This window comes from Anser anser, assembly GCF_964211835.1.
Source record: "Anser anser genome assembly, contig: HAP1_SCAFFOLD_147, whole genome shotgun sequence".
NCBI lineage: Eukaryota > Metazoa > Chordata > Aves > Anseriformes > Anatidae > Anser > Anser anser.
Window position 1 is genome coordinate 53,057 of NW_028154001.1, and position 142,402 is coordinate 195,458.

At 56.5% G+C, this 142,402-nt stretch overlaps 1 long non-coding RNA gene across 1 annotated transcript; it reads left to right on the top strand.

The window, feature by feature from the left end:
- The first annotated feature begins 4,637 nt into the window (after positions 1-4,637).
- On the top strand, positions 4,638-6,530 carry LOC310890985. The gene is made up of 2 exons (XR_014577383.1): positions 4,638-5,921; positions 6,066-6,530. It is a non-coding gene; the product is annotated as an uncharacterized lncRNA (long non-coding RNA).
- The last annotated feature ends 135,872 nt before the right edge of the window (positions 6,531-142,402 follow it).

The following is a 142,402-nucleotide window of genomic DNA, read 5'->3' on the forward strand; positions in this document are numbered from 1 at the left end:
AAAGCAAAACAAAGGAAGGCATGGCCGGGGGGGGGGGGGGGGGGGGGGGGGGGGGGCGAAGAAAGGAAAAAAAAAAACAGGGCCAGGGAATGCAAAGCACAGCAATGCGAAACAAAGCAAAGCAGCACAAGACAAAGCAAAGCACTGTCTGGAATTCAAGGCAAAGTGAAGCAAAGTAAAACAAAGCAGGGCCAGAAAAGGAAAGAAAAGCAGGGGTAAGAAAAGCAAAGCAAAGCATGGCCAGGAAAGGCAAATGACAGTAAGGCAAAGCAAAGCAGAGCAAAGTAGCACAAGGAAAAGCAAAGCAGGGCCAGGAAAGGCAAAGCAAAGGACTTTGAGGCGAGGCGAAGCACAGCAGGGGTAGGAGAAGCAAAGCAAAGCAGAGAAGAAAAAGCAAAGCAGCGCCAGGAATACGAAGCAAAGCTAAGCAAAGGAAAGCGTGGCCGGAAGAAGCAAAACGTAGCAGGGCCAGGGAAGGCAAAGCAGAGCAAGGCAAAGCAAAGCAAACCCTGCGAGGAAAAAGAAAGCCTTATCGGGCAAAGAAAAGTCAAGCAGGGCCAGGAAAAGCAAAAGGAATCGGGGTCAGTAAAAACAAAGCAAAGCAGGGCCAGGAAATCAAAACAAAGAAGGGCGAGAAAAACCCAAGCAAAGGAGGTCCAGGAAAAGAAAAGCGGCGTCATGAATACGAAATAAAGCCAAACAAAGCAAGGCAGGGCCGGGAAAAGCAAAACAAAGAAGGGCGAGAAAAACCCAAGCAAAGGAGGTCCGCGAAAAGCAAAGAGGTGCCGCGAACGCAAAGCAAAGCAAAGCAGGTCCAGGGAAAGCTAAACAAAGAGGGACAGAGAAAAAAAAAAAAAAAAAATGCAGGACCAAGGAAAGCAAGGCGATGCGGTGAATACAAAGCAGAGCAAAACAAAACAAAGCACGGCAAGGAAAAGCAAAGCAGAACAAGGCAAAGCAAAGTAGCGTGAGGAAAAGCAAAGCAGGGCCAGGAAAGGCAAAGCAAAGGACTTTGAGGCGAGGCGAAGCACAGCAGGGGTAGGAGAAGCAAAGCAAAGCAGAGAAGAAAAAGCAAAGCGGCGCCAGGAATACGAAGCAAAGCTAAGCAAAGGAAAGCGTGGCCGGAAGAAGCAAAACGTAGCAGGGCCAGGGAAGGCAAAGCAGAGCAAGGCAAAGCAAAGCAAACCCTGCGAGGAAAAAGAAAGCCTTATCGGGCAAAGAAAAGTCAGGCAGGGCCAGGAAAAGCAAAAGGAATCGGGGTCAGTAAAAACAAAGCAAAACAGGGCCGGGAAAAACAAAGCGGTGCCACGAATGCAAAGCAAAGCAAAGCAGGGCCAGGAAAAGCAAAGCAAAGAAAAACAGTGCTGTGAATACGAAACGTGTAGTTCCTTAGTGTCGTCCGAAATCGCACCCCCCACCCGCCCCAGACGAATAGGGAGGGGCCCATTGCCGGGTAACGGGGAGGCGGGCGTTCAAGAAGGCGAGGGTGTGGCAGCGGCCCCCGGTTGCTTCCGGCCGCCGGCCGCTCTGACATAAGAGGCTCCCGCTCGGTCACGAGCAGCTCGCCACCTGTGCGACTCGGTGTGGCTGGCTGCCCGGCCGGTTTGCTTTAGCTTTTTATCGTTATATAAACGATCGATAGATATTTAATATTACGTATACTACTTAAAAGTTATTACAAAAGAAAGTACTAAATAAGAGTAAATATATATATAACGAAAACATAATAAAAAGAGTAGTAGTAATAATAATCGTTGTCAGTTTCCCCCTTTACTTTTACGAATCGAGTAGTTACTTAGCGTCGTTCGCAACCCCCACCCTCCCCAGACGAATAGCAACGGGGCCCACCTGGCGGCTCGCCGGACAGCGGGGGCCACAGAATAGACCCGGCCCGGTGGCCAGATCCCTGTCCCCTCGTCCGCCAGTTCCGAGGGGACAGTCGCCGAGGTGGGGGGAGGTCAAGGTGTGCGTCTGAGGGTTTACGTGTTTCTAAATACACCGATCGACTCGTCGGCAAAATCGGTGGGACGGTCTGCAAAAGAAGCCTAGAGCAGCAAAGCAGAGCAGAGCAGAGCAATGCGGAGGAAAGCAGAGCAAGGCAAAGCAAAGCCCCGCTAGGGAAAAGAAAGTGGCATAAGGAAAAGCAAAGCACGGCCAGAAAAAACAAAGGAAAAAGGGTAAAAAAAAAAAACCAAAAAGCAAAAAACAAACAAACAAACAAAAAAAACAAAGCAAAGTAGGGCCAGAAAAAGCAAAGCAAAGCATGGCCAGGAAAGGCAAAGCAGAGCAAAGCAGCACAAAGAAATACATAGCAGAGCCAGGAACACAAAGCAAAGCAAACAAAGGAAGGCATGGCCGGGGTGGGGGGGGGAGAAAAAAAAAAAAAATGAGGGCCAGGGAATGCAGAGCAAGGCAAAGCAAAGCAGAGCAAAGCAGCACAAAGAAATGCATAGCAGAGCCAGGAACACAAAGCAAAGCAAAACAAAGGAAGGCATGGCCGGGGGGGGGGGGGGGGCGGGGGGAGAAGGGGGGGGGGGCGAAGAAAGAAAAAAAAAAAAGAGGGCCAGGGAATGCAAAGCACAGCAATGCGAAACAAAGCAAAGCAGCACAAGACAAAGCAAAGCACTGTCTGGAATTCAAGGCAAAGTGAAGCAAAGTAAAACAAAGCAGGGCCAGAAAAGGAAAGAAAAGCAGGGGTAAGAAAAGCAAAGCAAAGCATGGCCAGGAAAGGCAAATGACAGTAAGGCAAAGCAAAGCAGAGCAAAGTAGCACAAGGAAAAGCAAAGCAGGGCCAGGAAAGGCAAAGCAAAGGACTTTGAGGCGAGGCGAAGCACAGCAGGGGTAGGAGAAGCAAAGCAAAGCAGAGAAGAAAAAGCAAAGCTGCGCCAGGAATACGAAGCAAAGCTAAGCAAAGGAAAGCGTGGCCGGAAGAAGCAAAACGTAGCAGGGCCAGGGAAGGCAAAGCAGAGCAAGGCAAAGCAAAGCAAACCCTGCAAGGAAAAAGAAAGCCTTATCGGGCAAAGAAAAGTCAAGCAGGGCCAGGAAAAGCAAAACGAATCGGGGTCAGTAAAAACAAAGCAAAACAGGGCCGGGAAAAACAAAGCGGTGCCACGAATGCAAAGCAAAGCAAAGCAGGGCCAGGAAAAGCAAAGCAAAGAAAAACAGCGCTGTGAATACGAAACGTGTAGTTCCTTAGTGTCGTCCGAAATCGCACCCCCCACCCGCCCCAGACGAATAGGGAGGGGCCCGTTGCCGGGTAACAGGGAGGCGGGCGTTCGAGAAGGCGAGGGTGTGGCAGCGGCCCCCGGTTGCTTCCGGCCGCCGGCCGCTCTGACATAAGAGGCTCCCGCTCGGTCACGAGCAGCTCGCCACCTGTGCGACTCGGTGTGGCTGGCTGCCTGGCCGGTTTGCTTTAGCTTTTTATCGTTACATAAACGATCGATAGATATTTAATATTACATATACTACTTAAAAGTTATTACAAAAGAAAGTACTAAATAAGAGTAAATATATATATAACGAAAACATAATAAAAAGAGTAGTAGCAATAATAATAATCATCGTTGTCAGTTTCCCCCTTTACTTTTAGGAATCACGTAGTTACTTAGCGTCGTTCGCAACCCCCACCCTCCCCAGACGAATAGCAACGGGGCCCACCTGGCGGCTCGCCGGACAGCGGGGGCCACAGAATAGACCCGGCCCGGTGGCCAGATCCCTGTCCCCTCGTCCGCCAGTTCTGAGGGGACAGTCGCCGAGGTGGGGGGAGGTCAAGGTGTGCGTCTGAGGGTTTACGTGTTTCTAAATACACCGATCGACTCGTCGGCAAAATCGGTGGGACGGTCTGCAAAAGGAGCCTAGAGCAGCAAAGCAGAGCAGAGCAGAGCAATGCGGAGGAAAGCAGAGCAAGGCAAAGCAAAGCCCCGCTAGGGATAAGAAAGTGGCATAAGGAAAAGCAAAGCACGGCCAGAAAAAAACAAAGGAAAAAGGGTAAAAAAAAAAAAAAAAACAAACAAAAAAACAAAAAACAAACAAACAAACAAAAAAAACCAAAGCAAAGTAGGGCCAGAAAAAGCAAAGCAAAGCATGGCCAGGAAAGGCAAAGCAGAGCAAAGCAGCACAAAGAAATACATAGCAGAGCCAGGAACACAAAGCAAAGGAAAACAAAGGAAGGCATGGCCGGGGTGGGGGGGGGAGAAAAAAAAAAAATGAGGGCCAGGGAATGCAGAGCAAGGCAAAGCAAAGCAGAGCAAAGCAGCACAAAGAAATGCATAGCAGAGCCAGGAACACAAAGCAAAGCAAAACAAAGGAAGGCATGGCCGGGGGGGGGGGGGGCGAAGAAAGGAAAAAAAAAAACAGGGCCAGGGAATGCAAAGCACAGCAATGCGAAACAAAGCAAAGCAGCACAAGACAAAGCAAAGCACTGTCTGGAATTCAAGGCAAAGTGAAGCAAAGTAAAACAAAGCAGGGCCAGAAAAGGAAAGAAAAGCAGGGGTAAGAAAAGCAAAGCAAAGCATGGCCAGGAAAGGCAAATGACAGTAAGGCAAAGCAAAGCAGAGCAAAGTAGCACAAGGAAAAGCAAAGCAGGGCCAGGAAAGGCAAAGCAAAGGACTTTGAGGCGAGGCGAAGCACAGCAGGGGTAGGAGAAGCAAAGCAAAGCAGAGAAGAAAAAGCAAAGCAGCGCCAGGAATACGAAGCAAAGCTAAGCAAAGGAAAGCGTGGCCGGAAGAAGCAAAACGTAGCAGGGCCAGGGAAGGCAAAGCAGAGCAAGGCAAAGCAAAGCAAACCCTGCGAGGAAAAAGAAAGCCTTATCGGGCAAAGAAAAGTCAAGCAGGGCCAGGAAAAGCAAAAGGAATCGGGGTCAGTAAAAACAAAGCAAAGCAGGGCCAGGAAATCAAAACAAAGAAGGGCGAGAAAAACCCAAGCAAAGGAGGTCCAGGAAAAGAAAAGCGGCGTCATGAATACGAAATAAAGCCAAACAAAGCAAGGCAGGGCCGGGAAAAGCAAAACAAAGAAGGGCGAGAAAAACCCAAGCAAAGGAGGTCCAGGAAAAGAAAAGAGGTGCCGCGAACGCAAAGCAAAGCAAAGCAGGTCCAGGGAAAGCTAAACAAAGAGGGACAGAGAAAAAAAAAATAAAAAAAAAATGCAGGGCCAAGGAAAGCAAGGCGATGCGGTGAATACAAAGCAGAGCAAAACAAAACAAAGCACGGCAAGGAAAAGCAAAGCAGACCAAGGCAAAGCAAAGTAGCACGAGGAAAAGCAAAGCAGGGCCAGGAAAGGCAAAGCAAAGGACTTTGAGGCGAGGCGAAGCACAGCAGGGGTAGGAGAAGCAAAGCAAAGCAGAGAAGAAAAAGCAAAGCGGCGCTAGGAATACGAAGCAAAGCTAAGCAAAGGAAAGCGTGGCCGGAAGAAGCAAAACGTAGCAGGGCCAGGGAAGGCAAAGCAGAGCAAGGCAAAGCAAAGCAAACCCTGCGAGGAAAAAGAAAGCCTTATCGGGCAAAGAAAAGTCAAGCAGGGCCAAGAAAAGCAAAACGAATCGGGGTCAGTAAAAACAAAGCAAAACAGGGCCGGGAAAAACAAAGCGGTGCCACGAATGCAAAGCAAAGCAAAGCAGGGCCAGGAAAAGCAAAGCAAAGAAAAACAGTGCTGTGAATACGAAACGTGTAGTTCCTTAGTGTCGTTCGAAATCGCACCCCCCACCCGCCCCAGACGAATAGGGAGGGGCCCGTTGCCGGGTTACGGGGAGGCGGGCGTTCAAGAAGGCGAGGGTGTGGCAGCGGCCCCCGGTTGCTTCCGGCCGCCGGCCGCTCTGACATAAGAGGCTCCCGCTCGGTCACGAGCAGCTCGCCACCTGTGCGACTCGGTGTGGCTGGCTGCCCGGCCGGTTTGCTTTAGCTTTTTATCGTTACATAAACGATCCATAGGTATATAATATTATATATACTACTTAAGAGTTATTACAAAAGAAAGTACTAAATAAGAGTAAATATATATATAACGAAAACATAATAAAAAGAGTAGTAGTAATAATAATAATAATCGTTGTCTGTTTCCCCCTTTACTTTTAGGAATCACGTAGTTACTTAGCGTCGTTCGCAACCCCCACCCTCCCCAGACGAATAGCAACGGGGCCCACCTGGCGGCTCGCCGGACAGCGGGGGCCACAGAATAGACCCGGCCCGGTGGCCAGATCCCTGTCCCCTCGTCCGCCAGTTCCGAGGGGACAGTCGCCGAGGTGGGGGGAGGTCAAGGTGTGCGTCTGAGGGTTTACGTGTTTCTAAATACACCGATCGACTCGTCGGCAAAATCGGTGGGACGGTCTGCAAAAGGAGCCTAGAGCAGCAAAGCAGAGCAGAGCAGAGCAATGCGGAGGAAAGCAGAGCAAGGCAAAGCAAAGCCCCGCTAGGGAAAAGAAAGTGGCATAAGGAAAAGCAAAGCACGGCCAGAAAAAAACAAAGGAAAAAGGGTAAAAAAAAAAGAACCGAACAAACAAAAAAACCAAAGCAAAGTAGGGCCAGAAAAAGCAAAGCAAAGCATGGCCAGGAAAGGCAAAGCAGAGCAAGGCAAAGCAAAGCAGAGCAAAACAGCACAAAGAAATGCATAGCAGAGCCAGGAACACAAAGCAAAGCAAAACAAAGGAAAGCATGGCGGGGGGGGGGGCGGGGGGGGGGGGGTTGGGGGGGGGGGGAGGGGGAAGAAAAACAAAAATGAGGGCCAGGGAATGCAAAGCACAGCAATGCAAAACAAAGCAAAGCAGCACAAGACAAAGCAAAGCACTGTCTGGAATTCAAGGCAAAGTGAAGCAAAGTAAAAGAAAGCAGGGCCAGAAAAGGAAAGAAAAGCAGGGGTAAGAAAAGCAAAGCAAAGCATGGCCAGGAAAGGCAAATGACAGTAAGGCAAAGCAAAGCAGAGCAAAGTAGCACAAGCAAAAACAAAGCAGGGCCAGGAAAGGTAGAGCAAAGGAAAGAAAGAAATTGAGGCAAGGCGAAGCACAGCGGGGGTAGGAAAACAAAGCAACGTAGAGAAGGAAAAGAGAAGCAGTGCCAGGAATACAAAGCAAAGCTAAACAAAGGAAAGCGTGGCCTGAAAAAGCAAAAGAAAGCATGCGCAGGGAAGGCAAAGCAGAGAAAGGGAAAGCAAGGCAGCACGAGGAAAACTAAAACAGTGTCAAAGAGGGAAGGCAAAGTAAAGCAAAACCAAACAAAGCACGGCCAGAAAAGCAGAGCAAGGCAAAGGAAAGCGAAGCAAAGTAGCACGAGGAAAAGCAAAGCATTGCCAGGAAAGACAAAGCAAACGAATCAAAGCAAAGCAATCTGAGGCAAAGCAAAGCAAAGCAGGGGCAAGAAAAGCAGAGGAAAGGAGAGAAGGAAAACCAAAAGTGTGCCCGGAAGAGCAGAGCAAAGCAAAGCAGAGCAAGGAAAAAGAAAGAGAAGCGAAGCAAATGTAAGGAGCTGGCGGCAAGCCCTCCTGCCGGTTCCCAGTGTCTGCGGGGCAAAGACCGCAGGGCCCTCATGCCGGGTAGAGCTGGCGGCCAGACTCGGACGGTGGCTGTACCCTGCTCGCCCGCTCCCCGGCCTCCCTGAACCCTCATAGTCCGCCGTGACAGCGGGCAAGAACCATGTCTTGCTTTACCTGATTTTATTTATTTATTTTTTTCCCCCCCCTGCATTTATTTATTTATTTATTTATTCTTGCCTTCCATCCACTGTAGTTGTGGGAATCATGTATTTACTGATCGTCGTTCAAAACCTCACCCAACACCGTCCCCAGACGAATAGCAGTGGGGCCCGCCTAGCGGCGGGCCACACGGCTGGGGCCAGAGAACTGACCATGTCGGGTGGCCGGGCCTGCTGCCCCCACCCTCGAGTTGCGAGGGGACAGTGTCCGGGCTGCGGGGAGGCCCAGCTGTGTGTCTGAGGGTTTATGCGTTCCGAAATATACCGATCGCCTCATCGGCAAAATCGTCGGGACGGTCTGCAAAGGAAGCCTAGCGCAGCACAGGAGAGCAGAGAAATGAAGAGGAAAGCCGAGCAACGCAAAGCAAAGCAGTGCAAACTGGTACAAGGAAAGTCCCAGCAGTGCCAGGAAACGTAGAGCAGAGTAAAGAGAGCAGTTTGAGGCGAGGCAAAGCACAGCAGGGGTAGGAAAAGCAAAGCACAGCAGAGAAGGTAAAGCAAAGCCGTGGCAGGAAAACAAAGCGAAGCAAGACAAGGGAAAGCATGGCCTGAAAAAGCATGGTCAGGAAAGGCAACGCAGAGCAAGGCAAAGCAAAGCAGTGCAAACTTGTACAAGGAAAGTCCCAGCAGGGCCAGGAAACGTAGAGCAAAGTAAAGAAAGCAGTTGGAGGCGAGGCAAAGCACAGCAGGGGTAGGAAAAGCAAAGCAGAGCAGAGAAAGTAAAACCTAGAGGTGCCAGGAATACGAAGCAAAGTAAGACAAAGGAAAGCGTGGCCTGAAAAAGCATGGCCAGGAAAGGCAAAGCAGAGCAAGGCAAAGCAAAGCAGTGCAAAGTCGTACAAGGAAAGTCCCAGCAGGGCCAGGAAACGTAGAGCAAAGTAAAGAAAGCAGTTTGAGGCAAGGCAAAGCACAGCAGGGGTAGGAAAAGCAAAGCAGAGCAGAGAAGGTAAAACCAAGAGGTGCCAGGAATACAAAGCGAAGCAAGACAAAGGAAAGCATGGCCCGAAAATGCAGGGTCAGGAAAAGCAAAGCGCGGCCAGGAAAACCAAAGTAAAAAGGTCCAGAAATAAAACAAAGCAATGAAATGAATATATATCTAAAGTAAAAAAAAAAAAAAAAAAAAAAAAAAAGGCAAAAAAAAAAAACAAGCAAAGCATGGCCAGGAAAAGCAAAGTAAAGCGTGTCCAGGAAAGGCAAAGCAGTGCAAGGCAGAGCAAAGCAAAGGAAAGTAGCACAAGGAAAAGCAAAGCAGTGCCAGGAAATGTAGAGCAAAAGAAAGAAAGCAGTTTGAGGAGGCAAGGCAAAGCACAGCAGGGGTAGGAAAAGCAGAGCAGAGCAGAGAAAGTAAAACCAAGAGGTGCCTGGAATAAAAAGCAAAGCAAAACAAAGGAAAGTGTGGCCGGAAAAAGCACGGCCAGGAAAGGCAACGCAGAGCAAGGCAAAGCAAAGCAGTGCAAACTCGTACAAGGAAAGTCCCAGCAGTGCCAGGAAACGTAGAGCAAAGTAAAGAAAGCAGTTTGAGGCGAGGCTAAGCACAGCAGGGGTAGGAAAAGCAAAGCAGAGCAGAGAAGGGAAAGCAAAGCCGTGGCAGGAATACAAAGCGAAGCAAAACAAAGGAAAGCATGGCCTGAAAAAGCATGGTCAGGAAAAGCAAAGCGCGGCCAGGAAAACCAAAGTAAAAAGGTCCAGAAATAAAACAAAGCAATGCAATGAATATATATCTAAAGTAAAAAAAAAAAAAAAAGCAAAAAAAAAAACCAAGCAAAGCAGGGCCAGGAAAAGCAAAGTAAAGCGTGTCCAGGAAAGGCAAAGCAGTGCAAGGCAGAGCAAAGCAAAGCGAAGTAGCACAAGGAAAAGCAAAGCAGTGCCAGGAAAGACAGAGCAAACAAAGCAAAGCAAAGCAATCTGAGGCAAAGCAAAGCAAAGCAGGGGCAAGAAAAGCAGAGCAAAGTAGAGAAGGAAAAGCAAAAGTGTGCCCGGAAGAGCAGAGCAAAGCAAAGCAGAGCAAGGAAAAACAAAGAGAAGCGAAGCAAATGTAAGGAGCTGGCGGCCAGCCCTCCTGCCGGTTCCCAGTGTCTGCGGGGCAAAGACCGCAGGGCCCTCATGCCGGGTAGAGCTGGCGGCCAGACTCGGACGGTGGCTGTACCCTGCTCGCCCGCTCCCCGGCCTCCCTGACACCTCATAGTCCGCCGTGACAGTGGGCAAGAACCATGTCTTGCTTTACCTGGTTTTATCTTTATTTATTTATTTATTTATTGATTGTTGCCTTCCATCCAATGTAGTTGTGGGAATCATGTAGTTACTGATCGTCGTTCAAAACCTCACCCAACACCGTCCCCAGACGAATAGCAGTGGGGACCGCCTAGCGGCAGGCCACACGGCTGGGGCCACAGAACTGACCATGTCGGGTGGCCGGGCCTGCTGCCCCCACCCTCGAGTTGCGAGGGGACAGTGTCCGGGCTGCGGGGAGGCCCAGCTGTGTGTCTGAGGGTTTATGCGTTCCGAAATATACCGATCGCCTCATCGGCAAAATCGTCGGGACGGTCTGCAAAGGAAGCCTAGCGCAGCACAGGAGAGCAGAGAAATGAAGAGGAAAGCCGAGCAAGGCAAAGCAAAGCAGTGCAAACTTGTACAAGGAAAGTCCCAGCAGGGCCAGGTAACGTAGAGCAAAGTAATAAAAGCAGTTTGAGGCAAGGCAAAGCACAGCAGGGGTAGGAAAAGCAAAGCAGAGCAGAGAAAGTAAAACCAAGAGGGGCCAGGAATACGAAGCAAAGCAAAACAAAGGAAAGTGTGGCCCGAAAAAGCATGGCCAGGAAAGGCAACGCAGAGCAAGGCAAAGCAAAGCAGTGCAAACTTGTACAAGGAAAGTCCCAGCAGGGCCAGGAAACGTAGAGCAAAGTAAAGAAAGCAGTTTGAGGCGAGACAAAGCACAACAGGGGTAGGAAAAGCAAAGCAGAGCAGAGAAAGTAAAGCAAAGTCGTGGCAGGAATACGAAGCAAAGCAAAACAAAGGAAAGCATGGCCTGAAAAAGCATGGCCAGGAAAAGCAAAGCGTGGCCAGGAAAACCAAAGCAAAAAGGTCCAAAAATAAAACAAAGCAATGCAATGAAAATGTATCTATACTAAAATAAAACAAACAAACAAACAAACAAACAAACAAAACAAAAAAACGCAAAAAAAAGACCAAGCAAAGCAGGGCCAGGAAAAGCAAAGAAAAGCGTGTCCAGGAAAGGCAAAGCGGTGCAAGGCAGAGCAGAGCAAAGGAAAGTAGCACAAGGAAAAGCAAAGCAGGGCCAGGAAATGTAGAGCAAAAGAAAGAAAGCAGTTTGAGGCGAGACAAAGCACAACAGGGGTAGGAAAAGAAAAGCAGAGCCGAGAAGGTAAAGCAAAGTCGTGGCAGGAATACGAAGCAAAGCAAAACAAAGGAAAGCATGGCCTGAAAAAGCACGGCCAGGAAAGGCAAAGCAGAGCAAGGCAAAGCAAAGCAGTGCAAACTCGTACAAGGAAAGTCCCAGCAGGGCCAGGAAAGGTAGAGCAAAGTAACGAAAGCAGTTGGAGGCAAGGCAAAGCAGAGCAGAGAAAGTAAAACCTAGAGGTGCCAGGAATACAAAGCGAAGCGAAGCAAGACAAAGGAAAGCGTGGCCTGAAAAAGCAAAAGAAAACATGGCCAGTGGAGGCAAAGCAGAGCAAGGCAAAGCAAAGCAGTGCAAACTCGTACAAGGAAAGTCCCAGCAGTGCCAGGAAACGTAGAGCGAAGTAAGGAAAGCAGTTTGAGGCGAGGCAAAGCACTGCAGGGGTAGGAAAAGCAAAGCAGAGCAGAGAAAGTAAAACCAAGAGGTGCCAGGAATACGAAGCAAAGCAAAACAAAGGAAAGCGTGGCCCGAAAAAGCATGGCCAGGAAAGGCAACGCAGAGCAAGGCAAAGCGAAGCAGTGCAAACTCGTACAAGGAAAGTCCCAGCAGTGCCAGGAAACGTAGAGCAAAGTAACGAAAGCAGTTTGAGGCGAGACAAAGCACAACAGGGGTAGGAAAAGCAAAGCAGAGCAGAGAAGGGAAAGCAAAGTCGTGGCAGGAATACGAAGCAAAGCAAAACAAAGGAAAGCATGGCCTGAAAAAGCATGGCCAGGAAAAGCAAAGCGTGGCCAGGAAAACCAAAGCAAAAAGGTCCAAAAATAAAACAAAGCAATGCAATGAAAATGTATCTATACTAAATTAAAACAAACAAACAAACAAACAAACAAACAAAACAAAAAAACGCAAAAAAAAGACCAAGCAAAGCAGGGCCAGGAAAAGCAAAGAAAAGCGTGTCCAGGAAAGGCAAAGCGGTGCAAGGCAGAGCAGAGCAAAGGAAAGTAGCACAAGGAAAAGCAAAGCAGGGCCAGGAAATGTAGAGCAAAAGAAAGAAAGCAGTTTGAGGCGAGACAAAGCACAACAGGGGTAGGAAAAGAAAAGCAGAGCCGAGAAGGTAAAGCAAAGTCGTGGCAGGAATACGAAGCAAAGCAAAACAAAGGAAAGCATGGCCTGAAAAAGCAGGGCCAGGAAAAGCAAAGCGCGGCCAGGAAAACCAAAGTAAAAAGGTCCAGAAATAAAACAAAGCAATGCAATGAATATATATCTAAAGTAAAAAAAAAAAAAAAAAAAAGCAAAAAAAAAAACCAAGCAAAGCAGGGCCAGGAAAAGCAAAGTAAAGCGTGTCCAGGAAAGGCAAAGCAGTGCAAGGCAGAGCAAAGCAAAGCGAAGTAGCACAAGGAAAAGCAAAGCAGTGCCAGGAAAGACAGAGCAAACAAAGCAAAGCAAAGCAATCTGAGGCAAAGCAAAGCAAAGCAGGGGCAAGAAAAGCAGAGCAAAGTAGAGAAGGAAAAGCAAAAGTGTGCCCGGAAGAGCAGAGCAGAGCAAAGCAGAGCAAGGAAAAACAAAGAGAAGCGAAGCAAATGTAAGGAGCTGGCGGCCAGCCCTCCTGCCGGTTCCCAGTGTCTGCGGGGCAAAGACCGCAGGGCCCTCATGCCGGGTAGAGCTGGCGGCCAGACTCGGACGGTGGCTGTACCCTGCTCGCCCGCTCCCCGGCCTCCCTGACACCTCATAGTCCGCCGTGACAGTGGGCAAGAACCATGTCTTGCTTTACCTGGTTTTATCTTTATTTATTTATTTATTTATTGATTGTTGCCTTCCATCCAATGTAGTTGTGGGAATCATGTAGTTACTGATCGTCGTTCAAAACCTCACCCAACACCGTCCCCAGACGAATAGCAGTGGGGACCGCCTAGCGGCAGGCCACACGGCTGGGGCCACAGAACTGACCATGTCGGGTGGCCGGGCCTGCTGCCCCCACCCTCGAGTTGCGAGGGGACAGTGTCCGGGCTGCGGGGAGGCCCAGCTGTGTGTCTGAGGGTTTATGCGTTCCGAAATATACCGATCGCCTCATCGGCAAAATCGTCGGGACGGTCTGCAAAGGAAGCCTAGCGCAGCACAGGAGAGCAGAGAAATGAAGAGGAAAGCCGAGCAAGGCAAAGCAAAGCAGTGCAAACTTGTACAAGGAAAGTCCCAGCAGGGCCAGGAAACGTAGAGCAAAGTAATAAAAGCAGTTTGAGGCAAGGCAAAGCACAGCAGGGGTAGGAAAAGCAAAGCAGAGCAGAGAAAGTAAAACCAAGAGGGGCCAGGAATACGAAGCAAAGCAAAACAAAGGAAAGTGTGGCCCGAAAAAGCATGGCCAGGAAAGGCAACGCAGAGCAAGGCAAAGCAAAGCAGTGCAAACTTGTACAAGGAAAGTCCCAGCAGGGCCAGGAAACGTAGAGCAAAGTAAAGAAAGCAGTTTGAGGCGAGACAAAGCACAACAGGGGTAGGAAAAGCAAAGCAGAGCAGAGAAAGTAAAGCAAAGTCGTGGCAGGAATACGAAGCAAAGCAAAACAAAGGAAAGCATGGCCTGAAAAAGCATGGCCAGGAAAAGCAAAGCGTGGCCAGGAAAACCAAAGCAAAAAGGTCCAAAAATAAAACAAAGCAATGCAATGAAAATGTATCTATACTAAAATAAAACAAACAAACAAACAAACAAACAAACAAAACAAAAAAACGCAAAAAAAAGACCAAGCAAAGCAGGGCCAGGAAAAGCAAAGAAAAGCGTGTCCAGGAAAGGCAAAGCGGTGCAAGGCAGAGCAGAGCAAAGGAAAGTAGCACAAGGAAAAGCAAAGCAGGGCCAGGAAATGTAGAGCAAAAGAAAGAAAGCAGTTTGAGGCGAGACAAAGCACAACAGGGGTAGGAAAAGAAAAGCAGAGCCGAGAAGGTAAAGCAAAGTCGTGGCAGGAATACGAAGCAAAGCAAAACAAAGGAAAGCATGGCCTGAAAAAGCACGGCCAGGAAAGGCAAAGCAGAGCAAGGCAAAGCAAAGCAGTGCAAACTCGTACAAGGAAAGTCCCAGCAGGGCCAGGAAAGGTAGAGCAAAGTAACGAAAGCAGTTGGAGGCAAGGCAAAGCAGAGCAGAGAAAGTAAAACCTAGAGGTGCCAGGAATACAAAGCGAAGCGAAGCAAGACAAAGGAAAGCGTGGCCTGAAAAAGCAAAAGAAAACATGGCCAGTGGAGGCAAAGCAGAGCAAGGCAAAGCAAAGCAGTGCAAACTCGTACAAGGAAAGTCCCAGCAGTGCCAGGAAACGTAGAGCGAAGTAAGGAAAGCAGTTTGAGGCGAGGCAAAGCACTGCAGGGGTAGGAAAAGCAAAGCAGAGCAGAGAAAGTAAAACCAAGAGGTGCCAGGAATACGAAGCAAAGCAAAACAAAGGAAAGCGTGGCCCGAAAAAGCATGGCCAGGAAAGGCAACGCAGAGCAAGGCAAAGCGAAGCAGTGCAAACTCGTACAAGGAAAGTCCCAGCAGTGCCAGGAAACGTAGAGCAAAGTAACGAAAGCAGTTTGAGGCGAGACAAAGCACAACAGGGGTAGGAAAAGCAAAGCAGAGCAGAGAAGGGAAAGCAAAGTCGTGGCAGGAATACGAAGCAAAGCAAAACAAAGGAAAGCATGGCCTGAAAAAGCATGGCCAGGAAAAGCAAAGCGTGGCCAGGAAAACCAAAGCAAAAAGGTCCAAAAATAAAACAAAGCAATGCAATGAAAATGTATCTATACTAAATTAAAACAAACAAACAAACAAACAAACAAACAAAACAAAAAAACGCAAAAAAAAGACCAAGCAAAGCAGGGCCAGGAAAAGCAAAGAAAAGCGTGTCCAGGAAAGGCAAAGCGGTGCAAGGCAGAGCAGAGCAAAGGAAAGTAGCACAAGGAAAAGCAAAGCAGGGCCAGGAAATGTAGAGCAAAAGAAAGAAAGCAGTTTGAGGCGAGACAAAGCACAACAGGGGTAGGAAAAGAAAAGCAGAGCCGAGAAGGTAAAGCAAAGTCGTGGCAGGAATACGAAGCAAAGCAAAACAAAGGAAAGCATGGCCTGAAAAAGCAGGGCCAGGAAAAGCAAAGCGCGGCCAGGAAAACCAAAGTAAAAAGGTCCAGAAATAAAACAAAGCAATGCAATGAATATATATCTAAAGTAAAAAAAAAAAAAAAAAAAAAAGGCAAAAAAAAAAACCAAGCAAAGCAGGGCCAGGAAAAGCAAAGTAAAGCGTGTCCAGGAAAGGCAAAGCAGTGCAAGGCAGAGCAAAGCAAAGCGAAGTAGCACAAGGAAAAGCAAAGCAGTGCCAGGAAAGACAGAGCAAACAAAGCAAAGCAAAGCAATCTGAGGCAAAGCAAAGCAAAGCAGGGGCAAGAAAAGCAGAGCAAAGTAGAGAAGGAAAAGCAAAAGTGTGCCCGGAAGAGCAGAGCAGAGCAAAGCAGAGCAAGGAAAAACAAAGAGAAGCGAAGCAAATGTAAGGAGCTGGCGGCCAGCCCTCCTGCCGGTTCCCAGTGTCTGCGGGGCAAAGACCGCAGGGCCCTCATGCCGGGTAGAGCTGGCGGCCAGACTCGGACGGTGGCTGTACCCTGCTCGCCCGCTCCCCGGCCTCCCTGACACCTCATAGTCCGCCGTGACAGTGGGCAAGAACCATGTCTTGCTTTACCTGGTTTTATCTTTATTTATTTATTTATTTATTGATTGTTGCCTTCCATCCAATGTAGTTGTGGGAATCATGTAGTTACTGATCGTCGTTCAAAACCTCACCCAACACCGTCCCCAGACGAATAGCAGTGGGGACCGCCTAGCGGCAGGCCACACGGCTGGGGCCACAGAACTGACCATGTCGGGTGGCCGGGCCTGCTGCCCCCACCCTCGAGTTGCGAGGGGACAGTGTCCGGGCTGCGGGGAGGCCCAGCTGTGTGTCTGAGGGTTTATGCGTTCCGAAATATACCGATCGCCTCATCGGCAAAATCGTCGGGACGGTCTGCAAAGGAAGCCTAGCGCAGCACAGGAGAGCAGAGAAATGAAGAGGAAAGCCGAGCAAGGCAAAGCAAAGCAGTGCAAACTTGTACAAGGAAAGTCCCAGCAGGGCCAGGTAACGTAGAGCAAAGTAATAAAAGCAGTTTGAGGCAAGGCAAAGCACAGCAGGGGTAGGAAAAGCAAAGCAGAGCAGAGAAAGTAAAACCAAGAGGGGCCAGGAATACGAAGCAAAGCAAAACAAAGGAAAGTGTGGCCCGAAAAAGCATGGCCAGGAAAGGCAACGCAGAGCAAGGCAAAGCAAAGCAGTGCAAACTTGTACAAGGAAAGTCCCAGCAGGGCCAGGAAACGTAGAGCAAAGTAAAGAAAGCAGTTTGAGGCGAGACAAAGCACAACAGGGGTAGGAAAAGCAAAGCAGAGCAGAGAAAGTAAAGCAAAGTCGTGGCAGGAATACGAAGCAAAGCAAAACAAAGGAAAGCATGGCCTGAAAAAGCATGGCCAGGAAAAGCAAAGCGTGGCCAGGAAAACCAAAGCAAAAAGGTCCAAAAATAAAACAAAGCAATGCAATGAAAATGTATCTATACTAAAATAAAACAAACAAACAAACAAACAAACAAACAAAACAAAAAAACGCAAAAAAAAGACCAAGCAAAGCAGGGCCAGGAAAAGCAAAGAAAAGCGTGTCCAGGAAAGGCAAAGCGGTGCAAGGCAGAGCAGAGCAAAGGAAAGTAGCACAAGGAAAAGCAAAGCAGGGCCAGGAAATGTAGAGCAAAAGAAAGAAAGCAGTTTGAGGCGAGACAAAGCACAACAGGGGTAGGAAAAGAAAAGCAGAGCCGAGAAGGTAAAGCAAAGTCGTGGCAGGAATACGAAGCAAAGCAAAACAAAGGAAAGCATGGCCTGAAAAAGCACGGCCAGGAAAGGCAAAGCAGAGCAAGGCAAAGCAAAGCAGTGCAAACTCGTACAAGGAAAGTCCCAGCAGGGCCAGGAAAGGTAGAGCAAAGTAACGAAAGCAGTTGGAGGCAAGGCAAAGCAGAGCAGAGAAAGTAAAACCTAGAGGTGCCAGGAATACAAAGCGAAGCGAAGCAAGACAAAGGAAAGCGTGGCCTGAAAAAGCAAAAGAAAACATGGCCAGTGGAGGCAGAGCAGAGCAAGGCAAAGCAAAGCAGTGCAAACTCGTACAAGGAAAGTCCCAGCAGTGCCAGGAAACGTAGAGCGAAGTAAGGAAAGCAGTTTGAGGCGAGGCAAAGCACTGCAGGGGTAGGAAAAGCAAAGCAGAGCAGAGAAAGTAAAACCAAGAGGTGCCAGGAATACGAAGCAAAGCAAAACAAAGGAAAGCGTGGCCCGAAAAAGCATGGCCAGGAAAGGCAACGCAGAGCAAGGCAAAGCGAAGCAGTGCAAACTCGTACAAGGAAAGTCCCAGCAGTGCCAGGAAACGTAGAGCAAAGTAACGAAAGCAGTTTGAGGCGAGACAAAGCACAACAGGGGTAGGAAAAGCAAAGCAGAGCAGAGAAGGGAAAACAAAGTCGTGGCAGGAATACGAAGCAAAGCAAAACAAAGGAAAGCATGGCCTGAAAAAGCATGGCCAGGAAAAGCAAAGCGTGGCCAGGAAAACCAAAGCAAAAAGGTCCAAAAATAAAACAAAGCAATGCAATGAAAATGTATCTATACTAAAATAAAACAAACAAACAAACAAACAAACAAACAAAACAAAAAAACGCAAAAAAAAGACCAAGCAAAGCAGGGCCAGGAAAAGCAAAGAAAAGCGTGTCCAGGAAAGGCAAAGCGGTGCAAGGCAGAGCAGAGCAAAGGAAAGTAGCACAAGGAAAAGCAAAGCAGGGCCAGGAAATGTAGAGCAAAAGAAAGAAAGCAGTTTGAGGCGAGACAAAGCACAACAGGGGTAGGAAAAGCAAAGCAGAGCAGAGAAGGTAAAGCAAAGTCGTGGCAGGAATACGAAGCAAAGGAAAACAAAGGAAAGCGTGGCCTGAAAAAGCAAAAGAAAACATGGCCAGTGGAGGCAAACTAGAGCAAGGCAAAGCAAAGCAAAGCAAAGCGAAGTAGCACGAGGAAAAGCATAACATTGCCAGGAAAGAAAAAGCAAACAAAGCAAAGCAAAGCAATCTGAGGCAAAGCAAAGCAAAGCAGGGGCAGGAACAGCAGAGGAAAGTAGAGAAGGAAAAGCAAAAGTGTGCCCGGAAGAGCAGAGCAAAGCAAAGCAGAGCAAGGAAAAAGAAAGAGAAGCGAAGCAAATGTAAGGAGCTGGCGGCCAGCCCTCCTGCCGGTTCCCAGTGTCTGCGGGGCAAAGACCGCAGGGCCCTCATGCCGGGTAGAGCTGGCGGCCAGACTCGGACGGTGGCTGTACCCTGCTCGCCCGCTCCCCGGCCTCCCTGAACCCTCATAGTCCGCCGTGACAGCGGGCAAGAACCATGTCTTGCTTTACCTGATTTTTTTTTTTTTTTTTTCCCCCCTGCATTTATTTATTTATTTATTTATTCTTGCCTTCCATCCACTGTAGTTGTGGGAATCATGTATTTACTGATCGTCGTTCAAAACCTCACCCAACACCGTCCCCAGACGGGGAGCAGTGGGGACCGCCTAGCGGCGGGCCACACGGCTGGGGCCACAGAACTGACCATGTCGGGTGGCCGGGCCTGCTGCCCCCACCCTCGAGTTGCGAGGGGACAGTGTCCGGGCTGCGGGGAGGCCCAGCTGTGTGTCTGAGGGTTTATGCGTTCCGAAATATACCGATAGCCTCATTGGCAAAATCGTCGGGACAGTCTGCAAAGGAAGCCTAGAGCAACACAGGACAGCAGAGCAATGAAGAGGAAAGCAGAGCAAGGCAAAGCAAAGCAGTGCAAACTTGTACAAGGAAAGTCCCAGCAGTGCCAGGAACCGTAGAGCAAAGTAACGAAAGCAGTTTGAGGCAAGGTAAAGCACAGCAGGGGTAGGACAAGCAGAGCAGAGCAGAGAAAGTAAAACCAAGAGGTGCCAGGAATACGAAGCAAAGCAAAACAAAGGAAAGCGTGGCCTGAAAAAGCATGGCCAGGAAAAGCAAAGCGCGGCGAGGAAAACCAAAGCAAAAAGGTCCAAAAATAAAACAAAGCAATGCAATGAATATGTATCTAAAGTAAAAAAAAAAAAAAAAAAAAAAAAGGCAAAAAAGACAACAAGCAAAGCAGGGCCAGGAAAAGCAAAGTGAAGCGTGTCCAGGAAAGGCAAAGCGGTGCAAGGCAGAGCAAAGGAAAGGAAAGTAGCACAAGGAAAAGCAAAGCAGTGCCAGGAAATGTAGAGCAAAAGAAAGAAAGCAGTTTGAGGAGGCAAGGCAAAGCACAGCAGGGGTAGGAAAAGAAAGCAACGTAGAGAAGGAAAAGCAAAGCAGTGCCAGGAATACAAAGCGAAGCAAAACAAAGGAAAGCATGGCCTGAAAAAGCATGGCCAGGAAAGGCAACGCAGAGCAAGGCAAAGCAAAGCGGTGCGAACTCGTACAAGGAAAGTCCCAGCAGTGCCAGGAAACGTAGAGCAAAGTAAAGAAAGCAGTTTGAGGCGAGGCTAAGCAGAGCAGGGGTAGGAAAAGCAAAGCAGAGCAGAGAAGGTAAAACCAAGAGGTGCCAGGAATACGAAGCGAAGCAAGACAAAGGAAAGCATGGCCTGAAAAAGCAGGGCCAGGAAAAGCAAAGCGCGGCCAGGAAAACCAAAGTAAAAAGGTCCAGAAATAAAACAAAGCAATGCAATGAATATATATCTAAAGTAAAAAAAAAAAAAAAAAAAAAAAGGCAAAAAAAAAACCAAGCAAAGCAGTGCCAGGAAAAGCAAATTAAAGCGTGTCCAGGAAAGGCAAAGCAGTGCAAGGCAGAGCAAAGCAAAGTGAAGTAGCACAAGGAAAAGCAAAGCAGTGCCAGGAAAGACAGAGCAAACAAAGCAAAGCAAAGCAATCTGAGGCAAAGCAAAGCAAAGCAGGGGCAAGAAAAGCAGAGGAAAGTAGAGAAGGAAAAGCAAAAGTGTGCCCGGAAGAGCAGAGCAAAGCAAAGCAGAGCAAGGAAAAACAAAGAGAAGCGAAGCAAATGTAAGGAGCTGGCGGCCAGCCCTCCTGCCGGTTCCCAGTGTCCGCGGGGCAAAGACCGCAGGGCCCTCATGCCGGGTAGACCTGGCGGCCAGACTCGGACGGTGGCTGTACCCTGCTCGCCTGCTCCCCGGGCTCCCTGACACCTCTTAGTCCGCCGTGACAGTGGGCAAGAACCATGTCTTGCTTTACCTGGTTTTATCTTTATTTATTTATTTATTTATTGATTGTTGCCTTCCATCCAATGTAGTTGTGGGAATCATGTAGTTACTGATCGTCGTTCAAAACCTCACCCAACACCGTCCCCAGACGGGGAGCAGTGGGGACCGCCTAGCGGCGGGCCACACGGCTGGGGCCACAGAACTGACCATGTCGGGTGGCCGGGCCTGCTGCCCCCACCCTCGAGTTGCGAGGGGACAGTGTCCGGGCTGCGGGGAGGCCCAGCTGTGTGTCTGAGGGTTTATGCGTTCCTAAATATACCGATAGCCTCATTGGCAAAATTGTCGGGACAGTCTGCAAAGGAAGCCTAGAGCAACACAGGACAGCAGAGCAATGAAGAGGAAAGCAGAGCAAGGCAAAGCAAAGCAGTGCAAACTTGTACAAGGAAAGTCCCAGCAGTGCCAGGAACCGTAGAGCAAAGTAACGAAAGCAGTTTGAGGCAAGGTAAAGCACAGCAGGGGTAGGACAAGCAGAGCAGAGCAGAGAAAGTAAAACCAAGAGGTGCCAGGAATACGAAGCAAAGCAAAACAAAGGAAAGCGTGGCCTGAAAAAGCATGGCCAGGAAAAGCAAAGCGCGGCGAGGAAAACCAAAGCAAAAAGGTCCAAAAATAAAACAAAGCAATGCAATGAATATGTATCTAAAGTAAAAAAAAAAAAAAAAAAAAAAAAAAAAGGCAAAAAAGACAACAAGCAAAGCAGGGCCAGGAAAAGCAAAGTAAAGCGTGTCCAGGAAAGGCAAAGCGGTGCAAGGCAGAGCAAAGGAAAGGAAAGTAGCACAAGGAAAAGCAAAGCAGTGCCAGGAAATGTAGAGCAAAAGAAAGAAAGCAGTTTGAGGAGGCAAGGCAAAGCACAGCAGGGGTAGGAAAAGAAAGCAACGTAGAGAAGGAAAAGCAAAGCAGTGCCAGGAATACAAAGCGAAGCAAAACAAAGGAAAGCATGGCCTGAAAAAGCATGGCCAGGAAAGGCAACGCAGAGCAAGGCAAAGCAAAGCGGTGCGAACTCGTACAAGGAAAGTCCCAGCAGTGCCAGGAAACGTAGAGCAAAGTAAAGAAAGCAGTTTGAGGCGAGGCAAAGCAGAGCAGGGGTAGGAAAAGCAAAGCAGAGCAGAGAAGGTAAAACCAAGAGGTGCCAGGAATACGAAGCGAAGCAAGACAAAGGAAAGCATGGCCTGAAAAAGCAGGGCCAGGAAAAGCAAAGCGCGGCCAGGAAAACCAAAGTAAAAAGGTCCAGAAATAAAACAAAGCAATGCAATGAATATATATCTAAAGTAAAAAAAAAAAAAAAAAAAAAGGCAAAAAAAAAACCAAGCAAAGCAGTGCCAGGAAAAGCAAATTAAAGCGTGTCCAGGAAAGGCAAAGCAGTGCAAGGCAGAGCAAAGCAAAGTGAAGTAGCACAAGGAAAAGCAAAGCAGTGCCAGGAAAGACAGAGCAAACAAAGCAAAGCAAAGCAATCTGAGGCAAAGCAAAGCAAAGCAGGGGCAAGAAAAGCAGAGGAAAGTAGAGAAGGAAAAGCAAAAGTGTGCCCGGAAGAGCAGAGCAAAGCAAAGCAGAGCAAGGAAAAACAAAGAGAAGCGAAGCAAATGTAAGGAGCTGGCGGCCAGCCCTCCTGCCGGTTCCCAGTGTCTGCGGGGCAAAGACCGCAGGGCCCTCATGCCGGGTAGAGCTGGCGGCCAGACTCGGACGGTGGCTGTACCCTGCTCGCCTGCTCCCCGGGCTCCCTGACACCTCTTAGTCCGCCGTGACAGCGGGCAAGAACCATGTCTTGCTTTACCTGGTTTTATCTTTATTTATTTATTTATTTATTGATTGTTGCCTTCCATCCAATGTAGTTGTGGGAATCATGTAGTTACTGATCGTCGTTCAAAACCTCACCCAACGCCGTCCCCAGACGGGCAGCAGTGGGGACCGCCTAGCGGCAGGCCACATGGCTGGGGCCACAGAACTGACCATGTCGGGTGGCCGGGCCTGCTGCCCCCACCCTCGAGTTGCGAGGGGACAGTGTCCGGGCTGCGGGGAGGCCCAGCTGTGTGTCTGAGGGTTTATGCGTTCCGAAATATACCGATCGCCTCATCGGCAAAATCGTCGGGACGGTCTGCAAAGGAAGCCTAGCGCAGCACAGGAGAGCAGAGAAATGAAGAGGAAAGCCGAGCAACGCAAAGCAAAGCAGTGCAAACTTGTACAAGGAAAGTCCCAGCAGTGCCAGGTAACGTAGAGCAGAGTAAAGAAAGCAGTTTGAGGCGAGGCAAAGCACAGCAGGGGTAGGAAAAGCAAAGCAGAGCAGAGAAGGGAAAGCAAAGTCGTGGCAGGAATACGAAGCAAAGCAAAACAAAGGAAAGCATGGCCTGAAAAAGCATGGCCAGGAAAAGCAAAGCGTGGCCAGGAAAACCAAAGCAAAAAGGTCCAAAAATAAAACAAAGCAATGCAATGAAAATGTATCTATATTAAAATAAAACAAACAAACAAACAAACAAACAAAACAAAAAAACGCAAAAAAAAGACCAAGCAAAGCAGGGCCAGGAAAAGCAAAGAAAAGCGTGTCCAGGAAAGGCAAAGCGGTGCAAGGCAGAGCAGAGCAAAGGAAAGTAGCACAAGGAAAAGCAAAGCAGGGCCAGGAAATGTAGAGCAAAAGAAAGAAAGCAGTTTGAGGCGAGACAAAGCACAACAGGGGTAGGAAAAGCAAAGCAGAGCAGAGAAAGTAAAACCTAGAGGTGCCAGGAATACAAAGCGAAGCGAAGCAAGACAAAGGAAAGCGTGGCCTGAAAAAGCAAAAGAAAACACGGCCAGTGGAGGCAAAGCAGAGCAAGGCAAAGCAAAGCAGTGCAAACTCGTACAAGGAAAGTCCCAGCAGTGCCAGGAAAGGTAGAGCAAACTAACGAAAGCAGTTTGAGGCGAGGCAAAGCACAGCAGGGGTAGGAAAAGCAAAGCAGAGCAGAGAAGGTAAAGCAAAGCCGTGGCAGGAATACAAAGCAAAGCAAAACAAAGGAAAGCGTGGCCTGAAAAAGCAAAAGAAAACATGGCCAGTGGAGGCAAACTAGAGCAAGGCAAAGCAAAGCAAAGCAAAGCGAAGTAGCACGAGGAAAAGCAAAGCATTGCCAGGAAAGACAAAGCAAACAAAGCAAAGCAAAGCAATCTGAGGCAAAGCAAAGCAAAGCAGGGGCAGGAACAGCAGAGGAAAGTAGAGAAGGAAAAGCAAAAGTGTGCCCGGAAGAGCAGAGCAAAGCAAAGCAAAGCAGAGCAAGGAAAAAGAAAGAGAAGCGAAGCAAATGTAAGGAGCTGGCGGCCAGCCCTCCTGCCGGTTCCCAGTGTCTGCTGGGCAAAGACCGCAGGGGCCTCATGCCGGGTAGAGCTGGCAGCCAGACTCGGACGGTGGCTGTACCCTGCTCGCCCGCTCCCCGGCCTCCCTGACACCTCATAGTCCGCCGTGACAGCGGGCAAGAACCATGTCTTGCTTTACCTGGTTTTATCTTTATTTATTTATTTATTTATTTATTTATTTATTGTTGCCTTCCATCCAATGTAGTTGTGGGAATCATGTAGTTACTTACCGTCGTTGAAAACCTCACCCAACGCCGTCCCCAGACGAATAGCAGTGGGGCCCGCCTAGCGACAGGCCACACGGCTGGGGCCACAGAACTGACCATGTCGGGTGGCCGGGCCTGCTGCCCCCACCCTCGAGCTGCGAGGGGACAGTGTCCGGGCTGCGGGGAGGCCCAGCTGTGTGTCTGAGGGTTTATGCGTTCCTAAATATACCGATAGCCTCATCGGCAAAATCGTCGGGACGGTCTGCAAAGGAAGCCTAGCGCAGAACAGGACAGCAGAGAAATGAAGAGGAAAGCCGAGCAAGGCAAAGCAAAGCAGTGCAAACTTGTACAAGGAAAGTCCCAGCAGTGCCAGGAAACGTAGAGCAGAGTAAAGAAAGCAGTTTGAGGCGAGGCAAAGCACAGCAGGGGTAGGAAAAGCAAAGCAGAGCAGAGAAGGTAAAGCAAAGCCGTGGCAGGAAAACAAAGCGAAGCAAGACAAGGGAAAGCATGGCCTGAAAAAGCATGGTCAGGAAAGGCAACGCAGAGCAAGGCAAAGCGAAGCAGTGCAAACTTGTACAAGGAAAGTCCCAGCAGTGCCAGGAAACGTAGAGCAAAGTAACGAAAGCAGTTTGAGGCGAGGCAAAGCACAGCAGGGGTAGGAAAAGCAAAGCAGAGCAGAGAAAGTAAAACCAAGAGGTGCCAGGAATACAAAGCAGAGCAAGACAAAGGAAAGCGTGGCCTGAAAAAGCGTGGCCAGGAAAGGCAAAGCAGAGCAAGGCAAAGCGAAGCAGTGCAAACTCGTACAAGGAAAGTCCCAGCAGTGCCAGGAAACGTAGAGCGAAGTAAGGAAAGCAGTTTGAGGCAAGGCAAAGCACTGCAGGCGTAGGAAAAGCAGAGCAGAGCAGAGAAAGTAAAACCAAGAGGTGCCAGGAATAAAAGCAGAGCAAGACAAAGGAAAGCGTGGCCTGAAAAAGCATGGCCAGGAAAAGCAAAGCGCGGCGAGGAAAACCAAAGCCAAAAGGTCCAAAAATAAAACAAAGCAATGCAATGAATATGTATCTAAAGTAAAAAAAAATAAAATAAAATAAAAAAAAAGGCAAAAAAAAACAACAAACAAAGCAGGGCCAGGAAAAGCAAAGTAAAGCGTGTCCAGGAAAGGCAAAGCAGTGCAAGGCAGAGCAAAGGAAAGGAAACTAGCACAAGGAAAAGCAAAGCAGGGCCAGGAAATGTAGAGCAAAAGAAAGAAAGCAGTTTGAGGAGGCAAGGCAAAGCACAGCAGGGTTAGGAAAAGAAAGCAACGTAGAGAAGGTAAAGCAAAGCCGTGGCAGGAATACAAAGCGAAGCAAAACAAAGGAAAGCATGGCCTGAAAAAGCATGGCCAGGAAAGGCAACGCAGAGCAAGGCAAAGCAAAGCAGTGCAAACTCGTACAAGGAAAGTCCCAGCAGTGCCAGGAACCGTAGAGCAAAGTAACGAAAGCAGTTTGAGGCGAGGCAAAGCACAGCAGGGGTAGGACAAGCAGAGCAGAGCAGAGAAAGTAAAACCAAGAGGTGCCAGGAATACGAAGCGAAGCAAAACAAAGGAAAGCGTGGCCCGAAAAAGCATGGCCAGGAAAGGCAACGCAGAGCAAGGCAAAGCAAAGCAGTGCAAACTTGTACAAGGAAAGTCCCAGCAGTGCCAGGAAACGTAGAGCAAAGTAAAGAAAGCAGTTTGAGGCGAGACAAAGCACAACAGGGGTAGGAAAAGCAAAGCAGAGCAGAGAAGGTAAAGCAAAGTCGTGGCAGGAATACGAAGCAAAGCTAAGCAAAGGAAAGCGTGGCCGGAAGAAGCAAAACGTAGCAGGGCCAGGGAAGGCAAAGCAGAGCAAGGCAAAGCAAAGCAAACCCTGCGAGGAAAAAGAAAGCCTTATTGGGCAAAGAAAAGTCAGGCAGGGCCAGGAAAAGCAAAAGGAATCGGGGTCAGTAAAAACAAAGCAAAACAGGGCCGGGAAAAACAAAGCGGTGCCACGAATGCAAAGCAAAGCAAAGCAGGGCCAGGAAAAGCAAAGCAAAGAAAAACAGTGCTGTGAATACGAAACGTGTAGTTCCTTAGTGTCGTTCGAAATCGCACCCCCCACCCGCCCCAGACGAATAGGGAGGAGCCCGTTGCCGGGTTACGGGGAGGCGGGCGTTCAAGAAGGCGAGGGTGTGGCAGCGGCCCCCGGTTGCTTCCGGCCGCCGGCCGCTCTGACATAAGAGGCTCCCGCTCGGTCACGAGCAGCTCGCCACCTGTGCGACTCGCTGTGGCTGGCTGCCCGGCCGGTTTGCTTTAGCTTTTTATCGTTACATAAACGATCCATAGATATATAATATTATATATACTACTTAAGAGTTATTACAAAAGAAAGTACTAAATAAGAGTAAATATATATATAACGAAAACATAATAAAAAGAGTAGTAGTAATAATAATAATAATCGTTGTCTGTTTCCCCCTTTACTTTTAGGAATCACGTAGTTACTTAGCGTCGTTCGCAACCCCCACCCTCCCCAGACGAATAGCAACGGGGCCCACCTGGCGGCTCGCCGGACAGCGGGGGCCACAGAATAGACCCGGCCCGGTGGCCAGATCCCTGTCCCCTCGTCCGCCAGTTCCGAGGGGACAGTCGCCGAGGTGGGGGGAGGTCAAGGTGTGCGTCTGAGGGTTTACGTGTTTCTAAATACACCGATCGACTCGTCGGCAAAATCGGTGGGACGGTCTGCAAAAGGAGCCTAGAGCAGCAAAGCAGAGCAGAGCAGAGCAATGCGGAGGAAAGCAGAGCAAGGCAAAGCAAAGCCCCGCTAGGGAAAAGAAAGTGGCATAAGGAAAAGCAAAGCACGGCCAGAAAAAACAAAGGAAAAAGGGTAAAAAACAAACAAACAAACAAACAAAAAAACCAAAGCAAAGTAGGGCCAGAAAAAGCAAAGCAAAGCATGGCCAGGAAAGGCAAAGCAGAGCAAGGCAAAGCAAAGCAGAGCAAAACAGCACAAAGAAATGCATAGCAGAGCCAGGAACACAAAGCAAAGCAAAACAAAGGAAAGCATGGCGGGGGGGGGCGGTGGGGGGGGGGTTGGGGGGGGGGGGGAGGGGGAAGAAAAACAAAAATGAGGGCCAGGGAATGCAAAGCACAGCAATGCAAAACAAAGCAAAGCAGCACAAGACAAAGCAAAGCACTGTCTGGAATTCAAGGCAAAGTGAAGCAAAGTAAAACAAAGCAGGGCCAGAAAAGGAAAGAAAAGCAGGGGTAAGAAAAGCAAAGCAAAGCATGGCCAGGAAAGGCAAATGACAGTAAGGCAAAGCAAAGCAGAGCAAAGTAGCACAAGCAAAAACAAAGCAGGGCCAGGAAAGGTAGAGCAAAGGAAAGAAAGAAATTGAGGCAAGGCGAAGCACAGCGGGGGTAGGAAAACAAAGCAACGTAGAGAAGGAAAAGAGAAGCAGTGCCAGGAATACAAAGCAAAGCTAAACAAAGGAAAGCGTGGCCTGAAAAAGCAAAAGAAAGCATGCGCAGGGAAGGCAAAGCAGAGAAAGGGAAAGCAAGGCAGCACGAGGAAAACTAAAACAGTGTCAAAGAGGGAAGGCAAAGTAAAGCAAAACCAAACAAAGCACGGCCAGAAAAGCAGAGCAAGGCAAAGGAAAGCGAAGCAAAGTAGCACGAGGAAAAGCAAAGCATTGCCAGGAAAGACAAAGCAAAAGAACCAAAGCAAAGCAATCTGAGGCAAAGCAAAGCAAAGCAGGGGCAGGAACAGCAGAGGAAAGGAGAGAAGGAAAACCAAAAGTGTGCCCGGAAGAGCAGAGCAAAGCAAAGCAGAGCAAGGAAAAAGAAAGAGAAGCGAAGCAAATGTAAGGAGCTGGCGGCCAGCCCTCCTGCCGGTTCCCAGTGTCTGCGGGGCAAAGAGCGCAGGGCCCTCATGCCGGGTAGAGCTGGCGGCCAGACTCGGACGGTGGCTGTACCCTGCTCGCCCGCTCCCCGGCCTCCCTGAACCCTCATAGTCCGCCGTGACAGCGGGCAAGAACCATGTCTTGCTTTACCTGATTTTTTTTTTTTTTTTTTCCCCCCTGCATTTATTTATTTATTTATATATTCTTGCCTTCCATCCACTGTAGTTGTGGGAATCATGTATTTACTGATCGTCGTTCAAAACCTCACCCAACACCGTCCCCAGACGGGGAGCAGTGGGGACCGCCTAGCGGCGGGCCACACGGCTGGGGCCACAGAACTGACCATGTCGGGTGGCCGGGCCTGCTGCCCCCACCCTCGAGTTGCGAGGGGACAGTGTCCGGGCTGCGGGGAGGCCCAGCTGTGTGTCTGAGGGTTTATGCGTTCCGAAATATACCGATCGCCTCATCGGCAAAATCGTCGGGACGGTCTGCAAAGGAAGCCTAGCGCAGCACAGGAGAGCAGAGAAATGAAGAGGAAAGCCGAGCAAGGCAAAGCAAAGCAGTGCAAACTGGTACAAGGAAAGTCCCAGCAGTGCCAGGAAACGTAGAGCAGAGTAAAGAGAGCAGTTTGAGGCGAGGCAAAGCACAGCAGGGGTAGGAAAAGCAAAGCAGAGCAGAGAAGGTAAAGCAAAGCCGTGGCAGGAAAACAAAGCGAAGCAAGACAAGGGAAAGCATGGCCTGAAAAAGCATGGTCAGGAAAGGCAACGCAGAGCAAGGCAAAGCGAAGCAGTGCAAGCTTGTACAAGGAAAGTCCCAGCAGTGCCAGGAAACGTAGAGCAAAGTAAAGAAAGCAGTTGGAGGCGAGGCAAAGCACAGCAGGTGTAGGAAAAGCAAAGCAGAGCAGAGAAAGTAAAACCAAGAGGTGCCAGGAATACAAAGCAGAGCAAGACAAAGGAAAGCATGGCCTGAAAAAGCGTGGCCAGGAAAGGCAAAGCAGAGCAAGGCAAAGCGAAGCAGTGCAAACTCGTACAAGGAAAGTCCCAGCATTGCCAGGAAACGTAGAGTGAAGTAAGGAAAGCAGTTTGAGGCAAGGCAAAGCACTGCAGGCGTAGGAAAAGCAGAGCAGAGCAGAGAAAGTAAAACCAAGAGGTGCCAGGAATACGAAGCGAAGCAAAACAAAGGAAAGCGTGGCCCGAAAAAGCATGGCCAGGAAAAGCAAAGCGTGGCCAGGAAAACCAAAGCAAAAAGGTCCAAAAATAAAACAAAGCAATGCAATGAAAATGTATCTATATTAAAATAAAACAAACAAACAAACAAACAAACAAAACAAAAAAACGCAAAAAAAAGACCAAGCAAAGCAGGGCCAGGAAAAGCAAAGAAAAGCGTGTCCAGGAAAGGCAAAGCGGTGCAAGGCAGAGCAGAGCAAAGGAAAGTAGCACAAGGAAAAGCAAAGCAGGGCCAGGAAATGTAGAGCAAAAGAAAGAAAGCAGTTTGAGGAGGCAAGGCAAAGCACAGCAGGGGTAGGAAAAACAGAGCAGAGCAGAGAAAGTAAAACCAAGATGTGCCTGGAATAAAAAGCAAAGCAAAACAAAGGAAAGCGTGGCCTGAAAAAGCACGGACAGGAAAGGCAAAGCAGAGCAATGCAAAGCAAAGCAGTGCAAACTCGTACAAGGAAAGTCCCAGCAGGGCCAGGAAAGGTAGAGCAAAGTAACGAAAGCAGTTGGAGGCAAGGCAAAACAGAGCAGAGAAAGTAAAACCTAGAGGTGCCAGGAATACAAAGCGAACCGAAGCAAGACAAAGGAAAGCGTGGCCTCAAAAAGCAAAAGAAAACACGGCCAGTGGAGGCAAAGCAGAGCAAGGCAAAGCAAAGCAGTGCAAACTCGTACAAGGAAAGACCCAGCAGTGCCAGGAAAGGTAGAGCAAAGTAAAGAAAGCAGTTTGAGGCGAGGCAAAGCACAGCAGGGGTAGGAAAAGCAAAGCAGAGCAGAGAAGGTAAAACCAAGAGGCGCCAGGAATACGAAGCAAAGGAAAACAAAGGAAAGTATGGCCTGAAAAAGCATGGCCAGGAAAGGCAACGCAGAGCAAGGCAAAGCAAAGCAGTGCAAACTCGTACAAGGAAAGTCCCAGCAGTGCCAGGAAAGGTAGAGCAAACTAACGAAAGCAGTTTGAGGCAAGGCAAAGCACAGCAGGGGTAGGAAAAGCAAAGCAGAGCAGAGAAGGTAAAGCAAAGCCGTGGCAGGAATACAAAGCAAAGCTAAACAAAGGAAAGCGTGGCCTGAAAAAGCAAAAGAAAACATGGCCAGTGGAGGCAAAGCAGAGCAAGGCAAAGCAAAGCAAAGCAAAGCGAAATAGCACGAGGAAAAGCATAACATTGCCAGGAAAGACAAAAAAAAACAAGCAAAGCAGGGCCAGGAAAAGCAAAGTAAAGCGTGTCCAGGAAAGGCAAAGCAGTGCAAGGCAGAGCAAAGCAAAGGAAAGTAGCACAAGGAAAAGCAAAGCAGTGCCAGGAAATGTAGAGCAAAAGAAAGAAAGCAGTTTGAGGAGGCAAGGAAAAGCACAGCAGGGGTAGGAAAAGCAGAGCAGAGCAGACTAAGTAAAACCAAGAGGTGCCTGGAATAAAAAGCAAAGCAAAACAAAGGAAAGCGTGGCCGGAAAAAGCACGGCCAGGAAAGGCAACGCAGAGCAAGGCAAAGCAAAGCAGTGCAAACTCGTACAAGGAAAGTCCCAGCAGTGCCAGGAAACGTAGAGCAAAGTAAAGAAAGCAGTTTGAGGCGAGGCAAAGCAGAGCAGGGGTAGGAAAAGCAGAGCAGAGCAGAGAAAGTAAAACCAAGAGGTGCCAGGAATACGAAGCGAAGCAAGACAAAGGAAAGCATGGCCCGAAAAAGCAGGGCCAGGAAAAGCAAAGCGCGGCGAGGAAAACCAAAGTAAAAAGGTCCAGAAATAAAACAAAGCAATGCAATGAATATATATCTAAAGTAAAAAAAAAAAATAAAAAAAAAGGCAAAAAAGACAACAAGCAAAGCAGGGCCAGGAAAAGCAAAGTAAAGCGTGTCCAGGAAAGGCAAAGCAGTGCAAGGCAGAGCAAAGCAAAGTGAAGTAGCACAAGGAAAAGCAAAGCAGTGCCAGGAAAGACAGAGCAAACAAAGCAAAGCAAAGCAATCTGAGGCAAAGCAAAGCAAAGCAGGGGCAAGAAAAGCAGAGCAAAGTAGAGAAGGAAAAGCAAAAGTGTGCCCGGAAGAGCAGAGCAAAGCAAAGCAGAGCAAGGAAAAAGAAAGAGAAGCGAAGCAAATGTAAGGAGCTGGCGGCCAGCCCTCCTGCCGGTTCCCAGTGTCTGCGGGGCAAAGACCGCAGGGCCCTCATGCCGGGTAGAGCTGGCGGCCAGACTCGGACGGTGGCTGTACCCTGCTCGCCCGCTCCCCGGCCTCCCTGACACCTCTTAGTCCGCCGTGACAGTGGGCAAGAACCATGTCTTGCTTTACCTGGTTTTATCTTTATTTATTTATTTATTTATTGATTGTTGCCTTCCATCCACTGTAGTTGTGGGAATCATGTAGTTACTGATCGTCGTTCAAAACCTCACCCAACACCGTCCCCAGACGAATAGCAGTGGGGACTGCCTAGCGGCAGGCCACACGGCTGGGGCCACAGAACTGACCATGTCGGGTGGCCGGGCCTGCTGCCCCCACCCTCGAGTTGCGAGGGGACAGTGTCCGGGCTGCGGGGAGGCCCAGCTGTGTGTCTGAGGGTTTATGCGTTCCGAAATATACCGATCGCCTCATCGGCAAAATCGTCGGGACGGTCTGCAAAGGAAGCCTAGCGCAGCACAGGAGAGCAGAGAAATGAAGAGGAAAGCCGAGCAAGGCAAAGCAAAGCAGTGCAAACTGGTACAAGGAAAGTCCCAGCAGTGCCAGGAAACGTAGAGCAGAGTAAAGAGAGCAGTTTGAGGCGAGGCAAAGCACAGCAGGGGTAGGAAAAGCAAAGCAGAGCAGAGAAGGTAAAGCAAAGCCGTGGCAGGAAAACAAAGCGAAGCAAGACAAGGGAAAGCATGGCCTGAAAAAGCATGGTCAGGAAAGGCAACGCAGAGCAAGGCAAAGCGAAGCAGTGCAAACTTGTACAAGGAAAGTCCCAGCAGTGCCAGGAAACGTAGAGCAAAGTAACGAAAGCAGTTTGAGGCGAGGCAAAGCACAGCAGGGGTAGGAAAAGCAAAGCAGAGCAGAGAAAGTAAAACCAAGAAGTGCCAGGAATAAAAGCAGAGCAAGACAAAGGAAAGCGTGGCCTGAAAAAGCATGTCCCGGAAAGGCAAAGCAGAGCAAGGCAAAGCAAAGCAGTGCAAACTTGTACAAGGAAAGTCCCAGCAGTGCCAGGAAACGTAGAGCAAAGTAAAGAAAGCAGTTTGAGGCAAGGCAAAGCACAGCAGGGGTAGGAAAAGCAGAGCAGAGCAGAGAAAGTAAAACCAAGAGGTGCCAGGAATACGAAGCGAAGCAAGACAAAGGAAAGCGTGGCCTGAAAAAGCATGGCCAGGAAAAGCAAAGCAGAGCAAGGCAAAGCGAAGCAGTGCAAACTTGTACAAGGAAAGTCCCAGCAGTGCCAGGAAAGGTAGAGCAAAGTAAAGAAAGCAGTTTGAGGCGAGGCAAAGCACAGCAGGGGTAGGAAAAGCAAAGCAGAGCAGAGAAAGTAAAACCAAGAGGTGCCAGGAATATGAAGCGAAGCAAGACAAAGGAAAGCATGGCCTGAAAAAGCGTGGCCAGGAAAGGCAAAGCAGAGCAAGGCAAAGCAAAGCAGTGCAAACTCGTACAAGGAAAGTCCCAGCAGGGCCAGGAAACGTAGAGCAAAGTAAAGAATGCAGTTTGAGGCGAGGCAAAGTACAGCAGGGGTAGGAAAAGCAAAGCAGAGCAGAGAAAGTAAAACCAGGAGGTGCCAGGAATACGAAGCAAAGTCAGACAAAGGAAAGCGTGGCCTGAAAAAGCAGGGCCAGGAAAAGCAAAGCGCGGCGAGGAAAACCAAAGTAAAAAGGTCCAGAAATAAAACAAAGCAATGCAATGAATATATATCTAAAGTAAAAAAAAAAAAAAAAAAAAAAAAAAAAAAAAAAGGCAAAAAAAAAAACAAGCAAAGCAGGGCCAGGAAAAGCAAAGTAAAGCGTGTCCAGGAAAGGCAAAGCAGTGCAAGGCAGAGCAAAGCAAAGTGAAGTAGCACAAGGAAAAGCAAAGCAGTGCCAGGAAAGACAGAGCAAACAAAGCAAAGCAAAGCAATCTGAGGCAAAGCAAAGCAAAGCAGGGGCAAGAAAAGCAGAGGAAAGTAGAGAAGGAAAAGCAAAAGTGTGCCCGGAAGAGCAGAGCAAAGCAAAGCAGAGCAAGGAAAAAGAAAGAGAAGCGAAGCAAATGTAAGGAGCTGGCGGCCAGCCCTCCTGCCGGTTCCCAGTGTCTGCGGGGCAAAGACCGCAGGGCCCTCATGCCGGGTAGAGCTGGCGGCCAGACTCGGATGGTGGCTGTACCCTGCTCGCCCGCTCCCCGGCCTCCCTGACACCTCATAGTCCGCCGTGACAGCGGGCAAGAACCATGTCTTGCTTTACCTGGTTTTATCTTTATTTATTTATTTATTTATTGATTGTTGCCTTCCATCCACTGTAGTTGTGGGAATCATGTAGTTACTGATCGTCGTTCAAAACCTCACCCAACACCGTCCCCAGACGGGCAGCAGTGGGGACCGCCTAGCGGCAGGCCACACGGCTGGGGCCACAGAACTGACCATGTCGGGTGGCCGGGCATGCTGCCCCCACCCTCGAGTTGCGAGGGGACAGTGTCCGGGCTGCGGGGAGGCCCAGCTGTGTGTCTGAGGGTTTATGCGTTCCGAAATATACCGATAGCCTCATTGGCAAAATCGTCTGGACAGTCTGCAAAGGAAGCCTAGCGCAACACAGGACAGCAGAGCAATGAAGAGGAAAGCCGAGCAAGGCAAAGCAAAGCAGTGCAAACTTGTACAAGGAAAGTCCCAGCAGTGCCAGGAACTGTAGAGCAAAGTAACGAAAGCAGTTTGAGGCGAGGCAAAGCACAGCAGGGGTAGGACAAGCAGAGCAGAGCAGAGAAAGTAAAACCAAGAGGTGCCAGGAATACGAAGCGAAGCAAGACAAAGGAAAGCGTGGCCTGAAAAAGCATGGCCAGGAAAGGCAAAGCAGAGCAAGGCAAAGCAAAGCAGTGCAAACTGGTACAAGGAAAGTCCCAGCAGGGCCAGGAAACGTAGAGCAAAGTAAAGAATGCAGTTTGAGGCGAGGCAATGCACAGCAGGGGTAGGAAAAGCAAAGCAGAGCAGAGAAGGTAAAGCAAAGTCGTGGCAGGAATACAAAGCGAAGCAAAACAAAGGAAAGCATGGCCTGAAAAAGCATGGCCAGGAAAGGCAACGCAGAGCAAGGCAAAGCAAAGCAGTGCAAACTCGTACAAGGAAAGTCCCAGCAGTGCCAGGAAATGTAGAGCAAAGTAACGAAAGCAGTTTGAGGCGAGGCAAAGCACAGCAGGGGTAGGAAAAGCAGAGCAGAGCAGAGAAAGTAAAACCAAGAGGTGCCAGGAATACGAAGCGAAGCAAAACAAAGGAAAGTGTGGCCCGAAAAAGCATGGCCAGGAAAGGCAACGCAGAGCAAGGCAAAGCAAAGCAGTGCAAACTTGTACAAGGAAAGTCCCAGCAGTGCCAGGAGACGTAGAGCAAAGTAAAGAAAGCAGTTTGAGGCAAGGCAAAGCACAGCAGGGGTAGGAAAAGCAGAGCAGAGCAGAGAAAGTAAAACCAAGAGGTGCCAGGAATACGAAGCAAAGTAAGACAAAGGAAAGCATGGCCTGAAAAAGCATGGCCAGGAAAAGCAAAGCGCGGCCAGGAAAACCAAAGTAAAAAGGTCCAGAAATAAAAAAAAGCAATGCAATGAATATATATCTAAAGTGAAAAAAAAAAAAAAAAAAAAAAAAGGCAAAAAAAAAAACAAGCAAAGCAGGGCCAGGAAAAGCAAAGTAGAGCGTGTCCAGGAAAGGCAAAGCAGAGCAAGGCAGAGCAAAGCAAAGTGAAGTAGCACAAGGAAAAGGAAAGCAGTGCCAGGAAATGTAGAGCAAAAGGAAGAAAGCAGTTTGAGGAAGCAAGGCAAAGCAAAGCAGGGGTAGGAAAAGCAAAGCAGAGCAGAGAAGGTAAAGCAAAGCCGTGGCAGGAATACAAAGCAAAGCAAGACAAAGGAAAGCGTGGCCTGAAAAAGCACTGAAAACTCACTGCACTGCATCCCCAGTGGTGCCAGTGCACTCTCTGGACTCACTAAACTGAATCCCCAGTGGTGCCAGAGAACTCTCGACGGACTGCAGTGCATCCCCGGTGGTGCCAGTGCACTCTCTGGACTCACTGCAGTGTATCCCCAGTGGTAAAAGGGCACTCTCTGGACACACAGCACAGCATCCCCAGTGGTGCCAGTGCACTCTCTGGACTCACTGCACTAAAACCCGAGTGGTGCCAGTGCACTCTCTGGACTCACTGCAGTGCATCCCCAGTGGTGCCAGTGCCCTCTCTGGAGTCATTGCAGTGTATCCCCAGTGGTGCCAGTGCACTCTCTGGACCTCCTGAACTGCATCCCCAGTGGTGCCAGAGCACTCTCTGGACTCACTGCAGTGCATCCCCAGTGGTGCCAGTGCACTCTGTGGACTCACTGCACTGCATCCCCAGTGGTGCCAATGCACTCTCTGGACTCACTGCAGTGCATCCCCAGTGGTGCCAGTGCACTCTCTGGACTCACTGCACTAAAACCCCAGTGGTGCCAGTGCATTCTCTGGACTCACTGCACTGCATCCCCAGTGGTGCCAGTGCACTCTCTGGACTCACTGCACTGCATCCCCAGTGGTGCCAGTGCACTCTCTGGAATCACTGCAGTTCATCTCCTGTGGTGCCAGTGCACTTTCTGGACTCATTGCACTGCATCCCCAGTGGTGCCAGTGCACTCTCTGGACTCACTGCATTGCATCCCCAGTGGTGCCAGTGCACTCTCTGTAGTCACTGCACTGCATCCCCAGTGGTGCCAGGGCACTCTCCGGACTCACTGTAGTGCATCCGCAGTGGTGCCAGTGCACTTTTTCGAGTCACTGCACTGCATCCCCATTAGTGCCAGTGCAATCTCTGGACTCACTGCACTGCATCCCCAGTGGTGCCAGAGCACTCTCTGGAGTCAATTCACTGCATCCCCAGTGGTGCCAGTGCACTCTCTGGACTCACTGCAGTGCATCCCCAGTGGTGCCAGGGCACTCTCTGCACTCACTGCACTGCATCCCCAGTGGTGCCCGTGCACTCTCTGGAATCACTGCAGTGCATCACCTGTGGTGCCAGTGCACTCTCTGGACTCACTGCACTGCATCCCCAGTGGTGCCAGTGCACTCTCTGGAGTACTGCACTGCATCCCCAGTGGTGCCAGTGCACTCTCTGGACTCACTGCAGTGCATCCCCAGTGGTGCCAGGGCACTCTCTGCACTCACTGCACTGCATCCCCACTGGTGACAGTGCACTCTCTGGACTCACGGCACTGCATCCCCAGTGGTGCCAGTGCACTCTCTGGACTCACTGCGCTGAATCCCCAGTGGTGCCAGTGCACTCTCTGGACTCACTGCACTGCATCCCCAGTGGTGCCAGCGCACTCTCTGGAGTCACTGCAGTGCATCCCCAGTGGTGCCTGTGCAGTCTCTGGACTCACTGCGCTGCATCCTCAGTGGTGCCAGTGCACTCTCTGGACTCACTGCACTGCATCCCCAGTGGTGCCAGTGCACTCTCTGGACTCACTACAGTGCATCCCCAGTGGTGCCAGTGCACTCTCTGGACTCACTGCAGTGCAGCCCCTGAGGTTCTAGTGCACTCTCTGGACTCACTGCAGTGCATCCCCAGTGGTGCCAGTGCACTCTCTGGAGTCACTGCACTGCATCCCCAGTGGTGCCAGTGCACTCTCTGGAGTCACTGCACTGCATCCCCAGTGGTGCCAGTGCACTCTCTGGACTCACATCACTGAATGAACAGTGGTGCCAGTGCACTCTCTGGACTCACTGCAGTGCATCCCCAGTGGTGCCAGTGTAGTCTGTGGACTCACTACACTGCATCCCCAGTGGTGTTAGTGCAATCTAAGGACTCACTGCAGTGCAGCTCCAGTTGGTGCCAGTGGAGTCTCTGGACTCACTGCACTGCATCCCCAGTGGTGCCAGTGCACTCTCTGCACTCACTGCACTTCATCGCCAGTGGTGCCAGTGCACTCTCTCGACTCACTGCACTGCATCCCCAGTGGTGCCAGTGCACTCTCTGGACTCACTGCACTGCATCCCCAGTGGTGCCAGTGCACTCCCTGGACTCACTGAACTGCATCCCCAGTGGTGCCAGACAACTCCCTGGACTCACTGCAGTGCATCCCCAGTGGTGCCAGTGCACTCTCTGAGTCAGTGCACTGCATCCCCAGTGGTGCCAGTGCACTCTCTGGACTCACTGCACTGCATCCCCAGTGGTGCCAGTGCACTCTCTGGACTCACTGAACTGCATCCCCAGTGGTGCCAGTGCACTCTCTGGACTCACTGCAGTGCAGCCCCTGAGTTGCCAGAGCACTCTCTGGACTCACTGCAGTGCATCCCCAGTGGTGCCAGTGCACTCTCTGGACTCACTGCACTGCATCCCCAGTGGTGCCTGTGCACTCTCTGGACTCACATCACTGAATGAACAGTGTTGCCAGTGCACTCTGTGGACTCACTGCAGTGCATCCCCAGTGGTGCCAGTGTTATCTGTGGACTCATACACTGCAACCCCGATGGTGTTAGTGCAATCTCAGGACTCACTGTAGTGCAGCTCCAGTTGGTGCCAGTGCACTCTCTGGACTCACTGCACTGCATCCCCAGTGGTGCCAGTGCACTCTCTGGACTCACTGCAGTGCATCCCCAGTGGTGCCAGTGCACTCCCTGGACTCACTGAACTGCATCCCCAGTGGTGCCAGAGCACTCTCTGGACTCACAGCACTGCATCCCCAGTGGTGCCAGTGCACTCTCTGGACTCACTGCACTGCATCCCCAGTGGTGCCAATGCACTCTCTGGACTCACTGCACTGCATCCCCAGTGGTGCCAGTGCACTCTCTGGACTCACTGCACTAAAACCCCAGTGTTGCCAGTGCACTCTCTGGACTCACTGCACTGCAACCCCAGTGGTGCCAGTGCACTCTCTGGAATCACTGCAGTGCATCCCCAGTGGTGCCATTGCACTCTCTGGACTCACTGTACTAAAACCCCAGTGGTGCCAGTGCACTCTCTGGACTCACTGCACTGCATCCCCAGTGGAGCCAGTGCACTCTCTGGACTAACTGCAGTGCATCCCCAGTGGTGCCAGTGCACTCTCTGGACTCACTGCACTGCATCCCCAGTGGTGCCAGTGCAGTCTCTGGAATCACTGCAGTGCATCCCCTGTGGTGCCATTGCACTCTCTGGACTCACTGCACTAAAACCCCAGTGGTGCCAGTGCACTCTCTGGACTCACTGCACTGCATCCCCAGTGGAGCCAGTGCACTCTCTGGACTAACTGCAGTGCATCCCCAGTGGTGCCAGGGCACTCTCTGGACTCACTGCACTGCATCCCCAGTGGTGCCAGTGCACTCTCTGGACTCACTGCACTGCATCCCGAGTGGTGCCAGTGCGCTCTCTGGACTCACTGCACTGCATCCCCAGTGGTGCCAGTGCACTCTCTGGACTCACTGCAGTGCATCCCCTGTGGTGCCAGTGCACTCTCTGGACTCACTGCACTGCATCCCCAGTGGTGCCAGTGCACTCTCTGGACTCACTGCACTGCATCCCCAGTGGTGCCAGTGCACTCTCTGGACTCACTGCACTGCATCCCCAGTGGTGCCAGTGCACTCTCTGGACTCACTGCACTGCATCCCCAGTGGTGCCAGTGCACTCTCTGGACTCACTGCAGTGCATCCCCAGTGGTGCCAGTGCACTCTCTGTAGTCACTGCGCTGCATCCCCAGTGGTGACAGTGCACTCTCTGGACTCAATTGCACTGCATCCCCAGTGGTGCAGGTGCACTCTCTGGACTCACTGCCCTGCATCCCCAGTGGAGCCAGTGCACTCTCTGGACTCACTGCACTGCATCCCCAGTGGTGCCAGTGCACTCTCTGGAGTCACTTCACTGCATCCCCAGTGGTGCCAGTGCACTCTCTGGACTCACTGCACTGCATCCCCAGTGGTGCCAGTGCAATCTCTGGACACACTGCAGTGCAGCTCAGTGGTGCCAGTGCACTCTCTGGACTCACTGCACTGCATCCCCAGTGGTGCCAGTGCACTGTCTGGAGTCACCGCAGTGTATCACCATTGGAGCCAGTGCACTCTCTGGTCTCACTAAACTGCATCCCCAGGGGTGCCAGAGAACTCTCTGGACTCACTGCAGTGCATCCCCAGTGGTGCCAGTGCACTCTCTGGACTCACTGCAGTGTATCCCCAGTGGTGCAAGGGCACTCTCTGGACACACAGCACTGCATCCCCAGTGGTGCCAGTGCACTCTTGGACTCACTGCACTAAAGCCCCAGTGGTGCCAGTGCACTCTCTGGACTCACTGCACTGCATCCCCAGTGGTGCCAGTGCACTCTCTGGACTCACTGCACTGCATCCCCAGTGGTGCCAGTGTAGTCTGTGGACTCACTACACTGCATCCCCAGTGGTTTTAGTACAATCTAAGGACTCACTGCAGTGCAGCTCCAGTTGGTGCCAGTGGAGTCTCTGGACTCACTGCACTGCATCCCCAGTGGTGCCAGTGCACTCTCTGCACTCACTGCACTTCATCGCCAGTGGTGCCAGTGCACTCTCTGGACTCACTGCACTGCATCCCCAGTGGTGCCAGTGCACTCTCTGGACTCACTGCACTGCATCCCCAGTGGTGCCAGTGCAGTCCCTGGACTCACTGAACTGCATCCCCAGTGGTGCCAGACAACTCCCTGGACTCACTGCAGTGCATCCCCAGTGGTGCCAGTGCACTCTCTGAGTCAGTGCACTGCATCCCCAGTGGTGCCAGTGTACTCTCTGGACTCACTGCACTGCATCCCCAGTGGTGCCAGTGCACTCTCTGGACTCACTACAGTGCATCCCCAGTGGTGCCAGTGCACTCTCTGGATTCACTGCAGTGCAGCCCCTGAGTTGCCAGTGCACTCTCTGGACTCACTGCAGTGCTTCCCCAGTGGTGCCAGTGCACTCTCTGGACTCACTGCACTGCATCCCCAGTGGTGCCAGTGCACTCTCTGGACTCACTAAACTGAATGAACAGTGTTGCCAGTGCACTCTCTGGACTCACTGCAGTGCATCCCCAGTGGTGCCAGTGTAGTCTGTGGACTCACTGCACTGCAACCCCAGTGGTGTTAGTGCAATCTCAGGACTCACTGTAGTGCAGCTCCAGTTGGTGCCAGTGCACTCTCTGGACTCACTGCACTGCATCCCCAGTGGTGCCAGTGCACTCTCTGGACTCACTGCAGTGCATCCCCAGTGGTGCCAGTGCACTCCCTGGACTCACTGAACTGCATCCCCAGTGGTGCCAGAGCACTCTCTGGACTCACAGCACTGCATCCCCAGTGGTGCCAGTGCACTCTCTGGACTCACTGCACTGCATCCCCAGTGGTGCCAATGCACTCTCTGGACTCACTGCACTGCATCCCCAGTGGTGCCAGTGCACTCTCTGGACTCACTGCACTAAAACCCCAGTGGTACCAGTGCACTCTCTGGACTCACTGCACTGCAACCCCAGTGGTGCCAGTGCACTCTCTGGAATCACTGCACTGCATCCCCAGTGGTGCCATTGCACTCTCTGGACTCACTGCACTAAAACCCCAGTGGTGCCAGTGCACTCTCTGGACTCACTGCACTGCATCCCCAGTGGAGCCAGTGCACTCTCTGGACTAACTGCAGTGCATCCCCAGTGGTGCCAGGGCACTCTCTGGACTCACTGCACTGCATCCCCAGTGGTGCCAGTGCACTCTCTGGACTCACTGCACTGCATCCCCAGTGGTGCCAGTGCACTGTCTGGACTCACTGCAGTGCATCCCCAGTGGTGCCAGTGCACTCTCTGGACTCACTGCACTGCATCCCCAGTGGTGCCAGTGCACTCTCTGGACTCACTGCACTGCATCCCCAGTGGTGCCAGTGCACTCTCTGGACTCACTGCACTGCATCCCCAGTGGTGCCAGTGCACTCTCTGTAGTCACTGCGCTGCATCCCCAGTGGTGACAGTGCACTCTCTGGACTCTATTGCACTGCATCCCCAGTGGTGCCAGTGCACTCTCTGGACTCACTGCCCTGCATCCCCAGTGGTGCCAGTGCACTCTCTGGACTCACTGCACTGCATCCCCAGTGGTGCCAGTGCACTCTCTGGACTCACTGCAGTGCATCCCCAGTGGTGCCAGTGCACTCTCTGGACTCACTGCAGTGCATCCCCTGTGGTGCCAGTGCAATCTCTGGACACACTGCAGTGAAGCTCAGTGGTGCCAGTGCACTCTCTGGACTCACTGCACTGCATCCCCAGTGGTGCCAGTGCACTGTCTGGAGTCACTGCAGTGTATCCCCATTGGAGCCAGTGCACTCTCTGGTCTCACTAAACTGCATCCCCAGGGGTGCCAGAGAACTCTCTGGACTCACTGCAGTGCATCCCCAGTGGTGCCAGTGCACTCTCTGGACTCACTGCAGTGTATCCCCAGTGGTGCAAGGGCACTCTCTGGACACAAAGCACTGCATCCCCAGTGGTGCCAGTGCACTCTCTGGAGTACTGCACTGCATCCCCAGTGGTGCCAGTGCACTCTCTGGACTCACTTCAGTGCATCCCCAGTGGTGCCAGTGCACTCTCTGGACTCACTGCACTGCATCCCCAGTGGTGCCAGTGCACTCTCTGGACTCACTGCACTGCATCCCCAGTGGTGCCAGTGCACTCTCTGGACTCACTGCGCTGCATCCCCAGTGGTGCCAGTGCACTCTCTGGACTCACTGCAGTGCATCCCCTGTGGTGCCAGTGCACTCTCTGGAGTCACTGCACTGCATCCCCAGTGTTGCCAGTGCACTCTCTGGACTCACTGCAGTGCATCCCCAGTGGTGCCAGTGCACTCTCAGGAGTACAGCACTGCATCCCCAGTGGTGCCAGTGCACTCTCTGGACTCACTGCAGTGCATCCCCAGTGGTGCCAGGGCACTCTCTGGACTCACTGCACTGCATCCCCAGTGGTGCCAGTGCACTCTCTGGACTCACTGCACTGCATCCCCAGTGGTGCCAGTGCACTCTCTGGACTCACTGCAGTGCATCCCCAGTGGTGCCAGTGCACTCTCTGGACTCACTGCAGTGCATCCCCAGTGGTGCCAGTGCACTCTCTGGAGTCACTGCACTGCATCCCCAGTGGTGCCAGTGCACTCTCTGGACTCACTGCACTGCATCCCCAGTGGTGCCAGTGCACTCTCTGTAGTCACTGCGCTGCATCCCCAGTGGTGACAGTGCACTCTCTGGACTCAATTGCACTGCATCCCCAGTGGTGCAGGTGCACTCTCTGGACTCACTGCACTGCATCCCCAGTGGTGCCAGTGCACTCTCTGGACTCACTGCACTGCATCCCCAGTGGTGCCAGTGCACTCTCTGGAGTCACTTCACTGCATCCCCAGTGGTGCCAGTGCACTCTCTGGACTCACTGCAGTGCATCCCCAGTGGTGCCAGTGCAATCTCTGGACACACTGCACTGCATCACCAGTGGTGCCAGTGCACTCTCTGGACTCACTGCACTGCATCCCCAGTGGTGCCAGTGCACTGTCTGGAGTCACTGCAGTGTATCCCCATTGGAGCCAGTGCACTGTCAGGTCTCACTAAACTGCATCCCCAGGGGTGCCAGAGAACTCTCTGGACTCACTGCAGTGCATCCCCAGTGGTGCCATTGCACTCTCTGGACTCACTGTAGTGTATCCCCAGTGGTGCAAGGGCACTCTCTGGACACACAGCACTGCATCCCCAGTGGTGCCAGTGCACTCTTGGACTCACTGCACTAAAGCCCCAGTGGTGCCAGTGCACTCTCTGGACTCACTGCACTGCATCCCCAGTGGTGCCAGTGCACTCTCTGGAATCACTGCAGTGCATCCCCTGTGGTGCCAGTGCACTCTCTGGACTCACTGCACTGCATCACCAGTGGTGCCAGTGCACTCTCTGGACTCACTGCACTGCATCCCCAGTGGTGCCAGTGCGCTCTCTGGACTCACTGCAGTGCATCTCCAGTGGTGCCAGTGCACTCTTCGAGTCACTGCACTGCATCCCCATTAGTGCCAGTGCATTCTCTGGACTCACTGCAGTGCATCCCCAGTGGTGCCAGTGCACTCTCTGGACTCACTGCACTGCATCCCCAATGGTGCCAGTGCACTCTCTGGACTCACTGCAGTGCATCCCAAGTGCTGACAGTGCACTCTCTGGACTCACTGCACTGCATCCCCAGTGGTGCCAGGGCACTCTCTGGACTGACTGCAGTGCATCCACAGTGGTGCCAGTGCACTCTCTGGAGTCACTGCAGTGCATCCCCTGTTGTGCTAGTGCACTCTCTGCACTCACAGCACTGCATCCCCTGTGGTCCAGTGCACTCTCTGCACTCACTGCACTGCATCACCAGTGGTGCCAGTGCACTCTCTGGACTCACTGCACTGCATCCCCAGTGGTGCCAGTGCACTCTCTGGACTCACTGCACTCCATCCCCTGTGGTGCCAGTGCACTCTCTGGACTCACTGCAGTGCATCCCCAGTGGCGCCAGTGCACTCTCTGGACTCACTGCAGTGCATCCCCAGTGGTGCCAGTGCACTCTCTGAAGTCACTTCACTGCATCCCCAGTGGTGCCAGTGCACTTTCTGGACTCACTGCAGTGCATCCCCAGTGGTGCCAGTGCACTCTCTGGACTCACTGCAGTGCATCCCCAGTGGTGCCAGTGCACTTCTGTAGTCACTGCAGTGCACCTCCATTGGTGCCAGGGCACTCTCTGGACCCACTGCAGTGCATCCCCACTGGTGCCAGTGCACTCTCTGGACTCACTGCACTGCATCCCCAGTGGTGCCAGTGCACAATCTGGACTCACTGCGCTGCATCCCCAGTGGTGCCAGTGCATTCTCTGGACTCACTGCGCTGCATCCCCAGTGGTGCCAGTGCACTCTCTGGACTCACTGCACTGCATCCCCAGTGTTGCCAGTGCACTCTCTGCACTCACTGCACTGCATCCCCATTGGTGCCAGTGCACTCTCTGGACTCACTGCAGTGAATCCCCGGTGGTGCCAGTGCACTCTCTGGACTCACTGCAGTGCATCCCCAGTGTTGCCAGTGCACTCTCTGGACTCACTGCAGTGCAACCCCTGTGGTGCCAGTGCACTCTCTGGAGTCACTGCAGTGCATCCCCAGTGGTGCCAGTGCACTCTCTGGACCCTCTGCATTGCATCCCCACTGGTGCCAGTGCCCTCTCTGGACTCACTGCACTGCATCTCCAGTGGTGCCAGTGCACTCTCTGTAGTCACTGCGCTGCATCCCCAGTGGTGCCAGTGCACTCTCTGGACCCGCTGCAGTGCATATCCAGTGGTGCCAGTGCACTCTCTGGACCCACTGCAGTGCATCCCCAGTGGTGCCAGTGCACTCTCTGGACTCACTGCAGTGCATCCCCAGTGGTGCCAGTGCACTCTCTGGACTCACTGCACTGCATCCCCAGTGGTGCCAGTGCACTCTCTGGACTCACTGCACTGCATCCCCAGTGGTGCCAGTGCACTCTCTGGACTCACTGCACTGCATCCCCAGTGGTGCAAGTGCACTCTCTGGACTCACCGGCGTGCATCCGAAGTGGTGCCAGTGCACTCTCTGGAGTCACTGCACTGCATCCCCAGTGGTGCCACTGCACTCTCTGGACTCACTGCACTGCATCCCCAGTGGTGCCAATGCACTCTCTGGACTCACTGCACTGCATCCCCAGTGGTGCCAGTGCACTCTCTGGACTCACTGCACAGCATCCCCAGTGGTGCCAGGGCAGTCTCTGCACTCACTGCAGTGCATCTCCAGTGGTGCCAGTGCACTCTCTGGACTCACTGCGCAGCATCCCCAGTAGTGCCAGTGCACTCTCTGGACTCACTGCATTGCATCCCCAGTGGTGCCAGTGCACTCTCTGGACTCTCTGCAGTGCATCCCCACTGGTGCCAGTGCACTCTGTGGACTCACTGCAGTGCATCCCCAGTAGTGCCAGTGCACTCTCTGGACTCACTGCACTGCATCCCCAGTGGTGCCAGTGCACTCTCTGGACTCACTGCGCTGCATCACCAGTGGTGCCAGTGCACTCTCTGGACTCACTGCACTGCATCCCCAGTGGTGCCAGTGCACTCTCTGGACTCACTGCAGTGCATCCCCAGTGGTGCCACTGCACTCTCTGGACTCACCGATGTGCATCCCCAGTGGTGCCAGTGCACTCTCTGGACTCACTGCACTGCATCCCCAGTGGTGCCAGTGCACTCTCTGGACTCATTGCACAGCATCCCCAGTGGTGCCAGTGCAGTCTCTGCACTCCCTGCACTGCATCCCCAGTGGTGCCAGTTCAATCTCTGGACTCACTGCAGTGCAGCTCAGTGGTGCCAGTGCACTCTCTGGACTCACTGCACTGCATCCCCAGTGGTGCCAGTGCACTGTCTAGAGTCACTGCAGTGTATCCCCATTGGAGCCAGTGCACTCTCTGGGCTCACTGCACTGCATCCCCAGTGGTGCCAGTGCACTCTCTGGACTCACTGCAGTGCAGCCCCTGAGGTGCCAGTGCACTCTCTGGACTCACTGCAGTGCATCCCCAATGGTGCCAGTGCACTCTCTGGAGTCACTGCACTGCATCCCCAGTGGAGCCAGTGCACTCTCTGGACTCACTGCAGTGAATCCCCAGTGGTGCCAGTGCACTCTCTGGAATCACTGCAGTGCATCCCCTGTGGTGCCAGTGCAGTCTCTGGACTCACTGCACTGCATCCCCAGTAGTGCCAGTGCCCTCTCTGGAGTCACTGCAATGTATCCCCAGTGGTGCCAGTGCACTCACTGGACTCATTGAACTGCATCCCCAGTGGTGCCAGTGTAGTCTCTGGACTCACTGCAGTGCATCCCCAGTGGTGCCAGTGCACTCTCTGGACTCACTGCACTGCATCCCCAGAGGTACCAATGTAGTCTCTGGACTCACTGCAGTGCATCCCCAGTGGTGCCAGTGCAATCTCTGGCCTCACTGCAGTGCAACTCAGTGGTGCCAGTGCACTCTCTGGACTCACTGCACTGCATCCCCAGTGGTGCCAGTGCACTGTCTGGAGTGACTGCAGTGTATCCCCATTGGAGCCAGTGCACTCTCTGGACTCACTAAACTGCATCCCCACTGGTGCCAGAGAACTCTCTGGACTCACTGCAGTGCATCCCCAGTGGTGCCAGTGCACTCTCTGGACTCACTGCAGTGTATCCCCAGTGGTGCAAGGGCACTCTCTGGACTCACTGCACTAAAACCCCAGTGGTGCCAGTGCACTCTCTGGACTCACTGCACTGCATCCCCAGTAGTGCCAGTGCACTCTCTGGACTCACTGCATTGCATCCCCAGTGGTGCCAGTGCACTCTCTGGACTCTCTGCAGTGCATCCCCACTGGTGCCAGTGCACTCTGTGGACTCACTGCAGTGCATCCCCAGTAGTGCCAGTGCACTCTCTGGACTCACTGCACTGCATCCCCAGTGGTGCCAGTGCACTCTCTGGACTCACTGCGCTGCATCCCCAGTGGTGCCAGTGCACTCTCTGGACTCACTGCACTGCATCCCCAGTGGTGCCAGTGCACTCTCTGGACTCACTGCAGTGCATCCCCAGTGGTGCCACTGCACTCTCTGGACTCACCGGGGTGCATCCCCAGTGGTGCCAGTGCACTCTCTGGACTCACTGCACTGCATCTCCAGTGGTGCCAGTGCACTCTCTGGACTCACTGCACAGCATCCCCAGTGGTGCCAGTGCAGTCTCTGCACTCCCTGCACTGCATCCCCAGTGGTGCCAGTGCAATCTCTGGACTCACTGCAGTGCAGCTCAGTGGTGCCAGTGCACTCTCTGGACTCACTGCACTGCATCCCCAGTGGTGCCAGTGCACTGTCTAGAGTCACTGCAGTGTATCCCCATTGGAGCCAGTGCACTCTCTGGGCTCACTGCACTGCATCCCCAGTGGTGCCAGTGCACTCTCTGGACTCACTGCAGTGCAGCCCCTGAGGTGCCAGTGCACTCTCTGGACTCACTGCAGTGCATCCCCAATGGTGCCAGTGCACTCTCTGGAGTCACTGCACTGCATCCCCAGTGGAGCCAGTGCACTCTCTGGACTCACTGCAGTGAATCCCCAGTGGTGCCAGTGCACTCTCTGGAATCACTGCAGTGCATCCCCTGTGGTGCCAGTGCAGTCTCTGGACTCACTGCACTGCATCCCCAGTAGTGCCAGTGCCCTCTCTGGAGTCACTGCAATGTATCCCCAGTGGTGCCAGTGCACTCACTGGACTCATTGAACTGCATCCCCAGTGGTGCCAGTGTAGTCTCTGGACTCACTGCCGTGCATCCCCAGTGGTGCCAGTGCACTCTCTGGACTCACTGCACTGCATCCCCAGTGGTGCCAGTGTAGTCTCTGGACTCACTGCAGTGCATCCCCAGTGGTGCCAGTGCAATCTCTGGCCTCACTGCAGTGCAACTCAGTGGTGCCAGTGCACTCTCTGGACTCACTGCACTGCATCCCCAGTGGTGCCAGTGCACTGTCTGGAGTGACTGCAGTGTATCCCCATTGGAGCCAGTGCACTCTCTGGACTCACTAAACTGCATCCCCACTGGTGCCAGAGAACTCTCTGGACTCACTGCAGTGCATCCCCAGTGGTGCCAGTGCACTCTCTGGACTCACTGCAGTGTATCCCCAGTGGTGCAAGGGCACTCTCTGGACTCACTGCACTAAAACCCCAGTGGTGCCAGTGCACTCTCTGGACTCACTGCACTGCATCCCCAGTAGTGCCAGTGCACTCTCTGGACTCACTGCATTGCATCCCCAGTGGTGCCAGTGCACTCTCTGGACTCTCTGCAGTGCATCCCCACTGGTGCCAGTGCACTCTGTGGACTCACTGCAGTGCATCCCCAGTAGTGCCAGTGCACTCTCTGGACTCACTGCACTGCATCCCCAGTGGTGCCAGTGCACTCTCTGGACTCACTGCGCTGCATCCCCAGTGGTGCCAGTGCACTCTCTGGACTCACTGCACTGCATCCCCAGTGGTGCCAGTGCACTCTCTGGACTCACTGCAGTGCATCCCCAGTGGTGCCACTGCACTCTCTGGACTCACCGGGGTGCATCCCCAGTGGTGCCAGTGCACTCTCTGGACTCACTGCACTGCATCTCCAGTGGTGCCAGTGCACTCTGTGGACTCACTGCACAGCATCCCCAGTGGTGCCAGTGCAGTCTCTGCACTCCCTGCACTGCATCCCCAGTGGTGCCAGTGCAATCTCTGGACTCACTGCAGTGCAGCTCAGTGGTGCCAGTGCACTCTCTGGACTCACTGCACTGCATCCCCAGTGGTGCCAGTGCACTGTCTAGAGTCACTGCAGTGTATCCCCATTGGAGCCAGTGCACTCTCTGGGCTCACTGCACTGCATCCCCAGTGGTGCCAGTGCACTCTCTGGACTCACTGCAGTGCAGCCCCTGAGGTGCCAGTGCACTCTCTGGACTCACTGCAGTGCATCCCCAATGGTGCCAGTGCACTCTCTGGAGTCACTGCACTGCATCCCCAGTGGTGCCAGTGCACTCTCTGGAGTCACTGCACTGCATCCCCAGTGGAGCCAGTGCACTCTCTGGACTCACTGCAGTGAATCCCCAGTGGTGCCAGTGCACTCTCTGGAATAACTGCTGTGCATCCCCTGTGGTGCCAGTGCAGTCTCTGGACTCACTGCACTGCATCCCCAGTAGTGCCAGTGCCCTCTCTGGAGTCACTGCAATGTATCCCCAGTGGTGCCAGTGCACTCACTGGACTCATTGAACTGCATCCCCAGTGGTGCCAGTGTAGTCTCTGGACTCACTGCACTGCATCCCCAGTGGTGCCAGTGCACTCTCTGGACTCACTGCACTGCATCCCCAGTGGTGCCAGTGTAGTCTCTGGACTCACTGCAGTGCATCCCCAGTGGTGCCAGTGCAATCTCTGGACTCACTGCAGTGCAACTCAGTGGTGCCAGTGCACTCTCTGGACTCACTGCACTGCATCCCTAGTGGTGCCAGTGCACTGTCTGGAGTGACTGCAGTGTATCCCCATTGGAGCCAGTGCAGTCTCTGGACTCACTAAACTGCATCCCCACTGGTGCCAGAGAACTCTCTGGACTCACTGCACTGCATCCCCAGTGGTGCCAGTGCACTCTCTGGACTCACTGCAGTGTATCCCCAGTGGTGCAAGGGCACTCTCTGGACTCACTGCACTGCATCCCTAGTGGTGCCAGTGCACTGTCTGGAGTGACTGCAGTGTATCCCCATTGGAGCCAGTGCACTCTCTGGACTCACTAAACTGCATCCCCACTGGTGCCAGTGCACTCTCTGGACTCACTGCACTGCATCCCCAGTGGTGCCAGTGCACTCTCTGGAATCACTGCAGTGCATCCCCTGTGGTGCCAGTGTACTCTCTGGACTCACTGCACTGCATCCCCAGTGGTGCCAGTGCACTCTCTGGACTCACTGCACTGCATCCCCAGTGGTGCCAGTGCGCTCTCTGGACTCACTGCAGTGCATCCCCAGTGGTGCCAGTGCACTCTCTGGACTCACTGCACTGCATCACCAGTGGTGCCAGTGCACTCTCTCGACTCACTGCACTGCAACCCCAGTGCTGACAGTGCACTCTCTGGACTCACTGCACTGCATCCCCAGTGGTGCCAGTGCACTCTCTGGACTCACTGCAGTGCATCCCCAGTGGTGCCAGTGCACTCTCTGGACTCACTGCACTGCATCCCCTGTTGTGCTAGTACACTCTCTGCACTCACAGCACTGCATCCCCTTTGGTGCCAGTGCACTCTCTGGACTCACTGCACTGCATCCCCAGTGGTGCCAGTGCACTCTCTGGACTCACTGCAGTGCATCGCGAGTGGTGCCAGTGCACTCTCTGGACTCACTGCACTGCATCCCCAGTGGTGCCAGTGCACTCTCTGGACTCACTGCAGTGCATCCCCAGTGGTGCCAGTGCACTCTCTGGACTCACTGCAGTGCATCCCCAGTGGTGCCAGTTCACTCTCTGGACTCACTGCGCTGCATCCCCAGTGGTGCCAGTGCACTCTCTGGACTCACTGCACTGCATCCCCAGTGGTGCCAGTGCACTCTCTGGACTCACTGCAGTGCATCCCCAGTGGTGCCAGTGCACTCTCTGGACTCACTGCAGTGCATCCCCAGTGTTGCCAGTGCACTCTCTGCACTCACTGCACTGCATCCCCAGTGGTGCCAGTGCAGTCTCTGGACTCACTGCAGTGCATCTCCAGTGGTGCCAGTGCACTCTCTGGACTCACTGCAGTGAATCCCGGGTGGTGCCAGTGCACTCTCTGGACTCACTGCAGTGCATTGCCAGTGATGCCAGTGCACTCTCTGGTCTCACTGCAGTGCAGCCCCTGAGGTGCCAGTGCACTCTCTGGACTCACTGCACTGCATCCCCAGTGGTGCCAGTGCACTCTCTGGACTCACTGCAGTGCAGCCCCTGAGGTGCCAGTGCACTCTCTGGACTCACTGCAGTGCATCACCAATGGTGCCAGTGCACTCTCTGGAGTCACTGCACTGCATCCCCAGTGGTGCCAGTGCACTCTCTGGACTCACTGGACTGCATCCCCAGTGGTGCCAGTGCACTCTCTGGACTCACATCACTGAATGAACAGTGGTGCCAGTGCACTCTCTGGACTCACTGCAGTGCATCCCCAGTGGTGCCAGTGTAGTCTGTGGACTCACTACACTGCATCCCCAGTGGTGTTAGTGCAATCTCAGGACTCACTGCAGTGCAGCTCCAGTTGGTGCCAGTGCAGTCTCTGGACTCACTGCACTGCATCCCCAGTGGTGCCAGTGCACTCTCTGGACTCACTGCAGTGCATCCCCAGTGGTGCCAGTGCACTCTCTGGAGTCACTGCAGTGCATCCCCTGTTGTGCTAGTGCACTCTCTGCACTCACAGCACTGCATCCCCTGTGGTCCAGTGCACTCTCTGCACTCACTGCACTGCATCCCCAGTGGTGCCAGTGCACTCTCTGGACTCACTGCACTGCATCCCCAGTGGTGCCAGTGCACTCTCTGGACTCACTGCACTGCATCCCCAGTGGTGCCAGTGCACTCTCTGGACTCACTGCAGTGCATCCCCAGTGGCGCCAGTGCACTCTCTGGACTCACTGCAGTGCATCCCCAGTGGTGCCAGTGCACTTCTGGACTCCCTGCAGTGCATCCCCAGTGGTGCCAGTGGACTCTCTGGAGTCACTGCACTGCATCCCCTGTGGTGCCAGTGCACTCTCTGGACTCACTGCACTGCATCCCCAGTGGTGCCAGTGCACAATCTGGACTCACTGCACTGCATCCCCAGTGTTGCCAGTGCATTCTCTGGACTCACTGCGCTGCATCCCTAGTGGTGCCAGTGCACTCTCTGGACTCACTGCACTGCATCCCCAGTGGTGCCAGTACACTCTCTGGACTCACTGCACTGCATCCCCAGTGGTGCCAGTGCACTCTCTGTACTCACTGCACTGCATCCCCATTGGTGCCAGTGCAGTCTCTGGACTCACTGCAGTGAATCCCCGGTGGTGCCAGTGCACTCTCTGGACTCACTGCAGTGCATCCCCAGTGTTGCCAGTGCACTCTCTGGACACTGAACTGCATCCCCAGTGGTGCCACTGCACTCTCTGGACTCACTGCAGTGCAACCCCAGTGGTGCCAGTGCACTCTCTGGAGTCACTGCAGTGCATCTCCCGTGGTGCCAGTGCACTCTCTGGACACTCTGCATTGCATCCGCACTGGTGCCAGTGCCCTCTCTGGACTCACTGCACTGCATCTCCAGTGGTGCCAGTGCACTCTCTGTAGTCACTGCGCTGCATCCCCAGTGGTGCCAGTGCACTCTCTGGACCCACTGCAGTGCATATCCAGTGGTGCCAGTGCACTCTCTGGACCCACTGCAGTGCATCCCCAGTGGTGCCAGTGCACTCTCTGGACTCACTGCAGTGCATCCCCAGTGGTGCCAGTGCACTCTCTGGACTCACTGCGCTGCATCCCCAGTGGAGACAGTGCACTCTCTGGACTCACTGCGCTGCATCCCCAGTGGTGCCGGTGCATAATCTGGAGTCACTGCAGTGTATCCCCAGTGGTGCCAGGGCAGTCTCTGCACTCACTGCAGTGCATCTCCAGTGGTGCCAGTGCACTCTCTGGACTCACTGCGCAGCATCCCCAGTAGTGCCAGTGCACTCTCTGGACTCACTGCATTGCATCCCCAGTGGTGCCAGTGCACTCTCTGGACTCTCTGCAGTGCATCCCCACTGGTGCCAGTGCACTCTGTGGACTCACTGCAGTGCATCCCCAGTAGTGCCAGTGCACTCTCTGGACTCACTGCACTGCATCCCCAGTGGTGCCAGTGCACTCTCTGGACTCACTGCGCTGCATCCCCAGTGGTGCCAGTGCACTCTCTGGACTCACTGCACTGCATCCCCAGTGGTGCCAGTGCACTCTCTGGACTCACTGCAGTGCATCCCCAGTGGTGCCACTGCACTCTCTGGACTCACCGGGGTGCATCCCCAGTGGTGCCAGTGCACTCTCTGGACTCACTGCACTGCATCCCCAGTGGTGCCAGTGCACTCTCTGGACTCACTGCACAGCATCCCCAGTGGTGCCAGTGCAGTCTCTGCACTCCCTGCACTGCATCCCCAGTGGTGCCAGTGCAATCTCTGGACTCACTGCAGTGCAGCTCAGTGGTGCCAGTGCACTCTTTGGACTCACTGCACTGCATCCCGAGTGGTGCCAGTGCACTGTCTAGAGTCACTGCAGTGTATCCCCATTGGAGCCAGTGCACTCTCTGGGCTCACTAAACTGCATCCCCAGTGGTGCCAGTGCACTCTCTGGACTCACTGCAGTGCAGCCCCTGAGGTGCCAGTGCACTCTCTGGACTCACTGCAGTGCATCCCCAATGGTGCCAGTGCACTCTCTGGAGTCACTGCACTGCATCCCCAGTGGTGCCAGTGCACTCTCTGGAGTCACTGCACTGCATCGCCAGTGGTGCCAGTGCACTCTCTGGACTCACTGCAGTGAATCCCCAGTGGTGCCAGTGCACTCTCTGGAATCACTACAGTGCATCACCTGTGGTGCCAGTGCAGTCTCTGGACTCACTGCACTGCATCCCCAGTAGTGCCAGTGCCCTCTCTGGAGTCACTGCAATGTATCCCCAGTGGTGCCAGTGCACTCACTGGACTCATTGAACTGCATCCCCAGTGGTGCCAGTGTAGTCTCTGGACTCACTGCAGTGCATCCCCAGTGGTGCCAGTGCACTCTCTGGACTCACTGCACTGCATCCCCAGTGGTGCCAGTGTAGTCTCTGGACTCACTGCACTGCATCCCCAGTGGTGCCAGTGCAATCTCTGGACTCACTGCAGTGCAACTCAGTGGTGCCAGTGCACTCTCTGGAGTCACTGCACTGCATCCCCAGTGGTGCCAGTGCACTGTCTGGAGTGACTGCAGTGTATCCCCATTGGAGCCAGTGCACTCTCTGGACTCAACTGCACTGCATCCCCAGTGGTGCCAGAGAACTCTCTGGACTCACTGCAGTGCATCCCCAGTGGTGCCAGTGCACTCTCTGGACTCACTGCAGTGTATCCCCAGTGGTGCAAGGGCACTCTCTGGACTCACTGCACTAAAACCCCAGTGGTGCCAGTGCACTCTCTGGACTCACTGCACTGCATCCCCAGTGGTGCCAGTGCACTCTCTGGACTCACTGCAGTGCATCCCCTGTGGTGCCAGTGTACTCTCTGGACTCACTGCACTGCATCACCAGTGGTGCCAGTGCACTCTCTGGACTCACTGCACTGCATCCCCAGTGGTGCCAGTGCGCTCGCTGGACTTACTGCAGTGCATCCCCAGTGGTGCCAGTGCACTCTCTGGACTCACTGCACTGCATCCCCAGTGGTGCCAGTGCACTCTCTCGACTCACTGCACTGCATCCCCAGTGGTGCCAGTGCACTCTCTGCACTCACTGCACTGCATCCCCAGTGGTGCCAGTGCAGTCTCTGGACTCACTGCACTGCATCCCCAGTGGTGCCAGTGCACTCTCTGGACTCACTGCAGTGAATCCCGGGTGGTGCCAGTGCACTCTCTGGACTCACTGCAGTGCATTCCCAGTGATGCCAGTGCACTCTCTGGACTCACTGTAGTGCAGCCCCTGAGGTGCCAGTGCACTCTCTGGACTCACTGCACTGCATCCCCAGTGGTGCCAGTGCACTCTCTGGACTCACTGCAGTGCAGCCCCTGAGGTGCCAGTGCACTCTCTGGACTCACTGCAGTGCATCCCCAATGGTGCCAGTGCACTCTCTGGAGTCACTGCACTGCATCCCCAGTGGTGCCAGTGCACTCTCTGGACTCACTGCACTGCATCCCCAGAGGTGCCAGTGCACTCTCTGGACTCACTGCAGTGCATCCCCAGTGGTGCCAGTGTAGTCTGTGGACTCACTACACTGCATCCCCAGTGGTGTTAGTGCAATCTCAGGACTCACTGCAGTGCAGCTCCAGTTGGTGCCAGTGCAGTCTCTGGACTCACTGCACTGCATCCCCAGTGGTGCCAGTGCACACTCTGGACTCACTGCAGTGCATCCCCAGTGGTGCCAGTGCACTCTCTGGACTCACTGCAGTGCATCCCCTGTTGTGCTAGTGCACTCTCTGCACTCACAGCACTGCATCCCCTGTGGTCCAGTGCACTCTCTGCACTCACTGCACTGCATCCCCAGTGGTGCCAGTGCACTCTCTGGACTCACTGCACTGCATCCCCAGTGGTGCCAGTGCACTCTCTGGACTCACTGCACTGCATCCCCAGTGGTGCCAGTGCACAATCTGGAGTCACTGCGCTGCATCCCCAGTGTTGCCAGTGCATTCTCTGGACTCACTGCGCTGCATCCCTAGTGGTGCCAGTGCACTCTCTGGACTCACTGCACTGCATCCCCAGTGGTGCCAGTACACTCTCTGGACTCACTGCACTGCATCCCCAGTGGTGCCAGTGCACTCTCTGTACTCACTGCACTGCATCCCCATTGGTGCCAGTGCAGTCTCTGGACTCAATGCAGTGAATCCCCGGTGGTGCCAGTGCACTCTCTGGACTCACTGCAGTGCATCCCCAGTGTTGCCAGTGCACTCTCTGGACACTGAACTGCATCCCCAGTGGTGCCACTGCACTCTCTGGACTCACTGCAGTGCAACCCCAGTGGTGCCAGTGCACTCTCTGGAGTCACTGCAGTGCATCTCCCATGGTGCCAGTGCACTCTCTGGACCCTCTGCATTGCATCCCCACTCGTGCCAGTGCCCTCTCTGGACTCACTGCAGTGCATCTCCAGTGGTGCCAGTGCACTCTCTGTAGTCACTGCACTGCATCCCCAGTGGTGCCAGTGCACTCTCTGGACCCACTGCAGTGCATATCCAGTGCTGCCAGTGCACTCTCTGGACCCACTGCAGTGCATCCCCAGTGGTGCCAGTGCACTCTCTGGACTCACTGCAGTGCATCCCCAGTGGTGCCAGTGCACTCTCTGGACTCACTGCAGTGCATCCCCAGTGGTGCCAGTGCACTTCTGGAGTCACTGCAGTGCATCTCCATTGGTGCCAAGGCAATCTCTGGACCCACTGCAGTGCATCCCCACTGGTGCCAGTGCACTCTCTGGACTCACTGCACTGCATCCCCAGTGGTGCCAGTGCACAATCTGGAGTCACTGCGCTGCATCCCCAGTGTTGCCAGTGCATTCTCTGGACTCACTGCGCTGCATCCCTAGTGGTGCCAGTGCACTCTCTGGACTCACTGCACTGCATCCCCAGTGGTGCCAGTACACTCTCTGGACTCACTGCACTGCATCCCCAGTGGTGCCAGTGCACTCTCTGTACTCACTGCACTGCATCCCCATTGGTGCCAGTGCAGTCTCTGGACTCACTGCAGTGAATCCCCGGTGGTGCCAGTGCACTCTCTGGACTCACTGCAGTGCATCCCCAGTGTTGCCAGTGCACTCTCTGGACACTGAACTGCATCCCCAGTGGTGCCACTGCACTCTCTGGACTCACTGCAGTGCAACCCCAGTGGTGCCAGTGCACTCTCTGGAGTCACTGCAGTGCATCTCCCATGGTGCCAGTGCACTCTCTGGACCCTCTGCATTGCATCCCCACTCGTGCCAGTGCCCTCTCTGGACTCACTGCAGTGCATCTCCAGTGGTGCCAGTGCACTCTCTGTAGTCACTGCACTGCATCCCCAGTGGTGCCAGTGCACTCTCTGGACCCACTGCAGTGCATATCCAGTGCTGCCAGTGCACTCTCTGGACCCACTGCAGTGCATCCCCAGTGGTGCCAGTGCACTCTCTGGACTCACTGCAGTGCATCCCCAGTGGTGCCAGTGCACTCTGTGGACTCACTGCGCTGCATCCCCAGTGGAGACAGTGCACTCTCTGGACTCACTGCGCTGCATCCCCAGTGGTGCCAGTGCACAATCTGGAGTCACTGCAGTGTATCCCCAGTGGTACCAGGGCACTCTCTGGACTCACTGCACTGCATCCCAGTGTTGCCAGTGCACTCTCTGGACTCACTGCACTGCATCCCCAGTGGTGCCAGTGCACTCTCTGGACTCACTGCACTGCATCCCCAGTGGTGCAAGTGCACTCTCTGGACTCAGCGGCGTGCATCCGAAGTGGTGCCAGTGCACTCTCTGGAGTCACTGCGCTGCATCCCCAGTGGTGCCACTGCACTCTCTGGACTCACCGGGGTGCATCCCCAGTGGTGCCAGTGCACTCTCTGGACTCACTGCAGTGCATCCCCAGTGTTGCCAGTGCACTCTCTGGACTCACTGCACTGCATCCCCAGTGGTGCCAGTGCAGTCTCTGCACTCACTGCAGTGCATCTCCAGTGGTGCCAGTGTACTCTCTGGACTCACTGCGCAGCATCCCCAGTAGTGCCAGTGCACTCTCTGGACTCACTGCATTGCATCCCCAGTGGTGCCAGTGCACTCTCTGGACTCTCTGCAGTGCATCCCCACTGGTGCCAGTGCACTCTGTGGACTCACTGCAGTGCATCCCCAGTAGTGCCAGTGCACTCTCTGGACTCACTGCACTGCATCCCAAGTGGTGCCAGTGCAGTCTCTGCACTCCCTGCACTGCATCCCCAGTGGTGCTAGTGCAATCTCTGGACTCACTGCAGTGCAGCTCAGTGGTGCCAGTGCACTCTCTGGACTCACTGCACTGCATCCCCAGTGGTGCCAGTGCACTGTCTAGGGTCACTGCAGTGTATCCCCATTAGAGCCAGTGCACTCTCTGGGCTCACTGCACTGCATCCCCAGTGGTGCCAGTGCACTCTCTGGACTCACTGCAGTGCATCCCCAGTGGTGCCAGTGCACTCTCTGGACTCACTGCACTGCATCCCCAGTGGTGCCAGTGCACTCTCTGGACTCACTGCACTGCATCCCCAGTGGTGCCAGTGCAATCTCTGGACTCACTGCAGTGCAACTCAGTGGTGCCAGTGCACTCTCTGGAGTCACTGCACTGCATCCCCAGTGGTGCCAGTGCACTGTCTGGAGTGACTGCAGTGTATCCCCATTGGAGCCAGTGCACTCTCTGGACTCACTGCACTGCATCCCCACTGGTGCCACAGAACTCTCTGGACTCACTGCAGTGCATCCCCAGTGGTGCCAGTGCACTCTCTGGACTCACTGCACTGCATCCCCAGTGGTGCCAGTGCAGTCTCTGGACTCACTGCGCTGCATCCCCAGTGGTGCCAGTGCACTTTCTGGACTCACTGCAGTGCATCCCCAGTGTTGCCAGTGCACTCTCTGGACTCACTGCAGTGCATCCCCAGTGGTGCCAGTGCACTCTCTGGACTCACTGCAGTGCATCCCCAGTGTTGCCAGTGCACTCTCTGCACTCACTGCACTGCATCCCCAGTGGTGCCAGTGCAGTCTCTGGACTCACTGCAGTGCATCCCCAGTGGTGCCAGTGCACTCTCTGGACTCACTGCATTGAATCCCTGGTGGTGCTTGATCACTTTCTGGACTCACTGCACTGCATCCCCAGTGGTGCCAGTGCACTCTCTGGACTCACTGCACTGCATCCCCAGTGGTGCCAGAGCACTCTCTGGACTCACAGCACTGCATCCCCAGTGGTGCCAGTGCACTCTCTGCACTCACTGCACTGCATCCCCAGTGGTGCCAGTGTAGTCTCTGGACTCACTGCAGTGCATCTCCAGTGGTGCCAGTGCACTCTCTGCACTCACTGCAGTGCATCCCCAGTGGTGCCAGTGCACTCTCTGGACTCACTGCACTGCATTCAGAGTGATGCCAGTACACTCTCTGGACTCACTGCAGTGCATCCCCAGTGGTGCCAGTGCACTCTCTGGACTCACTGCACTGCATCCCCAGTGGTGCCAGTGCACTCTCTGGACTCACTGCAGTGCAGCCCCTGAGGTGCCAGTGCACTCTCTGGACTCACTGCAGTGCATCCCCAATGGTGCCAGTGCACTCTCTGGACTCACTGCAGTGCATCCCCAGTGGTGCCAGTGCACTCTCTGGACTCACTGCACTGCATCCCCAGTGGTGCCAGTGCACTCTCTGGACTCACATCACTGAATGAACTGTGGTGCCAGTGCACTCTCTGGACTCACTGCAGTGCATCCCCAGTGATGCCAGTGTAGTCTGTGGACTCAATACACTGCATCCCCAGTGGTGTTAGTGCAATCTCAGGACTCACTGCAGTGCAGCTCCAGTTGGTGCCAGTGCAGTCTCTGGACTCACTGCACTGCATCCCCAGTGGTGCCAGTGCACTCTCTGGACTCACTGCAGTGCATCCCCAGTGGTGCCAGTGCACTCCCTGGACTCACTGAAGTGCATCCCCAGTGGTGCCAGAGCACTCTCTGGACTCACTGCACTGCATCCCCAGTGGTGCCAGTGCACTCTCTGGACTCACTGCACTGCATCCCCAGTGGTGCCAATGCACTCTCTGGACTCACTGCACTGCATCCCCAGTGGTGCCAGTGCACTCTCTGGACTCACTGCACTAAAACCCCAGTGGTGCCAGTGCACTCTCTGGGCTCACTGCAGTGCAGCCCCTGAGGTGCCAGTGCACTCTCTGGACTCACTGCACTGCATCCCCAGTGGTGCCAGTGCACTCTCTGGAATCACTGCAGTGCATCCCGAAGGTGCCATTGCACTCTCTGGACTCACTGCACTAAAATCCCAGTGGTGCCAGTGCACTCTCTGGACTCACTGCACTGCATCCCCAGTGGAGCCAGTGCACTCTCTGGACTAACTGCAGTGCATCCCCAGTGGTGCCAGTGCACTCTCTGGAGTCACTTCACTGCATCCCCAGTGGTGCCAGTGCACTCTCAGGACTCACAGCACTGCATCCCCAATGGTGCCAGTGCACTCTCTGGACTCACTGCAATGCATCCCCAGTGGTGCCTGTGCACTCTCTGGACTCCCTGCAGTGCATCCCCAGTGGTGCCAGTGGACTCTCTGGAGTCACTGCACTGCATCCCCTGTGGTGCCAGTGCACTCTCTGGACTCACTGCACTGCATCCCCAGTGGTGCCAGTGCACTCTCTGGACTCACTGCACTGCATCCCCAGTGGTGCCAGTGCACTCTCTGTAGTCACTGCGCTGCATCCCCAGTGGTGCCAGTGCACTCTCTGGACTCTATTGAACTGCATCCCCAGTGGTGCAGGTGCACTCTCTGGACTCACTGCACTGCATCCCCAGTGGTGCCAGTGCACTCTCTGGACTCACTGCACTGCATCCCCAGTGGTGCCAGTGCACTCTCTGGAGTCACTTCACTGCATCCCCAGTGGTGCCAGTGCACTCTCTGGACTCACTGCAGTGCATCCCCAGTGGTGCCAGTGCAATCTATGGACACACTGCAGTGCATCCCCTGTGGTGCCAGTGCACTCTCTGCACTCACTGCACTGCATCCCCAGTGGTGCCAGTGCACTCTCTGGAGTACTGCACTGCATCCCCATTGGAGCCAGTGCACTCTCTGGTCTCACTAAACTGCATCCCCAGGGGTGCCAGAGAACTCTCTGGACTCACTGCAGTGAATCCCCGGTGGTGCCAGTGCACGCTCTGGAGTCACTGCAGTGCATCTCCCGTGGTGCCAGTGCACTCTCTGGACCCTCTGCATTGCATCCCCACTGGTGCCAGTGCCCTCTCTGGACTCACTGCACTGCATCTCCAGTGGTGCCAGTGCACTCTCTGTAGTCACTGCGCTACATCCCCAGTGGTGCCAGTGCACTCTCTGGACCCACTGCAGTGCATATCCAGTGGTGCCAGTGCACTCTCTGGACCCACTGCAGTGCATCTCCAATGGTGCCAGTGCACTCTCTGGACTCACTGCAGTGCATCCCCAGTGGTGCCAGTGCACTCTGTGGACTCACTGCGCTGCATCCCCAGTGGAGACAGTGCACTCTCTGGACTCACTGCGCTGCATCCCCAGTGGTGCCAGTGCACAATCTGGACTCACTGCACAGCATCCCCAGTGGTGCCAGTGCAGTCTCTGCACTCACTGCAGTGCATCCCCAGTGGTGCCAGTGCACTCTCTGGACTCACTGCGCAGCATCCCCAGTAGTGCCAGTGCACTCTCTGGACTAACTGCATTGCATCCCCAGTGGTGCCAGTGCACTCTCTGGACTCTCTGCAGTGCATCCCCACTGGTGCCAGTGCACTCTGTGGACTCACTGCACTGCATCCCCAGTGGTGCCAGTGCACTCTCTGGACTCACTGCAGTGCATCCCCAGTGGTGCCAGTGCACTCTCTGGACTCACTGCGCAGCATCCCCAGTAGTGCCAGTGCACTCTCTGGACTAACTGCATTGCATCCCCAGTGGTGCCAGTGCACTCTCTGGACTCACTGCAGTGCATCCCCAGTAGTGCCAGTGCACTCTCTGGACTCACTGCACTGCATCCCCAGTGGTGCCAGTGCACTCTCTGGACTCACTGCAGTGCATCCCCAGTGGTGCCACTGCACTCTCTGGACTCACCGGGGTGCATCCCCAGTGGTGCCAGTGCACTCTCTGGACTCACTGCACTGCATCCCCAGTGGTGCCAGTGCACTCTCTGGACTCACTGCACAGCATCCCCAGTGGTGCCAGTGCAGTCTCTGCACTCACTGCACTGCATCCCCAGTGGTGCCAGTACAATCTCTGGACTCACTGCAGTGCAGCTCAGTGGTGCCAGTGCACTCTCTGGACTCACTGCACTGCATCCCCAGTGGTGCCAGTGCACTCTCTGGAATCACTGCACTGCATCCCCTGTGGTGCCATTGCACTCTCTGGACTCACTGCACTGCATCCCCAGTGGTGCCAGTGCACTCTCTGGAGTCACTGCACTGCATCCCCAGTGGAGCCAGTGCACTCTCTGGACTCACTGCAGTGCATCCCCAGTGGTGCCAGTGCACTCTCTGGAATCACTGCAGTGCATCCCCTGTGGTGCCAGTGCAGTCTCTGGACTCACTGCACTGCATCCCCAGTGGTACCAGTGCACTCTCTGAACTCACTGCACTGCATCAACAGTGGTGCCAGTGTAGTCTCTGGACTCACTGCAGTGCATCCCCAGTGGTGCCAGTGCACTCTCTGAACTCACTGCACTGCATCCCCAGTGGTGCCAGTGTAGTCTCTGGACTCACTGCAGTGCATCCCCAGTGGTGCCAGTGCAATCTCTGGACTCACTGCAGTGCAACTCAGTGGTGGCAGTGCACTCTCTGGAGTCACTGCACTGCATCCCCAGTGGTGCCAGTGCACTCTCTGGACCCACTGCAGTGCATATCCAGTGGTGCCAGTGCACTCTCTGGACCCACTGCACTGCATCCCCTGTGGTGCCAGTGCACTGTCTGGAGTGACTGCAGTGTATCCCCATTGGAGCCAGTGCACTCTCTGGACTCACTAAACTGCATCCCCAGTGGTGCCAGAGAACTCTCTGGACTCACTGCAGTGCATCCCCAGTGGTGCCAGTGCACTCTCTGGACTCACTGCAGTGTATCCCCAGTGGTGCAAGGGCACTCTCTGGACTCACTGCACTAAAACCCCAGTGGTGCCAGTGCACTCTCTGGACTCACTGCACTGCATCCCCAGTGGTGCCAGTGCACTCTCTGGAATCACTGCAGTGACCCCCAGTGGTGCCAGTGCACTCTCTGGACTCACTGCACTGCATCACCAGTGGTGCCAGTGCACTCTCTCGACTCACTGCACTGCATCCCCAGTGCTGACAGTGCACTCTCTGGACTCACTGCAGTGCATCCCCAGTGGTGCCAGTGCACTCTCTGGACTCACTGCAGTGCATCCCCAGTGGTGCCAGTGCACTCTCTGGACTCACTGCACTGCATCCCCTGTTGTGCTAGTACACTCTCTGAACTCACAGCACTGCATCCCCTGTGGTGCCAGTGCACTCTCTGGACTCACTGCACTGCATCCCCAGTGGTGCCAGTACACTCTCTGGACTCACTGCACTGCATCCCCAGTGGTGCCAGTGCACTCTCTGGACTCACTGCACTGCATCCCCAGTGGTGCCAGTGCACTCTCTGGACTCACTGCAGTGCATCCCCAGTGGTGCCAGTGCACTCTCTGGACTCACTGCACTGCATCCCCAGTGGTGCCAGTGCACTCTCTGGACTCACTGTAGTGCATCCCCAGTGGTGCCAGTGCACTCTCTGGACTCAATGCAGTGCATCCCCAGTGGCGCCAGTGCACTCTCTGGACTCACTGCAGTGCATCCCCAGTGGCGCCAGTGCACTCTCTGGACTCACTGCAGTGCATCCCCAGTGGTGCCTGTGCACTCTCTGAAGTCACTTCACTGCATCCCCAGTGGTGCCAGTGCACTGTCTGGACTCACTGCACTGCATCCCCAGTGGTGCCAGTGCACTCTCTGGACTCACTGCAGTGCATCCCCAGTGGTGCCAGTGCACTTCTGGAGTCACTGCAGTGCATCTCCAGTGGTGCCAGGGCACTCTCTGGACCCACTGCAGTGCATTCCCACTGGTGCCAGTGCACTCTCTGGACTCACTGCACTGCATCCCCATTGGTGCCAGTGCACAATCTGGAGTCACTGCGCTGCATCCCCAGTGTTGCCAGTGCATTCTCTGGAGTCACTGCACTGCATCCCCAGTGGTGCCAGTGCACTCTCTGGAATCACTGCAGTGCATCCCCTGTGGTGCCAGTGCAGTCTCTGGACTCACTGCACTGCATCCCCAGTAGTGCCAGTGCCTTCTCTGGAGTCACTGCAATGTATCCCCAGTGGTGCCAGTGCACTCACTGGACTCATTGAACTGCATCCCCAGTGGTGCCAGTGTAGTCTCTGGACTCACTGCAGTGCATCCCCAGTGGTGCCAGTGCACTCTCTGGACTCACTGCACTGCATCCCCAGTGGTGCCAGTGTAGTCTCTGGACTCACTGCAGTGCATCCCCAGTGGTGCCAGTGCAATCTCTGGACTCACTGCAGTGCAACTCAGTGGTGTCAGTGCACTCTCTGGAGTCACTGCACTGCATCCCCAGTGGTGCCAGTGCACTCTCTGGACTCACTGCAGTGCATCCCCAGTGTTGCCAGTGCACTCTCTGCACTCACTGCACTGCATCCCCAGTGGTGCCAGTGCACTCTCTGGACTCACTGCAGTGCATCTCCAGTGGTGCCAGTGCACTCTCCGGACTCACTGCAGTGAATCCCGGGTGGTGCCAGTGTACTCTCTGGACTCACTGCAGTGCATTCCCAGTGATGCCAGTGCACTCTCTGGACTCACTGCAGTGCAGCCCCTGAGGTGCCAGTGCACTCTCTGGACTCACTGCACTGCATCCCCAGTGGTGCCAGTGCACTCTCTGGACTCACTGCAGTGCAGCCCCTGAGGTGCCAGTGCACTCTCTGGACTCACTGCAGTGCATCCCCAATGGAGCCAGTGCACTCTCTGGAGTCACTGCACTGCATCCCCAGTGGTGCCAGTGCACTCTCTGGACTCACATCACTGAATGAACAGTGGTGCCAGTGCACTCTCTGGACTCACTGCAGTGCATCCCCAGTGGTGCCAGTGTAGTCTGTGGACTCACTACACTGCATCCCCAGTGGTGTTAGTGCAATCTCAGGACTCACTGCAGTGCAGCTCCAGTTGGTGCCAGTGCAGTCTCTGGACTCACTGCACTGCATCCCCAGGGGTGCCAGTGCACTCTCTGGACTCACTGCAGTGCATCCCCAGTGGTGCCAGTGCACTCTCTGGAGTCACTGCAGTGCATCCCCTGTTGTGCTAGTGTACTCTCTGCACTCACAGCACTGCATCCCCTGTGGTCCAGTGCACTCTCTGCACTCACTGCACTGCATCCCCAGTGGTGCCAGTGCACTCTCTGGACTCACTGCAGTGCATCCCCAGTGGTGCCAGTGTACCCTCTGGACTGACTGCACTGCATCCCCAGTGGTGCCAGTGCACTCTCTGGACTCACTGCAGTGCATCCCCAGTGGCGCCAGTGCACTCTCTGGACTCACTGCAGTGCATCCCCAGTGGTGCCAGTGCACTCTCTGAAGTCACTTCACTGCATCCCCAGTGGTGCCAGTGCACTTTCTGGACTCACTGCACTGCATCCCCACTGGTGCCAGTGCACTCTCTGGACTCACTGCAGTGCATCCCCAGTGGTGCCAGTGCACTTCTGGAGTCACTGCTGTGCATCTCCATTGGTGCCAGGGCACTCTCTGGACCCACTGCAGTGCATCCCCACTGGTGCCAGTGCACTCTCTGGACTCACTGCACTGCATCCCCAGTGGTGCCAGTGCACAATCTGGAGTCACTGCGCTGCATCCCCAGTGTTGCCAGTGCATTCTCTGGACTCACTGCGCTGCATCCCCAGTGGTGCCAGTGCACTCTCTGGACTCACTGCAGTGCATCCCCAGTGGTGCCAGTGCACTTCTGGAGTCACTGCAGTGCATCTCCAGTGGTGCCAGGGCACTCTCTGGACCCACTGCAGTGCATTCCCACTGGTGCCAGTGCACTCTCTGGACTCACTGCAGTGCATCCCCAGTGGTGCCAGTGCACTCTCTGGACTCACTGCAGTGCATCCCCAGTGTTGCCAGTGCACTCTCTGCACTCACTGCACTGCATCCCCAGTGGTGCCAGTGCAGTCTCTGGACTCACTGCCGTGCATCTCCAGTGGTGCCAGTGCACTCTCTGGACTCACTGTAGTGTATCCCGGGTGGTGCCAGTGCACTCTCTGGACTCACTGCAGTGCATTCCCAGTGATGCCAGTGCACTCTCTGGACTCACTGCAGTGCAGCCCCTGAGGTGCCAGTGCACTCTCTGGACTCACTGCACTGCATCCCCAGTGGTGCCAGTGCACTCTCTGGACTCACTGCAGTGCAGCCCCTGAGGTGCCAGTGCACTCTCTGGACTCACTGCAGTGCATCCCCAATGGTGCCAGTGCACTCTCTGGACTCACTGCACTGCATCCCCAGTGGTGCCAGTGCACTCTCTGGACTCACTGCACTGCATCCCCAGTGGTGCCAGTGCACTCTCTGGACTCACATCACTGAATGAACAGTGGTGCCAGTGCACTCTCTGGACTCACTGCAGTGCATCCCCAGTGGTGCCAGTGTAGTCTGTGGACTCAATACACTGCATCCCCAGTGGTGTTAGTGCAATCTCAGGACTCACTGCAGTGCAGCTCCAGTTGGTGCCAGTGCAGTCTCTGGACTCACTGCACTGCATCCCCAGGGGTGCCAGTGTACTCTCTGGACTCACTGCAGTGCATCCCCAGTGGTGCCAGTGCACTCTCTGGAGTCACTGCAGTGCATCCCCTGTTGTGCTAGTGTACTCTCTGCACTCACTGCACTGCATCCCCTGTGGTCCAGTGCACTCTCTGCACTCACTGCACTGCATCCCCAGTGGTGCCAGTGCACTCTCTGGACTCACTGCAGTGCATCCCCAGTGGTGCCAGTGTACCCTCTGGACTCACTGCACTGCATCCCCAGTGGTGCCAGTGCACTCTCTGGACTCACTGCACTGCATCCCCAGTGGCGCCAGTGCACTCTCTGGACTCACTGCAGTGCATCCCCAGTGGTGCCAGTGCACTCTCTGAAGTCACTTCACTGCATCCCCAGTGGTGCCAGTGCACTTTCTGGACTCACTGCACTGCATCCCCACTGGTGCCAGTGCACTCTCTGGACTCACTGCAGTGCATCCCCAGTGGTGCCAGTGCACTTCTGGAGTCACTGCTGTGCATCTCCATTGGTGCCAGGGTACTCTCTGGACCCACTGCAGTGCATCCCCACTGGTGCCAGTGCACTCTCTGGACTCACTGCACTGCATCCCCAGTGGTGCCAGTGCACAATCTGGAGTCACTGCGCTGCATCCCCAGTGTTGCCAGTGCACTTTCTGGACTCACTGCACTGCATCCCCAGTGGTGCCAGTGCACTCTCTGGACTCACTGCAGTGCATCCCCAGTGGTGCCAGTGCACTTCTGGAGTCACTGCAGTGCATCTCCAGTGGTGCCAGGGCACTCTCTGGACCCACTGCAGTGCATTCCCACTGGTGCCAGTGCACTCTCTGGACTCACTGCAGTGCATCCCCAGTGGTGCCAGTGCACTCTCTGGACTCACTGCAGTGCATCCCCAGTGTTGCCAGTGCACTCTCTGCACTCACTGCACTGCATCCCCAGTGGTGCCAGTGCAGTCTCTGGACTCACTGCAGTGCATCTCCAGTGGTGCCAGTGCACTCTCTGGACTCACTGCAGTGAATCCCGGGTGGTGCCAGTGCACTCTCTGGACTCACTGCAGTGCATTCCCAGTGATGCCAGTGCACTCTCTGGACTCACTGCAGTGCAGCCCCTGAGGTGCCAGTGCACTCTCTGGACTCACTGCACTGCATCCCCAGTGGTGCCAGTGCACTCTCTGGACTCACTGCAGTGCAGCCCCTGAGGTGCCAGTGCACTCTCTGGACTCACTGCAGTGCATCCCCAATGGTGCCAGTGCACTCTCTGGACTCACTGCAGTGCATCCCCAGTGTTGCCAGTGCACTCTCTGGAGTCACTGCACTGCATCCCCAGTGGTGCCAGTGCACTCTCTGGACTCACACCACTGAATGAACAGTGGTGCCAGTGCACTCTCTGGACTCACATCACTGAATGAACAGTGGTGCCAGTGCACTCTCTGGACTCACTGCAGTGCATCCCCAGTGGTGACAGTGTAGTCTGTGGACTCAATACACTGCATCCCCAGTGGTGTTAGTGCAATCTCAGGACTCACTGCAGTGCAGCTCCAGTTGGTGCCAGTGCAGTCTCTGGACTCACTGCACTGCATCCCCAGTGGTGCCAGTGCACTCTCTGGACTCACTGCGCTGCATCCCCAGTGGTGCCAGTGCACTCCCTGGACTCACTGAACTGCATCCCCAGTGGTGCCAGAGCACTCTCTGGACTCACTGCACTGCATCCCCAGTGGTGCCAGTGCACTCTCTGGACTCACTGCACTGCATCCCCAGTGGTGCCAGTACACTCTCTGGACTCACTGAACTGCATCCCCAGTGGTGCGAGTGAACTCTCTGGACTCACTGCACTAAAACCCCAGTGGTGCCAGTGCACTCTCTGGACTCACTGCAGTGCAGCCCCTGAGGTGCCAGTGCACTCTCTGGACTCACTGCACTGCATCCCCAGTGGTGCCAGTACACTCTCTGGAATCACTGCAGTGCATCCCCAAGGTGCCATTGCAGTCTCTGGACTCACTGCACTAAAACCCCAGTGGTGCCAGTGCACTCTCTGGACTCACTGCACTGCATCCCCAGTGGAGCCAGTGCACTCTCTGGACTAACTGCAGTGCATCCCCAGTGGTGCCAGTGCACTCTCTGGAGTCACTTCACTGCATCCCCAGTGGTGCCAGTGCACTCTCAGGACTCACAGCACTGCATCCCCAATGGTGCCAGTGCACTCTCTGGACTCACTGCAGTGCATCCCCAATGGTGACACTGCACTCTCTGGACTCCCTGCAGTGCATCCCCAGTGGTGCCAGTGGACTCTCTGGAGTCACTGCACTGCATCCCCTGTGGTGCCAGTGCACTCTCTGGACTCACTGCACTGCAACCCCAGTGGTGCCAGTGCACTCTCTGGACTCACTGCAGTGCATCCCCAGTGGTGCCAGTGCACTCTCTGGACTCACTGCACTGCATCCCCAGTGGTGCCAGTGCACTCTCTGGACTCTATTGAACTGCATCCCCAGTGGTGCAGGTGCACTCTCTGGACTCACTGCACTGCATCCCCAGTGGTGCCAGTGCACTCTCTGGACTCACTGCACTGCATCCCCAGTGGTGCCAGTACACTCTCTGGAGTCACTTCACTGCATCCCCAGTGGTGCCAGTGCACTCTCTGGACTCACTGCAGTGCATCCCCAGTGGTGCCAGTGCAATCTATGGACACACTGCAGTGCATCCCCTGTGGTGCCAGTGCACTCTCTGGACTCACTGCACTGCATCCCCAGTGGTGCCAGTGCACTCTCTGGACTCACTGCACTGCATCCCCAGTGGTGCCAGTGCACTCTCTGTAGTCACTGCGCTGCATCCCCAGTGGTGCCAGTGCACTCTCTGGACTCTATTGAACTGCATACCCAGTGGTGCAGGTGCACTCTCTGGACTCACTGCACTGCATCCCCAGTGGTGCCAGTGCACTCTCTGGACTCACTGCAGTGCATCCCCAGTGGTGCCAGTGCACTCTCTGGAGTCACTTCACTGCATCCCCAGTGGTGCCAGTGCACTCTCTGGACTCACTGCAGTGCATCCCCAGTGGTGCCAGTGCAATCTATGGACACACTGCAGTGCATCCCCTGTGGTGCCAGTGCACTCTCTGGACTCACTGCACTGCATCCCCAGTGGTGCCAGTGCACTCTCTGGAGTACTGCACTGCATCCCCATTGGAGCCAGTGCACTCTCTGGTCTCACTAAACTGCATCCCCAGGGGTGCCAGAGAACTCTCTGGACTCACTGCAGTGAATCCCCGGTGGTGCCAGTGCACGCTCTGGAGTCACTGCAGTGCATCTCCCGTGGTGCCAGTGCACTCTCTGGACCCTCTGCATTGCATCCCCACTGGTGCCAGTGCCCTCTCTGGACTCACTGCACTGCATCTCCAGTGGTGCCAGTGCACTTCTGGAGTCACTGCTGTGCATCTCCATTGGTGCCAGGGTACTCTCTGGACCCACTGCAGTGCATCCCCACTGGTGCCAGTGCACTCTCTGGACTCACTGCACTGCATCCCCAGTGGTGCCAGTGCACAATCTGGAGTCACTGCGCTGCATCCCCAGTGTTGCCAGTGCACTTTCTGGACTCACTGCACTGCATCCCCAGTGGTGCCAGTGCACTCTCTGGACTCACTGCAGTGCATCCCCAGTGGTGCCAGTGCACTTCTGGAGTCACTGCAGTGCATCTCCAGTGGTGCCAGGGCACTCTCTGGACCCACTGCAGTGCATTCCCACTGGTGCCAGTGCACTCTCTGGACTCACTGCAGTGCATCCCCAGTGGTGCCAGTGCACTCTCTGGACTCACTGCAGTGCATCCCCAGTGTTGCCAGTGCACTCTCTGCACTCACTGCACTGCATCCCCAGTGGTGCCAGTGCAGTCTCTGGACTCACTGCAGTGCATCTCCAGTGGTGCCAGTGCACTCTCTGGAGTCACTGCAGTGAATCCCGGGTGGTGCCAGTGCACTCTCTGGACTCACTGCAGTGCATTCCCAGTGATGCCAGTGCACTCTCTGGACTCACTGCAGTGCAGCCCCTGAGGTGCCAGTGCACTCTCTGGACTCACTGCACTGCATCCCCAGTGGTGCCAGTGCACTCTCTGGACTCACTGCAGTGCAGCCCCTGAGGTGCCAGTGCACTCTCTGGACTCACTGCAGTGCATCCCCAATGGTGCCAGTGCACTCTCTGGACTCACTGCACTGCATCCCCAGTGGTGCCAGTGCACTCTCTGGACTCACTGCACTGCATCCCCAGTGGTGCCAGTGCACTCTCTGGACTCACATCACTGAATGAACAGTGGTGCCAGTGCACTCTCTGGACTCACTGCAGTGCATCCCCAGTGGTGCCAGTGCAGTCTGTGGACTCAATACACTGCATCCCCAGTGGTGTTAGTGCAATCTCAGGACTCACTGCAGTGCAGCTCCAGTTGGTGCCAGTGCAGTCTCTGGACTCACTGCACTGCATCCCCAGTGGTGCCAGTGCAGTCTGTGGACTCAATACACTGCATCCCCAGTGGTGTTAGTGCAATCTCAGGACTCACTGCAGTGCAGCTCCAGTTGGTGCCAGTGCAGTCTCTGGACTCACTGCACTGCATCCCCAGTGGTGCCAGTGCACTCTCTGGACTCACTGCGCTGCATCCCCAGTGGTGCCAGTGCACTCCCTGGACTCACTGAACTGCATCCCCAGTGGTGCCAGAGCACTCTCTGGACTCACTGCACTGCATCCCCAGTGGTGCCAGTGCACTCTCTGGACTCACTGCACTGCATCCCCAGTGGTGCCAGTACACTCTCTGGACTCACTGAACTGCATCCCCAGTGGTGCGAGTGAACTCTCTGGACTCACTGCACTAAAACCCCAGTGGTGCCAGTGCACTCTCTGGACTCACTGCAGTGCAGCCCCTGAGGTGCCAGTGCACTCTCTGGACTCACTGCACTGCATCCCCAGTGGTGCCAGTACACTCTCTGGAATCACTGCAGTGCATCCCCAAGGTGCCATTGCAGTCTCTGGACTCACTGCACTAAAACCCCAGTGGTGCCAGTGCACTCTCTGGACTCACTGCACTGCATCCCCAGTGGAGCCAGTGCACTCTCTGGACTAACTGCAGTGCATCCCCAGTGGTGCCAGTGCACTCTCTGGACTCACTGCAGTGCATCCCCAGTGGTGCCAGTGCACTCTCAGGACTCACAGCACTGCATCCCCAATGGTGCCAGTGCACTCTCTGGACTCACTGCAGTGCATCCCCAATGGTGACACTGCACTCTCTGGACTCCCTGCAGTGCATCCCCAGTGGTGCCAGTGGACTCTCTGGAGTCACTGCACTGCATCCCCTGTGGTGCCAGTGCACTCTCTGGACTCACTGCACTGCAACCCCAGTGGTGCCAGTGCACTCTCTGGACTCACTGCAGTGCATCCCCAGTGGTGCCAGTGCACTCTCTGGACTCACTGCGCTGCATCCCCAGTGGTGCCAGTGCACTCTCTGGACTCTATTGAACTGCATCCCCAGTGGTGCAGGTGCACTCTCTGGACTCACTGCACTGCATCCCCAGTGGTGCCAGTGCACTCTCTGGACTCACTGCACTGCATCCCCAGTGGTGCCAGTACACTCTCTGGAGTCACTTCACTGCATCCCCAGTGGTGCCAGTGCACTCTCTGGACTCACTGCAGTTAATCCCCAGTGGTGCCAGTGCAATCTATGGACACACTGCAGTGCATCCCCTGTGGTGCCAGTGCACTCTCTGGACTCACTGCACTGCATCCCCAGTGGTGCCAGTGCACTCTCTGGACTCACTGCACTGCATCCCCAGTGGTGCCAGTGCACTCTCTGTAGTCACTGCGCTGCATCCCCAGTGGTGCCAGTGCACTCTCTGGACTCTATTGAACTGCATACCCAGTGGTGCAGGTGCACTCTCTGGACTCACTGCACTGCATCCCCAGTGGTGCCAGTGTACTCTCTGGACTCACTGCACTGCATCCCCAGTGGTGCCAGTGCACTCTCTGGAGTCACTTCACTGCATCCCCAGTGGTGCCAGTGCACTCTCTGGACTCACTGCAGTGCATCCCCAGTGGTGCCAGTGCAATCTATGGACACACTGCAGTGCATCCCCTGTGGTGCCAGTGCACTCTCTGGACTCACTGCACTGCATCCCCAGTGGTGCCAGTGCACTCTCTGGAGTACTGCACTGCATCCCCATTGGAGCCAGTGCACTCTCTGGTCTCACTAAACTGCATCCCCAGGGGTGCCAGAGAACTCTCTGGACTCACTGCAGTGAATCCCCGGTGGTGCCAGTGCACGCTCTGGAGTCACTGCAGTGCATCTCCCGTGGTGCCAGTGCAATCTCTGGACCCTCTGCATTGCATCCCCACTGGTGCCAGTGCCTTCTCTGGACTCACTGCACTGCATCTCCAGTGGTGCCAGTGCACTCTCTGTAGTCACTGCAGTGCATCTCCAGTGGTGCCAGGGCACTCTCTGGACCCACTGCAGTGCATATCCAGTGGTGCCAGTGCACTCTCTGGACCCACTGCAGTGCATCTCCAATGGTGCCAGTGCACTCTCTGGACTCACTGCAGTGCATCCCCAGTGGTGCCAGTGCACTCTGTGGACTCACTGCGCTGCATCCCCAGTGGAGACAGTGCACTCTCTGGACTCACTGCGCTGCATCCCCAGTGGTGCCAGTGCACTCTCTGGACTCACTGCACAGCATCCCCAGTGGTGCCAGTGCAGTCTCTGCACTCACTGCAGTGCATCCCCAGTGGTGCCAGTGCACTCTCTGGACTCACTGCGCAGCATCCCCAGTAGTGCCAGTGCACTCTCTGGACTAACTGCATTGCATCCCCAGTGGTGCCAGTGCACTCTCTGGACTCTCTGCAGTGCATCCCCACTGGTGCCAGTGCACTCTGTGGACTCACTGCAGTGCATCCCCAGTAGTGCCAGTGCACTCTCTGGACTCACTGCAGTGCATCCCCAGTGGTGCCAGTGCACTCTCTGGACTCACTGCAGTGCATCCCCAGTGGTGCCACTGCACTCTCTGGACTCACCGGGGTGCATCCCCAGTGGTGCCAGTGCACTCTCTGGACTCACTGCACTGCATCCCCAGTGGTGCCAGTGCACTCTCTGGACTCACTGCACAGCATCCCCAGTGGTGCCAGTGCAGTCTCTGCACTCACTGCACTGCATCCCCAGTGGTGCCAGTACAATCTCTGGACTCACTGCAGTGCAGCTCAGTGGTGCCAGTGCACTCTCTGGACTCACTGCACTGCATCCCCAGTGGTGCCAGTGCACTCTCTGGACTCACTGCACTGCATCCCCAGTGGAGCCATTGCACTCTCTGGACTCACTGCACTGCATCCCCAGTGGTGCCAGTGCACTCTCTGGAGTCACTGCACTGCATCCCCAGTGGAGCCAGTGCACTCTCTGGACTCACTGCAGTGCATCCCCAGTGGTGCCAGTGCACTCTCTGGAATCACTGCAGTGCATCCCCTGTGGTGCCAGTGCAGTCTCTGGACTCACTGCACTGCATCCCCAGTGGTACCAGTGCACTCTCTGAACTCACTGCACTGCATCAACAGTGGTGCCAGTGTAGTCTCTGGACTCACTGCAGTGCATCCCCAGTGGTGCCAGTGCACTCTCTGAACTCACTGCACTGCATCCCCAGTGGTGCCAGTGTAGTCTCTGGACTCACTGCAGTGCATCCCCAGTGGTGCCAGTGCAATCTCTGGACTCACTGCAGTGCAACTCAGTGGTGCCAGTGCACTCTCTGGAGTCACTGCACTGCATCCCCAGTGGTGCCAGTGCACTCTCTGGACCCACAGCAGTGCATATCCAGTGGTGCCAGTGCACTCTCTGGACCCACTGCACTGCATCCCCAGTGGTGCCAGTGCACTGTCTGGAGTGACTGCAGTGTATCCCCATTGGAGCCAGTGCACTCTCTGGACTCACTAAACTGCATCCCCAGTGGTGCCAGAGAACTCTCTGGACTCACTGCAGTGCATCCCCAGTGGTGCCAGTGCACTCTCTGGACTCACTGCAGTGTATCCCCAGTGGTGCAAGGGCACTCTCTGGACTCACTGCACTAAAATCCCAGTGGTGCCAGTGCACTCTCTGGACTCACTGCACTGCATCCCCAGTGGTGCCAGTGCACTCTCTGGAATCACTGCAGTGCATCCCCAGTGGTGCCAGTGCACTCTCTGGACTCACTGCACTGCATCACCAGTGGTGCCAGTGCACTCTCTCGACTCACTGCACTGCATCCCCAGTGCTGACAGTGCACTCTCTGGACTCACTGCAGTGCATCCCCAGTGGTGCCAGTGCACTCTCTGGACTCACTGCAGTGCATCCCCAGTGGTGCCAGTGCACTCTCTGCACTCACTGCACTGCATCCCCTGTTGTGCTAGTACACTCTCTGAACTCACAGCACTGCATCCCCTGTGGTGCCAGTGCACTCTCTGGACTCACTGCACTGCATCCCCAGTGGTGCCAGTACACTCTCTGGACTCACTGCACTGCATCCCCAGTGGTGCCAGTGCACTCTCTGGACTCACTGCACTGCATCCCCAGTGGTGCCAGTGCACTCTCTGGACTCACTGCAGTGCAGCCCCTGAGGTGCCAGTGCACTCTCTGGACTCACTGCACTGCATCCCCAGTGGTGCCAGTACACTCTCTGGAATCACTGCAGTGCATCCCCAAGGTGCCATTGCAGTCTCTGGACTCACTGCACTAAAACCCCAGTGGTGCCAGTGCACTCTCTGGACTCACTGCACTGCATCCCCAGTGGAGCCAGTGCACTCTCTGGACTAACTGCAGTGCATCCCCAGTGGTGCCAGTGCACTCTCTGGAGTCACTTCACTGCATCCCCAGTGGTGCCAGTGCACTCTCAGGACTCACAGCACTGCATCCCCAATGGTGCCAGTGCACTCTCTGGACTCACTGCAGTGCATCCCCAATGGTGACACTGCACTCTCTGGACTCCCTGCAGTGCATCCCCAGTGGTGCCAGTGGACTCTCTGGAGTCACTGCACTGCATCCCCTGTGGTGCCAGTGCACTCTCTGGACTCACTGCACTGCAACCCCAGTGGTGCCAGTGCACTCTCTGGACTCACTGCAGTGCATCCCCAGTGGTGCCAGTGCACTCTCTGGACTCACTGAGCTTCATCCCCAGTGGTGCCTGTGCACTCTCTGGACTCTATTGAACTGCATCCCCAGTGGTGCAGGTGCACTCTCTGGACTCACTGCACTGCATCCCCAGTTGTGCCAGTGCACTCTCTGGACTCACTGCACTGCATCCCCAGTGGTGCCAGTACACTCTCTGGAGTCACTTCACTGCATCCCCAGTGGTGCCAGTGCACTCTCTGGACTCACTGCAGTGCATCCCCAGTGGTGCCAGTGCAATCTATGGACACACTGCAGTGCATCCCCTGTGGTGCCAGTGCACTCTCTGGACTCACTGCACTGCATCCCCAGTGGTGCCAGTGTACTCTCTGGACTCACTGCACTGCATCCCCAGTGGTGCCAGTGCACTCTCTGTAGTCACTGCGCTGCATCCCCAGTGGTGCCAGTGCACTCTCTGGACTCTATTGAACTGCATCCCCAGTGGTGCAGGTGCACTCTCTGGACTCACTGCACTGCATCCCCAGTGGTGCCAGTGCACTCTCTGGACTCACTGCAGTGCATCCCCAGTGGTGCCAGTGCACTCTCTGGAGTCACTTCACTGCATCCCCAGTGGTGCCAGTGCACTCTCTGGACTCACTGCAGTGCATCCCCAGTGGTGCCAGTGCAATCTATGGACACACTGCAGTGCATCCCCTGTGGTGCCAGTGCACTCTCTGGACTCACTGCACTGCATCCCCAGTGGTGCCAGTGCACTCTCTGGAGTACTGCACTGCATCCCCATTGGAGCCAGTGCACTCTCTGGTCTCACTAAACTGCATCCCCAGGGGTGCCAGAGAACTCTCTGGACTCACTGCAGTGAATCCCCGGTGGTGCCAGTGCACGCTCTGGAGTCACTGCAGTGCATCTCCCGTGGTGCCAGTGCACTCTCTGGACCCTCTGCATTGCATCCCCACTGGTGCCAGTGCCCTCTCTGGACTCACTGCACTGCATCTCCAGTGGTGCCAGTGCACTCTCTGTAGTCACTGCGCTACATCCCCAGTGGTGCCAGTGCACTCTCTGGACCCACTGCAGTGCATATCCAGTGGTGCCAGTGCACTCTCTGGACCCACTGCAGTGCATCTCCAATGGTGCCAGTGCACTCTCTGGACTCACTGCAGTGCATCCCCAGTGGTGCCAGTGCACTCTGTGGACTCACTGCGCTGCATCCCCAGTGGAGACAGTGCACTCTCTGGACTCACTGCGCTGCATCCCCAGTGGTGCCAGTGCACAATCTGGACTCACTGCACAGCATCCCCAGTGGTGCCAGTGCACTCTCTGCACTCACTGCAGTGCATCCCCAGTGGTGCCAGTGCACTCTCTGGACTCACTGCGCAGCATCCCCAGTAGTGCCAGTGCACTCTCTGGACTAACTGCATTGCATCCCCAGTGGTGCCAGTGCACTCTCTGGACTCTCTGCAGTGCATCCCCACTGGTGCCAGTGCACTCTGTGGACTCACTGCAGTGCATCCCCAGTAGTGCCAGTGCACTCTCTGGACTCACTGCACTGCATCCCCACTGGTGCCAGTGCACTCTCTGGACTCACTGCAGTGCATCCCCAGTGGTGCCAGTGCACTCTCTGGACTCACCGGGGTGCATCCCCAGTGGTGCCAGTGCACTCTCTGGACTCACTGCACTGCATCACCAGTGGTGCCAGTGCACTCTCTGGACTCACTGCACAGCATCCCCAGTGGTGCCAGTGCAGTCTCTGCACTCACTGCACTGCATCCCCAGTGGTGCCAGTACAATCTCTGGACTCACTGCAGTGCAGCCCCAGTGGGGCCAGTGCACTCTCTGGACTCACTGCACTGCATCCCCAGTGGTGCCAGTGCACTCTCTGGAATCACTGCACTGCATCCCCTGTGGTGCCATTGCACTCTCTGGACTCACTGCACTGCATCCCCAGTGGTGCCAGTGCACTCTCTGGAGTCACTGCACTGCATCCCCAGTGGAGCCAGTGCACTCTCTGGACTCACTGCAGTGCATCCCCAGTGGTGCCAGTGCACTCTCTGGAATCACTGCAGTGCATCCCCTGTGGTGCCAGTGCAGTCTCTGGACTCACTGCACTGCATCCCCAGTGGTACCAGTGCACTCTCTGAACTCACTGCACTGCATCAACAGTGGTGCCAGTGTAGTCTCTGGACTCACTGCAGTGCATCCCCAGTGGTTCCAGTGCACTCTCTGAACTCACTGCACTGCATCCCCAGTGGTGCCAGTGTAGTCTCTGGACTCACTGCAGTGCATCCCCAGTGGTGCCAGTGCAATCTCTGGACTCACTGCAGTGCAACTCAGTGGTGCCAGTGCACTCTCTGGACTCACTGCGCAGCATCCCCAGTAGTGCCAGTGCACTCTCTGGACTCACTGCATTGCATCCCCAGTGGTGCCAGTGCACTCTCTGGACTCTCTGCAGTGCATCCCCACTGGTGCCAGTGCACTCTGTGGACTCACTGCAGTGCATCCCCAGTAGTGCCAGTGCACTCTCTGGACTCACTGCACTGCATCCCCAGTGGTGCCAGTGCACTCTCTGGACTCACTGCGCTGCATCACCAGTGGTGCCAGTGCACTCTCTGGACTCACTGCACTGCATCCCCAGTGGTGCCAGTGCACTCTCTGGACTCACTGCAGTGCATCCCCAGTGGTGCCACTGCACTCTCTGGACTCACCGATGTGCATCCCCAGTGGTGCCAGTGCACTCTCTGGACTCACTGCACTGCATCCCCAGTGGTGCCAGTGCACTCTCTGGACTCATTGCACAGCATCCCCAGTGGTGCCAGTGCAGTCTCTGCACTCCCTGCACTGCATCCCCAGTGGTGCCAGTGCAATCTCTGGACTCACTGCAGTGCAGCTCAGTGGTGCCAGTGCACTCTCTGGACTCACTGCACTGCATCCCCAGTGGTGCCAGTGCACTGTCTAGAGTCACTGCAGTGTATCCCCATTGGAGCCAGTGCACTCTCTGGGCTCACTGCACTGCATCCCCAGTGGTGCCAGTGCACTCTCTGGACTCACTGCAGTGCAGCCCCTGAGGTGCCAGTGCACTCTCTGGACTCACTGCAGTGCATCCCCAATGGTGCCAGTGCACTCTCTGGAGTCACTGCACTGCATCCCCAGTGGAGCCAGTGCACTCTCTGGACTCACTGCAGTGAATCCCCAGTGGTGCCAGTGCACTCTCTGGAATCACTGCAGTGCATCCCCTGTGGTGCCAGTGCAGTCTCTGGACTCACTGCACTGCATCCCCAGTAGTGCCAGTGCCCTCTCTGGAGTCACTGCAATGTATCCCCAGTGGTGCCAGTGCACTCACTGGACTCATTGAACTGCATCCCCAGTGGTGCCAGTGTAGTCTCTGGACTCACTGCCGTGCATCCCCAGTGGTGCCAGTGCACTCTCTGGACTCACTGCACTGCATCCCCAGTGGTGCCAGTGTAGTCTCTGGACTCACTGCAGTGCATCCCCAGTGGTGCCAGTGCAATCTCTGGCCTCACTGCAGTGCAACTCAGTGGTGCCAGTGCACTCTCTGGACTCACTGCACTGCATCCCCAGTGGTGCCAGTGCACTGTCTGGAGTGACTGCAGTGTATCCCCATTGGAGCCAGTGCACTCTCTGGACTCACTAAACTGCATCCCCACTGGTGCCAGAGAACTCTCTGGACTCACTGCAGTGCATCCCCAGTGGTGCCAGTGCACTCTCTGGACTCACTGCAGTGTATCCCCAGTGGTGCAAGGGCACTCTCTGGACTCACTGCACTAAAACCCCAGTGGTGCCAGTGCACTCTCTGGACTCACTGCACTGCATCCCCAGTAGTGCCAGTGCACTCTCTGGACTCACTGCATTGCATCCCCAGTGGTGCCAGTGCACTCTCTGGACTCTCTGCAGTGCATCCCCACTGGTGCCAGTGCACTCTGTGGACTCACTGCAGTGCATCCCCAGTAGTGCCAGTGCACTCTCTGGACTCACTGCACTGCATCCCCAGTGGTGCCAGTGCACTCTCTGGACTCACTGCGCTGCATCCCCAGTGGTGCCAGTGCACTCTCTGGACTCACTGCACTGCATCCCCAGTGGTGCCAGTGCACTCTCTGGACTCACTGCAGTGCATCCCCAGTGGTGCCACTGCACTCTCTGGACTCACCGGGGTGCATCCCCAGTGGTGCCAGTGCACTCTCTGGACTCACTGCACTGCATCTCCAGTGGTGCCAGTGCACTCTGTGGACTCACTGCACAGCATCCCCAGTGGTGCCAGTGCAGTCTCTGCACTCCCTGCACTGCATCCCCAGTGGTGCCAGTGCAATCTCTGGACTCACTGCAGTGCAGCTCAGTGGTGCCAGTGCACTCTCTGGACTCACTGCACTGCATCCCCAGTGGTGCCAGTGCACTGTCTAGAGTCACTGCAGTGTATCCCCATTGGAGCCAGTGCACTCTCTGGGCTCACTGCACTGCATCCCCAGTGGTGCCAGTGCACTCTCTGGACTCACTGCAGTGCAGCCCCTGAGGTGCCAGTGCACTCTCTGGACTCACTGCAGTGCATCCCCAATGGTGCCAGTGCACTCTCTGGAGTCACTGCACTGCATCCCCAGTGGTGCCAGTGCACTCTCTGGAGTCACTGCACTGCATCCCCAGTGGAGCCAGTGCACTCTCTGGACTCACTGCAGTGAATCCCCAGTGGTGCCAGTGCACTCTCTGGAATAACTGCAGTGCATCCCCTGTGGTGCCAGTGCAGTCTCTGGACTCACTGCACTGCATCCCCAGTAGTGCCAGTGCCCTCTCTGGAGTCACTGCAATGTATCCCCAGTGGTGCCAGTGCACTCACTGGACTCATTGAACTGCATCCCCAGTGGTGCCAGTGTAGTCTCTGGACTCACTGCACTGCATCCCCAGTGGTGCCAGTGCACTCTCTGGACTCACTGCACTGCATCCCCAGTGGTGCCAGTGTAGTCTCTGGACTCACTGCAGTGCATCCCCAGTGGTGCCAGTGCAATCTCTGGACTCACTGCAGTGCAACTCAGTGGTGCCAGTGCACTCTCTGGACTCACTGCACTGCATCCCTAGTGGTGCCAGTGCACTGTCTGGAGTGACTGCAGTGTATCCCCATTGGAGCCAGTGCAGTCTCTGGACTCACTAAACTGCATCCCCACTGGTGCCAGAGAACTCTCTGGACTCACTGCACTGCATCCCCAGTGGTGCCAGTGCACTCTCTGGACTCACTGCAGTGTATCCCCAGTGGTGCAAGGGCACTCTCTGGACTCACTGCACTGCATCCCTAGTGGTGCCAGTGCACTGTCTGGAGTGACTGCAGTGTATCCCCATTGGAGCCAGTGCACTCTCTGGACTCACTAAACTGCATCCCCACTGGTGCCAGTGCACTCTCTGGACTCACTGCACTGCATCCCCAGTGGTGCCAGTGCACTCTCTGGAATCACTGCAGTGCATCCCCTGTGGTGCCAGTGTACTCTCTGGACTCACTGCACTGCATCCCCAGTGGTGCCAGTGCACTCTCTGGACTCACTGCACTGCATCCCCAGTGGTGCCAGTGCGCTCTCTGGACTCACTGCAGTGCATCCCCAGTGGTGCCAGTGCACTCTCTGGACTCACTGCACTGCATCACCAGTGGTGCCAGTGCACTCTCTCGACTCACTGCACTGCAACCCCAGTGCTGACAGTGCACTCTCTGGACTCACTGCACTGCATCCCCAGTGGTGCCAGTGCACTCTCTGGACTCACTGCAGTGCATCCCCAGTGGTGCCAGTGCACTCTCTGGACTCACTGCACTGCATCCCCTGTTGTGCTAGTACACTCTCTGCACTCACAGCACTGCATCCCCTTTGGTGCCAGTGCACTCTCTGGACTCACTGCACTGCATCCCCAGTGGTGCCAGTGCACTCTCTGGACTCACTGCAGTGCATCGCGAGTGGTGCCAGTGCACTCTCTGGACTCACTGCACTGCATCCCCAGTGGTGCCAGTGCACTCTCTGGACTCACTGCAGTGCATCCCCAGTGGTGCCAGTGCACTCTCTGGACTCACTGCAGTGCATCCCCAGTGGTGCCAGTTCACTCTCTGGACTCACTGCGCTGCATCCCCAGTGGTGCCAGTGCACTCTCTGGACTCACTGCACTGCATCCCCAGTGGTGCCAGTGCACTCTCTGGACTCACTGCAGTGCATCCCCAGTGGTGCCAGTGCACTCTCTGGACTCACTGCAGTGCATCCCCAGTGTTGCCAGTGCACTCTCTGCACTCACTGCACTGCATCCCCAGTGGTGCCAGTGCAGTCTCTGGACTCACTGCAGTGCATCTCCAGTGGTGCCAGTGCACTCTCTGGACTCACTGCAGTGAATCCCGGGTGGTGCCAGTGCACTCTCTGGACTCACTGCAGTGCATTGCCAGTGATGCCAGTGCACTCTCTGGTCTCACTGCAGTGCAGCCCCTGAGGTGCCAGTGCACTCTCTGGACTCACTGCACTGCATCCCCAGTGGTGCCAGTGCACTCTCTGGACTCACTGCAGTGCAGCCCCTGAGGTGCCAGTGCACTCTCTGGACTCACTGCAGTGCATCACCAATGGTGCCAGTGCACTCTCTGGAGTCACTGCACTGCATCCCCAGTGGTGCCAGTGCACTCTCTGGACTCACTGGACTGCATCCCCAGTGGTGCCAGTGCACTCTCTGGACTCACATCACTGAATGAACAGTGGTGCCAGTGCACTCTCTGGACTCACTGCAGTGCATCCCCAGTGGTGCCAGTGTAGTCTGTGGACTCACTACACTGCATCCCCAGTGGTGTTAGTGCAATCTCAGGACTCACTGCAGTGCAGCTCCAGTTGGTGCCAGTGCAGTCTCTGGACTCACTGCACTGCATCCCCAGTGGTGCCAGTGCACTCTCTGGACTCACTGCAGTGCATCCCCAGTGGTGCCAGTGCACTCTCTGGAGTCACTGCAGTGCATCCCCTGTTGTGCTAGTGCACTCTCTGCACTCACAGCACTGCATCCCCTGTGGTCCAGTGCACTCTCTGCACTCACTGCACTGCATCCCCAGTGGTGCCAGTGCACTCTCTGGACTCACTGCACTGCATCCCCAGTGGTGCCAGTGCACTCTCTGGACTCACTGCACTGCATCCCCAGTGGTACCAGTGCACTCTCTGGACTCACTGCAGTGCATCCCCAGTGGCGCCAGTGCACTCTCTGGACTCACTGCAGTGCATCCCCAGTGGTGCCAGTGCACTTCTGGACTCCCTGCAGTGCATCCCCAGTGGTGCCAGTGGACTCTCTGGAGTCACTGCACTGCATCCCCTGTGGTGCCAGTGCACTCTCTGGACTCACTGCACTGCATCCCCAGTGGTGCCAGTGCACAATCTGGACTCACTGCACTGCATCCCCAGTGTTGCCAGTGCATTCTCTGGACTCACTGCGCTGCATCCCTAGTGGTGCCAGTGCACTCTCTGGACTCACTGCACTGCATCCCCAGTGGTGCCAGTACACTCTCTGGACTCACTGCACTGCATCCCCAGTGGTGCCAGTGCACTCTCTGTACTCACTGCACTGCATCCCCATTGGTGCCAGTGCAGTCTCTGGACTCACTGCAGTGAATCCCCGGTGGTGCCAGTGCACTCTCTGGACTCACTGCAGTGCATCCCCAGTGTTGCCAGTGCACTCTCTGGACACTGAACTGCATCCCCAGTGGTGCCACTGCACTCTCTGGACTCACTGCAGTGCAACCCCAGTGGTGCCAGTGCACTCTCTGGAGTCACTGCAGTGCATCTCCCGTGGTGCCAGTGCACTCTCTGGACACTCTGCATTGCATCCGCACTGGTGCCAGTGCCCTCTCTGGACTCACTGCACTGCATCTCCAGTGGTGCCAGTGCACTCTCTGTAGTCACTGCGCTGCATCCCCAGTGGTGCCAGTGCACTCTCTGGACCCACTGCAGTGCATATCCAGTGGTGCCAGTGCACTCTCTGGACCCACTGCAGTGCATCCCCAGTGGTGCCAGTGCACTCTCTGGACTCACTGCAGTGCATCCCCAGTGGTGCCAGTGCACTCTCTGGACTCACTGCGCTGCATCCCCAGTGGAGACAGTGCACTCTCTGGACTCACTGCGCTGCATCCCCAGTGGTGCCGGTGCATAATCTGGAGTCACTGCAGTGTATCCCCAGTGGTGCCAGGGCAGTCTCTGCACTCACTGCAGTGCATCTCCAGTGGTGCCAGTGCACTCTCTGGACTCACTGCGCAGCATCCCCAGTAGTGCCAGTGCACTCTCTGGACTCACTGCATTGCATCCCCAGTGGTGCCAGTGCACTCTCTGGACTCTCTGCAGTGCATCCCCACTGGTGCCAGTGCACTCTGTGGACTCACTGCAGTGCATCCCCAGTAGTGCCAGTGCACTCTCTGGACTCACTGCACTGCATCCCCAGTGGTGCCAGTGCACTCTCTGGACTCACTGCGCTGCATCCCCAGTGGTGCCAGTGCACTCTCTGGACTCACTGCACTGCATCCCCAGTGGTGCCAGTGCACTCTCTGGACTCACTGCAGTGCATCCCCAGTGGTGCCACTGCACTCTCTGGACTCACCGGGGTGCATCCCCAGTGGTGCCAGTGCACTCTCTGGACTCACTGCACTGCATCCCCAGTGGTGCCAGTGCACTCTCTGGACTCACTGCACAGCATCCCCAGTGGTGCCAGTGCAGTCTCTGCACTCCCTGCACTGCATCCCCAGTGGTGCCAGTGCAATCTCTGGACTCACTGCAGTGCAGCTCAGTGGTGCCAGTGCACTCTTTGGACTCACTGCACTGCATCCCGAGTGGTGCCAGTGCACTGTCTAGAGTCACTGCAGTGTATCCCCATTGGAGCCAGTGCACTCTCTGGGCTCACTAAACTGCATCCCCAGTGGTGCCAGTGCACTCTCTGGACTCACTGCAGTGCAGCCCCTGAGGTGCCAGTGCACTCTCTGGACTCACTGCAGTGCATCCCCAATGGTGCCAGTGCACTCTCTGGAGTCACTGCACTGCATCCCCAGTGGTGCCAGTGCACTCTCTGGAGTCACTGCACTGCATCGCCAGTGGTGCCAGTGCACTCTCTGGACTCACTGCAGTGAATCCCCAGTGGTGCCAGTGCACTCTCTGGAATCACTACAGTGCATCACCTGTGGTGCCAGTGCAGTCTCTGGACTCACTGCACTGCATCCCCAGTAGTGCCAGTGCCCTCTCTGGAGTCACTGCAATGTATCCCCAGTGGTGCCAGTGCACTCACTGGACTCATTGAACTGCATCCCCAGTGGTGCCAGTGTAGTCTCTGGACTCACTGCAGTGCATCCCCAGTGGTGCCAGTGCACTCTCTGGACTCACTGCACTGCATCCCCAGTGGTGCCAGTGTAGTCTCTGGACTCACTGCACTGCATCCCCAGTGGTGCCAGTGCAATCTCTGGACTCACTGCAGTGCAACTCAGTGGTGCCAGTGCACTCTCTGGAGTCACTGCACTGCATCCCCAGTGGTGCCAGTGCACTGTCTGGAGTGACTGCAGTGTATCCCCATTGGAGCCAGTGCACTCTCTGGACTCAACTGCACTGCATCCCCAGTGGTGCCAGAGAACTCTCTGGACTCACTGCAGTGCATCCCCAGTGGTGCCAGTGCACTCTCTGGACTCACTGCAGTGTATCCCCAGTGGTGCAAGGGCACTCTCTGGACTCACTGCACTAAAACCCCAGTGGTGCCAGTGCACTCTCTGGACTCACTGCACTGCATCCCCAGTGGTGCCAGTGCACTCTCTGGACTCACTGCAGTGCATCCCCTGTGGTGCCAGTGTACTCTCTGGACTCACTGCACTGCATCACCAGTGGTGCCAGTGCACTCTCTGGACTCACTGCACTGCATCCCCAGTGGTGCCAGTGCGCTCGCTGGACTTACTGCAGTGCATCCCCAGTGGTGCCAGTGCACTCTCTGGACTCACTGCACTGCATCCCCAGTGGTGCCAGTGCACTCTCTCGACTCACTGCACTGCATCCCCAGTGGTGCCAGTGCACTCTCTGCACTCACTGCACTGCATCCCCAGTGGTGCCAGTGCAGTCTCTGGACTCACTGCACTGCATCCCCAGTGGTGCCAGTGCACTCTCTGGACTCACTGCAGTGAATCCCGGGTGGTGCCAGTGCACTCTCTGGACTCACTGCAGTGCATTCCCAGTGATGCCAGTGCACTCTCTGGACTCACTGTAGTGCAGCCCCTGAGGTGCCAGTGCACTCTCTGGACTCACTGCACTGCATCCCCAGTGGTGCCAGTGCACTCTCTGGACTCACTGCAGTGCAGCCCCTGAGGTGCCAGTGCACTCTCTGGACTCACTGCAGTGCATCCCCAATGGTGCCAGTGCACTCTCTGGAGTCACTGCACTGCATCCCCAGTGGTGCCAGTGCACTCTCTGGACTCACTGCACTGCATCCCCAGAGGTGCCAGTGCACTCTCTGGACTCACTGCAGTGCATCCCCAGTGGTGCCAGTGTAGTCTGTGGACTCACTACACTGCATCCCCAGTGGTGTTAGTGCAATCTCAGGACTCACTGCAGTGCAGCTCCAGTTGGTGCCAGTGCAGTCTCTGGACTCACTGCACTGCATCCCCAGTGGTGCCAGTGCACACTCTGGACTCACTGCAGTGCATCCCCAGTGGTGCCAGTGCACTCTCTGGACTCACTGCAGTGCATCCCCTGTTGTGCTAGTGCACTCTCTGCACTCACAGCACTGCATCCCCTGTGGTCCAGTGCACTCTCTGCACTCACTGCACTGCATCCCCAGTGGTGCCAGTGCACTCTCTGGACTCACTGCACTGCATCCCCAGTGGTGCCAGTGCACTCTCTGGACTCACTGCACTGCATCCCCAGTGGTGCCAGTGCACAATCTGGAGTCACTGCGCTGCATCCCCAGTGTTGCCAGTGCATTCTCTGGACTCACTGCGCTGCATCCCTAGTGGTGCCAGTGCACTCTCTGGACTCACTGCACTGCATCCCCAGTGGTGCCAGTACACTCTCTGGACTCACTGCACTGCATCCCCAGTGGTGCCAGTGCACTCTCTGTACTCACTGCACTGCATCCCCATTGGTGCCAGTGCAGTCTCTGGACTCAATGCAGTGAATCCCCGGTGGTGCCAGTGCACTCTCTGGACTCACTGCAGTGCATCCCCAGTGTTGCCAGTGCACTCTCTGGACACTGAACTGCATCCCCAGTGGTGCCACTGCACTCTCTGGACTCACTGCAGTGCAACCCCAGTGGTGCCAGTGCACTCTCTGGAGTCACTGCAGTGCATCTCCCATGGTGCCAGTGCACTCTCTGGACCCTCTGCATTGCATCCCCACTCGTGCCAGTGCCCTCTCTGGACTCACTGCAGTGCATCTCCAGTGGTGCCAGTGCACTCTCTGTAGTCACTGCACTGCATCCCCAGTGGTGCCAGTGCACTCTCTGGACCCACTGCAGTGCATATCCAGTGCTGCCAGTGCACTCTCTGGACCCACTGCAGTGCATCCCCAGTGGTGCCAGTGCACTCTCTGGACTCACTGCAGTGCATCCCCAGTGGTGCCAGTGCACTCTGTGGACTCACTGCGCTGCATCCCCAGTGGAGACAGTGCACTCTCTGGACTCACTGCGCTGCATCCCCAGTGGTGCCAGTGCACAATCTGGAGTCACTGCAGTGTATCCCCAGTGGTACCAGGGCACTCTCTGGACTCACTGCACTGCATCCCAGTGTTGCCAGTGCACTCTCTGGACTCACTGCACTGCATCCCCAGTGGTGCCAGTGCACTCTCTGGACTCACTGCACTGCATCCCCAGTGGTGCAAGTGCACTCTCTGGACTCAGCGGCGTGCATCCGAAGTGGTGCCAGTGCACTCTCTGGAGTCACTGCGCTGCATCCCCAGTGGTGCCACTGCACTCTCTGGACTCACCGGGGTGCATCCCCAGTGGTGCCAGTGCACTCTCTGGACTCACTGCAGTGCATCCCCAGTGTTGCCAGTGCACTCTCTGGACTCACTGCACTGCATCCCCAGTGGTGCCAGTGCAGTCTCTGCACTCACTGCAGTGCATCTCCAGTGGTGCCAGTGTACTCTCTGGACTCACTGCGCAGCATCCCCAGTAGTGCCAGTGCACTCTCTGGACTCACTGCATTGCATCCCCAGTGGTGCCAGTGCACTCTCTGGACTCTCTGCAGTGCATCCCCACTGGTGCCAGTGCACTCTGTGGACTCACTGCAGTGCATCCCCAGTAGTGCCAGTGCACTCTCTGGACTCAATGCACTGCATCCCAAGTGGTGCCAGTGCAGTCTCTGCACTCCCTGCACTGCATCCCCAGTGGTGCTAGTGCAATCTCTGGACTCACTGCAGTGCAGCTCAGTGGTGCCAGTGCACTCTCTGGACTCACTGCACTGCATCCCCAGTGGTGCCAGTGTACTGTCTAGGGTCACTGCAGTGTATCCCCATTAGAGCCAGTGCACTCTCTGGGCTCACTGCACTGCATCCCCAGTGGTGCCAGTGCACTCTCTGGACTCACTGCAGTGCATCCCCAGTGGTGCCAGTGCACTCTCTGGACTCACTGCACTGCATCCCCAGTGGTGCCAGTGCACTCTCTGGACTCACTGCACTGCATCCCCAGTGGTGCCAGTGCAATCTCTGGACTCACTGCAGTGCAACTCAGTGGTGCCAGTGCACTCTCTGGAGTCACTGCACTGCATCCCCAGTGGTGCCAGTGCACTGTCTGGAGTGACTGCAGTGTATCCCCATTGGAGCCAGTGCACTCTCTGGACTCACTGCACTGCATCCCCACTGGTGCCACAGAACTCTCTGGACTCACTGCAGTGCATCCCCAGTGGTGCCAGTGCACTCTCTGGACTCACTGCACTGCATCCCCAGTGGTGCCAGTGCAGTCTCTGGACTCACTGCGCTGCATCCCCAGTGGTGCCAGTGCACTTTCTGGACTCACTGCAGTGCATCCCCAGTGTTGCCAGTGCACTCTCTGGACTCACTGCAGTGCATCCCCAGTGGTGCCAGTGCACTCTCTGGACTCACTGCAGTGCATCCCCAGTGTTGCCAGTGCACTCTCTGCACTCACTGCACTGCATCCCCAGTGGTGCCAGTGCAGTCTCTGGACTCACTGCAGTGCATCCCCAGTGGTGCCAGTGCACTCTCTGGACTCACTGCATTGAATCCCTGGTGGTGCTTGATCACTTTCTGGACTCACTGCACTGCATCCCCAGTGGTGCCAGTGCACTCTCTGGACTCTCTGCACTGCATCCCCAGTGGTGCCAGAGCACTCTCTGGACTCACAGCACTGCATCCCCAGTGGTGCCAGTGCACTCTCTGCACTCACTGCACTGCATCCCCAGTGGTGCCAGTGTAGTCTCTGGACTCACTGCAGTGCATCTCCAGTGGTGCCAGTGCACTCTCTGCACTCACTGCAGTGCATCCCCAGTGGTGCCAGTGCACTCTCTGGACTCACTGCACTGCATTCAGAGTGATGCCAGTACACTCTCTGGACTCACTGCAGTGCATCCCCAGTGGTGCCAGTGCACTCTCTGGACTCACTGCACTGCATCCCCAGTGGTGCCAGTGCACTCTCTGGACTCACTGCAGTGCAGCCCCTGAGGTGCCAGTGCACTCTCTGGACTCACTGCAGTGCATCCCCAATGGTGCCAGTGCACTCTCTGGACTCACTGCAGTGCATCCCCAGTGGTGCCAGTGCACTCTCTGGACTCACTGCACTGCATCCCCAGTGGTGCCAGTGCACTCTCTGGACTCACATCACTGAATGAACTGTGGTGCCAGTGCACTCTCTGGACTCACTGCAGTGCATCCCCAGTGATGCCAGTGTAGTCTGTGGACTCAATACACTGCATCCCCAGTGGTGTTAGTGCAATCTCAGGACTCACTGCAGTGCAGCTCCAGTTGGTGCCAGTGCAGTCTCTGGACTCACTGCACTGCATCCCCAGTGGTGCCAGTGCACTCTCTGGACTCACTGCAGTGCATCCCCAGTGGTGCCAGTGCACTCCCTGGACTCACTGAAGTGCATCCCCAGTGGTGCCAGAGCACTCTCTGGACTCACTGCACTGCATCCCCAGTGGTGCCAGTGCACTCTCTGGACTCACTGCACTGCATCCCCAGTGGTGCCAATGCACTCTCTGGACTCACTGCACTGCATCCCCAGTGGTGCCAGTGCACTCTCTGGACTCACTGCACTAAAACCCCAGTGGTGCCAGTGCACTCTCTGGGCTCACTGCAGTGCAGCCCCTGAGGTGCCAGTGCACTCTCTGGACTCACTGCACTGCATCCCCAGTGGTGCCAGTGCACTCTCTGGAATCACTGCAGTGCATCCCGAAGGTGCCATTGCACTCTCTGGACTCACTGCACTAAAATCCCAGTGGTGCCAGTGCACTCTCTGGACTCACTGCACTGCATCCCCAGTGGAGCCAGTGCACTCTCTGGACTAACTGCAGTGCATCCCCAGTGGTGCCAGTGCACTCTCTGGAGTCACTTCACTGCATCCCCAGTGGTGCCAGTGCACTCTCAGGACTCACAGCACTGCATCCCCAATGGTGCCAGTGCACTCTCTGGACTCACTGCAATGCATCCCCAGTGGTGCCTGTGCACTCTCTGGACTCCCTGCAGTGCATCCCCAGTGGTGCCAGTGGACTCTCTGGAGTCACTGCACTGCATCCCCTGTGGTGCCAGTGCACTCTCTGGACTCACTGCACTGCATCCCCAGTGGTGCCAGTGCACTCTCTGGACTCACTGCACTGCATCCCCAGTGGTGCCAGTGCACTCTCTGTAGTCACTGCGCTGCATCCCCAGTGGTGCCAGTGCACTCTCTGGACTCTATTGAACTGCATCCCCAGTGGTGCAGGTGCACTCTCTGGACTCACTGCACTGCATCCCCAGTGGTGCCAGTGCACTCTCTGGACTCACTGCACTGCATCCCCAGTGGTGCCAGTGCACTCTCTGGAGTCACTTCACTGCATCCCCAGTGGTGCCAGTGCACTCTCTGGACTCACTGCAGTGCATCCCCAGTGGTGCCAGTGCAATCTATGGACACACTGCAGTGCATCCCCTGTGGTGCCAGTGCACTCTCTGCACTCACTGCACTGCATCCCCAGTGGTGCCAGTGCACTCTCTGGAGTACTGCACTGCATCCCCATTGGAGCCAGTGCACTCTCTGGTCTCACTAAACTGCATCCCCAGGGGTGCCAGAGAACTCTCTGGACTCACTGCAGTGAATCCCCGGTGGTGCCAGTGCACGCTCTGGAGTCACTGCAGTGCATCTCCCGTGGTGCCAGTGCACTCTCTGGACCCTCTGCATTGCATCCCCACTGGTGCCAGTGCCCTCTCTGGACTCACTGCACTGCATCTCCAGTGGTGCCAGTGCACTCTCTGTAGTCACTGCGCTACATCCCCAGTGGTGCCAGTGCACTCTCTGGACCCACTGCAGTGCATATCCAGTGGTGCCAGTGCACTCTCTGGACCCACTGCAGTGCATCTCCAATGGTGCCAGTGCACTCTCTGGACTCACTGCAGTGCATCCCCAGTGGTGCCAGTGCACTCTGTGGACTCACTGCGCTGCATCCCCAGTGGAGACAGTGCACTCTCTGGACTCACTGCGCTGCATCCCCAGTGGTGCCAGTGCACAATCTGGACTCACTGCACAGCATCCCCAGTGGTGCCAGTGCAGTCTCTGCACTCACTGCAGTGCATCCCCAGTGGTGCCAGTGCACTCTCTGGACTCACTGCGCAGCATCCCCAGTAGTGCCAGTGCACTCTCTGGACTAACTGCATTGCATCCCCAGTGGTGCCAGTGCACTCTCTGGACTCTCTGCAGTGCATCCCCACTGGTGCCAGTGCACTCTGTGGACTCACTGCACTGCATCCCCAGTGGTGCCAGTGCACTCTCTGGACTCACTGCAGTGCATCCCCAGTGGTGCCAGTGCACTCTCTGGACTCACTGCGCAGCATCCCCAGTAGTGCCAGTGCACTCTCTGGACTAACTGCATTGCATCCCCAGTGGTGCCAGTGCACTCTCTGGACTCACTGCAGTGCATCCCCAGTAGTGCCAGTGCACTCTCTGGACTCACTGCACTGCATCCCCAGTGGTGCCAGTGCACTCTCTGGACTCACTGCAGTGCATCCCCAGTGGTGCCACTGCACTCTCTGGACTCACCGGGGTGCATCCCCAGTGGTGCCAGTGCACTCTCTGGACTCACTGCACTGCATCCCCAGTGGTGCCAGTGCACTCTCTGGACTCACTGCACAGCATCCCCAGTGGTGCCAGTGCAGTCTCTGCACTCACTGCACTGCATCCCCAGTGGTGCCAGTACAATCTCTGGACTCACTGCAGTGCAGCTCAGTGGTGCCAGTGCACTCTCTGGACTCACTGCACTGCATCCCCAGTGGTGCCAGTGCACTCTCTGGAATCACTGCACTGCATCCCCTGTGGTGCCATTGCACTCTCTGGACTCACTGCACTGCATCCCCAGTGGTGCCAGTGCACTCTCTGGAGTCACTGCACTGCATCCCCAGTGGAGCCAGTGCACTCTCTGGACTCACTGCAGTGCATCCCCAGTGGTGCCAGTGCACTCTCTGGAATCACTGCAGTGCATCCCCTGTGGTGCCAGTGCAGTCTCTGGACTCACTGCACTGCATCCCCAGTGGTACCAGTGCACTCTCTGAACTCACTGCACTGCATCAACAGTGGTGCCAGTGTAGTCTCTGGACTCACTGCAGTGCATCCCCAGTGGTGCCAGTGCACTCTCTGAACTCACTGCACTGCATCCCCAGTGGTGCCAGTGTAGTCTCTGGACTCACTGCAGTGCATCCCCAGTGGTGCCAGTGCAATCTCTGGACTCACTGCAGTGCAACTCAGTGGTGGCAGTGCACTCTCTGGAGTCACTGCACTGCATCCCCAGTGGTGCCAGTGCACTCTCTGGACCCACTGCAGTGCATATCCAGTGGTGCCAGTGCACTCTCTGGACCCACTGCACTGCATCCCCTGTGGTGCCAGTGCACTGTCTGGAGTGACTGCAGTGTATCCCCATTGGAGCCAGTGCACTCTCTGGACTCACTAAACTGCATCCCCAGTGGTGCCAGAGAACTCTCTGGACTCACTGCAGTGCATCCCCAGTGGTGCCAGTGCACTCTCTGGACTCACTGCAGTGTATCCCCAGTGGTGCAAGGGCACTCTCTGGACTCACTGCACTAAAACCCCAGTGGTGCCAGTGCACTCTCTGGACTCACTGCACTGCATCCCCAGTGGTGCCAGTGCACTCTCTGGAATCACTGCAGTGACCCCCAGTGGTGCCAGTGCACTCTCTGGACTCACTGCACTGCATCACCAGTGGTGCCAGTGCACTCTCTCGACTCACTGCACTGCATCCCCAGTGCTGACAGTGCACTCTCTGGACTCACTGCAGTGCATCCCCAGTGGTGCCAGTGCACTCTCTGGACTCACTGCAGTGCATCCCCAGTGGTGCCAGTGCACTCTCTGGACTCACTGCACTGCATCCCCTGTTGTGCTAGTACACTCTCTGAACTCACAGCACTGCATCCCCTGTGGTGCCAGTGCACTCTCTGGACTCACTGCACTGCATCCCCAGTGGTGCCAGTACACTCTCTGGACTCACTGCACTGCATCCCCAGTGGTGCCAGTGCACTCTCTGGACTCACTGCACTGCATCCCCAGTGGTGCCAGTGCACTCTCTGGACTCACTGCAGTGCATCCCCAGTGGTGCCAGTGCACTCTCTGGACTCACTGCACTGCATCCCCAGTGGTGCCAGTGCACTCTCTGGACTCACTGTAGTGCATCCCCAGTGGTGCCAGTGCACTCTCTGGACTCAATGCAGTGCATCCCCAGTGGCGCCAGTGCACTCTCTGGACTCACTGCAGTGCATCCCCAGTGGCGCCAGTGCACTCTCTGGACTCACTGCAGTGCATCCCCAGTGGTGCCTGTGCACTCTCTGAAGTCACTTCACTGCATCCCCAGTGGTGCCAGTGCACTGTCTGGACTCACTGCACTGCATCCCCAGTGGTGCCAGTGCACTCTCTGGACTCACTGCACTGCATCCCCAGTGGTGCCAGTGCACTCTCTGGACTCACATCACTGAATGAACTGTGGTGCCAGTGCACTCTCTGGACTCACTGCAGTGCATCCCCAGTGATGCCAGTGTAGTCTGTGGACTCAATACACTGCATCCCCAGTGGTGTTAGTGCAATCTCAGGACTCACTGCAGTGCAGCTCCAGTTGGTGCCAGTGCAGTCTCTGGACTCACTGCACTGCATCCCCAGTGGTGCCAGTGCACTCTCTGGACTCACTGCAGTGCATCCCCAGTGGTGCCAGTGCACTCCCTGGACTCACTGAAGTGCATCCCCAGTGGTGCCAGAGCACTCTCTGGACTCACTGCACTGCATCCCCAGTGGTGCCAGTGCACTCTCTGGACTCACTGCACTGCATCCCCAGTGGTGCCAATGCACTCTCTGGACTCACTGCACTGCATCCCCAGTGGTGCCAGTGCACTCTCTGGACTCACTGCACTAAAACCCCAGTGGTGCCAGTGCACTCTCTGGGCTCACTGCAGTGCAGCCCCTGAGGTGCCAGTGCACTCTCTGGACTCACTGCACTGCATCCCCAGTGGTGCCAGTGCACTCTCTGGAATCACTGCAGTGCATCCCGAAGGTGCCATTGCACTCTCTGGACTCACTGCACTAAAATCCCAGTGGTGCCAGTGCACTCTCTGGACTCACTGCACTGCATCCCCAGTGGAGCCAGTGCACTCTCTGGACTAACTGCAGTGCATCCCCAGTGGTGCCAGTGCACTCTCTGGAGTCACTTCACTGCATCCCCAGTGGTGCCAGTGCACTCTCAGGACTCACAGCACTGCATCCCCAATGGTGCCAGTGCACTCTCTGGACTCACTGCAATGCATCCCCAGTGGTGCCTGTGCACTCTCTGGACTCCCTGCAGTGCATCCCCAGTGGTGCCAGTGGACTCTCTGGAGTCACTGCACTGCATCCCCTGTGGTGCCAGTGCACTCTCTGGACTCACTGCACTGCATCCCCAGTGGTGCCAGTGCACTCTCTGGACTCACTGCACTGCATCCCCAGTGGTGCCAGTGCACTCTCTGTAGTCACTGCGCTGCATCCCCAGTGGTGCCAGTGCACTCTCTGGACTCTATTGAACTGCATCCCCAGTGGTGCAGGTGCACTCTCTGGACTCACTGCACTGCATCCCCAGTGGTGCCAGTGCACTCTCTGGACTCACTGCACTGCATCCCCAGTGGTGCCAGTGCACTCTCTGGAGTCACTTCACTGCATCCCCAGTGGTGCCAGTGCACTCTCTGGACTCACTGCAGTGCATCCCCAGTGGTGCCAGTGCAATCTATGGACACACTGCAGTGCATCCCCTGTGGTGCCAGTGCACTCTCTGCACTCACTGCACTGCATCCCCAGTGGTGCCAGTGCACTCTCTGGAGTACTGCACTGCATCCCCATTGGAGCCAGTGCACTCTCTGGTCTCACTAAACTGCATCCCCAGGGGTGCCAGAGAACTCTCTGGACTCACTGCAGTGAATCCCCGGTGGTGCCAGTGCACGCTCTGGAGTCACTGCAGTGCATCTCCCGTGGTGCCAGTGCACTCTCTGGACCCTCTGCATTGCATCCCCACTGGTGCCAGTGCCCTCTCTGGACTCACTGCACTGCATCTCCAGTGGTGCCAGTGCACTCTCTGTAGTCACTGCGCTACATCCCCAGTGGTGCCAGTGCACTCTCTGGACCCACTGCAGTGCATATCCAGTGGTGCCAGTGCACTCTCTGGACCCACTGCAGTGCATCTCCAATGGTGCCAGTGCACTCTCTGGACTCACTGCAGTGCATCCCCAGTGGTGCCAGTGCACTCTGTGGACTCACTGCGCTGCATCCCCAGTGGAGACAGTGCACTCTCTGGACTCACTGCGCTGCATCCCCAGTGGTGCCAGTGCACAATCTGGACTCACTGCACAGCATCCCCAGTGGTGCCAGTGCAGTCTCTGCACTCACTGCAGTGCATCCCCAGTGGTGCCAGTGCACTCTCTGGACTCACTGCGCAGCATCCCCAGTAGTGCCAGTGCACTCTCTGGACTAACTGCATTGCATCCCCAGTGGTGCCAGTGCACTCTCTGGACTCTCTGCAGTGCATCCCCACTGGTGCCAGTGCACTCTGTGGACTCACTGCACTGCATCCCCAGTGGTGCCAGTGCACTCTCTGGACTCACTGCAGTGCATCCCCAGTGGTGCCAGTGCACTCTCTGGACTCACTGCGCAGCATCCCCAGTAGTGCCAGTGCACTCTCTGGACTAACTGCATTGCATCCCCAGTGGTGCCAGTGCACTCTCTGGACTCACTGCAGTGCATCCCCAGTAGTGCCAGTGCACTCTCTGGACTCACTGCACTGCATCCCCAGTGGTGCCAGTGCACTCTCTGGACTCACTGCAGTGCATCCCCAGTGGTGCCACTGCACTCTCTGGACTCACCGGGGTGCATCCCCAGTGGTGCCAGTGCACTCTCTGGACTCACTGCACTGCATCCCCAGTGGTGCCAGTGCACTCTCTGGACTCACTGCACAGCATCCCCAGTGGTGCCAGTGCAGTCTCTGCACTCACTGCACTGCATCCCCAGTGGTGCCAGTACAATCTCTGGACTCACTGCAGTGCAGCTCAGTGGTGCCAGTGCACTCTCTGGACTCACTGCACTGCATCCCCAGTGGTGCCAGTGCACTCTCTGGAATCACTGCACTGCATCCCCTGTGGTGCCATTGCACTCTCTGGACTCACTGCACTGCATCCCCAGTGGTGCCAGTGCACTCTCTGGAGTCACTGCACTGCATCCCCAGTGGAGCCAGTGCACTCTCTGGACTCACTGCAGTGCATCCCCAGTGGTGCCAGTGCACTCTCTGGAATCACTGCAGTGCATCCCCTGTGGTGCCAGTGCAGTCTCTGGACTCACTGCACTGCATCCCCAGTGGTACCAGTGCACTCTCTGAACTCACTGCACTGCATCAACAGTGGTGCCAGTGTAGTCTCTGGACTCACTGCAGTGCATCCCCAGTGGTGCCAGTGCACTCTCTGAACTCACTGCACTGCATCCCCAGTGGTGCCAGTGTAGTCTCTGGACTCACTGCAGTGCATCCCCAGTGGTGCCAGTGCAATCTCTGGACTCACTGCAGTGCAACTCAGTGGTGGCAGTGCACTCTCTGGAGTCACTGCACTGCATCCCCAGTGGTGCCAGTGCACTCTCTGGACCCACTGCAGTGCATATCCAGTGGTGCCAGTGCACTCTCTGGACCCACTGCACTGCATCCCCTGTGGTGCCAGTGCACTGTCTGGAGTGACTGCAGTGTATCCCCATTGGAGCCAGTGCACTCTCTGGACTCACTAAACTGCATCCCCAGTGGTGCCAGAGAACTCTCTGGACTCACTGCAGTGCATCCCCAGTGGTGCCAGTGCACTCTCTGGACTCACTGCAGTGTATCCCCAGTGGTGCAAGGGCACTCTCTGGACTCACTGCACTAAAACCCCAGTGGTGCCAGTGCACTCTCTGGACTCACTGCACTGCATCCCCAGTGGTGCCAGTGCACTCTCTGGAATCACTGCAGTGACCCCCAGTGGTGCCAGTGCACTCTCTGGACTCACTGCACTGCATCACCAGTGGTGCCAGTGCACTCTCTCGACTCACTGCACTGCATCCCCAGTGCTGACAGTGCACTCTCTGGACTCACTGCAGTGCATCCCCAGTGGTGCCAGTGCACTCTCTGGACTCACTGCAGTGCATCCCCAGTGGTGCCAGTGCACTCTCTGGACTCACTGCACTGCATCCCCTGTTGTGCTAGTACACTCTCTGAACTCACAGCACTGCATCCCCTGTGGTGCCAGTGCACTCTCTGGACTCACTGCACTGCATCCCCAGTGGTGCCAGTACACTCTCTGGACTCACTGCACTGCATCCCCAGTGGTGCCAGTGCACTCTCTGGACTCACTGCACTGCATCCCCAGTGGTGCCAGTGCACTCTCTGGACTCACTGCAGTGCATCCCCAGTGGTGCCAGTGCACTCTCTGGACTCACTGCACTGCATCCCCAGTGGTGCCAGTGCACTCTCTGGACTCACTGTAGTGCATCCCCAGTGGTGCCAGTGCACTCTCTGGACTCAATGCAGTGCATCCCCAGTGGCGCCAGTGCACTCTCTGGACTCACTGCAGTGCATCCCCAGTGGCGCCAGTGCACTCTCTGGACTCACTGCAGTGCATCCCCAGTGGTGCCTGTGCACTCTCTGAAGTCACTTCACTGCATCCCCAGTGGTGCCAGTGCACTGTCTGGACTCACTGCACTGCATCCCCAGTGGTGCCAGTGCACTCTCTGGACTCACTGCAGTGCATCCCCAGTGGTGCCAGTGCACTTCTGGAGTCACTGCAGTGCATCTCCAGTGGTGCCAGGGCACTCTCTGGACCCACTGCAGTGCATTCCCACTGGTGCCAGTGCACTCTCTGGACTCACTGCACTGCATCCCCATTGGTGCCAGTGCACAATCTGGAGTCACTGCGCTGCATCCCCAGTGTTGCCAGTGCATTCTCTGGAGTCACTGCACTGCATCCCCAGTGGTGCCAGTGCAGTCTCTGGACTCACTGCAGTGAATCCCCAGTGGTGCCAGTGCACTCTCTGGAATCACTGCAGTGCATCCCCTGTGGTGCCAGTGCAGTCTCTGGACTCACTGCACTGCATCCCCAGTAGTGCCAGTGCCTTCTCTGGAGTCACTGCAATGTATCCCCAGTGGTGCCAGTGCACTCACTGGACTCATTGAACTGCATCCCCAGTGGTGCCAGTGTAGTCTCTGGACTCACTGCAGTGCATCCCCAGTGGTGCCAGTGCACTCTCTGGACTCACTGCACTGCATCCCCAGTGGTGCCAGTGTAGTCTCTGGACTCACTGCAGTGCATCCCCAGTGGTGCCAGTGCAATCTCTGGACTCACTGCAGTGCAACTCAGTGGTGTCAGTGCACTCTCTGGAGTCACTGCACTGCATCCCCAGTGGTGCCAGTGCACTCTCTGGACTCACTGCAGTGCATCCCCAGTGTTGCCAGTGCACTCTCTGCACTCACTGCACTGCATCCCCAGTGGTGCCAGTGCACTCTCTGGACTCACTGCAGTGCATCTCCAGTGGTGCCAGTGCACTCTCCGGACTCACTGCAGTGAATCCCGGGTGGTGCCAGTGTACTCTCTGGACTCACTGCAGTGCATTCCCAGTGATGCCAGTGCACTCTCTGGACTCACTGCAGTGCAGCCCCTGAGGTGCCAGTGCACTCTCTGGACTCACTGCACTGCATCCCCAGTGGTGCCAGTGCACTCTCTGGACTCACTGCAGTGCAGCCCCTGAGGTGCCAGTGCACTCTCTGGACTCACTGCAGTGCATCCCCAATGGAGCCAGTGCACTCTCTGGAGTCACTGCACTGCATCCCCAGTGGTGCCAGTGCACTCTCTGGACTCACATCACTGAATGAACAGTGGTGCCAGTGCACTCTCTGGACTCACTGCAGTGCATCCCCAGTGGTGCCAGTGTAGTCTGTGGACTCACTACACTGCATCCCCAGTGGTGTTAGTGCAATCTCAGGACTCACTGCAGTGCAGCTCCAGTTGGTGCCAGTGCAGTCTCTGGACTCACTGCACTGCATCCCCAGGGGTGCCAGTGCACTCTCTGGACTCACTGCAGTGCATCCCCAGTGGTGCCAGTGCACTCTCTGGAGTCACTGCAGTGCATCCCCTGTTGTGCTAGTGTACTCTCTGCACTCACAGCACTGCATCCCCTGTGGTCCAGTGCACTCTCTGCACTCACTGCACTGCATCCCCAGTGGTGCCAGTGCACTCTCTGGACTCACTGCAGTGCATCCCCAGTGGTGCCAGTGTACCCTCTGGACTGACTGCACTGCATCCCCAGTGGTGCCAGTGCACTCTCTGGACTCACTGCAGTGCATCCCCAGTGGCGCCAGTGCACTCTCTGGACTCACTGCAGTGCATCCCCAGTGGTGCCAGTGCACTCTCTGAAGTCACTTCACTGCATCCCCAGTGGTGCCAGTGCACTTTCTGGACTCACTGCACTGCATCCCCACTGGTGCCAGTGCACTCTCTGGACTCACTGCAGTGCATCCCCAGTGGTGCCAGTGCACTTCTGGAGTCACTGCTGTGCATCTCCATTGGTGCCAGGGCACTCTCTGGACCCACTGCAGTGCATCCCCACTGGTGCCAGTGCACTCTCTGGACTCACTGCACTGCATCCCCAGTGGTGCCAGTGCACAATCTGGAGTCACTGCGCTGCATCCCCAGTGTTGCCAGTGCATTCTCTGGACTCACTGCGCTGCATCCCCAGTGGTGCCAGTGCACTCTCTGGACTCACTGCAGTGCATCCCCAGTGGTGCCAGTGCACTTCTGGAGTCACTGCAGTGCATCTCCAGTGGTGCCAGGGCACTCTCTGGACCCACTGCAGTGCATTCCCACTGGTGCCAGTGCACTCTCTGGACTCACTGCAGTGCATCCCCAGTGGTGCCAGTGCACTCTCTGGACTCACTGCAGTGCATCCCCAGTGTTGCCAGTGCACTCTCTGCACTCACTGCACTGCATCCCCAGTGGTGCCAGTGCAGTCTCTGGACTCACTGCCGTGCATCTCCAGTGGTGCCAGTGCACTCTCTGGACTCACTGTAGTGTATCCCGGGTGGTGCCAGTGCACTCTCTGGACTCACTGCAGTGCATTCCCAGTGATGCCAGTGCACTCTCTGGACTCACTGCAGTGCAGCCCCTGAGGTGCCAGTGCACTCTCTGGACTCACTGCACTGCATCCCCAGTGGTGCCACTGCACTCTCTGGACTCACTGCAGTGCAGCCCCTGAGGTGCCAGTGCACTCTCTGGACTCACTGCAGTGCATCCCCAATGGTGCCAGTGCACTCTCTGGACTCACTGCACTGCATCCCCAGTGGTGCCAGTGCACTCTCTGGACTCACTGCACTGCATCCCCAGTGGTGCCAGTGCACTCTCTGGACTCACATCACTGAATGAACAGTGGTGCCAGTGCACTCTCTGGACTCACTGCAGTGCATCCCCAGTGGTGCCAGTGTAGTCTGTGGACTCAATACACTGCATCCCCAGTGGTGTTAGTGCAATCTCAGGACTCACTGCAGTGCAGCTCCAGTTGGTGCCAGTGCAGTCTCTGGACTCACTGCACTGCATCCCCAGGGGTGCCAGTGTACTCTCTGGACTCACTGCAGTGCATCCCCAGTGGTGCCAGTGCACTCTCTGGAGTCACTGCAGTGCATCCCCTGTTGTGCTAGTGTACTCTCTGCACTCACTGCACTGCATCCCCTGTGGTCCAGTGCACTCTCTGCACTCACTGCACTGCATCCCCAGTGGTGCCAGTGCACTCTCTGGACTCACTGCAGTGCATCCCCAGTGGTGCCAGTGTACCCTCTGGACTCACTGCACTGCATCCCCAGTGGTGCCAGTGCACTCTCTGGACTCACTGCACTGCATCCCCAGTGGCGCCAGTGCACTCTCTGGACTCACTGCAGTGCATCCCCAGTGGTGCCAGTGCACTCTCTGAAGTCACTTCACTGCATCCCCAGTGGTGCCAGTGCACTTTCTGGACTCACTGCACTGCATCCCCACTGGTGCCAGTGCACTCTCTGGACTCACTGCAGTGCATCCCCAGTGGTGCCAGTGCACTTCTGGAGTCACTGCTGTGCATCTCCATTGGTGCCAGGGTACTCTCTGGACCCACTGCAGTGCATCCCCACTGGTGCCAGTGCACTCTCTGGACTCACTGCACTGCATCCCCAGTGGTGCCAGTGCACAATCTGGAGTCACTGCGCTGCATCCCCAGTGTTGCCAGTGCACTTTCTGGACTCACTGCACTGCATCCCCAGTGGTGCCAGTGCACTCTCTGGACTCACTGCAGTGCATCCCCAGTGGTGCCAGTGCACTTCTGGAGTCACTGCAGTGCATCTCCAGTGGTGCCAGGGCACTCTCTGGACCCACTGCAGTGCATTCCCACTGGTGCCAGTGCACTCTCTGGACTCACTGCAGTGCATCCCCAGTGGTGCCAGTGCACTCTCTGGACTCACTGCAGTGCATCCCCAGTGTTGCCAGTGCACTCTCTGCACTCACTGCACTGCATCCCCAGTGGTGCCAGTGCAGTCTCTGGACTCACTGCAGTGCATCTCCAGTGGTGCCAGTGCACTCTCTGGACTCACTGCAGTGAATCCCGGGTGGTGCCAGTGCACTCTCTGGACTCACTGCAGTGCATTCCCAGTGATGCCAGTGCACTCTCTGGACTCACTGCAGTGCAGCCCCTGAGGTGCCAGTGCACTCTCTGGACTCACTGCACTGCATCCCCAGTCGTGCCAGTGCACTCTCTGGACTCACTGCAGTGCAGCCCCTGAGGTGCCAGTGCACTCTCTGGACTCACTGCAGTGCATCCCCAATGGTGCCAGTGCACTCTCTGGACTCACTGCAGTGCATCCCCAGTGTTGCCAGTGCACTCTCTGGAGTCACTGCACTGCATCCCCAGTGGTGCCAGTGCACTCTCTGGACTCACACCACTGAATGAACAGTGGTGCCAGTGCACTCTCTGGACTCACATCACTGAATGAACAGTGGTGCCAGTGCACTCTCTGGACTCACTGCAGTGCATCCCCAGTGGTGACAGTGTAGTCTGTGGACTCAATACACTGCATCCCCAGTGGTGTTAGTGCAATCTCAGGACTCACTGCAGTGCAGCTCCAGTTGGTGCCAGTGCAGTCTCTGGACTCACTGCACTGCATCCCCAGTGGTGCCAGTGCACTCTCTGGACTCACTGCGCTGCATCCCCAGTGGTGCCAGTGCACTCCCTGGACTCACTGAACTGCATCCCCAGTGGTGCCAGAGCACTCTCTGGACTCACTGCACTGCATCCCCAGTGGTGCCAGTGCACTCTCTGGACTCACTGCACTGCATCCCCAGTGGTGCCAGTACACTCTCTGGACTCACTGAACTGCATCCCCAGTGGTGCGAGTGAACTCTCTGGACTCACTGCACTAAAACCCCAGTGGTGCCAGTGCACTCTCTGGACTCACTGCAGTGCAGCCCCTGAGGTGCCAGTGCACTCTCTGGACTCACTGCACTGCATCCCCAGTGGTGCCAGTACACTCTCTGGAATCACTGCAGTGCATCCCCAAGGTGCCATTGCAGTCTCTGGACTCACTGCACTAAAACCCCAGTGGTGCCAGTGCACTCTCTGGACTCACTGCACTGCATCCCCAGTGGAGCCAGTGCACTCTCTGGACTAACTGCAGTGCATCCCCAGTGGTGCCAGTGCACTCTCTGGAGTCACTTCACTGCATCCCCAGTGGTGCCAGTGCACTCTCAGGACTCACAGCACTGCATCCCCAATGGTGCCAGTGCACTCTCTGGACTCACTGCAGTGCATCCCCAATGGTGACACTGCACTCTCTGGACTCCCTGCAGTGCATCCCCAGTGGTGCCAGTGGACTCTCTGGAGTCACTGCACTGCATCCCCTGTGGTGCCAGTGCACTCTCTGGACTCACTGCACTGCAACCCCAGTGGTGCCAGTGCACTCTCTGGACTCACTGCAGTGCATCCCCAGTGGTGCCAGTGCACTCTCTGGACTCACTGCACTGCATCCCCAGTGGTGCCAGTGCACTCTCTGGACTCACTGCACTGCATCCCCAGTGGTGCCAGTACACTCTCTGGAGTCACTTCACTGCATCCCCAGTGGTGCCAGTGCACTCTCTGGACTCACTGCAGTGCATCCCCAGTGGTGCCAGTGCAATCTATGGACACACTGCAGTGCATCCCCTGTGGTGCCAGTGCACTCTCTGGACTCACTGCACTGCATCCCCAGTGGTGCCAGTGCACTCTCTGGACTCACTGCACTGCATCCCCAGTGGTGCCAGTGCACTCTCTGTAGTCACTGCGCTGCATCCCCAGTGGTGCCAGTGCACTCTCTGGACTCTATTGAACTGCATACCCAGTGGTGCAGGTGCACTCTCTGGACTCACTGCACTGCATCCCCAGTGGTGCCAGTGCACTCTCTGGACTCACTGCAGTGCATCCCCAGTGGTGCCAGTGCACTCTCTGGAGTCACTTCACTGCATCCCCAGTGGTGCCAGTGCACTCTCTGGACTCACTGCAGTGCATCCCCAGTGGTGCCAGTGCAATCTATGGACACACTGCAGTGCATCCCCTGTGGTGCCAGTGCACTCTCTGGACTCACTGCACTGCATCCCCAGTGGTGCCAGTGCACTCTCTGGAGTACTGCACTGCATCCCCATTGGAGCCAGTGCACTCTCTGGTCTCACTAAACTGCATCCCCAGGGGTGCCAGAGAACTCTCTGGACTCACTGCAGTGAATCCCCGGTGGTGCCAGTGCACGCTCTGGAGTCACTGCAGTGCATCTCCCGTGGTGCCAGTGCACTCTCTGGACCCTCTGCATTGCATCCCCACTGGTGCCAGTGCCCTCTCTGGACTCACTGCACTGCATCTCCAGTGGTGCCAGTGCACTTCTGGAGTCACTGCTGTGCATCTCCATTGGTGCCAGGGTACTCTCTGGACCCACTGCAGTGCATCCCCACTGGTGCCAGTGCACTCTCTGGACTCACTGCACTGCATCCCCAGTGGTGCCAGTGCACAATCTGGAGTCACTGCGCTGCATCCCCAGTGTTGCCAGTGCACTTTCTGGACTCACTGCACTGCATCCCCAGTGGTGCCAGTGCACTCTCTGGACTCACTGCAGTGCATCCCCAGTGGTGCCAGTGCACTTCTGGAGTCACTGCAGTGCATCTCCAGTGGTGCCAGGGCACTCTCTGGACCCACTGCAGTGCATTCCCACTGGTGCCAGTGCACTCTCTGGACTCACTGCAGTGCATCCCCAGTGGTGCCAGTGCACTCTCTGGACTCACTGCAGTGCATCCCCAGTGTTGCCAGTGCACTCTCTGCACTCACTGCACTGCATCCCCAGTGGTGCCAGTGCAGTCTCTGGACTCACTGCAGTGCATCTCCAGTGGTGCCAGTGCACTCTCTGGAGTCACTGCAGTGAATCCCGGGTGGTGCCAGTGCACTCTCTGGACTCACTGCAGTGCATTCCCAGTGATGCCAGTGCACTCTCTGGACTCACTGCAGTGCAGCCCCTGAGGTGCCAGTGCACTCTCTGGACTCACTGCACTGCATCCCCAGTGGTGCCAGTGCACTCTCTGGACTCACTGCAGTGCAGCCCCTGAGGTGCCAGTGCACTCTCTGGACTCACTGCAGTGCATCCGCAATGGTGCCAGTGCACTCTCTGGACTCACTGCACTGCATCCCCAGTGGTGCCAGTGCACTCTCTGGACTCACTGCACTGCATCCCCAGTGGTGCCAGTGCACTCTCTGGACTCACATCACTGAATGAACAGTGGTGCCAGTGCACTCTCTGGACTCACTGCAGTGCATCCCCAGTGGTGCCAGTGCAGTCTGTGGACTCAATACACTGCATCCCCAGTGGTGTTAGTGCAATCTCAGGACTCACTGCAGTGCAGCTCCAGTTGGTGCCAGTGCAGTCTCTGGACTCACTGCACTGCATCCCCAGTGGTGCCAGTGCAGTCTGTGGACTCAATACACTGCATCCCCAGTGGTGTTAGTGCAATCTCAGGACTCACTGCAGTGCAGCTCCAGTTGGTGCCAGTGCAGTCTCTGGACTCACTGCACTGCATCCCCAGTGGTGCCAGTGCACTCTCTGGACTCACTGCGCTGCATCCCCAGTGGTGCCAGTGCACTCCCTGGACTCACTGAACTGCATCCCCAGTGGTGCCAGAGCACTCTCTGGACTCACTGCACTGCATCCCCAGTGGTGCCAGTGCACTCTCTGGACTCACTGCACTGCATCCCCAGTGGTGCCAGTACACTCTCTGGACTCACTGAACTGCATCCCCAGTGGTGCGAGTGAACTCTCTGGACTCACTGCACTAAAACCCCAGTGGTGCCAGTGCACTCTCTGGACTCACTGCAGTGCAGCCCCTGAGGTGCCAGTGCACTCTCTGGACTCACTGCACTGCATCCCCAGTGGTGCCAGTACACTCTCTGGAATCACTGCAGTGCATCCCCAAGGTGCCATTGCAGTCTCTGGACTCACTGCACTAAAACCCCAGTGGTGCCAGTGCACTCTCTGGACTCACTGCACTGCATCCCCAGTGGAGCCAGTGCACTCTCTGGACTAACTGCAGTGCATCCCCAGTGGTGCCAGTGCACTCTCTGGACTCACTGCAGTGCATCCCCAGTGGTGCCAGTGCACTCTCAGGACTCACAGCACTGCATCCCCAATGGTGCCAGTGCACTCTCTGGACTCACTGCAGTGCATCCCCAATGGTGACACTGCACTCTCTGGACTCCCTGCAGTGCATCCCCAGTGGTGCCAGTGGACTCTCTGGAGTCACTGCACTGCATCCCCTGTGGTGCCAGTGCACTCTCTGGACTCACTGCACTGCAACCCCAGTGGTGCCAGTGCACTCTCTGGACTCACTGCAGTGCATCCCCAGTGGTGCCAGTGCACTCTCTGGACTCACTGCGCTGCATCCCCAGTGGTGCCAGTGCACTCTCTGGACTCTATTGAACTGCATCCCCAGTGGTGCAGGTGCACTCTCTGGACTCACTGCACTGCATCCCCAGTGGTGCCAGTGCACTCTCTGGACTCACTGCACTGCATCCCCAGTGGTGCCAGTACACTCTCTGGAGTCACTTCACTGCATCCCCAGTGGTGCCAGTGCACTCTCTGGACTCACTGCAGTTAATCCCCAGTGGTGCCAGTGCAATCTAAGGACACACTGCAGTGCATCCCCTGTGGTGCCAGTGCACTCTCTGGACTCACTGCACTGCATCCCCAGTGGTGCCAGTGCACTCTCTGGACTCACTGCACTGCATCCCCAGTGGTGCCAGTGCACTCTCTGTAGTCACTGCGCTGCATCCCCAGTGGTGCCAGTGCACTCTCTGGACTCTATTGAACTGCATACCCAGTGGTGCAGGTGCACTCTCTGGACTCACTGCACTGCATCCCCAGTGGTGCCAGTGTACTCTCTGGACTCACTGCACTGCATCCCCAGTGGTGCCAGTGCACTCTCTGGAGTCACTTCACTGCATCCCCAGTGGTGCCAGTGCACTCTCTGGACTCACTGCAGTGCATCCCCAGTGGTGCCAGTGCAATCTATGGACACACTGCAGTGCATCCCCTGTGGTGCCAGTGCACTCTCTGGACTCACTGCACTGCATCCCCAGTGGTGCCAGTGCACTCTCTGGAGTACTGCACTGCATCCCCATTGGAGCCAGTGCACTCTCTGGTCTCACTAAACTGCATCCCCAGGGGTGCCAGAGAACTCTCTGGACTCACTGCAGTGAATCCCCGGTGGTGCCAGTGCACGCTCTGGAGTCACTGCAGTGCATCTCCCGTGGTGCCAGTGCACTCTCTGGACCCTCTGCATTGCATCCCCACTGGTGCCAGTGCCTTCTCTGGACTCACTGCACTGCATCTCCAGTGGTGCCAGTGCACTCTCTGTAGTCACTGCAGTGCATCTCCAGTGGTGCCAGGGCACTCTCTGGACCCACTGCAGTGCATATCCAGTGGTGCCAGTGCACTCTCTGGACCCACTGCAGTGCATCTCCAATGGTGCCAGTGCACTCTCTGGACTCACTGCAGTGCATCCCCAGTGGTGCCAGTGCACTCTGTGGACTCACTGCGCTGCATCCCCAGTGGAGACAGTGCACTCTCTGGACTCACTGCGCTGCATCCCCAGTGGTGCCAGTGCACTCTCTGGACTCACTCCACAGCATCCCCAGTGGTGCCAGTGCAGTCTCTGCACTCACTGCAGTGCATCCCCAGTGGTGCCAGTGCACTCTCTGGACTCACTGCGCAGCATCCCCAGTAGTGCCAGTGCACTCTCTGGACTAACTGCATTGCATCCCCAGTGGTGCCAGTGCACTCTCTGGACTCTCTGCAGTGCATCCCCACTGGTGCCAGTGCACTCTGTGGACTCACTGCAGTGCATCCCCAGTAGTGCCAGTGCACTCTCTGGACTCACTGCAGTGCATCCCCAGTGGTGCCAGTGCACTCTCTGGACTCACTGCAGTGCATCCCCAGTGGTGCCACTGCACTCTCTGGACTCACCGGGGTGCATCCCCAGTGGTGCCAGTGCACTCTCTGGACTCACTGCACTGCATCCCCAGTGGTGCCAGTGCACTCTCTGGACTCACTGCACAGCATCCCCAGTGGTGCCAGTGCAGTCTCTGCACTCACTGCACTGCATCCCCAGTGGTGCCAGTACAATCTCTGGACTCACTGCAGTGCAGCTCAGTGGTGCCAGTGCACTCTCTGGACTCACTGCACTGCATCCCCAGTGGTGCCAGTGCACTCTCTGGACTCACTGCACTGCATCCCCAGTGGAGCCATTGCACTCTCTGGACTCACTGCACTGCATCCCCAGTGGTGCCAGTGCACTCTCTGGAGTCACTGCACTGCATCCCCAGTGGAGCCAGTGCACTCTCTGGACTCACTGCAGTGCATCCCCAGTGGTGCCAGTGCACTCTCTGGAATCACTGCAGTGCATCCCCTGTGGTGCCAGTGCAGTCTCTGGACTCACTGCACTGCATCCCCAGTGGTACCAGTGCACTCTCTGAACTCACTGCACTGCATCAACAGTGGTGCCAGTGTAGTCTCAGGACTCACTGCAGTGCATCCCCAGTGGTGCCAGTGCACTCTCTGAACTCACTGCACTGCATCCCCAGTGGTGCCAGTGTAGTCTCTGGACTCACTGCAGTGCATCCCCAGTGGTGCCAGTGCAATCTCTGGACTCACTGCAGTGCAACTCAGTGGTGCCAGTGCACTCTCTGGAGTCACTGCACTGCATCCCCAGTGGTGCCAGTGCACTCTCTGGACCCACAGCAGTGCATATCCAGTGGTGCCAGTGCACTCTCTGGACCCACTGCACTGCATCCCCAGTGGTGCCAGTGCACTGTCTGGAGTGACTGCAGTGTATCCCCATTGGAGCCAGTGCACTCTCTGGACTCACTAAACTGCATCCCCAGTGGTGCCAGAGAACTCTCTGGACTCACTGCAGTGCATCCCCAGTGGTGCCAGTGCACTCTCTGGACTCACTGCAGTGTATCCCCAGTGGTGCAAGGGCACTCTCTGGACTCACTGCACTAAAATCCCAGTGGTGCCAGTGCACTCTCTGGACTCACTGCACTGCATCCCCAGTGGTGCCAGTGCACTCTCTGGAATCACTGCAGTGCATCCCCAGTGGTGCCAGTGCACTCTCTGGACTCACTGCACTGCATCACCAGTGGTGCCAGTGCACTCTCTCGACTCACTGCACTGCATCCCCAGTGCTGACAGTGCACTCTCTGGACTCACTGCAGTGCATCCCCAGTGGTGCCAGTGCACTCTCTGGACTCACTGCAGTGCATCCCCAGTGGTGCCAGTGCACTCTCTGCACTCACTGCACTGCATCCCCTGTTGTGCTAGTACACTCTCTGAACTCACAGCACTGCATCCCCTGTGGTGCCAGTGCACTCTCTGGACTCACTGCACTGCATCCCCAGTGGTGCCAGTACACTCTCTGGACTCACTGCACTGCATCCCCAGTGGTGCCAGTGCACTCTCTGGACTCACTGCACTGCATCCCCAGTGGTGCCAGTGCACTCTCTGGACTCACTGCAGTGCAGCCCCTGAGGTGCCAGTGCACTCTCTGGACTCACTGCACTGCATCCCCAGTGGTGCCAGTACACTCTCTGGAATCACTGCAGTGCATCCCCAAGGTGCCATTGCAGTCTCTGGACTCACTGCACTAAAACCCCAGTGGTGCCAGTGCACTCTCTGGACTCACTGCACTGCATCCCCAGTGGAGCCAGTGCACTCTCTGGACTAACTGCAGTGCATCCCCAGTGGTGCCAGTGCACTCTCTGGAGTCACTTCACTGCATCCCCAGTGGTGCCAGTGCACTCTCAGGACTCACAGCACTGCATCCCCAATGGTGCCAGTGCACTCTCTGGACTCACTGCAGTGCATCCCCAATGGTGACACTGCACTCTCTGGACTCCCTGCAGTGCATCCCCAGTGGTGCCAGTGGACTCTCTGGAGTCACTGCACTGCATCCCCTGTGGTGCCAGTGCACTCTCTGGACTCACTGCACTGCAACCCCAGTGGTGCCAGTGCACTCTCTGGACTCACTGCAGTGCATCCCCAGTGGTGCCAGTGCACTCTCTGGACTCACTGAGCTTCATCCCCAGTGGTGCCTGTGCACTCTCTGGACTCTATTGAACTGCATCCCCAGTGGTGCAGGTGCACTCTCTGGACTCACTGCACTGCATCCCCAGTTGTGCCAGTGCACTCTCTGGACTCACTGCACTGCATCCCCAGTGGTGCCAGTACACTCTCTGGAGTCACTTCACTGCATCCCCAGTGGTGCCAGTGCACTCTCTGGACTCACTGCAGTGCATCCCCAGTGGTGCCAGTGCAATCTATGGACACACTGCAGTGCATCCCCTGTGGTGCCAGTGCACTCTCTGGACTCACTGCACTGCATCCCCAGTGGTGCCAGTGTACTCTCTGGACTCACTGCACTGCATCCCCAGTGGTGCCAGTGCACTCTCTGTAGTCACTGCGCTGCATCCCCAGTGGTGCCAGTGCACTCTCTGGACTCTATTGAACTGCATCCCCAGTGGTGCAGGTGCACTCTCTGGACTCACTGCACTGCATCCCCAGTGGTGCCAGTGCACTCTCTGGACTCACTGCAGTGCATCCCCAGTGGTGCCAGTGCACTCTCTGGAGTCACTTCACTGCATCCCCAGTGGTGCCAGTGCACTCTCTGGACTCACTGCAGTGCATCCCCAGTGGTGCCAGTGCAATCTATGGACACACTGCAGTGCATCCCCTGTGGTGCCAGTGCACTCTCTGGACTCACTGCACTGCATCCCCAGTGGTGCCAGTGCACTCTCTGGAGTACTGCACTGCATCCCCATTGGAGCCAGTGCACTCTCTGGTCTCACTAAACTGCATCCCCAGGGGTGCCAGAGAACTCTCTGGACTCACTGCAGTGAATCCCCGGTGGTGCCAGTGCACGCTCTGGAGTCACTGCAGTGCATCTCCCGTGGTGCCAGTGCACTCTCTGGACCCTCTGCATTGCATCCCCACTGGTGCCAGTGCCCTCTCTGGACTCACTGCACTGCATCTCCAGTGGTGCCAGTGCACTCTCTGTAGTCACTGCGCTACATCCCCAGTGGTGCCAGTGCACTCTCTGGACCCACTGCAGTGCATATCCAGTGGTGCCAGTGCACTCTCTGGACCCACTGCAGTGCATCTCCAATGGTGCCAGTGCACTCTCTGGACTCACTGCAGTGCATCCCCAGTGGTGCCAGTGCACTCTGTGGACTCACTGCGCTGCATCCCCAGTGGAGACAGTGCACTCTCTGGACTCACTGCGCTGCATCCCCAGTGGTGCCAGTGCACAATCTGGACTCACTGCACAGCATCCCCAGTGGTGCCAGTGCACTCTCTGCACTCACTGCAGTGCATCCCCAGTGGTGCCAGTGCACTCTCTGGACTCACTGCGCAGCATCCCCAGTAGTGCCAGTGCACTCTCTGGACTAACTGCATTGCATCCCCAGTGGTGCCAGTGCACTCTCTGGACTCTCTGCAGTGCATCCCCACTGGTGCCAGTGCACTCTGTGGACTCACTGCAGTGCATCCCCAGTAGTGCCAGTGCACTCTCTGGACTCACTGCACTGCATCCCCACTGGTGCCAGTGCACTCTCTGGACTCACTGCAGTGCATCCCCAGTGGTGCCAGTGCACTCTCTGGACTCACCGGGGTGCATCCCCAGTGGTGCCAGTGCACTCTCTGGACTCACTGCACTGCATCACCAGTGGTGCCAGTGCACTCTCTGGACTCACTGCACAGCATCCCCAGTGGTGCCAGTGCAGTCTCTGCACTCACTGCACTGCATCCCCAGTGGTGCCAGTACAATCTCTGGACTCACTGCAGTGCAGCCCCAGTGGGGCCAGTGCACTCTCTGGACTCACTGCACTGCATCCCCAGTGGTGCCAGTGCACTCTCTGGAATCACTGCACTGCATCCCCTGTGGTGCCATTGCACTCTCTGGACTCACTGCACTGCATCCCCAGTGGTGCCAGTGCACTCTCTGGAGTCACTGCACTGCATCCCCAGTGGAGCCAGTGCACTCTCTGGACTCACTGCAGTGCATCCCCAGTGGTGCCAGTGCACTCTCTGGAATCACTGCAGTGCATCCCCTGTGGTGCCAGTGCAGTCTCTGGACTCACTGCACTGCATCCCCAGTGGTACCAGTGCACTCTCTGAACTCACTGCACTGCATCAACAGTGGTGCCAGTGTAGTCTCTGGACTCACTGCAGTGCATCCCCAGTGGTTCCAGTGCACTCTCTGAACTCACTGCACTGCATCCCCAGTGGTGCCAGTGTAGTCTCTGGACTCACTGCAGTGCATCCCCAGTGGTGCCAGTGCAATCTCTGGACTCACTGCAGTGCAACTCAGTGGTGCCAGTGCACTCTCTGGAGTCACTGCACTGCATCCCCAGTGGTGCCAGTGCACTCTCTGGACCCACTGCAGTGCATATCCAGTGGTGCCAGTGCACTCTCTGGACCCACTGCACTGCATCCCCAGTGGTGCCAGTGCACTGTCTGGAGTGACTGCAGTGTATCCCCATTGGAGCCAGTGCACTCTCTGGACTCACTAAACTGCATCCCCAGTGGTGCCAGAGAACTCTCTGGACTCACTGCAGTGCATCCCCAGTGGTGCCAGTGCACTCTCTGGACTCACTGCAGTGTATCCCCAGTGGTGCAAGGGCACTCTCTGGACTCACTGCACTAAAATCCCAGTGGTGCCAGTGCACTCTCTGGACTCACTGCACTGCATCCCCAGTGGTGCCAGTGCACTCTCTGGAATCACTGCAGTGCATCCCCAGTGGTGCCAGTGCACTCTCTGGACTCACTGCACTGCATCACCAGTGGTGCCAGTGCACTCTCTCGACTCACTGCACTGCATCCCCAGTGCTGACAGTGCACTCTCTGGACTCACTGCAGTGCATCCCCAGTGGTGCCAGTGCACTCTCTGGACTCACTGCAGTGCATCCCCAGTGGTGCCAGTGCACTCTCTGCACTCACTGCACTGCATCCCCTGTTGTGCTAGTACACTCTCTGAACTCACAGCACTGCATCCCCTGTGGTGCCAGTGCACTCTCTGGACTCACTGCACTGCATCCCCAGTGGTGCCAGTACACTCTCTGGACTCACTGCACTGCATCCCCAGTGGTGCCAGTGCACTCTCTGGACTCACTGCAGTGCATCCCCAGTGGTGCCTGTGCACTCTCTGAAGTCACTTCACTGCATCCCCAGTGGTGCCAGTGCACTTTCTGGACTCACTGCACTGCATCCCCAGTGGTGCCAGTGCACTCTCTGGACTCACTGCAGTGCATCCCCAGTGGTGCCAGTGCACTTCTGGAGTCACTGCAGTGCATCTCCAGTGGTGCCAGGGCACTCTCTGGACCCACTGCAGTGCATTCCCACTGGTGCCAGTGCACTCTCTGGACTCACTGCACTGCATCCCCATTGGTGCCAGTGCACAATCTGGAGTCACTGCGCTGCATCCCCAGTGTTGCCAGTGCATTCTCTGGAGTCACTGCACTGCATCCCCAGTGGTGCCAGTGCAGTCTCTGGACTCACTGCAGTGAATCCCCAGTGGTGCCAGTGCACTCTCTGGAATCACTGCAGTGCATCCCCTGTGGTGCCAGTGCAGTCTCTGGACTCACTGCACTGCATCCCCAGTAGTGCCAGTGCCTTCTCTGGAGTCACTGCAATGTATCCCCAGTGGTGCCAGTGCACTCACTGGACTCATTGAACTGCATCCCCAGTGGTGCCAGTGTAGTCTCTGGACTCACTGCAGTGCATCCCCAGTGGTGCCAGTGCACTCTCTGGACTCACTGCACTGCATCCCCAGTGGTGCCAGTGTAGTCTCTGGACTCACTGCAGTGCATCCCCAGTGGTGCCAGTGCAATCTCTGGACTCACTGCAGTGCAACTCAGTGGTGTCAGTGCACTCTCTGGAGTCACTGCACTGCATCCCCAATGGTGCCAGTGCACTCTCTGCACTCACTGCACTGCATCCCCAGTGGTGCCAGTGCACTCTCTGGACTCACTGCAGTGCATCTCCAGTGGTGCCAGTGCACTCTCCGGACTCACTGCAGTGAATCCCGGGTGGTGCCAGTGTACTCTCTGGACTCACTGCAGTGCATTCCCAGTGATGCCAGTGCACTCTCTGGACTCACTGCAGTGCAGCCCCTGAGGTGCCAGTGCACTCTCTGGACTCACTGCACTGCATCCCCAGTGGTGCCACTGCACTCTCTGGACTCACTGCAGTGCAGCCCCTGAGTTGCCAGTGCACTCTCTGGACTCACTGCAGTGCATCCCCAATGGAGCCAGTGCACTCTCTGGAGTCACTGCACTGCATCCCCAGTGGTGCCAGTGCACTCTCTGGACTCACATCACTGAATGAACAGTGGTGCCAGTGCACTCTCTGGACTCACTGCAGTGCATCCCCAGTGGTGCAAGTGTAGTCTGTGGACTCACTACACTGCATCCCCAGTGGTGTTAGTGCAATCTCAGGACTCACTGCAGTGCAGCTCCAGTTGGTGCCAGTGCAGTCTCTGGACTCACTGCACTGCATCCCCAGGGGTGCCAGTGCACTCTCTGGACTCACTGCAGTGCATCCCCAGTGGTGCCAGTGCACTCTCTGGAGTCACTGCAGTGCATCCCCTGTTGTGCTAGTGTACTCTCTGCACTCACAGCACTGCATCCCCTGTGGTCCAGTGCACTCTCTGCACTCACTGCACTGCATCCCCAGTGGTGCCAGTGCACTCTCTGGACTCACTGCAGTGCATCCCCAGTGGTGCCAGTGTACCCTCTGGACTCACTGCACTGCATCCCCAGTGGTGCCAGTGCACTCTCTGGACTCACTGCACTGCATCCCCAGTGGCGCCAGTGCACTCTCTGGACTCACTGCAGTGCATCCCCAGTGGTGCCAGTGCACTCTCTGAAGTCACTTCACTGCATCCCCAGTGGTGCCAGTGCACTTTCTGGACTCACTGCTCTGCATCCCCACTGGTGCCAGTGCACTCTCTGGACTCACTGCAGTGCATCCCCAGTGGTGCCAGTGCACTTCTGGAGTCACTGCTGTGCATCTCCATTGGTGCCAGGGCACTCTCTGGACCCACTGCAGTGCATCCCCACTGGTGCCAGTGCACTCTCTGGACTCACTGCACTGCATCCCCAGTGGTGCCAGTGCACAATCTGGAGTCACTGCGCTGCATCCCCAGTGTTGCCAGTGCATTCTCTGGACTCACTGCGCTGCATCCCCAGTGGTGCCAGTGCACTCTCTGGACTCACTGCAGTGCATCCCCAGTGGTGCCAGTGCACTTCTGGAGTCACTGCAGTGCATGTCCAGTGGTGCCAGGGCACTCTCTGGACCCACTGCAGTGCATTCCCACTGGTGCCAGTGCACTCTCTGGACTCACTGCAGTGCATCCCCAGTGGTGCCAGTGCACTCTCTGGACTCACTGCAGTGCATCCCCAGTGTTGCCAGTGCACTCTCTGCACTCACTGCACTGCATCCCCAGTGGTGCCAGTGCAGTCTCTGGACTCACTGCCGTGCATCTCCAGTGGTGCCAGTGCACTCTCTGGACTCACTGCAGTGAATCCCGGGTGGTGCCAGTACACTCTCTGGACTCACTGCAGTGCATCCCCAATGGTGCCAGTGCACTCTCTGGACTCACTGCACTGCATCCCCAGTGGTGCCAGTGCACTCTCTGGACTCACTGCACTGCATCCCCAGTGGTGCCAGTGCACTCTCTGGACTCACATCACTGAATGAACAGTGGTGCCAGTGCACTCTCTGGACTCACTGCAGTGCATCCCCAGTGGTGCCAGTGTAGTCTGTGGACTCAATACACTGCATCCCCAGTGGTGTTAGTGCAATCTCAGGACTCACTGCAGTGCAGCTCCAGTTGGTGCCAGTGCAGTCTCTGGACTCACTGCACTGCATCCCCAGGGGTGCCAGTGCACTCTCTGGACTCACTGCAGTGCATCCCCAGTGGTGCCAGTGCACTCTCTGGACTCACTGCACTGCATCCCCTGTTGTGCTAGTGTACTCTCTGCACTCACAGCACTGCATCCCCTGTGGTCCAGTGCACTCTCTGCACTCACTGCACTGCATCCCCAGTGGTGCCAGTGCACTCTCTGGACTCACTGCAGTGCATCCCCAGTGGTGCCAGTGTACCCTCTGGACTCACTGCACTGCATCCCCAGTGGTGCCAGTGCACTCTCTGGACTCACTGCAGTGCATCCCCAGTGGCGCCAGTGCACTCTCTGGACTCACTGCAGTGCATCCCCAGTGGTGCCAGTGCACTCTCTGAAGTCACTTCACTGCATCCCCAGTGGTGCCAGTGCACTTTCTGGACTCACTGCACTGCATCCCCAGTGGTGCCAGTGCACTCTCTGGACTCACTGCAGTGCATCCCCAGTGGTGCCAGTGCACTTCTGGAGTCACTGCTGTGCATCTCCATTGGTGCCAGGGCACTCTCTGGACCCACTGCAGTGCATCCCCACTGGTGCCAGTGCACTCTCTGGACTCACTGCACTGCATCCCCAGTGGTGCCAGTGCACAATCTGGAGTCACTGCGCTGCATCCCCAGTGTTGCCAGTGCACTTTCTGGACTCACTGCACTGCATCCCCAGTGGTGCCAGTGCACTCTCTGGACTCACTGCACTGCATCCCCAGTGGTGCCAGTGCACTTCTGGAGTCACTGCAGTGCATCTCCAGTGGTGCCAGGGCACTTCTGGAGTCACTGCAGTGCATCTCCAGTGGTGCCAGGGCACTCTCTGGACCCACTGCAGTGCATTCCCACTGGTGCCAGTGCACTCTCTGGACTCACTGCAGTGCATCCCCAGTGGTGCCAGTGCACTCTCTGGACTCACTGCAGTGCATCCCCAGTGTTGCCAGTGCACTCTCTGCACTCACTGCTCTGCATCCCCAGTGGTGCCAGTGCAGTCTCTGGACTCACTGCAGTGCATCTCCAGTGGTGCCAGTGCACTCTCTGGACTCACTGCAGTGAATCCCGGGTGGTGCCAGTGCACTCTCTGGACTCACTGCAGTGCATTCCCAGTGATGCCAGTGCACTCTCTGGACTCACTGCAGTGCAGCCCCTGAGGTGCCAGTGCACTCTCTGGACTCACTGCACTGCATCCCCAGTGGTGCCAGTGCACTCTCTGGACTCACTGCAGTGCAGCCCCTGAGGTGCCAGTGCACTCTCTGGACTCACTGCAGTGCATCCCCAATGGTGCCAGTGCACTCTCTGGACTCACTGCACTGCATCCCCAGTGGTGCCAGTGCACTCTCTGGACTCACTGCACTGCATCCCCAGTGGTGCCAGTGCACTCTCTGGACTCACATCACTGAATGAACAGTGGTGCCAGTGCACTCTCTGGACTCACTGCAGTGCATCCCCAGTGGTGCCAGTGTAGTCTGTGGACTCAATACACTGCATCCCCAGTGGTGTTAGTGCAATCTCAGGACTCACTGCAGTGCAGCTCCAGTTGGTGCCAGTGCACTCTCTGGACTCACTGCACTGCATCCCCAGTGGTGCCAGTGCACTCTCTGGACTCACTGCGCTGCATCCCCAGTGGTGCCAGTGCACTCCCTGGACTCACTGAACTGCATCCCCAGTGGTGCCAGAGCACTCTCTGGACTCACTGCACTGCATCCCCAGTGGTGCCAGTGCACTCTCTGGACTCACTGCACTGCATCCCCAGTGGTGCCAGTACACTCTCTGGAATCACTGCAGTGCATCCCCAAGGTGCCATTGCAGTCTCTGGACTCACTGCACTAAAACCCCAGTGGTGCCAGTGCACTCTCTGGACTCACTGCACTGCATCCCCAGTGGAGCCAGTGCACTCTCTGGACTAACTGCAGTGCATCCCCAGTGGTGCCAGTGCACTCTCTGGAGTCACTTCACTGCATCCCCAGTGGTGCCAGTGCACTCTCAGGACTCACAGCACTGCATCCCCAATGGTGCCAGTGCACTCTCTGGACTCACTGCAGTGCATCCCCAATGGTGACACTGCACTCTCTGGACTCCCTGCAGTGCATCCCCAGTGGTGCCAGTGGACTCTCTGGAGTCACTGCACTGCATCCCCTGTGGTGCCAGTGCACTCTCTGGACTCACTGCACTGCAACCCCAGTGGTGCCAGTGCACTCTCTGGACTCACTGCAGTGCATCCCCAGTGGTGCCAGTGCACTCTCCGGACTCACTGCGCTGCATCCCCAGTGGTGCCAGTGCACTCTCTGGACTCTATTGAACTGCATCCCCAGTGGTGCAGGTGCACTCTCTGGACTCACTGCACTGCATCCCCAGTGGTGCCAGTGCACTCTCTGGACTCACTGCACTGCATCCCCAGTGGTGCCAGTACACTCTCTGGAGTCACTTCACTGCATCCCCAGTGGTGCCAGTGCACTCTCTGGACTCACTGCAGTGCATCCCCAGTGGTGCCAGTGCAATCTATGGACACACTGCAGTGCATCCCCTGTGGTGCCAGTGCACTCTCTGGACTCACTGCACTGCATCTCCAGTGGTGCCAGTGCACTCTCTGGAGTACTGCACTGCATCCCCATTGGAGCCAGTGCACTCTCTGGTCTCACTAAACTGCATCCCCAGGGGTGCCAGAGAACTCTCTGGACTCACTGCAGTGAATCCCCGGTGGTGCCAGTGCACGCTCTGGAGTCACTGCAGTGCATCTCCCGTGGTGCCAGTGCACTCTCTGGACCCTCTGCATTGCATCCCCACTGGTGCCAGTGCCCTCTCTGGACTCACTGCACTGCATCTCCAGTGGTGCCAGTGCACTCTGTGGACTCACTGCGCTGCATCCCCAGTGGAGACAGTGCACTCTCTGGACTCACTGCGCTGCATCCCCAGTGGTGCCAGTGCACAATCTGGACTCACTGCACAGCATCCCCAGTGGTGCCAGTGCAGTCTCTGCACTCACTGCAGTGCATCCCCAGTGGTGCCAGTGCACTCTCTGGACTCACTGCAGTGCATCCCCAGTAGTGCCAGTGCACTCTCTGGACTCACTGCAGTGCATCCCCACTGGTGCCACTGCACTCTCTGGACTCACCGGGGTGCATCCCCAGTGGTGCCAGTGCACTCTCTGGACTCACTGCACTGCATCCCCAGTGGTGCCAGTGCACTCTCTGGACTCACTGCACAGCATCCCCAGTGGTGCCAGTGCAGTCTCTGCACTCACTGCACTGCATCCCCAGTGGTGCCAGTGCAATCTCTGGACTCACTGCAGTGCAGCTCAGTGGTGCCAGTGCACTCTCTGGACTCACTGCACTGCATCCCCAGTGGTGCCAGTGCACTGTCTAGAGTCACTGCAGTGTATCCCCATTGGAGCCAGTGCACTCTCTGGGCTCACTAAACTGCATCCCCAGTGGTGCCAGTGCACTCTCTGGACTCACTGCACTGCATCCCCAGTGGTGCCAGTGTAGTTTCTGGACTCACTGCAGTGCATCCCCAGTGGTGCCAGTGCACTCTCTGAACTCACTGCACTGCATCCCCAGTGGTGCCAGTGTAGTCTCTGGACTCACTGCACTGCATCCTCAGTGGTGCCAGTGCACTGTCTGGAGTGACTGCAGTGTATCCCCATTGGAGCCAGTGCACTCTCTGGACTCACTAAACTGCATCCCCAGTGGTGCCAGCGAACTCTCTGGACTCACTGCAGTGCATCCCCAGTGGTGCCAGTGCACTCTCTGGACTCACTGCAGTGTATCCCCAGTGGTGCCAGTGCACTCTCTGGACTCACTGCAGTGCATCCCCTGTGGTGCCAGTGCACTCTCTGGACTCACTGCACTGCATCCCCAGTGGTGCCAGTGCACTCTCTGGAATCACTGCAGTGCATCCCCAGTGGTGCCAGTGCACTCTCTGGACTCACTGCACTGCATCACCAGTGGTGCCAGTGCACTCTCTCGACTCACTGCACTGCATCCCCAGTGCTGACAGTGCACTCTCTGGACTCACTGCACCTCATCCCCAGTGGTGCCAGTGCACTCTCTGGACTCACTGCAGTGCATCCCCAGTGGTGCCAGTGCACTCTCTGGACTCACTGCAGTGCATCGCGAGTGGTGCCAGTGCACTCTCTGGACTCACTGCACTGCATCCCCAGTGGTGCCAGTGCACTCTCTGGACTCACTGCAGTGCATCCCCAGTGGTGCCAGTGCACTCTCTGGACTCACTGCACTGCATCCCCAGTGGTGCCAGTGCACTCTCTGGACTCACTGCAGTGCATCCCCAGTGGTGCCAGGGCACTCTCTGGACTCACTGCACTGCATCCCCAGTGGTGCCAGTGCACTCTCTGGAGTCACTGCGCTGCATCCCCAGTGGTGCCAGTGCACTCTCTGGACTCACTGCACTGCATCCCCAGTGGTGCCAGTGCACTCTCTGGACTAACTGCACTGCATCCCCAGTGGTGCCAGTGCAATCTCTGGAATCACTGCAGTGCATCCCCAGTGGTGCCATTGCACTCTCTGGACTCACTGCAGTGCATCCCCAGTGGTGCCAGTGCACTCTCTGGAGTCACTGCACTGCATCCCCAGTGGAGCCAGTGCACTCTCTGGACTCACTGAACTGCATCCCCAGTGGTGCCAGTGCACTCTTTCGAGTCACTGCACTGCATCCCCATTAGTGCCAGGTCATTCTCTGGACTCACTGCAGTGCATCCCAAGTGGAGCCAGTGCACTCTCTGGACTCACTGCAGTGCATCCCCAAGGTGCCAGTGCACTCTCTGGACTCACAGCACTGCATCCCCAATGGTGACACTGCACTCTCTGGACTCACTGCAGTGCATCCCCAGTGGTGCCAGTGCACTCTCTGGACTCACTGCAGTGTATCCCCAGTGGTGCAACGGCACTCTCTGGACTCACTGCAGTGCATCCCCAGTGGTGCCAGTGCACTCTCTGGAGTCACTGCAGTGCATCCCCTGTTGTGCTACTGCACTCTCTGCACTCACAGCACTGCATCCCCTGTGGTCCAGTGCACTCTCTGCACTCACTGCACTGCATCCCCAGTGGTGCCAGTGCACTCTCTGGACTCACTGCAGTGCATCCCCAGTGGTGCCAGTGCACTCTCTGGACTCACTGCACTGCATCGCCAATGGTGCCAGTGCACTCTCTGGACTCACTGCAGTGCATCCCCAGTGGCGCCAGTGCACTCTCTGGACTCACTGCAGTGCATCCCCAGTGGTGCCAGTGCACTCTCTGAAGTCACTTCACTGCATCCCCTGTGGTGCCAGTGCACTTTCTGGACTCACTGCACTGCATCCCCAGTGGTGTCAGTGCACTCTCTGGACTCACTGCAGTGCATCCCCAGTGGTGCCAGTGCACTTCTGGAGTCACTGCAGTGCATCTCCAGTGGTGCCAGGGCACTCTCTGGACCCACTGCAGTGCATTCCCACTGGTGCCAGTGCACTCTCTGGACTCACTGTACTGCATCCCCAGTGGTGCCAGTGCACAATCTGGAGTCACTGCGCTGCATCCCCAGTGTTGCCAGTGCATTCTCTGGAGTCACTGCGCTGCATCCCCAGTGGTGCCAGTGCACTCTCTGGAATCACTGCACTGCATCCCCAGTGGTGCCAGTACACTCTCTGGACTCACTGCAGTGCATCACCAGTGGTGCCAGTGCACTCTCTGGACTCACTGCACTGCATCCCCAGTGGTGCCAGTGCACTCTCTGGACTCACTGCAGTGCATCCCCAGTGGTGCCAGTGCACTCTCTGGACTCACTGCACTGCATCCCCAGTGGTGCCAGTGCACTCTCTGGAGTCACTGCGCTGCATCCCCAGTGGTGCCAGTGCACTCTCTGGACTCACTGCACTGCATCCCCAGTGGTGCCAGTGCACTCTCTGGACTAACTGCACTGCATCCCCAGTGGTGCCAGTGCAATCTCTGGAATCACTGCAGTGCATCCCCAGTGGTGCCATTGCACTCTCTGGACTCACTGCAGTGCATCCCCAGTGGTGCCAGTGCACTCTCTGGAGTCACTGCACTGCATCCCCAGTGGAGCCAGTGCACTCTCTGGACTCACTGAACTGCATCCCCAGTGGTGCCAGTGCACTCTCTGGACTCACTGCAGTGCATCCCCAGTGGTGCCAGTGCACTCTTTCGAGTCACTGCACTGCATCCCCATTAGTGCCAGGTCATTCTCTGGACTCACTGCAGTGCATCCCAAGTGGAGCCAGTGCACTCTCTGGACTCACTGCAGTGCATCCCCAAGGTGCCAGTGCACTCTCTGGACTCACAGCACTGCATCCCCAATGGTGACACTGCACTCTCTGGACTCACTGCAGTGCATCCCCAGTGGTGCCAGTGCACTCTCTGGACTCACTGCAGTGTATCCCCAGTGGTGCAACGGCACTCTCTGGACTCACTGCAGTGCATCCCCAGTGGTGCCAGTGCACTCTCTGGAGTCACTGCAGTGCATCCACTGTTGTGCTACTGCACTCTCTGCACTCACAGCACTGCATCCCCTGTGGTCCAGTGCACTCTCTGCACTCACTGCACTGCATCCCCAGTGGTGCCAGTGCACTCTCTGGACTCACTGCAGTGCATCCCCAGTGGTGCCAGTGCACTCTCTGGACTCACTGCACTGCATAGCCAATGGTGCCAGTGCACTCTCTGGACTCACTGCACTGCATCCCCAGTGGCGCCAGTGCACTCTCTGGACTCACTGCAGTGCATCCCCAGTGGTGCCAGTGCACTCTCTGAAGTCACTTCACTGCATCCCCTGTGGTGCCAGTGCACTTTCTGGACTCACTGCACTGCATCCCCAGTGGTGCCAGTGCACTCTCTGGACTCACTGCAGTGCATCCCCAGTGGTGCCAGTGCACTTCTGGAGTCACTGCAGTGCATCTCCAGTGGTGCCAGGGCACTCTCTGGACCCACTGCAGTGCATTCCCACTGGTGCCAGTGCACTCTCTGGACTCACTGTACTGCATCCCCAGTGGTGCCAGTGCACAATCTGGAGTCACTGCGCTGCATCCCCAGTGTTGCCAGTGCATTCTCTGGAGTCACTGCGCTGCATCCCCAGTGGTGCCAGTGCACTCTCTGGAATCACTGCACTGCATCCCCAGTGGTGCCAGTACACTCTCTGGACTCACTGCACTTCATCCCCAGTGGTGCCAGTGCACTCTCTGTACTCACTGCACTGCATCCCCATTGGTGCCAGTGCACTCTCTGGACTCACTGCAGTGCATCCCCAGTGTTGCCAGTGCACTCTCTGGACACTGAACTGCATCCCCAGTGGTGCCAGTGCACTCTCTGGACTCACTGCAGTGCAACACCAGTGGTGCCAGTGCACTCTCTGGAGTCACTGCAGTGCATCTCCCGTGGTGCCAGTGCACTCTCTGGACCCTCTGCATTGCATCCCCACTGGTGCCAGTGCCCTCTCTGGACTCACTGCAGTGCAACACCAGTGGTGCCAGTGCACTCTCTGGACTCACTGCACTGCATCCCCAGTGGTGCCAGTGCACTCTCTGGACTCACTGCACTGCATCACCAGTGGTGCCACTGCACTCTCTGGACTCACCGGCGTGCATCCGAAGTGGTGCCAGTGCACTCTCTGGAGTCACTGCACTGCATCCCCAGTGTTGCCACTGCACTCTCTGGACTCACCGGGGTGCATCCCCAGTGGTGCCACTGCACTCTCTGGACTCACTGCACTGCATCCCCAGTGGTGCCAGTGCACTCTCTGGACTCACTGCACTGCATCCCCAGTGGTGCCACTGCACTCTCTGGACTCACCGGCGTGCATCCGAAGTGGTGCAAGTGCACTCTCTGGAGTCACTGCACTGCATCCCCAGTGTTGCCACTGCACTCTCTGGACTCCCCGGGGTGCATCCCCAGTGGTGCCACTGCACTCTCTGGACTCACTGCACTGCATCCCCAGTGTTGCCAGTGCACTCTCTGGACTCACTGCACAGCATCCCCAGTGGTGCCAGTGCAGTCTCTGCACTCACTGCAGTGCATCTCCAGTGGTGCCAGTGCACTCTCTGGACTCACTGCGCAGCATCCCCAGTAGTGCCAGTGCACTCTCTGGACTCACTGCATTGCATCCCCACTGGTGCCAGTGCACTCTCTGGACTCTCTGCAGTGCATCCCCACTGGTGCCAGTGCACTCTCTGGAATCACTGCAGTGCATCCCCAGTAGTGCCTGTGCACTCTCTGGACTCACTGCACTGCATCCCCAGTGGTGCCAGTGCACTCTCTGGACTCACTGCGCTGCATCCCCAGTGGTGCCAGTGCACTCTCTGGACTCACTGCAGTGCATCCCCAGTGGTGCCAGTGCACTCTCTGGACTCACTGCAGTGCATCCCCAGTGGTGCCACTGCACTCTCTGGACTCACCGGGGTGCATCCCCAGTGGTGCCAGTGCACTCTCTGGACTCACTGCACTGCATCCCCAGTGGTGCCAGTGCACTCTCTGGACTCACTGCACTGCATCCCCAGTGGTGCCAGTGCAGTCTCTGCACTCCCTGCACTGCATCCCCAGTGGTGCCAGTGCAATCTCTGGACTCACTGCAGTGCAGCTCAGTGGTGCCAGTGCACTCTCTGGACTCACTGCACTGCATCCCCAGTGGTGCCAGTGCACTGTCTAGAGTCACTGCAGTGTATCCCCATTGGAGCCAGTGCACTCTCTGGGCTCACTAAACTGCATCCCCAGTGGTGCCAGTGCACTCTCTGGAATCGCTGCAGTGCGTCCCCTGTGGTGCCATTGCACTCTCTGGACTCACTGCACTGCATCCACAGTGGTGCCAGTGCACTCTCTGGAGTCACTGCACTGCATCCCCAGTGGAGCCAGTGCACTCTCTGGACTCACTGCAGTGCAACACCAGTGGTGCCAGTGCACTCTCTGGAGTCACTGCAGTGCATCTCCCGTGGTGCCAGTGCACTCTCTGGACCCTCTGCATTGCATCCCCACTGGTGCCAGTGCCCTCTCTGGACTCACTGCAGTGCAACACCAGTGGTGCCAGTGCACTCTCTGGACTCACTGCACTGCATCCCCAGTGGTGCCAGTGCACTCTCTGGACTCACTGCACTGCATCACCAGTGGTGCCACTGCACTCTCTGGACTCACCGGCGTGCATCCGAAGTGGTGCCAGTGCACTCTCTGGAGTCACTGCACTGCATCCCCAGTGTTGCCACTGCACTCTCTGGACTCACCGGGGTGCATCCCCAGTGGTGCCACTGCACTCTCTGGACTCACTGCACTGCATCCCCAGTGGTGCCAGTGCACTCTCTGGACTCACTGCACTGCATCCCCAGTGGTGCCACTGCACTCTCTGGACTCACCGGCGTGCATCCGAAGTGGTGCAAGTGCACTCTCTGGAGTCACTGCACTGCATCCCCAGTGTTGCCACTGCACTCTCTGGACTCACCGGGGTGCATCCCCAGTGGTGCCACTGCACTCTCTGGACTCACTGCACTGCATCCCCAGTGTTGCCAGTGCACTCTCTGGACTCACTGCACAGCATCCCCAGTGGTGCCAGTGCAGTCTGTGCACTCACTGCAGTGCATCTCCAGTGGTGCCAGTGCACTCTCTGGACTCACTGCGCAGCATCCACAGTAGTGCCAGTGCACTCTCTGGACTCACTGCATTGCATCCCCACTGGTGCCAGTGCACTCTCTGGACTCTCTGCAGTGCATCCCCACTGGTGCCAGTGCACTCTGTGGACTCACTGCAGTGCATCCCCAGTGGTGCCAGTGCACTCTCTGGACTCACTGCGCTGCATCCCCAGTGGTGCCAGTGCACTCTCTGGACTCACTGCACTGCATCCCCAGTGGTGCCACTGCACTCTCTGGACTCACCGGGGTGCATCCCCAGTGGTGCCAGTGCACTCTCTGGACTCACTGCACTGCATCCCCAGTGGTGCCAGTGCACTCTCTGGACTCACTGCACTGCATCCCCAGTGGTGCCAGTGCAGTCTCTGCACTCCCTGCACTGCATCCCCAGTGGTGCCAGTGCAATCTCTGGACTCACTGCAGTGCAGCTCAGTGGTGCCAGTGCACTCTCTGGACTCACTGCACTGCATCCCCAGTGGTGCCAGTGCACTGTCTAGAGTCACTGCAGTGTATCCCCATTGGAGCCAGTGCACTCTCTGGGCTCACTAAACTGCATCCCCAGTGGTGCCAGTGCACTCTCTGGAATCGCTGCAGTGCGTCCCCTGTGGTGCCATTGCACTCTCTGGACTCACTGCACTGCATCCACAGTGGTGCCAGTGCACTCTCTGGAGTCACTGCACTGCATCCCCAGTGGAGCCAGTGCACTCTCTGGACTCACTGCAGTGAATCCGCAGTGGTGCCAGTGCACTCTCTGGAATCACTGCAGTGCATCCCCTGTGGTGCCAGTGCAGTCTCTGGACTCACTGCACTGCATCCCCAGTAGTGCCAGTGCCTTCTCTGGAGTCACTGCAATGTATCCCCAGTGGTGCCAGTGCACTCACTGGACTCATTGAACTGCATCCCCAGTGGTGCCAGTGTAGTCTCTGGACTCACTGCAGTGCATCCCCAGTGGTGCCAGTGCACTCTCTGGACTCACTGCACTGCATCCCCAGTGGTGCCAGTGTAGTCTCTGGACTCACTGCAGTGCATCCCCAGTGGTGCCAGTGCAATCTCTGGACTCACTGCAGTGCAACTCAGTGGTGCCAGTGCACTCTCTGGACTCACTGCACTGCATCCCCAAGGGTGCCAGTGCACTGTCTGGAGTGACTGCAGTGTATCCCCATTGGAGCCAGTGCACTCTCTGGACTCACTAAACTGCATCCCCACTGGTGCCAGAGAACTCTCTGGACTTACTGCAGTGCATCCCCAGTGGTGCCAGTGCACTCTCTGGACTCACTGCACTGCATCCCCAGTGGTGCCAGTGCACTCTCTGGACTCACTGCACTGCATCCCCAGTGGTGCCAGTGTACTCTCTGAACTCACTGCACTGCATCACCAGTGGTGCCAGTGCACTCTCTGGACTCACTGCAGTGCATCCCCAGTGGTGCCAGTGCGATCTCTAGACTCACTGCAGTGCATCTCCAGTGGTGCCAGTGCACTCTTTCGAGTCACTGCACTGCATCCCCATTAGTGCCAGTGCATTCTCTGGACTCACTGCAGTGCATCCCCAGTGGTGCCAGTGCACTCTCTGGACTCACTGCACTGCATCACCAGTGGTGCCAGTGCACTCTCTCGAATCACTGCACTGCATCCCCAGTGCTGACAGTGCACTCTCTGGACTCACTGCACTGCATCCCCAGTGGTGCCAGTGCACTCTCTGGACTCACGGCACTGCATCCCCAGTGGTGCCAGTGCACTCTCTGGACTCACTGCACTGCATCCCCTGTTGTGCTAGTACACTCTCAGCACTCACAGCACTGCATCCCCTGTGGTGCCAGTGCACTCTCTGGACTCACTGCACTGCATCCCCAGTGGTGCCAGTGCACTCTCTGGACTCACTGCAGTGCATCCCGAGTGGTGCCAGTGCACTCTCTGGACTCACTGCAGTGCATCCCCAGTGGGGCCAGTGCACTCTCTGGACTCACTGCAGTGCATCCCCAGTGGTGCCAGTGCACTCTCTGGACTCACTGCAGTGCATCCCCAGTGGTGCCAGTGCACTCTCTGGACTCACTGCAGTGCATCCCCAGTGGTGCCAGTGCACTCTCTGGACTCACTGCGCTGCATCCCCAGTGGTGCCAGTGCACTTTCTGGACTCACTGCACTGCATCCCCAGTGGTGCCAGTGCACTCTCTGGACTCACTGCAGTGCATCCCCAGTGGTGCCAGTGCACTCTCTGGACTCACTGCAGTGCATCCCCAGTGTTGCCAGTGCACTCTCTGCACTCACTGCACTGCATCCCCAGTGGTGCCAGTGCACTCTCTGGACTCACTGCAGTGCATCTCCAGTGGTGCCAGTGCACTCTCCGGACTCACTGCAGTGAATCCCGGGTGGTGCCAGTGCACTCTCTGGACTCACTGCAGTGCATTCCCAGTGATGCCAGTGCACTCTCTGGACTCACTGCAGTGCAGCCCCTGAGGTGCCAGTGCACTCTCTGGACTCACTGCACTGCATCCCCAGTGGTGCCAGTGCACTCTCTGGACTCACTGCAGTGCAGCCCCTGAGGTGCCAGTGCACTCTCTGGACTCACTGCAGTGCATCCCCAATGGTACCAGTGCACTCTCTGGAGTCACTGCACTGCATCCCCAGTGGTGCCAGTGCACTCTTTCGAGTCACTGCACTGCATCCCCATTAGTGCCAGGTCATTCTCTGGACTCACTGCAGTGCATCCCAAGTGGAGCCAGTGCACTCTCTGGACTCACTGCAGTGCATCCCCAAGGTGCCAGTGCACTCTCTGGACTCACAGCACTGCATCCCCAATGGTGACACTGCACTCTCTGGACTCACTGCAGTGCATCCCCAGTGGTGCCAGTGCACTCTCTGGACTCACTGCAGTGTATCCCCAGTGGTGCAACGGCACTCTCTGGACTCACTGCAGTGCATCCCCAGTGGTGCCAGTGCACTCTCTGGAGTCACTGCAGTGCATCCCCTGTTGTGCTACTGCACTCTCTGCACTCACAGCACTGCATCCCCTGTGGTCCAGTGCACTCTCTGCACTCACTGCACTGCATCCCCAGTGGTGCCAGTGCACTCTCTGGACTCACTGCAGTGCATCCCCAGTGGTGCCAGTGCACTCTCTGGACTCACTGCACTGCATCGCCAATGGTGCCAGTGCACTCTCTGGACTCACTGCAGTGCATCCCCAGTGGTGCCAGTGCACTCTCTGGACTCACTGCAGTGCATCCCCAGTGGTGCCAGTGCACTCTCTGAAGTCACTTCACTGCATCCCCTGTGGTGCCAGTGCACTTTCTGGACTCACTGCACTGCATCCCCAGTGGTGCCAGTGCACTCTCTGGACTCACTGCAGTGCATCCCCAGTGGTGCCAGTGCACTTCTGGAGTCACTGCAGTGCATCTCCAGTGGTGCCAGGGCACTCTCTGGACCCACTGCAGTGCATTCCCACTGGTGCCAGTGCACTCTCTGGACTCACTGTACTGCATCCCCAGTGGTGCCAGTGCACAATCTGGAGTCACTGCGCTGCATCCCCAGTGTTGCCAGTGCATTCTCTGGAGTCACTGCGCTGCATCCCCAGTGGTGCCAGTGCACTCTCTGGAATCACTGCACTGCATCCCCAGTGGTGCCAGTACACTCTCTGGACTCACTGCAGTGCATCACCAGTGGTGCCAGTGCACTCTCTGGACTCACTGCACTGCATCCCCAGTGGTGCCAGTGCACTCTCTGGACTCACTGCAGTGCATCCCCAGTGGTGCCAGTGCACTCTCTGGACTCACTGCACTGCATCCCCAGTGGTGCCAGTGCACTCTCTGGAGTCACTGCGCTGCATCCCCAGTGGTGCCAGTGCACTCTCTGGACTCACTGCAGTGCATCCCCAGTGGTGCCAGTGCACTCTCTGGAGTCACTGCACTGCATCCCCAGTGGAGCCAGTGCACTCTCTGGACTCACTGAACTGCATCCCCAGTGGTGCCAGTGCACTCTCTGGACTCACTGCACTGCATCCCCAGTGGTGCCAGTGCACTCTTTCGAGTCACTGCACTGCATCCCCATTAGTGCCAGGTCATTCTCTGGACTCACTGCAGTGCATCCCAAGTGGAGCCAGTGCACTCTCTGGACTCACTGCAGTGCATCCCCAAGGTGCCAGTGCACTCTCTGGACTCACAGCACTGCATCCCCAATGGTGACACTGCACTCTCTGGACTCACTGCAGTGCATCCCCAGTGGTGCCAGTGCACTCTCTGGACTCACTGCAGTGTATCCCCAGTGGTGCAACGGCACTCTCTGGACTCACTGCAGTGCATCCCCAGTGGTGCCAGTGCACTCTCTGGAGTCACTGCAGTGCATCCCCTGTTGTGCTACTGCACTCTCTGCACTCACAGCACTGCATCCCCTGTGGTCCAGTGCACTCTCTGCACTCACTGCACTGCATCCCCAGTGGTGCCAGTGCACTCTCTGGACTCACTGCAGTGCATCCCCAGTGGTGCCAGTGCACTCTCTGGACTCACTGCACTGCATCGCCAATGGTGCCAGTGCACTCTCTGGACTCACTGCAGTGCATCCCCAGTGGCGCCAGTGCACTCTCTGGACTCACTGCAGTGCATCCCCAGTGGTGCCAGTGCACTCTCTGAAGTCACTTCACTGCATCCCCTGTGGTGCCAGTGCACTTTCTGGACTCACTGCACTGCATCCCCAGTGGTGCCAGTGCACTCTCTGGACTCACTGCAGTGCATCCCCAGTGGTGCCAGTGCACTTCTGGAGTCACTGCAGTGCATCTCCAGTGGTGCCAGGGCACTCTCTGGACCCACTGCAGTGCATTCCCACTGGTGCCAGTGCACTCTCTGGACTCACTGTACTGCATCCCCAGTGGTGCCAGTGCACAATCTGGAGTCACTGCGCTGCATCCCCAGTGTTGCCAGTGCATTCTCTGGAGTCACTGCGCTGCATCCCCAGTGGTGCCAGTGCACTCTCTGGAATCACTGCACTGCATCCCCAGTGGTGCCAGTACACTCTCTGGACTCACTGCACTGCATCCCCAGTGGTGCCAGTGCACTCTCTGGACTCACTGCACTGCATCCCCATTGGTGCCAGTGCACTCTCTGGACTCACTGCAGTGCATCCCCAGTGTTGCCAGTGCACTCTCTGGACACTGAACTGCATCCCCAGTGGTGCCAGTGCACTCTCTGGACTCACTGCAGTGCAACACCAGTGGTGCCAGTGCACTCTCTGGAGTTACTGCAGTGCATCTCCCGTGGTGCCAGTGCACTCTCTGGACCCTCTGCATTGCATCCCCACTGGTGCCAGTGCCCTCTCTGGACTCACTGCAGTGCAACACCAGTGGTGCCAGTGCACTCTCTGGAGTCACTGCACTGCATCCCCAGTGTTGCCACTGCACTCTCTGGACTCACCGGGGTGCATCCCCAGTGGTGCCACTGCACTCTCTGGACTCACTGCACTGCATCCCCAGTGGTGCCAGTGCACTCTCTGGACTCACTGCACTGCATCCCCAGTGGTGCCACTGCACTCTCTGGACTCACCGGCGTGCATCCGAAGTGGTGCAAGTGCACTCTCTGGAGTCACTGCACTGCATCCCCAGTGTTGCCACTGCACTCTCTGGACTCACCGGGGTGCATCCCCAGTGGTGCCACTGCACTCTCTGGACTCACTGCACTGCATCCCCAGTGTTGCCAGTGCACTCTCTGGACTCACTGCACAGCATCCCCAGTGGTGCCAGTGCAGTCTCTGCACTCACTGCAGTGCATCTCCAGTGGTGCCAGTGCACTCTCTGGACTCACTGCGCAGCATCCTCAGTAGTGCCAGTGCACTCTCTGGACTCACTGCATTGCATCCCCACTGGTGCCAGTGCACTCTCTGGACTCTCTGCAGTGCATCCCCACTGGTGCCAGTGCACTCTGTGGACTCACTGCAGTGCATCCCCAGTAGTGCCTGTGCACTCTCTGGACTCACTGCACTGCATCCCCAGTGGTGCCAGTGCACTCTCTGGACTCACTGCGCTGCATCCCCAGTGGTGCCAGTGCACTCTCTGGACTCACTGCAGTGCATCCCCAGTGGTGCCACTGCACTCTCTGGACTCACCGGGGTGCATCCCCAGTGGTGCCAGTGCACTCTCTGGACTCACTGCACTGCATCCCCAGTGGTGCCAGTGCACTCTCTGGACTCACTGCACTGCATCCCCAGTGGTGCCAGTGCAGTCTCTGCACTCCCTGCACTGCATCCCCAGTGGTGCCAGTGCAATCTCTGGACTCACTGCAGTGCAGCTCAGTGGTGCCAGTGCACTCTCTGGACTCACTGCACTGCATCCCCAGTGGTGCCAGTGCACTGTCTAGAGTCACTGCAGTGTATCCCCATTGGAGCCAGTGCACTCTCTGGGCTCACTAAACTGCATCCCCAGTGGTGCCAGTGCACTCTCTGGAATCGCTGCAGTGCGTCCCCTGTGGTGCCATTGCACTCTCTGGACTCACTGCACTGCATCCACAGTGGTGCCAGTGCACTCTCTGGAGTCACTGCACTACATCCCCAGTGGAGCCAGTGCACTCTCTGGACTCACTGCAGTGCAACACCAGTGGTGCCAGTGCACTCTCTGGAGTCACTGCAGTGCATCTCCCGTGGTGCCAGTGCACTCTCTGGACCCTCTGCATTGCATCCCCACTGGTGCCAGTGCCCTCTCTGGACTCACTGCAGTGCAACACCAGTGGTGCCAGTGCACTCTCTGGACTCACTGCACTGCATCCCCAGTGGTGCCAGTGCACTCTCTGGACTCACTGCACTGCATCACCAGTGGTGCCACTGCACTCTCTGGACTCACCGGCGTGCATCCGAAGTGGTGCCAGTGCACTCTCTGGAGTCACTGCACTGCATCCCCAGTGTTGCCACTGCACTCTCTGGACTCACCGGGGTGCATCCCCAGTGGTGCCACTGCACTCTCTGGACTCACTGCACTGCATCCCCAGTGGTGCCAGTGCACTCTCTGGACTCACTGCACTGCATCCCCAGTGGTGCCACTGCACTCTCTGGACTCACCGGCGTGCATCCGAAGTGGTGCAAGTGCACTCTCTGGAGTCACTGCACTGCATCCCCAGTGTTGCCACTGCACTCTCTGGACTCACCGGGGTGCATCCCCAGTGGTGCCACTGCACTCTCTGGACTCACTGCACTGCATCCCCAGTGTTGCCAGTGCACTCTCTGGACTCACTGCACAGCATCCCCAGTGGTGCCAGTGCAGTCTCTGCACTCACTGCAGTGCATCTCCAGTGGTGCCAGTGCACTCTCTGGACTCACTGCGCAGCATCCCCAGTAGTGCCAGTGCACTCTCTGGACTCACTGCATTGCATCCCCACTGGTGCCAGTGCACTCTCTGGACTCTCTGCAGTGCATCCCCACTGGTGCCAGTGCACTCTGTGGACTCACTGCAGTGCATCCCCAGTAGTGCCTGTGCACTCTCTGGACTCACTGCACTGCATCCCCAGTGGTGCCAGTGCACTCTCTGGACTCACTGCGCTGCATCCCCAGTGGTGCCAGTGCACTCTCTGGACTCACTGCAGTGCATCCCCAGTGGTGCCACTGCACTCTCTGGACTCACCGGGGTGCATCCCCAGTGGTGCCAGTGCACTCTCTGGACTCACTGCACTGCATCCCCAGTGGTGCCAGTGCACTCTCTGGACTCACTGCACTGCATCGCCAGTGGTGCCAGTGCAGTCTCTGCACTCCCTGCACTGCATCCCCAGTGGTGCCAGTGCAATCTCTGGACTCACTGCAGTGCAGCTCAGTGGTGCCAGTGCACTCTCTGGACTCACTGCACTGCATCCCCAGTGGTGCCAGTGCACTGTCTAGAGTCACTGCAGTGTATCCCCATTGGAGCCAGTGCACTCTCTGGGCTCACTAAACTGCATCCCCAGTGGTGCCAGTGCACTCTCTGGAATCGCTGCAGTGCGTCCCCTGTGGTGCCATTGCACTCTCTGGACTCACTGCACTGCATCCACAGTGGTGCCAGTGCACTCTCTGGAGTCACTGCACTGCATCCCCAGTGGAGCCAGTGCACTCTCTGGACTCACTGCAGTGAATCCGCAGTGGTGCCAGTGCACTCTCTGGAATCACTGCAGTGCATCCCCTGTGGTGCCAGTGCAGTCTCTGGACTCACTGCACTGCATCCCCAGTAGTGCCAGTGCCTTCTCTGGAGTCACTGCAATGTATCCCCAGTGGTGCCAGTGCACTCACTGGACTCATTGAACTGCATCCCCAGTGGTGCCAGTGTAGTCTCTGGACTCACTGCAGTGCATCCCCAGTGGTGCCAGTGCACTCTCTGGACTCACTGCACTGCATCCCCAGTGGTGCCAGTGTAGTCTCTGGACTCACTGCAGTGCATCCCCAGTGGTGCCAGTGCAATCTCTGGACTCACTGCAGTGCAACTCAGTGGTGCCAGTGCACTCTCTGGAGTCACTGCACTGCATCCCCAAGGGTGCCAGTGCACTGTCTGGAGTGACTGCAGTGTATCCCCATTGGAGCCAGTGCACTCTCTGGACTCACTAAACTGCATCCCCACTGGTGCCAGAGAACTCTCTGGACTTACTGCAGTGCATCCCCAGTGGTGCCAGTGCACTCTCTGGACTCACTGCACTGCGTTGCCATTGGTGCCAGTGCACTCTCTGGACTCATTGCACTGCATCCCCAGTGGTGCCAGTGTACTCTCTGAACTCACTGCACTGCATCACCAGTGGTGCCAGTGCACTCTCTGGACTCACTGCAGTGCATCCCCAGTGGTGCCAGTGCGATCTCTAGACTCACTGCAGTGCATCTCCAGTGGTGCCAGTGCACTCTTTCGAGTCACTGCACTGCATCCCCATTAGTGCCAGTGCATTCTCTGGACTCACTGCAGTGCATCCCCAGTGGTGCCAGTGCACTCTCTGGACTCACTGCACTGCATCACCAGTGGTGCCAGTGCACTCTCTCGAATCACTGCACTGCATCCCCAGTGCTGACAGTGCACTCTCTGGACTCACTGCACTGCATCCCCAGTGGTGCCAGTGCACTCTCTGGACTCACGGCACTGCATCCCCAGTGGTGCCAGTGCACTCTCTGGACTCACTGCACTGCATCCCCTGTTGTGCTAGTACACTCTCAGCACTCACAGCACTGCATCCCCTGTGGTGCCAGTGCACTCTCTGGACTCACTGCACTGCATCCCCAGTGGTGCCAGTGCACTCTCTGGACTCACTGCAGTGCATCCCGAGTGGTGCCAGTGCACTCTCTGGACTCACTGCAGTGCATCCCCAGTGGTGCCAGTGCACTCTCTGGACTCACTGCAGTGCATCCCCAGTGGTGCCAGTGCACTCTCTGGACTCACTGCAGTGCATCCCCAGTGGTGCCAGTGCACTCTCTGGACTCACTGCAGTGCATCCCCAGTGGTGCCAGTGCACTCTCTGGACTCACTGCGCTGCATTCCCAGTGGTGCCAGTGCACTTTCTGGACTCACTGCACTGCATCCCCAGTGGTGCCAGTGCACTCTCTGGACTCACTGCAGTGCATCCCCAGTGGTGCCAGTGCACTCTCTGGACTCACTGCAGTGCATCCCCAGTGTTGCCAGTGCACTCTCTGCACTCACTGCACTGCATCCCCAGTGGTGCCAGTGCACTCTCTGGACTCACTGCAGTGCATCTCCAGTGGTGCCAGTGCACTCTCCGGACTCACTGCAGTGAATCCCGGGTGGTGCCAGTGCACTCTCTGGACTCACTGCAGTGCATTCCAAGTGATGCCAGTGCACTCTCTGGACTCACTGCAGTGCAGCCCCTGAGGTGCCAGTGCACTCTCTGGACTCACTGCACTGCATCCCCAGTGGTGCCAGTGCACTCTCTGGACTCACTGCAGTGCAGCCCCTGAGGTGCCAGTGCACTCTCTGGACTCACTGCAGTGCATCCCCAATGGTACCAGTGCACTCTCTGGAGTCACTGCACTGCATCCCCAGTGGTGCCAGTGCACTCTCTGGACTCACTGCACTGCATCCCCAGTGGTGCCAGTGCACTCTCTGGACTCACATCACTGAATGAACAGTGGTGCCAGTGCACTCTCTGGACTCACTGCAGTTCATCCCCAGTGGTGCCAGTGTAGTCTGTGGACTCACTACACTGCATCCCCAGTGGTGTTAGTGCAATCTCAGGACTCACTGCAGTGCAGCTCCAGTTGGTGCCAGTGCAGTCTCTGGACTCACTGCACTGCATCCCCAGTGGTGCCAGTGCACTCTCTGGACTCACTGCACTGCATCCCCAGTGGTGCCAGTGCACTCTCTGGACTCACTGCACTGCATCCCCTGTTGTGCTAGTGTACTCTCTGCACTCACAGCACTGCATCCCCTGTGGTCCAGTGCACTCTCTGCACTCACTGCAGTGCATCCCCAGTGGTGCCAGTGCACTCTCTGGACTCACTGCAGTGCATCCCCAGTGGTGCCAGTGCACTCTCTGGACTCACTGCACTGCATCCCCAGTGGTGCCAGTGCACTCTCTGGACTCACTGCAGTGCATCCCCAGTGGCGCCAGTGCACTCTCTGGACTCACTGCAGTGCATCCCCAGTGGTGCCAGTGCACTCTCTGAAGTCACTTCACTGCATCCCCAGTGGTGCCAGTGCACTTTCTGGACTCACTGCACTGCATCCCCACTGGTGCCAGTGCACTCTCTGGACTCACTGCACAGCATCCCCAGTGGAGCCAGTGCAGTCTCTGCACTCACTGCAGTGCATCTCCAGTGGTGCCAGTGCACTCTCTGGACTCACTGCGCAGCATCCCCAGTAGTGCCAGTGCACTCTCTGGACTCACTGCATTGCATCCCCAGTGGTGCCAGTGCACTCTCTGGACTCACTGCACTGCATCCCCAGTGGTGCCAGTGCACTCTGTGAACTCACTGCAGTGCATCCCCAGTAGTGCCAGTGCACTCTCTGGACTCACTGCACTGCATCACCAGTGGTGCCAGTGCACTCTCTGGACTCACTGCGCTGCATCCCCAGTGGTGCCAGTGCACTCTCTGGACTCACTGCACTGCATCCCCAGTGGTGCCAGTGCACTCTCTGGACTCACTGCAGTGCATCCCCATTGGTGCCACTGCACTCTCTGGACTCACCGGGGTGCATCCCCAGTGGTGCCAGTGCACTCTCTGGACTCACTGCACTGCATCCCCAGTGGTGCCAGTGCACTCTCTGGACTCACTGCACAGCATCCCCAGTGGTGCCAGTGCAGTCTCTGCACTCCCTGCACTGCATCCCCAGTGGTGCCAGTGCAATCTCTGGACTCACTACAGTGCAGCTCAGTGGTGCCAGTGCACTCTCTGGACTCACTGCACTGCATCCCCAGTGGTGCCAGTGCACTGTCTAGAGTCACTGCAGTGTATCCCCATTGGAGCCAGTGCACTCTCTGGGCTCACTGCACTGCATCCCCAGTGGTGCCAGTGCACTCTCTGGACTCACTGCAGTGCATCCGCAGTGGTGCCAGTGCACTCTCTGGAATCACTGCAGTGCATCCCCTGTGGTGCCATTGCACTCTCTGGACTGACTGCACTGCATCCCCAGTGGTGCCAGTGCACTCTCTGGAGTCACTGCACTGCATCCCCAGTGGAGCCAGTGCACTCTCTGGACTCACTGCAGTGAATCCCCAGTGGTGCCAGTGCACTCTCTGGAATCACTGCACTGCATCCGCTGTGGTGCCAGTGCAGTCTCTGGACTCACTGCACTGCATCCCCAGTAGTGCCAGTGCCCTCTCTGGAGTCACTGCAATGTATCCCCAGTGGTGCCAGTGCACTCACTGGACTCATTGAACTGCATCCCCAGTGGTGCCAGTGTAGTCTCTGGACTCACTGCAGTGCATCCCCAGTGGTGCCAGTGCACTCTCTGGACTCACTGCACTGCATCCCCAGTGGTGCCAGTGTAGTCTCTGGACTCACTGCAGTGCATCCCCAGTGGTGCCAGTGCAATCTCTGGACTCACTGCAGTGCAACTCAGTGGTGCCAGTGCACTCTCTGGAGTCACTGCACTGCATCCCCAGTGGTGCCAGTGCACTCTCTGGACTCACTGCACTGCATCCCCATTGGAGCCAGTGCACTCTCTGGACTCACTAAACTGCATCCCCACTGGTGCCAGAGAACTCTCTGGACTCACTGCAGTGCATCCCCAGTGGTGCCAGTGCACTCTCTGGACTCACTGCAGTGTATCCCCAGTGGTGCAAGGGCACTCTCTGGACCCACTGCACTAAAACCCCAGTGGTGCCAGTGCACTCTCTGGACTCACTGCACTGCATCCCCAGTGGTGCCAGTGCACTCTCTGGAATCACTGCAGTGCATCCCCTGTGGTGCCAGTGTACTCTCTGGACTCACTGCACTGCATCACCAGTGGTGCCAGTGCACTCTCTGGACTCACTGCACTGCATCCCCAGTGGTGCCAGTGCGCTCTCTGGACTCACTGCAGTGCATCTCCAGTGGTGCCAGTGCACTCTTTCGAGTCACTGCACTGCATCCCCATTAGTGCCAGTGCATTCTCTGGACTCACTGCAGTGCATCCCCAGTGGTGCCAGTGCACTCTCTGGACTCACTGCACTGCATCACCAGTGGTGCCAGTGCACTCTCTCGACTCCCTGCACTGCATCCCCAGTGCTGACAGTGCACTCTCTGGACTCACTGCACTGCATCCCGAGTGGTGCCAGTGCACTCTCTGGACTCACTGCAGTTCACCCCCAGTGGTGCCAGTGCACTCTCTGGACTCACTGCACTGCATCCCCTGTTGTGCTAGTAAACTCTCTGCACTCACAGCAATGCATCCCCTGTGGTGCCAGTGCACTCTCTGGACTCACTGCACTGCATCCCCAGTGGTGCCAGTGCACTCTCTGGACTCACTGCAGTGCATCCCGAGTGGTGCCAGTGCACTCTCTGGACTCACTGCACTGCATCCCCAGTGGTGCCAGTACACTCTCTGGACTCACTGCAGTGCATCCCCAGTGGTGCCAGTGCACTCTCTGGACTCACTGCAGTGCATCCCCAGTAGTGCCAGTGCACTCTCTGGACTCACTGCGCTGCATCCCCAGTGGTGACAGTGCACTCTCTGGACTCACTGCACTGCATCCCCAGTGGTGCCAGTGCACTCTCTGGACTCACTGCACTGCATCCCCAGTGGTGCCAGTGCACTCTCTGGACTCACTGCAGTGCATCCCCAGTGTTGCCAGTGCACTCTCTGCACTCACTGCACTGCATCCCCAGTGGTGCCAGTGCAGTCTCTGGACTCACTGCAGTGCATCTCCAGTGGTGCCAGTGCACTCTCTGGACTCACATCACTGAATGAACAGTGGTGCCAGTGCAATCTCAGGACTCACTGCAGTGCAGCTCCAGTTGGTGCCAGTGCAGTCTCTGGACTCACTGCACTGCATCCCCAGTGGTGCCAGTGCACTCTCTGGACTCACTGCAGTGCATCCCCAGTGGTGCCAGTGCACTCCCTGGACTCACTGAACTGCATCCCCAGTGGTGCCAGTGCACTCTCTGGACTCACTGCACAGCATCCCCAGTGGTGCCAGTGCAGTCTCTGCACTCCCTGCACTGCATCCCCAGTGGTGCCAGTGCAATCTCTGGACTCACTACAGTGCAGCTCAGTGGTGCCAGTGCACTCTCTGGACTCACTGCACTGCATCCCCAGTGGTGCCAGTGCACTGTCTAGAGTCACTGCAGTGTATCCCCATTGGAGCCAGTGTACTCTCTGGGCTCACTGCACTGCATCCCCAGTGGTGCCAGTGCACTCTCTGGACTCACTGCAGTGCATCCGCAGTGGTGCCAGTGCACTCTCTGGAATCACTGCAGTGCATACCCTGTGGTGCCATTGCACTCTCTGGACTGACTGCACTGCATCCCCAGTGGTGCCAGTGCACTCTCTGGAGTCACTGCACTGCATCCCCAGTGGAGCCAGTGCACTCTCTGGACTCACTGCAGTGAATCCCCAGTGGTGCCAGTGCACTCTCTGGAATCACTGCACTGCATCCCCTGTGGTGCCAGTGCAGTCTCTGGACTCACTGCACTGCATCCCCAGTAGTGCCAGTGCCCTCTCTGGAGTCACTGCAATGTATCCCCAGTGGTGCCAGTGCACTCACTGGACTCATTGAACTGCATCCCCAGTGGTGCCAGTGTAGTCTCTGGACTCACTGCAGTGCATCCCCAGTGGTGCCAGTGCACTCTCTGGACTCACTGCACTGCATCCCCAGTGGTGCCAGTGTAGTCTCTGGACTCACTGCAGTGCATCCCCAGTGGTGCCAGTGCAATCTCTGGACTCACTGCAGTGCAACTCAGTGGTGCCAGTGCACTCTCTGGAGTCACTGCACTGCATCCCCAGTGGTGCCAGTGCACTCTCTGGACTCACTGCACTGCATCCCCATTGGAGCCAGTGCACTCTCTGGACTCACTAAACTGCATCCCCACTGGTGCCAGAGAACTCTCTGGACTCACTGCAGTGCATCCCCAGTGGTGCCAGTGCACTCTCTGGACTCACTGCAGTGTATCCCCAGTGGTGCAAGGGCACTCTCTGGACTCACTGCACTAAAACCCCAGTGGTGCCAGTGCACTCTCTGGACTCACTGCACTGCATCCCCAGTGGTGCCAGTGCACTCTCTGGAATCACTGCAGTGCATCCCCTGTGGTGCCAGTGTACTCTCTGGACTCACTGCACTGCATCACCAGTGGTGCCAGTGCACTCTCTGGACTCACTGCACTGCATCCCCAGTGGTGCCAGTGCGCTCTCTGGACTCACTGCAGTGCATCTCCAATGGTGCCAGTGCACTCTTTCGAGTCACTGCACTGCATCCCCATTAGTGCCAGTGCATTCTCTGGACTCACTGCAGTGCATCCCCAGTGGTGCCAGTGCACTCTCTGGACTCACTGCACTGCATCACCAGTGGTGCCAGTGCACTCTCTCGACTCCCTGCACTGCATCCCCAGTGCTGACAGTGCACTCTCTGGACTCACTGCACTGCATCCCGAGTGGTGCCAGTGCACTCTCTGGACTCACTGCAGTTCACCCCCAGTGGTGCCAGTGCACTCTCTGGACTCACTGCACTGCATCCCCTGTTGTGCTAGTAAACTCTCTGCACTCACAGCAATGCATCCCCTGTGGTGCCAGTGCACTCTCTGGACTCACTGCACTGCATCCCCAGTGGTGCCAGTGCACTCTCTGGAGTCACTGCACTGCATCCCCATTGGTGCCAGTGCACTCTCTGGACTCACTGCAGTGCATCCCCAGTGTTGCCAGTGCACTCTCTGGACACTGAACTGCATCCCCAGTGGTGCCAGTGCACTCTCTGGACTCACTGCAGTGCAACACCAGTGGTGCCAGTGCACTCTCTGGAGTCACTGCAGTGCATCTCCCGTGGTGCCAGTGCACTCTCTGGACCCTCTGCATTGCATCCCCACTGGTGCCAGTGCCCTCTCTGGACTCACTGCAGTGCAACACCAGTGGTGCCAGTGCACTCTCTGGACTCACTGCACTGCATCCCCAGTGGTGCCAGTGCACTCTCTGGACTCACTGCAGTTCACCCCCAGTGGTGCCAGTGCACTCTCTGGACTCACTGCACTGCATCCCCTGTTGTGCTAGTAAACTCTCTGCACTCACAGCAATGCATCCCCTGTGGTGCCAGTGCACTCTCTGGACTCACTGCACTGCATCCCCAGTGGTGCCAGTGCACTCTCTGGACTCACTGCAGTGCATCCCGAGTGGTGCCAGTGCACTCTCTGGACTCACTGCACTGCATCCCCAGTGGTGCCAGTACACTCTCTGGACTCACTGCAGTGCATCCCCAGTGGTGCCAGTGCACTCTCTGGACTCACTGCAGTGCATCCCCAGTAGTGCCAGTGCACTCTCTGGACTCACTGCGCTGCATCCCCAGTGGTGACAGTGCACTCTCTGGACTCACTGCAGTGCATCCCCAGTGTTGCCAGTGCACTCTCTGCACTCACTGCACTGCATCCCCAGTGGTGCCAGTGCAGTCTCTGGACTCACTGCAGTGCATCTCCAGTGGTGCCAGTGCACTCTCTGGACTCACATCACTGAATGAACAGTGGTGCCAGTGCAATCTCAGGACTCACTACAGTGCAGCTCCAGTTGGTGCCAGTGCAGTCTCTGGACTCACTGCACTGCATCCCCAGTGGTGCCAGTGCACTCTCTGGACTCACTGCAGTGCATCCCCAGTGGTGCCAGTGCACTCCCTGGACTCACTGAACTGCATCCCCAGTGGTGCCAGTGCACTCTCTGGACTCACTGCACTGCATCCCCAGTGGTGCCAATGCACTCTCTGGACTCACTGCACTGCATCCCCAGTGGTGCCAGTGCACTCTCTGGACTCACTGCACTAAAACCCCAGTGGTGCCAGTGCACTCTCTGGACTCACTGCAGTGCAGACCCTGAGGTGCCAGTGCACTCTCTGGACTCACTGCACTGCATCCCCAGTGGTGCCAGTGCACTCTCTGGAATCACTGCAGTGCATCCGCAAGGTGCCATTGCACTCTCTGGACTCACTGCACTAAAACCCCAGTGGTGCCAGTGCACTCTCTGGACTCCCTGCACTGCATCCCCAGTGGAGCCAGTGCACTCTCTGGACTAACTGCAGTGCATCCCCAGTGGTGCCAGTGCACTCTCTGGAGTCACTTCACTGCATCCCCAGTGGTGCCAGTGCACTCTCTGGACTCACAGCACTGCATCCCCAATGGTGCCAGTGCACTCTCTGGACTCACTGCAGTGCATCCCCAGTGGTGCCTGTGCACTCTCTGGACTCGCTGCGGTGCATCCCCAGTGGTGTCAGTGGACTCTCTGGAGTCACTGCACTGCATCCCCTGTGGTGCCAGTGCACTCTCAGGACTCACTGCACTGCATCCCCAGTGGTACCAGTGCACTCTCTCGACTCACTGCACTGCATCCCCAGTGCTGACAGTGCACTCTCTGTAGTCACTGCGCTGCATCCCCAGTGGTGCCAGTGCACTCTCTGGACTCTATTGAACTGCATCCCCAGTGGTGCAGGTGCACTCTCTGGACTCACTGCACTGCATCCCCAGTGGTGCCAGTGCACTCTCTGGACTCACTGCACTGCATCCCCAGTGGTGCCAGTGCGCTCTCTGGACACTGAACTGCATCCCCAGTGGTGCCAGTGCACTCTCTGGACTCACTGCAGTGCAACACCAGTGGTGCCAGTGCACTCTCTGGAGTCACTGCAGTGCATCTCCCGTGGTGCCAGTGCACTCTCTGGACCCTCTGCATTGCATCCCCACTGGTGCCAGTGCCCTCTCTGGACTCACTGCAGTGCAACACCAGTGGTGCCAGTGCACTCTCTGGACTCACTGCACTGCATCCCCAGTGGTGCCAGTGCACAATCTGGAGTCACTGCGCTGCATCCCCAGTGTTGCCAGTGCATTCTCTGGAGTCACTGCGCTGCATCCCCAGTGGTGCCAGTGCACTCTCTGGAATCACTGCACTGCATCCCCAGTGGTGCCAGTACACTCTCTGGACTCACTGCAGTGCATCACCAGTGGTGCCAGTGCACTCTCTGGACTCACTGCACTGCATCCCCAGTGGTGCCAGTGCACTCTCTGGACTCACTGCAGTGCATCCCCAGTGGTGCCAGTGCACTCTCTGGACTCACTGCACTGCATCCCCAGTGGTGCCAGTGCACTCTCTGGAGTCACTGCGCTGCATCACCAGTGGTGCCAGTGCACTCTCTGGACTCACTGCACTGCATCCCCAGTGGTGCCAGTGCACTCTCTGGACTAACTGCACTGCATCCCCAGTGGTGCCAGTGCAATCTCTGGAATCACTGCAGTGCATCCCCAGTGGTGCCATTGCACTCTCTGGACTCACTGCAGTGCATCCCCAGTGGTGC